At 36.1% G+C, this 114,857-nt stretch overlaps 14 protein-coding genes, 2 long non-coding RNA genes, 2 other non-coding genes and 2 pseudogenes across 26 annotated transcripts; 6 read left to right on the forward strand and 14 right to left on the reverse strand.

Annotated features, from left to right (window-relative positions):
- Positions 1-3,706: 3,706 nt before the first annotated feature.
- LOC133852657 (pectinesterase inhibitor 3-like) lies at positions 3,707-4,225 on the reverse strand. Its single transcript, XM_062289420.1, has one exon. It carries the CDS (start codon positions 4,223-4,225, stop codon positions 3,707-3,709), a length of 519 nt encoding a protein of 172 aa, XP_062145404.1.
- Positions 4,226-8,954: 4,729 nt separating this feature from the next.
- Positions 8,955-9,694, reverse strand: LOC133852331 (uncharacterized). Its single transcript, XR_009895915.1, has 3 exons — positions 9,510-9,694; positions 9,363-9,422; positions 8,955-9,164 (listed from the first exon to the last, which is right to left on the reverse strand). It is a non-coding gene; the product is annotated as an uncharacterized LOC133852331 (long non-coding RNA).
- Positions 9,695-9,761: 67 nt separating this feature from the next.
- Positions 9,762-11,198, reverse strand: LOC133852332 (uncharacterized). The gene is made up of 3 exons (XR_009895916.1): positions 11,057-11,198; positions 9,909-9,985; positions 9,762-9,797 (listed from the first exon to the last, which is right to left on the reverse strand). It is a non-coding gene; the product is annotated as an uncharacterized LOC133852332 (long non-coding RNA).
- Positions 11,199-14,688: 3,490 nt separating this feature from the next.
- LOC133852658 (pectinesterase inhibitor 12-like) lies at positions 14,689-15,234 on the forward strand. The gene has a single exon (XM_062289422.1). The coding sequence runs from the start codon at positions 14,689-14,691 to the stop codon at positions 15,232-15,234; it is 546 nt and encodes a 181-aa protein (XP_062145406.1).
- Positions 15,235-16,952: 1,718 nt separating this feature from the next.
- On the reverse strand, positions 16,953-25,583 carry LOC133852442 (probable pectinesterase/pectinesterase inhibitor 21; annotated as a pseudogene).
- A 2,574-nt stretch (positions 25,584-28,157) lies between these two features.
- Positions 28,158-30,180, reverse strand: LOC133851644 (putative pectinesterase/pectinesterase inhibitor 22). Its single transcript, XM_062288158.1, has 2 exons — positions 29,207-30,180; positions 28,158-28,922 (listed from the first exon to the last, which is right to left on the reverse strand). Exons 1-2 carry the CDS (start codon positions 30,159-30,161, stop codon positions 28,252-28,254), a joined length of 1,626 nt encoding a protein of 541 aa, XP_062144142.1. The 5' UTR covers positions 30,162-30,180; the 3' UTR covers positions 28,158-28,251.
- A 510-nt stretch (positions 30,181-30,690) lies between these two features.
- Positions 30,691-37,461, reverse strand: LOC133852659 (F-box/LRR-repeat protein 3). Its single transcript, XM_062289423.1, has 8 exons — positions 37,429-37,461; positions 35,845-36,624; positions 34,171-34,296; positions 33,964-34,068; positions 33,463-33,862; positions 33,116-33,245; positions 32,725-33,019; positions 30,691-31,400 (listed from the first exon to the last, which is right to left on the reverse strand). Exons 1-8 carry the CDS (start codon positions 37,459-37,461, stop codon positions 31,155-31,157), a joined length of 2,115 nt encoding a protein of 704 aa, XP_062145407.1. The 3' UTR covers positions 30,691-31,154.
- A 2,064-nt stretch (positions 37,462-39,525) lies between these two features.
- LOC133883062 (glycine-rich domain-containing protein 1) lies at positions 39,526-46,911 on the reverse strand. 4 transcript variants are annotated; one of them, XM_062322253.1, is made up of 8 exons: positions 46,635-46,909; positions 46,428-46,545; positions 44,577-44,957; positions 42,739-43,011; positions 40,976-41,496; positions 40,735-40,859; positions 40,303-40,463; positions 39,526-40,224 (listed from the first exon to the last, which is right to left on the reverse strand). In XM_062322253.1, exons 1-8 carry the CDS (start codon positions 46,829-46,831, stop codon positions 39,700-39,702), a joined length of 2,301 nt encoding a protein of 766 aa, XP_062178237.1. In that variant the 5' UTR covers positions 46,832-46,909; the 3' UTR covers positions 39,526-39,699. The 4 variants fall into 4 exon arrangements, 3 of the variants coding, with proteins under 3 accessions (XP_062178237.1, XP_062178238.1, XP_062178239.1); XR_009902809.1 differs by having other exon boundaries at positions 40,086-40,224; positions 40,303-40,468; positions 46,635-46,911; XM_062322254.1 differs by lacking the exon at positions 46,635-46,909 and having other exon boundaries at positions 44,577-44,980; positions 46,428-46,547.
- A 1,117-nt stretch (positions 46,912-48,028) lies between these two features.
- On the reverse strand, positions 48,029-48,850 carry LOC133852660 (uncharacterized). The gene has a single exon (XM_062289424.1). The coding sequence runs from the start codon at positions 48,848-48,850 to the stop codon at positions 48,029-48,031; it is 822 nt and encodes a 273-aa protein (XP_062145408.1).
- A 5,865-nt stretch (positions 48,851-54,715) lies between these two features.
- Positions 54,716-54,797, reverse strand: LOC133853109 (small nucleolar RNA snoR53Y). The gene has a single exon (XR_009896225.1). It is a non-coding gene; the product is annotated as a small nucleolar RNA snoR53Y (small nucleolar RNA).
- A 121-nt stretch (positions 54,798-54,918) lies between these two features.
- On the reverse strand, positions 54,919-55,012 carry LOC133853107 (small nucleolar RNA snoR69Y). The gene has a single exon (XR_009896223.1). It is a non-coding gene; the product is annotated as a small nucleolar RNA snoR69Y (small nucleolar RNA).
- A 1,153-nt stretch (positions 55,013-56,165) lies between these two features.
- Positions 56,166-58,379, reverse strand: LOC133852431 (F-box protein PP2-B15-like; annotated as a pseudogene).
- A 2,455-nt stretch (positions 58,380-60,834) lies between these two features.
- On the reverse strand, positions 60,835-62,671 carry LOC133851608 (F-box protein PP2-B15-like). Its single transcript, XM_062288100.1, has 3 exons — positions 62,342-62,671; positions 61,935-62,053; positions 60,835-61,613 (listed from the first exon to the last, which is right to left on the reverse strand). Exons 1-3 carry the CDS (start codon positions 62,597-62,599, stop codon positions 61,139-61,141), a joined length of 852 nt encoding a protein of 283 aa, XP_062144084.1. The 5' UTR covers positions 62,600-62,671; the 3' UTR covers positions 60,835-61,138.
- Positions 62,672-65,025: 2,354 nt separating this feature from the next.
- LOC133852661 (uncharacterized) lies at positions 65,026-68,312 on the forward strand. Its single transcript, XM_062289425.1, has 8 exons — positions 65,026-65,032; positions 65,126-65,337; positions 65,455-65,521; positions 65,617-65,656; positions 65,803-65,935; positions 66,387-66,458; positions 66,623-66,703; positions 67,344-68,312. The coding sequence occupies exons 1-6, from the start codon at positions 65,026-65,028 to the stop codon at positions 66,456-66,458; spliced, it is 531 nt and encodes a 176-aa protein (XP_062145409.1). The 3' UTR covers positions 66,623-66,703; positions 67,344-68,312.
- Positions 68,313-71,004: 2,692 nt separating this feature from the next.
- On the forward strand, positions 71,005-74,795 carry LOC133851112 (uncharacterized). Of its 3 annotated transcripts, XR_009895740.1 has the most exons (9): positions 71,005-71,396; positions 71,511-71,577; positions 71,673-71,712; positions 71,904-72,036; positions 72,533-72,604; positions 72,769-72,849; positions 74,191-74,252; positions 74,335-74,506; positions 74,600-74,795. XR_009895740.1 is itself a non-coding variant. In XM_062287425.1 (8 exons), exons 1-8 carry the CDS (start codon positions 71,115-71,117, stop codon positions 74,399-74,401), a joined length of 804 nt encoding a protein of 267 aa, XP_062143409.1. In that variant the 5' UTR covers positions 71,005-71,114; the 3' UTR covers positions 74,402-74,795. The 3 variants fall into 3 exon arrangements, 2 of the variants coding, with proteins under 2 accessions (XP_062143409.1, XP_062143410.1); XM_062287425.1 differs by having other exon boundaries at positions 74,335-74,795; XM_062287426.1 differs by lacking the exons at positions 74,191-74,252; positions 74,335-74,506; positions 74,600-74,795 and adding an exon at positions 73,490-74,101.
- Positions 74,796-78,218: 3,423 nt separating this feature from the next.
- LOC133852229 (phospholipase D zeta 2-like) lies at positions 78,219-90,021 on the forward strand. Its single transcript, XM_062288935.1, has 20 exons — positions 78,219-78,490; positions 79,619-79,720; positions 79,868-79,983; positions 80,117-80,258; positions 80,896-81,057; positions 82,989-83,168; positions 83,588-83,830; positions 83,926-84,042; positions 84,944-85,083; positions 85,217-85,366; positions 85,786-85,942; positions 86,020-86,547; positions 86,713-86,823; positions 87,063-87,209; positions 87,296-87,493; positions 87,923-88,024; positions 88,671-88,802; positions 88,973-89,038; positions 89,325-89,386; positions 89,474-90,021. The coding sequence occupies exons 1-20, from the start codon at positions 78,284-78,286 to the stop codon at positions 89,724-89,726; spliced, it is 3,315 nt and encodes a 1,104-aa protein (XP_062144919.1). The 5' UTR covers positions 78,219-78,283; the 3' UTR covers positions 89,727-90,021.
- A 1,035-nt stretch (positions 90,022-91,056) lies between these two features.
- On the forward strand, positions 91,057-95,915 carry LOC133852233 (CST complex subunit TEN1). Of its 2 annotated transcripts, none has more exons than XM_062288942.1 (4): positions 91,057-91,358; positions 93,874-93,987; positions 95,387-95,540; positions 95,640-95,915. In XM_062288942.1, the coding sequence occupies exons 2-4, from the start codon at positions 93,884-93,886 to the stop codon at positions 95,751-95,753; spliced, it is 372 nt and encodes a 123-aa protein (XP_062144926.1). In that variant the 5' UTR covers positions 91,057-91,358; positions 93,874-93,883; the 3' UTR covers positions 95,754-95,915. The 2 variants fall into 2 exon arrangements, with proteins under 2 accessions (XP_062144926.1, XP_062144927.1); XM_062288943.1 differs by lacking the exon at positions 91,057-91,358 and adding an exon at positions 92,903-92,969.
- Positions 95,916-101,238: 5,323 nt separating this feature from the next.
- Positions 101,239-106,809, forward strand: LOC133852230 (probable protein phosphatase 2C 34). Of its 2 annotated transcripts, none has more exons than XM_062288937.1 (6): positions 101,239-101,374; positions 104,028-104,344; positions 104,544-104,846; positions 105,164-105,281; positions 105,562-105,785; positions 106,515-106,809. In XM_062288937.1, exons 2-6 carry the CDS (start codon positions 104,099-104,101, stop codon positions 106,728-106,730), a joined length of 1,107 nt encoding a protein of 368 aa, XP_062144921.1. In that variant the 5' UTR covers positions 101,239-101,374; positions 104,028-104,098; the 3' UTR covers positions 106,731-106,809. The 2 variants fall into 2 exon arrangements, with proteins under 2 accessions (XP_062144921.1, XP_062144920.1); XM_062288936.1 differs by lacking the exon at positions 101,239-101,374 and adding an exon at positions 102,434-102,761.
- A 323-nt stretch (positions 106,810-107,132) lies between these two features.
- Positions 107,133-108,985, reverse strand: LOC133852232 (F-box/kelch-repeat protein At3g06240-like). The gene is made up of 2 exons (XM_062288941.1): positions 108,853-108,985; positions 107,133-108,734 (listed from the first exon to the last, which is right to left on the reverse strand). Exon 2 carries the CDS (start codon positions 108,692-108,694, stop codon positions 107,963-107,965), a length of 732 nt encoding a protein of 243 aa, XP_062144925.1. The 5' UTR covers positions 108,695-108,734; positions 108,853-108,985; the 3' UTR covers positions 107,133-107,962.
- Positions 108,986-109,061: 76 nt separating this feature from the next.
- On the reverse strand, positions 109,062-112,798 carry LOC133852231 (probable diphthine methyl ester synthase). Of its 2 annotated transcripts, XM_062288939.1 has the most exons (8): positions 112,572-112,798; positions 112,278-112,405; positions 111,653-111,823; positions 111,410-111,534; positions 110,542-110,771; positions 109,846-109,885; positions 109,627-109,718; positions 109,062-109,413 (listed from the first exon to the last, which is right to left on the reverse strand). In XM_062288939.1, exons 3-8 carry the CDS (start codon positions 111,800-111,802, stop codon positions 109,193-109,195), a joined length of 858 nt encoding a protein of 285 aa, XP_062144923.1. In that variant the 5' UTR covers positions 111,803-111,823; positions 112,278-112,405; positions 112,572-112,798; the 3' UTR covers positions 109,062-109,192. The 2 variants fall into 2 exon arrangements, with proteins under 2 accessions (XP_062144923.1, XP_062144924.1); XM_062288940.1 differs by lacking the exon at positions 112,278-112,405.
- Positions 112,799-114,857: the final 2,059 nt, after the last annotated feature.

The raw sequence follows: 114,857 nt of genomic DNA on the forward strand, positions 1-114,857 counted from the left end.
ATATTCGAATCGTCAAGAAAATTCCCACAAAATGGTAAAAAGCAATTCCTTAATGGGTTTGAAAGAAAAATGTAATCCAATAACATTGGAGCACATTTCCCTCAACTGAGAAAGGAGAAGGTTCAAACAGAAAGGATTCTTTAACTTGTTTTATGCACAGATAAAATCCTAGAAACCATTTTCTCGGAAAACAGGTTCTCAAGAAAAACTCTGTGCCAATGTTAAACCAAAGAACGGTAATAATAAAAAAATTAAAAAAAAAAAAAAAAAAAAAAAAAAAAAAAAAAAAGACGCAAAATAAGGACAACCAAATGAACATGAAGAACGGAGATAACGGTTTTGGCAGAGAAGGTGGGCGCTGAGCCTCAGAGGAAGACCAAAGTTCTAAAACCATAATCTTGAAAAGCTTATTTATAGAGAAGAAAAACTAATTAAATGACAACAATGTCCTTGGATTGGTCTTGTTAATACAATAGACACCCGCTCCAGCTTAAAAAAAAAAAAAAAATTGCAATTGTGACAAAGCATGTTTATCTTTTATTAGTGCATCTCCAGTAATAATAACCAAAGTAGCTATTAAAAAAATCTAACTCTTAACTTTAATTATTGTTTTTTCTATACTCTCTCCTGGCCTTAGAATAACTGTTTTTTTTTTTAAAAAAAAAAAAAAAATGTAACACTAATATTTTTGTTATTTTGGATAGCACTTGACCCATTTTTCGTAAACCCTAATAACATTGGATTAAGCGAAAGGAAATAATAATTTGTGGGTCAATTGTAATTTTTTAACATTTTAAGAACAAGAATAGGATCTTCTCCATTTCAAGTGAAATGGAGAGAAGCCAATCCCTTGTTTTACAATGGGCAAAATTGTCAAAACTATTAGAATGACAATTATGCCCCTTGTAAAACAATGTACCGGCTCCTCTCCATTTCAAGTGAAATGGAGAAGTTCCGGTTTCTTGGAATTAAGGAGTAAGTGTAGTTTACCACTTTACCACTTACTATATTTATCAACTTATTATTAAAAATTGAAAAGAATTAAAGAAAACTTTCTTTCCAAATCTATGACTTAGTTTAATGTCAAAACCTTTACGGAAGAGAAATATTAAATTCTATAATTCTATTTAATATTTATTCAACAAGGTTGACATGGCCTTTTCAATTAACCATTGTTAAATTAATCATTGTTAAATTTATTTTTTAAAAAAATAAAGATATAATAATTGATTTGAAATGCCAAGTCAATATCATGGGACAATTGTAGAATAAAAATATAGTATCTAAAGTTACTCCATACAAAAATGTATCAAATATTTGAGATGGGAGTAAGATTATGGAATAAGTCCAATACTAAAGTCCAAGTTTCATAGGGGAAACAAAAAGGAGCTCAAAGTCTATAATTATAATTATAATGCTAAATAAATTAACAAATGACTAATTAGCATCGCGGTATCATAATCAATTCATCAAAAAAGTCTAGACTCGTTGAGCAACATTTTTTAAGATAACTAGGAAAAAAAAAAAAAATATTAACAAACAACTCAAAACACAATACTCACGAAATATTTAAAACTATTTTTCCTTTTATATTACATCACAATCAAAAGACAAATATTACTCTCTAAAAAAGTCTTTTCCACAAGAACCAGACTCAATTTCTTCATTATGTGTTGATTCCATTGACTTGTCTCCAGGCTCCACTTGTTTAATCAAAACTAGCATTTAAAAATGTCAAACAATTCGTTTCTTTTATTCTCTGCCACTTTATTCTCCTTTGTTTTCTCAAGTCTCAACCTTTACGCGAATCTACCAAAAAAAAAAAAAAAAAAAAAAAGTGTCAGATTTTAATGATTGTCATCTCATATACAAAATTCTTAGTGGGGCTATAATACCGAGGCAAACAACAGCCTGACCTTTTTTCCAGAGATAGCTCTAAACAGCCCTTGTTTTGTCTTTAAACTTTTTCTAATGGGAAAAAAAATAAAGCTTACTAATAAACCCATTATAGAAGCATACTGAGTGACTTAGGACCTTATCCTATTATTACTTTTCAGGAAATTTAATTTCTAAACACAGTTTACCATAACACCTTCCTCTTATATTATTGTTTTTGTTACTCAATCTCAAGTCAATGAACATTTGTTATTTCATTTATGCAGTTAGTTCACTCACAATTTAGTTACCAATCTCTTGATAGGAATGACAAACAAACGCTACTCAAATGTCAGAGAGTTACTAACAAATTAAAAATCAACCATACTAGAGGGGGTAAAAAACATAGCACTAACTATCCACTAGCATAGAAACAATCATCGTGGCCTACCTCTTTAAGTTTGTGACTATACTGTTTATGTCGACGGCTCTTGCTTCGGTCCTTTTCCTTGTTCTAGAAATTCAAAGGGAAATAAAAAAGAGGGGATAAGAGTTAAAAAGGAGTTCAAGTTCAACCACCACCTTCTTTGGCCTGTCATTATTCAATTTATTTATTTATTCTTGTGCCTCTTTGAATGACTAGATGTTTCACGCTCACTGTCACTTCTACAAATCAGCAATGGAGACGAGATGTTAGGAAAGCCAATCATCTTAATTAGTACCCCTCTCTAGAAATAATGGATAAGTGCCTGAAAATCTAAATACAAAATTCCAGCTACTATCTAAAATTTCTACTAAGCTAGACCACATTGCATTGCTACCAAATCATTCCAGGTGGGTAAAAACCTGCGAACAAAAAAAAAAAAAATTAAAAAAAAATTCCAGCTACTATCTGTCTCATGTTCTCTTCTCTTATTCTCCGGCAGAACTACTGGATGTTGGGGGTGAAGGCCAATTACAAAATATGCAGCAAAAATTATCAAATCATTTTTTTTATAAATTAAATAGTCAATCTAACGACAAAAATATCAACTCACACAAGAACAATGCAGAAAAATAAATCCAACAACCACCACAAGCAAGACACCAAAATTTGTACATGAAAAACCCTCCGGTGTGAAGGGAAAAATCACGAGACCTAGTCCAGTTAAAACTTTCACTATCAACAATAATGGGCTTACAAATATCTTCTCTAGAACAATATCTAGAGGTTATCACCACATCAAGACACACATTCTTGGATTAATATAGAAATTCAATACTTTAAAAGTTGATTTCAACAATATAAAGAAAGGTCTCACCAAGTGGGATGAACAACCAACCAACTGGAGAGGAAGTCCAATGATCGACACCAGTCAATGCATAGCTCTCATTGTCAGAAACAACATACTAAAATTTCATCAAGATCGGACCATAGATGACCCTCCAATCTATGACGGAAATGACCGTGAAAAACCCCATTTTTTTTCTCCTCTCTGTGTTTGCTCGAGCTCTTTCAAAAAACTAACTTCCCTGCCTCTGTCTCAAGCTGAAAAATCAGCTTGCCTCTTTTTTCTTTTTCTGCATTTTGGCGCAGTATGACCTACTCCTTGCCAACAGAAACAGAGGTGCTCTGTTTCTTTTGGCTCACCCAACACTGGAGAACAGCATAAATATAATCAAACCAAACAAATTAATTATAACTCCCTGTACAAACAACAACAATCCTCAATCTTATGAGAAGAGCCAAAAACCAAACAAAATCACTACAACAAACAAATAAACTGAGAGCAGATATCCAAGACTTTCTTCTTCTTCCCTCCGCTTCTCTCAGCTAGAGATTAGTGCCCTTTCATTTGAGTTGATTGGTAATGGCTAAGACAATGCTGCAAAGCCGAGTAAACAAGGTACCCTGATTGCCTAATGGAGACTTGCCGTCTCCCACTTCCTTGAAGCCTTCGTCACAAGAGTCGCCGTCAATCATGGCAGCCGACACCCATGTTTTAACATCCCTGTACCTCTTAGATGCCAAGGCAGTGCCCGAGTCTTTAAGCTTTTCAATTGAATCTTCGTAGTTCTCATCGCAATCTGTTAGTGCAATCTTAGCTGCTGCGCTCGATGATCCGTTGAGCAGTTTTGTGACTTGGCCGTGTATTTGGGTAGCTTTAGACGTTGCATGCTTCAGTGCAACTTTGGCCAGGACTTCGAAACTTGTAGCCGCGCGGCTCTCCGGGTCCGATCGAAGAGTTTGTCTGCACATTTGTTTGTACAGAGTGTGATCACAAGCTGAGGAGATCAAATCCCCAGCAAGAATTTGGCTTGGCCACAGAGTTACAAGCAGCACCAGGAAAACCTTTGAAATGGCTTTCATGTTTGCTCTTCAGAAAACTTTATGTTATAAAACAGGGAAAGAGAAGGAATGTTATATGGGCTTCTTGCCTGCATTGAAGTGTGTATATATATATATAGATAAAGAGTAAAGGGATTGGGATTAGGCTTGGCCTATTTAATACAAGGGTTCATGGATGGAAATTCATGGTAGGAATAGGAATTAAGCTTTTGCATGTGAAAAGTGAAAATGATGTTGATTTGTGTAAAAAGAGGAATAGGCTGCCATGATTGCCGGCGACTCTGGTGACGAAGGCTTAAAGGAAGTGGGAGGCAAAAAGCCTCCATTAGCCAATCGCACTAATCTCTGGCTGCTCTCCTTGTCTGAACTTAATTTACCGTACCATATTAAGCTCAGCTTTCGGCAACCAAAAAAAAAAAAAAATCCTTCCAGAATACAACTGATAGATTTGTTCTAGGAAATTGGAGAGGAGTTTGTAATAAGGATATTGGATAGAGTAATGTCGAATAAATTTACAAGTTGTAGTTGCTTCAAATTTACATGTTCTCGATGCTAATCAATCTCAGCGTTTTCTGGATGCTGTAAAATAAATCTACATAATATTCTATACTTCCAACTTCCAAGATCTTAATTAACTATTGGGATTTTCAGAATGAACTGATAAAAGAAATACCAGAATCCATCGCAACAAGTAGCCTTTCTGCATTGTACGTCCTCCCATTTTTTTTTTTGAAAGGGTACGTCCTCCCATTTGAGTGCAATTGGTACACTTGGAGATGACAAGCTTGACAAAACTAGATTCTGTCACGATCATGATTATGGATATGGGGGCCGACCGACGAGTTACACTTATTTTTTTCTTATTATATTTCACTTTTCTCAAAGCTTGAGTCTTCAATTTTTTCTTTTTTAAATAAATCTATTTTTTCTTGGCCTATTTAATATAAGGGTGCATGGAAATTGGTAGCTAGGAATTGCAAGCTTTGTGAAAAGTGAAATTCATGTTGATTTGTGTAAAGGAGGGATAGGATGCTTTAATTTGTGAAAAGTGAAATTCATGTTGATTTGCAGATACTCTAGGAAGTAGGAAGTCTTTCACGGCCACGTAACAAGCACCACAGAAAGTCTAAAAGATGGTTTATATAAAAAGTATGATGTTATAATATATACTAGTTGGGATGGTGTGCTTGATTTCCCTGGTGTTATGTATCAGTATAATTGTTATTATTGAGGAGATTACTGTTGATCCATAAGCAGACATGAGACACATAATGACTTCTTATGCCAAACTGAAGAATTATATTAAATTATTGGGGGGTAAAAAATAACGGAATGTCCCATTTGCTGTTCTTGCATGTACAAAACTCTGTTTTGTTCAGGTTTCAGGCTGTGTACTGGTACGTAATTGCTTCTTGTTTCTATTTTGGATTAATACCAGTTATTTAATCACCAATATTCAGCCAGGAAATGACAAGAAGACCTATTTATAACAACCAAATTCCAAACCAAAAAAGCCAGAAAAACTCAAAAGGTTTAAACTAAATGGCTCAAAAGGGTTGCTGTTTCTCATCGTTGTGTGCATGTTTGCTAATGACTTCAACGTAGTCAGCAACAAGATATACAGAGTAAAAACCAACCCCAAACTGCCCAATGAGATTGAGATTGAGATCTCCACTTGTCTGCATTTTCTCCACGAACGCTGAAAGAAAAAGGATCAATCCAAATCCACATAGTTAACAGCGAACTCTAATAAAAAAACAAAACTTTACAGGACTTAGCATGACATAGATACCTGAAGTTCCAGACTTTGCTATGGTACCCAAGTTCTTGATTAAATCCTCCTTTGTCATACCAATTAAACAGATGGGTGCATCTCATTTAATACAAAGCCATAAATTCTCCACATTGCCTCAGGAGGAGTAATCCAACGAGCTGATCCCTGATTGAAATTGTTCAATCTCATCTATATCTTAGGAACTATGTTCTGAAATCAAATTGAAAGCAACACAATCCTTTGTTTGTAAATATACTTGAAGAGGTATTTGACGGCTTTAATTGTCAAACATATTTCCACATTTATATGAGAATCGAATTTAGCAAGGAGATAAGGATTGTATGGTACAACCCACCGGTTGTCTAAATAGTATCCTCTCACTTTAGCAATTGCTCTATTATCTCGCCATCTATATCTCAGGAACGAATCATTACCTATTGTCGTTTCATCACAAAATTGTTTTGGATAATGATTCTTGCAATTTCCATCTTTTTTCATACATATGTTATTTGGATTAAGTGTACCGCAAGGACTATGCATCATGTGCTTTACAACAGTTGAGTACAGATGTGAGTTTTCATGTCTGTTTGGTAGCTCAGCTGAAACAAATTCATCAAAGCTTTCTGGTGCAATTATTTTCCAATCCCTTTTTAATATAATTAAGAAATGAGCATGAGGAAGCCCTCTTTTTTGATGTTCAATAACATATACATATATATGCAGCCACAGCACCAAATATTTGTTTCTTGAATAACTCATTCTTCAATTCTTCTAATTTTGCTCTAAAGACTCGTGCAATCAAATCAGGTCTATTTTGTGCTTCTTCTTGTGGCTCTAACTCATTCTTAATTTCTAGCCAACATGGGTTGCACGTGATTGTCAGGAAAAGATATGGCTTTCCAAAACGCTGCACCAATGCCTAAGCTTCCATATATCTCTTCCGCATATCTCTTGGACCACCAATGAAAGTGGCTGGTAAAATAATCCTACGCCCAATTTTGGAACCTCGAGTTTCACCAGTAATAATGCTATCAATAATGCCTTGATAGACTTTAGTTCGAATTTCTTGTTGTTTTGAACGAAAGTAGTCCAACCTAGATGTTTCAATCTTAATATACATGTCAACAGCATGTTGTTGTAAGAGGTGCTCTGAACGCAGCAATATTGACTTAATTGATGGTCTTATTTGCAACTTATGGCAGTAATATTCCCGACAGGAAACGGTTGCTTGACTTCTTCTCTTCTCCAGTGCTAAAAATATAGTAAATTAATAAGTTTTCAATTAATATAATCTAATTATGCACATTGGAAGTGAATAGCTAACACTACAGAGAATGTATACCTTGTGTTTCCTTCTTAAGTAATTCAGTTGCTGAATCTGATACTCGAGGATCAATTAATTGTTCAATCTGGGAAGATGAATACTGTTTTCCTGTTTCAAGTTTTTGTATTCCTTGGTGCCAACCAGTATCTCCATAAGGAAACAATAGAGGATATTGCAAAGGATTGTAACACCCGAAATAGTATTGCATGCTATGACTACAACCAGAATGGCTATAAACAATAATGCCCCGGCTCATATGTTGTTCAGAAGTATTTTCATCTAGCCATATTGCTGCCACTTGCAAAGATGATGGAGCATTATAAACTCGTTGGTCCAATGAAGTACTTGATCTTATATGAATCTGTTGATTTTTTAAATCAGGCACATCCTTGAGAGTTCGAAAGAAAGCACAATATGGATTGTTCTTCAATATATCCATTATTTCTTTCAAAATGGATGGATTTAGTCGATCTGAATCATATATTCGATTCTCCATCTAATGTCTAGTATCATAGAAATACAGTTGCAAATAGGAAGGATGACCATCTAATGGCAATAAGTCATTGATATAATGATAAACTTGACCTTGAACTCTGAATGTATATATCCCATTGTTTCGTCTGCATAAGTTCTTGTCATATTTAACACCAAAGGATGTCAATGCAAATTTGTTATTGAAAGTGCAAACATACTTAAGAAATTCCACTGATTTCGCTGATCTTGAAGTAAATAGCTCATAAAGTTTGTCCGGAACATCATTAGAGACTAAAGAAACTTCTCCATCATCACAACAGAAACCTTTAGGCTCATGGTGAAACCTTTTTGCATGACAATATTTACAGGTTGGTGTAGGGAGCAAATTATCTACCTCAGAGGATATATTCCGTAATGTATACCTAAGATTTGAGCAACTTTGACATTTGCTACCTACAATTTATAGAACCACACATAACAAGAGCAAGAGCAAAGGAATAACCCAGCTAGTATACACAGGAACAACCCAGCTAGCCCATAAAAGAGAACCCAAGAAAACCCACAAGAAACCCAAAGTACAGTAAAACCCTCATCAAACGCCCAACATACAGTAGAAACCCCCCCCAAAATACAGTAGAAACCCCCGATCAACCTCCCAAACCTGCCCCAAAGCACCCCAACTCAACAAACCCCCCAAAACCCACCAAAAGCCCCAAACAACCCTTCCAAAAAAAACACACCAACAAACCCAAAAAACCCAAGAGAGGCACCCAAAACTCGAGCCAAAACAAACCCACAATACAAAAGAAATGACAGAAATACAGGGAAATTTAAAATAATAATAATAATAAAAGAAGTAGATGCCGGCGCGTGGGTCGGGAAACCCATCAGAACGGTGCAGACTCCGCTGGAGAAGCCACTGGGGGGGGGGGGGGGGGGGGGGCACGTGCACGGAGAAGAAGCCCCCAAGCCCGTAGATCTGTTGATCCAATTGGCAATGTAGTTGGAATTAAGTTGTTTGTTGCATAGGATTCAAATCCTAATATAACATGCATTTTAATATTTTAATTCCAACTAAAACCTCAATAAAAACATGGGAAAATAATGCTAATCAAATTACACCTACCAACTTGTAAGATACTACATTGATCTATTGTAGAGCATTGCTCTCCTGCCTCTTGGCATTTCTAGTTGAGGCTACAACCATTTGCTTATTTCTATCAGCATCACTTGCAAGGGACTTTTTCCATGCATTTGCTTCTCTTTGTTTCCTACGAATCTCTTCTCTTTGTTCTTCGAATAATGCACTATACCAATTTTTTTTTTAGCGGACCACGTGTTGATTTGATTGTTGAAATTTGTTCTCGCACTCTTGTAGTTTTGGTCATCTAAAATATTAATAGAAAGAAATTAAGGATGAGATGTTAAGGAGCTAGCATTAAGAACTGCAGAACAATACTCAGGCAAACTCTTTTGACAACTTTCATTCATAGCATATTACTTAGGATTTGAGTATATCTATAAATAATAGAACCATTGCATACTCAGCAACCTTAGGATTGATATGTTCCATGATGGTGCCATACCTGCTGATCCGATTGGCAATCTGGTTGGAATTAAGTTGTTTGTTGCATGGGATTCAAAATCTAATATAACATGCATTTCAATATTTTAATTCCAACTCAAGCCTCAATAAAAACATGGGAAAATAATGCCAATCAAATTATACTTACCAACTCGGAACATACTACACTCATCTATTGTAGAGTATTGCTCTGTTGCCTCTTGGCATCTGTTATTCGAGGGATCTCTGGTTGAGGTTGGAACTATTTGCTTATTTTTATCGGCATTGTTTTGAAGAGACTTTTTGTGTCTATACGCTTCTCATTGTTTCCTACAAATCTCTTCTTTTCTTTCTTCGGATAATGCACTATACTGACTTTCTTTTTTTTTTTTCAGGGGACCACATGTGTTGATTTGATTGTTGGAATTTGCTCTCACATTGTGGCAGTCTTGGTTATCTAAAATATCAATGAAAACAAATTAAGGATGAGATTTTAAGGAGCCGGCACTAAGAAATGCAAAACAATACTTAGCCAAACTCCTTTCACAACTTTCATTCATAATTATACCTAAACCGTGCATCTGATGATCAATAGTTGAATCCATAATGTGTGTTATGGAGAAGGTTTGATGCTGTCTAAATCAACTGAAAAGATAGAATAGACATTTTGTAAGTCAATATAATCCATACAAACATTATCCAACAGGATGGAATTTATGCATTAGTGATCAAAAGATGCATAACATAAGTAAAAGTACACTGAAAATGGAGAAAGAAATATATTGGCATGTGGTATATGGATATTTTTGAAATTAGATAGCAATAGAATAACGTAAGCGAAAAATAGATTAAGTAAAGACCACATAGTGGAGACCTATAATTAACAAACCTATAAATATATATTGATCATTCTCTGTCATTCTACAACTTGTGAAAATAAAAATAAAGTAAAATATTTAGATAAATTGAATTAAAAGAACCACCAAGACATTAACAATGACCGACACCATGGAATCAATGGGATAATGGCAAACTGCTCGATCCATATCACATCATAAAGAAAAGAAGATGACCATGATGTTGACCACAAGAATAAGCCTAGTAATTAGTAAAACAGAACCACTAATAGATCACAATTCTCATGAATTGAAAAGTAAGCTTGCCCAATCCCAAGATTTAAAAAGCTTCCAATAGCTATTGCACACCAAATTGATTTCATTCATGATAAGAATTGAGAGCAGAAGAAATAATTAACCCCAGTCCTCCATCTAGTTGTCCCACTTATTCGTTGATGGAAGAAAAATGGGAATGATCTAGCAAACTGTGACACTGCATATACAAAGAGATGTAAACATTGAATCAAAAAAATAAAAGAGAGATGTAAACATAAAAATGAAAATAAAATAAAATAATTCAGACATCGAAAGTAGATAATAACATATTGAATACAAAACAAAGATTCTTGGTTTTAATTAATATGAGAAGGGATTTCCATTATTTCCAATATAATCACAAGAACACTTGTCTGATGGGGGAATTATATTCCTTGTCACTGTCCAAAAAAGTTTTGTGCATTGCACCAGTACAGAGAAAATAATTTTTTAAAAAAAATCCACCCTTGACATTTTTCCAAGTCCCACACTATATTACGAATCCACTCAACTAATTAAGAATAAATCTAAAGAACAAAAAAAAAAAAAAAAAAAAAAAATCTACCTGTTCATTTCTCGGCATAACCAAACGGAGCTTGAAGAGACAGACCAAATTCTTCAAAAACCGTAGTTTTGGAAAAGAGAAATCGGAGCAACCCAAACGGTAGCTTTGTTTCTCCCTTGTTCTCCCTCAATAAAAAGACAAAAATACCCCTGCTAGTTTTGGATCCAATGAAGAAAGCTGAAGGACAGAATGGGGGGAAAATGTCAAAGAAAAATCACTGTTCACACGTTCAAATAAATTGGCTACTGTTCCGAAGCCTTCCCCGCTTATAATATTACTCAAAAGTAAAGATATAACTTGATTCATGACCTTGAAAATTATTAAAATATTGGTTAAATAATTAAATTTATTTATTTTTATTAGTTTAAACATTTAATATAAGTAATTATTTAACAAATATTTTTTGAAATTTTAATTCTATTCAAGTTTTATTTATTTATTTTTTTAAATTTTGTCTCAGGTTCTCTTAATCATCTAAACATAATTTCAAAAAATAAGTTTTCTCGATATTCACAATTTTAAATATAATACAGAATAGTAAAATATAATACAAAACAATCGCACACCTAAACAAGCCCTTAAGAACATTGAGTTTTTTTTTTTTTTTTTTAAAAAAAGGGCATTTAGGCCATTTTAACAACAAAAATGAGTGAAATTAAAATGAGAAAATTCTTAGAATACCGACTTTTCAAAAATTAAAAACTCAAGGATATGTTTGCAAAAACGCTAATAGGGGGGGTGTATGTAAGTGAAGTTTCCCCATCATTTAAATGAGAAAACCTGCAATCAGGACCAATTGCAAAACATTATTTTTACAACCTCCAATAAAACATTAACACGTTGGCTAAACACACCAAATATAATGGTGAGGAAAACATAGAATCTTTACTGACATCCACATTAAAAAAAAAAAAAAAAAAAAAAAAAAAAAAAAAAAAAAAAAAAAACCCATTTTCTCCCATAGGCCTCTCTCTCAGAGCAAACCCCTATCCACCTGCATCTCCGCCGGCGGCCAGCTCCACCCTCACCACTTTGGGTGAGTTCAACCTCCACAACAACCAACTCTTTCTTCTTTTTGTTTTCAAAAGGACAAGCAAAAGAAAGTTGGTCAATCTCTCTGCATCTCTTTGTGGAGGCTATGGCGAAGATGGGCTAGGCGACGGAGGTGTACGCCTTACGACTCTCCTGTTTCGAATGAGCTTATTGAGTTGCTTGTCGATCCTAAAGATCAGGGATAAACTATTAAATCACCACTTATCCTAAAAGCTTAAGCTGATAGGAAAATCTAAATTTAATCACTTAATCATTACTTTAACACTCCCCCTCACGTGTGGGTTCAAACTTCCTTTTAATAAGTGAAGCCAACACGTGGAATATTTAATTGAAATGAAAGGTAAATGACAAAGTCAAGGATCGAACTCATGACCTTAGGCTCTGATACCATGTAAAAGTTCATGCGCCTTACTCACTCTCAAAAGACGCCTTGAGAGATAAGAAGTGTCCATGACTTATAAAGTTTTTAGGTCATATATTTTTTAGCGATGTGAGACACTTTAACACACCCCATCACATGTGACAACTTTAGCCAAACACGTGTTCAACATCGGAAGAGGAATGCCCATTATCGTCAAAGGAACTTGCTCTAATATTATGTTAAATCACCATTTATCTCAAAAGTTTAAGCTGATAAGAAGAGGTAAATTTAATCACTTAATCATTATTTTAACACAGGAGCTTCTGGTTTGGATGCTTCTGTGGGTTCGGATGAAACAGAGGATTATTACTCCTCGATAAGGAGGCTAAGAATAATAGAATCAAGTTGGGCGTAGTGAATTCCCAGGATCTAGTGAAGTCCTATTCTCTCGCACATGTCTATCTAGATGAAAGGAGCTTTCAAGCCTCAGTCTAGAGACAGAGACGGTTATGGATTAACTTTCTTCCCCTAGATTGAGTTCAGGAGACAAGAGCTTCTTTTCTTTCTCTTAGTTTGATGTTCAAGAAAGCCTTTCTCGATCGTTGATGGATTTTGTGGCGTTTGTGGTGTAAATAATCGGGCAAGTCGTGAGAGTTACACCCTCGGTGGCCCAGTTCATGTTTTCCCACATCGGCCTCACCGTGCTTTTCCAGCCCATAGACTCCGGCGGTGGCCTTCGACGTTTTCTGACGATGGCTCCATGGATTCCGGTGGCAGCTTTGGCCAGAGATGTGGGGTTGGTTACGGGTTGGTTGACTATAAGGAAATGAGAAAAAATAACGATATGGTGTTTTCGTCATATTATTTTGTATAGTAATTTTTTTTGATGTGTCAAATTTTTACTAGTGGCTGTAAATATAGTGTTTTTTAGCCCATCTATATGATAGGGCTCTCATAAACTATATATATATAAAAAAATAAAAAAAAAAAAATGGTGGAGAGATGTGTTCAAAATTTGTCCTAGCTTCACACACTACCATTGCAGTGTTTTAAAGAGAGTTAGTTTTAGCTATTGGCTTTGGTTAGAGATGGAGAAAACAATATGAGACTTTTTTGGGGTTTGCTTCGGTTCTTGGTTCTTTTATTGGCCTACGTGAGTGGACTTCTCCAACTCTGGATTAAAATACTTTTTACAATTCTTTAACAAGATGTTTCTTCGAAAATATTTATGAAAACTTAATTAAAAAAGACGTGCAACACATCATTCTCTAGTCCTTCTTCTATAATTTTTTATTGACGTGACATTGTCAATTTACCTTTAAATTAATCTTAATTAAAAAGAAAAAAGAAAAAAAACTCAATGGTGAATTAACAATGTCACATTAGCAGAAAATGATGGAAGAAGAAAAAGAGAATACAAATTAACAACTATAAATAAATGATACAGGAAGCTAAATAATTTATGAAATGAAAATTTCATTGCAAAATGATTAGCAAGTGTGATTTGAATAATATTGTTCAACTATAGATAATGCCTTTTTGCATTTATTAGAAGCAGGAATTTCAATTTTAAGGCTCAAAACATCTATAACCTCATATGCAGGTAACAAATAATATTCAAATTTAATAATCGCAATAACCGTGCGTATGCGAATAATAATCGCCTGACACAGATCACATGTGTGGATACTTAAAAATGATAATCATACTACGCAGATGCAAATAATACTAATAACCGCATCCGTATCCACGTCCACATTTTCATCCCTTGACGAAACCAATACTGTCTTTGCCAACATAGGATCCAAACAAGTACCCAAAGGCCAAATGGCTTATTAATTAGGAAAAATAATTAATTAATTCAAACTTCAAACATTATCATAATCTATTGAACTATCATCAATTCTGTCATATTAGTTGGTATTTTGAAAGTGCTTCACTATTATTTTTAGCATGTTTAAACAAAATAAAATTAAAATCGAACAAAATAACTGATTAAAATAGCACTTTGGTTTAAAGAAAGTAATAAAGATAAGTGGAGTTGAGAATGTTTGCTACAAACATGGGAGTGGATCGATGGTGCAAAAGAAGCCCAAAGAGACTGTAAAACAGAGTGATTGTTCTCTCGTGCACTAATCTAACCCCTCTACTCTTTCTATATATATATATACACACACACCTAACTTCAATGTAGGTAATTAAAAGCCCCATAGCAAACATGAACACCATTTCAAAGGTCTTCCTTGTGCTGCTTCTAACTCTCTGGACAAACCAAATTCTTGCTCAAAATTTGATCATCTCAACTTGTGATGGCACTCTGTACAAGGATCTGTGCAAAAAAACTCTTCAATCGGACCCCGAGAGCCGTGCGGCTACTAGTGTGGAAGTCCTAGCCAAAGTTGCACTAAAGCATGCAACATCTACAGCTACCCAAAAACATAACCAAGTCAAGAAACTGCTCAAGTCATCGACCAAGCCCATTAAGGTTGACCTGACAGATTGCAACGAGGTCTACGAAGATGCACTCGAACAACTCGATGACTCGAGCACTACCTTGATAACTAAGAGCTACGAATCTATCAGTACATATTTGTCGGTCGCCATGGGTGATGCTGACACATGTGACCAAAGCTTCGAGGAAGTGGCACCCGGCAAGTCTCCGATAAGCACTCAGGGTACCACATTGAGCCAGCTTTGCAGCATTGTTTTATCCATATTACCAAACAACTGGAATGAATTGTCTGAGCTAAATTTACCATATTAATCTCACCCATCGGCTATAAACAAAAATTACTCTATCATACAACTAACGGATTTTAGTAAAGCCTCAAGAAATGGCTTTAATTGATTTCAAACATGTTTAATGACAATCTTTAATATATTGTATCATGTTTTTCAGTTTGTCATAGCACAATCCATGGCCTAGAAATTAACTGACATGATTTCCGCATGAACTGATGGACACATCTTTTGTAGAGGAAGCTGTTTTGAAAACTTTAAATTAAATTGGGAAAAAAAAACTACTCTTTACAGTTAGCAGCACACAAGCCAAAATAAGCTGGAACTCAGATTTGAGGTACAGAAACTCTTAATTCCTTCAAGGAGGTTTCTGGGTGCAAATCAAATTCACCGTGGTGAATGTGTTTAGGACCACAAGATCAAAACCAAAAGCCACTTGATGATATTCGTATCGTCAAGAAAATTCCCACAAAATGGTAAAAAGCAATTCCTTAATGGGTTTGAAAGAAAAATGTAATCCAATAACATTGGAGCACATCTCCATGGACTGAGAAAGGAGAAGGCTCAAGCAGAAAGGATTCTCAACTTGTTTTACGCACAGATAAAATCCTGGAAACCATTTCCTCGGAAAACAGGTTCCCAAGAAGAACTCTGTGCGAATGTTAAACCAAAGAAAGGAAAAAAGAAGCAAAATAAGGACAACCAAATGAACATGAAGAACAGAGATAACAGTATTAGGGACGGTAAGTCTTCGGCAGAGAAGGTGGGCGCAGAGCCTCAGAGGAAGACCAAAGTTCTAAAACCCTAATCTTGAAAAGCTTATTTATAGAGAAGAAAAACAAGTTAAATGACTACAATGCCCTCGGATTGGTCTTGGCTTTTTTTTTCTTTTTTTTTTTTTGAAAGCAACGGATTGGTCTTGTTAAACACGATAGGGAATGAGAAATGATTTTTCACCGTTTAAATATACAAATTTTTATCACTTTATCCATGTGGTAAGGTGATAAAAAGTTGTATATTTAAATTGTGAATAATCATATCTAATAGAGAATAGACACCCGCTACCGCTATAAATACTTAGGAAAAAAAAAGAAGTAATTGTAATGAGATATGTTTATCTTCTATCAGAGCATCTCTAGTAATAATAGTCAAAGTAACTATTAAAAAAGTCCAAAAAAAAATTTAACACTGATATTTTGTTATTTTGGGTTGTTCTTGACCCATTTTTCATAAACCTTAACGACATTGAGTTAAGTGAAAGAAGATAATAGTTTGTGGGTCAATTCTAACTTTTAACATTTTAGGAATAGGAATAAGATCCCATTTCACTTGGAATTGATATTAGCCGGTCCTTGTTTTACGAGGGGCAAAATTATCCAAAACATTAAAATGACAATTATGCCCCTTGTAAATCAAGGATAGGAGGAATCCTCTCAATTTCACTTTAGGAGTAAGTATAGTTTACCACTTTATTACTTACTATATTTATCAACTTATTATTAAAAATTGAAAAGAACTAAAGAAAACAAACTCGTTTTGCAACACTTTTTAAGGTAACTCGTAAAAAAAAAACAAAACATTAACAAATACCTCAAAACATAATACTCACAAAATATTAAAAACTATTTTTACTTTTATATCACATCACAATCAAAAGATAAAATTACCCTCTAAAAAAGTCTTTTCGACCAAGAACCAGACTCACCTAAGAGCCCCATCTCCCGTTGAAAGGAAAGCCAAAGAAACTGATAACGATTCCTTGATTAAATATAGCCAATGATAGGAAGGAAGCACCAATTTGACACAATACCACACTACAATAAAATATTTCAAAAAAAAACAAAAAAAACCCATAACATAACTTTAGTAGAAGCTCAGACGGCAATTTAACAATGTTTCAGGTAACAGAAACACAAGGCCTCCCATGCTAGGCAATTTGGCTGTCGCCAAAGAAACTGGACATTTAAGCTTGCGAGAAGTTGCTAACTCAATTGCTTCATTCTGTCTTGATTCCATTGACTTGACTCCAGGCTCCACTTGTTTAATCAAAACTAGCATTTAAAAATTTCAACAATTCGTTTCTTTTATTCTCTGCCACTTTATCCTCCTTTGTTTTCTCAACCTTCAAGCGAATCTACACAACAACAACAACAACAACAAAAAAAAAAAAAAAATCATGATTGTCATCTCATATACAAAATTTTTAGTGTGGCTATAATACGAGGTAAACAACAGGCTAGGCTGACCTTTTTTCCAGAGATAGCACTAAGCCGAGCACCGTCGTCCTTTTCACGTCCTAAAAACTGTATGAAGCACATAAAGGTTAATACAGCCGCAAAACAACATAAATTGAAACTGCAATCATAAATGCTACAGGTTAATGAGAACCTTGGATAGCTGAACAGGGCCGCTACTTCTCTCATCCTGCTGTTTCTATATATGGCTCCCATTGCCAGGACAAACCCGACCCAGAAACAACATCCAGGCAAGTCAATCAAGCATCCAATATGATGTCACAGACCCCAGCTCCAATTTCAAAGAGCCATTCCACAAAACAGGCAGAAAGTACTATAAGCACCTCAGATAATGATATGTATATCACAAATATTTGAAGTGAAATATTGTGAATGCCATGATAAATTGCTAGACATGGGTTACCTTCGTAGATACACAAGTACATGGAACTTTCTCAACTTATATATGGAAAATGAGAATGCATCAAGGAGCTCTAAACGGCCATTGTTTTGTCTTTAAACTTCTTCTCATGGGAAAAAAATAAAGCTTTCTAATAAACCCATTATAGAAGCATACTGAGTGACTTAGGACCTTGTCCTATTATTACTTTTCAGGAAATTTAAATTCTAAACACAGTTGACCATAACACCTTCCTCTTATATTATTGTTTTTGTTATTCAATCACAAGTCAAAAACATTTGTTATTTCATTTATGCAGTTAGTTCACTCACAATTTAGTTACCAATCTCTTGATAGGAATGACAAACAAACACTATTCAAATGTCACAGAGTTACTAACAAATTAAAAATCAACCATACTAGAAGGGGTAAAAAAACATAGTACTAACTAACCACTAGCATAGAAACAATCATATAAGGTATAGAGAGGGTAGTGGCCTACCTCTTTGAGTTTGTGACTATACTGTTTATGGCGACGACTCTTGCTTCGGTCCTTTTCCTTGTTCTAGAAATTGAAAGGGAAATAAAGAGGGGTAAGAAGACAAGTATAGGATATAACAAGATGAGTTAAAAAGGAGTTCAACCACCACCTTCTTTGGCCTGTCATTCTTCTTGTGCCTCTTTGAATGACTAGATGTTTCACGCTCACTGTCAGAAGAACTGTCACTTCTACAAATCAGCAATAGAGACGAGATGTTAGGAAAGCCAATCATCTTAGTACCCCTCTTAGAAATATTGGATAAGTGCCTGAAAATCTAAATACAAAATTCCAGCTACTATCTAAAATTTCGACTATGCTAGACCACATTGTACTGCTACCGAACCATTCCAGGTGGGTAAAAACGCAAAAAAAAAATATGCACATAACGACAAACTGAAATATGGAAAACTTTATAATAAAAGACTATGAAGACAATTCATGTGATCCATATTTTCCAGACACTCCTGATCGTGATAACTGCTCTCCTGGGGTATGGAAAGTGAATCATTATCATTCCAAAACTTTTAAGCAAATGTGCTTCACAACCCTCGTCACCCACACTTTCTTATGCTCAATCCATGTACTTTACTTGCAATAATCCCAAAGTTCAACAATTCACTTCTGTTGCTAATACTATGAAGACCAATTAACCATCACCTAAACCAGCAGTCAACCACTATTTGGTGCCTAATACTGAGGAAAAATACAAATTTGCAGCACCTCATTTTTTCCTTTTCAATTTGAAAGTCACGCACCCGGTCATGACTAGATAGGCTCTACCTTAGAGTCTCATTGTTAAGTGTCTAGCTCCATAATCATCAAAAAAACACTTAGTTAAGACTCTGTAAACTATTACTTTCCTGAACTTTCTCAGGAACCAAACAGATCACTAATCCACACAAACCGAACTAATCACATAAAGTACATGACCATAAGCATGAAAAAAAAAATAGAACAAAAATCTTAATTGGATTTCTCAAAAACTCGAGATTTCTAACACAGAAAAATCATAATTTCGCGTTTCTTTACCTTTCACCCAAGTTATCCCAGCAACCAAACAACGAATGAAACGAAAAGAACTAAAATACACAACCGATCAAAATACACAAGCCCAAAATAAGAACTGGGAACACGCTAATTGCAATCCCAATCCCAGCTTCCTTTGCTCTTCATTTTAATTAATTAAAAGCTTGAACTATGTTCCCAAAATCCAAAAAATAAAATAAAGATAATCAATTAAATTTGGGGGACCTGGAGTAATCGGAGGCAGAGGAGGAAGAGTGGGAATCATCTGAGCGGCGGTGGTGTCTGCGACGTCGTTTGGTTTGCGAGCGGCTCTTCTTTCGGATCTTGAGGGCTTCTCTGTCTCTATCTCGGCGGCTACGGTGGCGACGGCGACGGTGAGAGGAAGACGACGTGGAATCGGAGGCAGGGGAGGATGAAGAGGAAGAAGTGGAGGAGGCGGCCATTGGCACCAAGGGAGAGAGAGACAGACAGACACAAAGAGGTTTGGCAAACAATGGAAGAGTGAAACAAGGAATATGCTTTTCAAAAATAAATAAATAAAATAAGGAATATGAAAAAAGCAAAATAATTGACTTCCCTTCTCTTCTTTTCATCTTATAATAATTTTTAAAATTTGTTACGAATTAGGCCCATATGGAAATCCAGCCCATTGAAGCCTACAACACTGATTTGAGTAAGGGTCCATAGGCCATGCAAAGCCCACGAGTAGACCCAGCAATACGATCTCACATTGCCATGCGAAGCAGGGGATAAAGGGGTGTTTGGTACCAATACCCGTGTCTTTTTTTCTTTTTTTTTTTCACCTTTTTAAAAATAATCAATTTCAAAATATTTTAATTTTTTTTTTCACTTTTTATATAATATAAATAATTTTTTATGACTATTCAAATAAAAAAATTCACTACAATATAATTTTTTTTTTTCATAAAAATATTTTCTACTTTATATCACACCAATCACTTTCTACAATTACTTAAAAAAAAAAAAAAAAATCAACTCAACAATCTTTACCAAACCCACCCAAACTCCTCTCTCAACAAATCAAATCGTCACCAGATCTCGGCCTCATATTTTGTACGTAGATCAACAAGAGAAAAAATGTGCAAAATAATGAAATTAAAAAAAAAAAAAAAAAAAAAAAAAAAATCATGAGGCTAAAATAAATGCTTTAACAATTATGTGATTATGTCAAACCACTACAAAAAGGAAAATGATAACTTGGTAACAAGGACTTTTGACCGTTTGCTCAAATTCCTAAATTCATTGCATTCGACTTCTATTTTGATATACAATTTTGATTTGGGGATTATTTAAGTTTATGATTTTAAAAAGTGCAATCTAAAAATAGTGAATTTAAAATATACGATTTTAAAAAATAATTTTTTAAAACGCAATTAAATTTATGGCAAAATCGTAGTTTAGCCTTTTAAAATCGTAGATTAGCCTATAAAATTATGCGTTTTCAAAAAAACACACATTGCCTGCAATTTTAAAAGCAGTTTTCAGCGTTTTCAAATCGTAATTTTTTAAAAACACAATTCTCAAACGATTCAATTTCTGCAATTTAGTTTATGATCGTACTTTTTGTTTACGAAATCGCAATCCCAAACGCACTCTTAAGCATCGAAATTATCTTTAGTGGGTATACACCAGCAAGCTCTTGTGCTCATTATTTTCTTTTCTTGGAGGTACAACTTGATTCAATGCTCATCATTCGGAAAATTGTTCTAAAATAATTGATCACTCCTTTGAAAACAAGCTTTGTTTTTTATAATAGAATTGATAATTCAAATACTTCGCTGATAAAATTATTTGAAAATTTATTTTCCAAATACTATCATTTATCATTATCAAAATTGGTTATTGTTTGAAAACTTTAACTAGCTAGTATATGTATGTATGAGTTCCTTTTATATTGGAACTCCTAAATTTCAAAACTTTTTTTTTATTTTTTTTGAGTAATGTTGTTTGTCTTCTTTTTGTCTCTTTAAAGATGAAGTAACTTTTAAAATTATTATTGGATCAAAATTTTATAGTAATTTTAAATGCCGTCAATTTTTTATATGAATCATTACTTGTTGAGGTGACAGTGCCACGTCAACTAATAAATATTTTTTCTCCAAAATTACTACTAAATCTGATGGTCGGTGCCATCTCTAACCATAATACAGAAGGTGATGCGCGCGCGTCGACAACCAACGACCGTTCGGTGCAAGCAACGGTCCAAGATCAAAAAGCCCCGAGATCAACAAAATACAACCACAAATTAATTGCCATTACAAGAAGGAAAGCTCGGCAAAGAACACTTGCAGTAGCACTGATCCAGAAAACATGTAAGCGGCCGACGAAAACAGGGAAAATGTCAAATTGGATTGAGGCACAAAAATCTCGCTCTCTTTAAGGAGATTCAACTATTGGAACACTGACCACGCTGGTCCACGCACCAAATGTCGAGCCAAGAAGACCTGAAAGGAAGACACAGAGGTCAGAGAGGTCCGCCAAAATGCCGGCAGATCACTTCCGATATGAGGTGAGGGGGGTAAATTGACAAATTATAGGCAAAAGGATAAAAAAATTAGCGTGTATGAGGAAGCTACCTCTTTTTCATTTATAGAGTTGGCATTTCCATCCCCAGTTGCTAAGTGGAATCTGCTAGGCGTCGGCATGGTAAGCACCGAAGGTAAGGGACTAATATGAAGTTGGCGGGCCCTTAATAAATCACATTTCCTCGACGAGCAATGCTTAGGAGAAGCATTTTTTCCGGATTTCATCAGGAAAAAATGGTTCTCCATGGCATTATTGTAATTAAAATATTACAGTAATGCCACTTTTTATTACAATAATGCCATGGAAAAGCATTTTTTTCCGGATGAAATCCGGAAGAAATGCTTCTCCTAAGCATTAGCCTTCCTCGACAGAGCGCCCCAACGACATCTTTCCTTATTAAATTGATTTTTGAACGGCACGTTAATAAAGGACAGATACACTACCTAGCCTTATTTGGTCGCATTTTTAAAAAAATTTCCAAAATTTGATTATCAAATAGTGTGTTGCAATCTATGTGATTTATCATTTTAAAAAATGTGACACTTATTTAGGAACAGAATTTTAGAAGAAAATTTTGAAAAGTTTAACATTTCTTTTATTTGGTCACAACAACTTAATTAGCTATATACGTGATGATCGAGAAATGGATCTAGTGTGGCACACTTATATATATATGACGTTTAGTACTGTACCTATTCTTAATCGTGGACTGGAGCCATGGGCTTCCCTTTGGTTCTGGACCGGTTCGATTGGAGTCGAAGGGCCAAAGTCCCGAGTAGTGTGAAGGTCGAAAGGGCCTTCGACACTTGGCTGACGTAGTAGGCCAGGCGCCGTCAACAAATCGGCATTCCATATAGTCATATACATTCAGATTATGGTAATTTGTAAAAAGCTAAAGCCAGAGATTAAATCATGGTGCCTTAATTGGGTACATACGTATGACATTTTTATGGTATGATAATAATATACACTTTTGCTTTTGTATAACACAAGTAGGATTGAGTTTGTTGTACTATATATTAATTATAGGGCTCGAAGCATATATATATATATATATAGGAGGTAACATCGTCCATTCTGCGTGGAACCAGCTGAGAAAATAAAAAAGACGACCTTAATATTGCAGTTGTTGGTCGATCTTGTAAGAACTTAATTAATGAAGCTATATATTTCCCTTTAGACTATATATATATATATATATCAAACGGCAGAAAACCATAACAACCAAGAAAACCAGAAGCAACAATCAATGAAATTTCTATATATGCTGACTAGTTGATCAAGCCAGCGGTGTAAGGCACTTTGGTATCCTTAATCCACCCATCGCCAATAATGAACCTCCCCGGAGCAAAGCCCAGTGCATCTTCACGTGTGATGTTCTTGATTCCGCGCCATTTTACACGTTTTGCCGTGCTAGAACCAGGGCCATGGTTTTCGAATTCAGCGTAGAAGCAAGTATCGGTCCCGAAAGTGCCCATCCAAGGCAACCAACCATCCGGCTGGATCAAGTCATCAATGAAGCTCTCCATGATGATGGTCCTCGAGTACTCCTTCCATGGACGGCCCAGATATGCCCCATTTTCGAATCTGAACGGGTAGAATGCAGGGTCTGAGACGATGCTACATCCTTGGAGGACTAGCGCCGACGGCTGTCGCCAGGACGTCCTGCCTTGTGCGGTCACGCTGCATTGTTGGGTCTCCAGTGGCTTTCGGACCACGAATGTGCAGTTTTGGAAGACGGCTGCGGCATCGCCGAAGAGAAAGTCGATTGTACCGGAGATGGTGCAGTCGCGGTAGAATTGGCGCTTGGCGTGGACGTAAAGCGTGTCTTGGTACCCGTCCATAGAGCAGTTGTAGAAGGTGGAAAAGTCGGATTGGACCTTCAGTGCCACCGCCTGATGTTTCTCGGCGCCGGCAGAGTTCTCAAACCCAATATTCTTAGCAACGAAGTAATCGCCGTAAATAGCTGCATAAGTTCAATTATTAGTCTCAAGATTAAAGTTAGAACATGCATAATGGCATAGAAAACTTAATGGTATGGCCGGTGGGGACAATTAATTTTATTAGAATTGTTAAAATGTGCGTTTGATATTGCGAATTCGTAGACAAAAAATGCGATTTTAAATCAAATTTCAAAAAATATATAGTTTAGAAGTGAGTTTTTAAATAATTACGATTTGAAAACGCAACATAAATAAATCTGTATTGTTAAATCGCAGGCAAAGAAATGACGGCCGGACTTTAAATCACGAATTGCATGCTCCAAAAGCTTAAGCTAATTGAAAATGATGAATCTAATTATTTAATTTAGAGAAATGATTCTTATCTAATAATGGTCATTTTCAAAAGTAGGAGGATGAGAAAAAAAACATCGGTAGAACTAGCACATCTCTTTAATTTATATGTTTAACACGTATACGTTCTCATGTGTGGGTTCAAACTACTGTTAATAAATAAGGTTCAACACGTGAAATATTTAATTAAAATAACAGTTAAGTGAATGCATGATAGAATCATTATATAACTCAAAAAAAACTTAAACTAATTAATAGAGAAGGATGAAATTAGCCATTTAATTATTAAGTTAAGAAGAACATTAACGTACCAACGGTTGAGGTTCTGAAGATAGGTATGCCATCAAGGAAATTCCTGTTTCCTGTGATCCTGGTCTTTATAGCTCCATCGCCGATCATCATAACATGGGTCATGTTCGGTTGTATGTGGACATACTCCGCATAAACTCCTTCCTTGATGTAGATTACAAAGGTCTTGTTCCCAAGGTTGGGGATTTCATGCAATGCCTCATTGATGGTCTTGTACTTTCCACTCCCATCCTTGGCCACAACAACGTCGGGCTTAATCTCTTCCACAGGCGCCTGCAGGAGTCTCCGAACTCCGGGATTCAACCATTCGCCGTGGCCGAGAACCGGGAGGTCGGGTTCTTGGAGGAGACGACGGCTGCCAATGCCGGGAATCTGGAAGTCTTTGAGCACATTAGAGATTTCAGAGACAATGGCTAGGCCATTGCTGCTCAGGTGCATGGCTGTCTTCAACGCCACCTTCATTTTCTCTCCGGCGTCACTTTTTGCTTCCTGGAAGCCGTCCAAGCAAGTTTGTTGGTACGTGATGACGGCGCTGAGCCAAATCCTCAAATCAATAAGCATTTCATCCAATTTGGTGATATCAAGCTCCCCCAATTGGCCGAAAGAATGTTGGAGCTCACCAACGGCAAAGTTCATGAGCTCTTTGCAGTCGTCGAGGGCCTTCTTGGCCCTCGGATCCTTCTCGACCTCCTGTAAGAGAATTGACTTCTTGGCGCCCTCTTTGATTTCCTTCATTGCCACCTTAAACGCAGCCTTAATGAGCTCTTTCGGGTCCGTCGCGTTTCCAGCCTCCGAGGAGAGGCTCTGGACACATTCTTTTTTGTAGTCAGTGGGCGCGCAGATGGATTCGACAGCTTTTATTGAGGTGGAGGCATCAGGAGACTTGCTGCCATTTTTAGCATCGGATTGGTTGTTTTTAAGGCTAACACCGACAGTCACAGCAACCACCATGGCTACCAGAAACACGGAAGAGAAACTGATAAGGGCAATCCTCTTCCTCCTTCCATCATCACCAGAAGACATTTTGAATGTAGAAGCAGCAGCAGCTCCTCAGGACCTTGAGGGAGTAACAAAAAGTTGGAACAAAAACAAACCCACTTTATTTTTTTTGATCAAAAAAGTACGTCTCCCTACAAGGCAAGAAAGAGCTGCTCAAAATGCATAATGAAAAGGGTCTTGAGGATTGGCTCTGAGAGAATTACTGATATATATATGGGAGAAGGAAGAAAAGCATGGATTAGAAGTTGGTTATAACGGACGCAGAAAAACATGAGGCTTGGAAGGGAAGGAAGAGTCAAAGGCAAGGAAGATGGCATTTTTTCTAAAAAATGGAAGGTGAAAAATAGAAGGGAGGAACCTTTGTTGGAACTGCCCTCCCAATTTTCACACCTCTCAATTTAGGCCGTCGAGCATGCATGGCTAGTTTTCTTCATATATGTCCACGGAACCTTCTGAAGATCAACTTGATGATAAAAATTAAAAAAAAACACGTGTCAAAATTAATAAAAATGACAATTATAAACAATATTGGCAGAAAAAATAATTCACAATTCCAAATAGCAGTTAGATTTCGAGCAGAATGTAACATATTATGAGACCTATCTGTTTTTTTTTTTCTTTTTTTAGTAATGCTATGTATCATCTTTGTACGTGTCTCCCTTTTGTCCCCTAAAAATTAATGTGGTTTTTAAAATTAATTACCATTAAATTTATGATAAATCACTATTAGATTTTGATCATATGATGATTTTAAGATCCACATCGATTTTGAGGAAACAAAAGAGAAATATAATAGTGATAAGTATCATTACTCTATTTCATGAACTATTACTTTTCACGCTCAACCGCTTTAAAGTATCATTTCTTAATAAATAAATAAATAAGCTCGTTATGTTGGGTATAAACCTATTAAGTTAGATGGAATTAATCTCGATTATGTGCATAATACATGCAGCTTTTAATTTAAAATCATGATGAAAGTACCATCAAGTAAAAAATATAAAAATTATAAACTAAAAAGAAAGCTTAAACTTAAAAAAGAAAAGAAAAATGGGTCATCGTGGAACCATCCATAAGGATGGCAAAGCACTTCCAACTATGGGTATATAATCAATTGTAGTTGCGATTATTTTCTCATAAATGCAACCGCAATTAGTGATAAGTATCATTACTCTATTTCATGAACTATTACTTTTCACGCTCAACCGCTTTAAAGTATCATTTCTTAATAAATAAATAAATAAGCTCGTTATGTTGGGTATAAACCTATTAAGTTAGATGGAATTAATCTCGATTATGTGCATAATACATGCAGCTTTTAATTTAAAATCATGATGAAAGTACCATCAAGTAAAAAATATAAAAATTATAAACTAAAAAGAAAGCTTAAACTTAAAAAAGAAAAGAAAAATGGGTCATCGTGGAACCATCCATAAGGATGGCAAAGCACTTCCAACTATGGGTATATAATCAATTGTAGTTGCGGTTATTTTCTCATAAATGCAACCGCAATTAGGGTATCCGGTTATTTCCATTCAATATTCAATGTTAAATAGTAAATACTATTAGGCGTATATAATTTCATTTATCATTCATCATTAATTCATCTCAATGAACTCACAATCATGTCCATAGATTAAATAAAATGATTGCAAAGAAAATCAAACAAACAAATATTATAAAATATAATGACAATTGTATTGTAATTAAAATATGATGACAATTCAAAAAAATACCAAACCTTCATATTAAAAAACTTAAGATGATTCGTTCCTTGAATCTAAAGGTTGAGTTTGAGGTCTATCTACAATAAATATAATTATTTGTATATATATATAAATCGGCTACTACTTACCCAGTTATTAATTGGTTTCTAAAACCTATAACCGATAACCGCAATCGAGGTACCCGATTATTCAGTTGCGGTTATTTTCGGTTTTCTAATTTTTCAATTATTCTTTTAGCGGTTGTTAGTGGTTACCGGTTATTAGCGGTTAATAACCGCTGCGCTTGTATCCCTACTTCCAACCACTCCAGTGTTTTGAGGGTGGCCAAGGTGGGTTTTTTCTTTTTTCTCTTTTTATTTTCAGTATTTTTTTTTTTTTTAATGTATGGGTATTTATGTAATTTAGTTTCAAAAATTAAGGTATTTTCATCATTTCCTTGTCTAAAAACATACGTATATGACACATGATAAATGATGATTTTATTTATTTTTTACCATTAATGATGGACCAAGAGGGGGCCGGTCATGACCCCCTCTCCAACAAAAAAAATAAAAAATAAAAATAAAAATAGATCCTTTTTCCTTTGGCCACTCAAGAAAAGAAAAAAAAAAAAAAAAATGCAATGCAGCCCTCTTAAAGCTAAATTCCTAGTTTCATCATTGTTGAATGGGATTTAGGGTGACAAGTAGTAGTTCGTTGGGACAATATTTAAATAAATGATAGTTGAGGGGCTAAAAGAATTAACCTTTTTTTTTAAAAAAAAAAATTAGAAATTTTATTCAATAGTACACAAAAATAGCAGCAAAGCTGTGAAGAAGATAGCAACAGCTTCAAAGTCTCAATCAACCAAACAAAGCACAATAAACAGCCCTAAAACATTAAACCAAGCATATTTCCACTAATAGTACTAAACCATGGAAATGAGCACAACTCATAGAAAATTAAGATTTAAGTACAATGCTTAATTAATCACTTAAACCCACTGTGAACTTGATGCCGGTACCCGGCAGCCATGACCGCCCATCGATGAACCGCCCAACAGTGAAGAAACTAGCCGTGGCAGCATCCTTAATAACGTGATAACCCGGCCATGTGACCCGCCCGGAAAGCATTGCCCCGGGCCCATAGTTCCTATATTCCCCATACCACAATGTGCTCAAGGCAAAGTCTCCATACCACTCAAGCCACCCTCTGGGCTGGACTAGACCACCCATGTAAGTGTTAATAAAAACAGTCCTAGAATATTGCTTCCATGGCCTCCCCAAATAGGTTGGTTGGGTAGCAAAAATATAGCTATCTTGGATTGAAAACCCTGTGCTCTGATGTGGGCTTTTCCTACCCTGGGCAGTGATTGTGACCTTTTGTAGTTGTAGGGGTACTCTGGTGTATATTTTGCACTTTTGGAGGACGGCTGCCCCATTGCCAAAAATGAAGTCTATGGTGCCATAGATGTCACATTCACGGTAGAATTGGCGGAGAGAGTGGACATAGAGGGTGTCTTGGTACCCTTCCACGCTGCACCGGTAGAAGGCAGACTGGTCAGAGTCGACACGGAGCGCAACAGCTTGATGGTTTTGGGGTCCGGCTGTGTTTCGAAACGTCATGTCCCTTGCTATAAATCCCTTCCCGGAGACCGCTACAAGCAAAAAAAAAAATGATAATCATTACCAAAAGAAGTCATTTGCATGCTAGGACAAAAAAAAGGGGGGAGAAACTTCACTTGCCCAAGAAGTATCAGAGTTTTTGCAATCATAACCTTGAACTTTAATTTTTGCAACGTCGGTATCCTAAGAACTTGACCCTTTTGGAACACGACTTGAATTATGTTAATGCAAAATTTGGTAATATTTGTGACATGGGCCAACAAAAAGATGAACAAATAGAAAGCTAGCTAGGCAATTAAGTTAATTAATTACTAACCAACAGTTGCAGTTCGAAATGTTGTCCATCCTTGCATGAAATGCCGATTGCCTGTGACAATGGTCTGTCCCATCCCATCCCCAAAAACCATAATATTGGTTTTTTTCTTCTTCATATCTATGTTCTCCCTATAAATTCCCTTCTTCACGTATATGATATACCTCCTGACACTATAGCTTGGAGCTGCGGCAATTGCTTCGGTGATTGTGCGGTAGTCACCACTCCCATCCAATGCCACAGTGGCATCTACGTGCATGCCTCTTGGATGAGATTTAAGAAGCTCTTGATCGCCTTCCGTCATCCATTTCGGAAAATTCGAACTCTTTTCTGTTGTTGTTGCGGTGGCGGTACTATTTCGAGGTGGCTTGAATGGCAAGCTATGTAGTTGAGTGTACAGAGCCAAAACATTGCCAATAAGCTGCGTGACTTCTCTCAAGCTTCCGCTAATGAAACGTTCGACATGTCTGTCAGTGCCCTCAAAGCCTTCAAGGCAGGTGTCCTGGTTGCTCAGCGCAGCACTCAGCCAAGCTTTTAGATTCCCTTCGTAGTGAACGCTCTTCAAACCGGCTCGAATGTTCTTCATCTCGGATAACGACCATGCGAGTTCGGAGACGGAGAAGTCGAGAAGTTCTTTGCAATCCTCCGTTGCTATTTGCTCGCGGTAGCTGAAGGACATAGAATTGAACTTTGTGATCGATTGGATGGCTAGCCTCGCTTCGTTGAGCGTCGTCCGAAGTGCGGCGGTTAAGATCGAAGACGGATTTGGCGGCCGCCCTGTTTTTTCTACCTCGGTTTGCATGTTTGAGAGGCATGACTTTTGATTGTCAACGTTGATGCAAGCTTGTGTCATCATGGCTTGCATGGTTTGGTCTGGTTCGTTTGAGGAGGGTCCATGGGAGAGAGCTTCGAGGTGTGGTAAGAGGATGACAACAAGAAGAAAACTGGCTAAGGCCATGCTTTGAAGGAGAAAGGAGGAGATGGTTTATGGTTGTTTTGCAAAAGAAAGAAAGATTATTTATTAGTCAGAGTATGCGTGCATGCGGGGCAGCAGGGGGATTGTTTGCTTTCAAAGTAATGTTTAAAATCTTTTGAGTTTTAAAGTTGCTTTCTTTTTTGCGTTTTCCCCAGGCAAAGTTCAAGCACTTGTGCTTTCTTCCGAGGGCACGGGTTAATATTCCTCCCTATTTCGTCCTGTTGTCTAGGTAGAATGCTTTTCTAAATGGGATTCTGTATAGCGTGCTCTCCACATGTTGCACAATCACAAGCTCCCTTGCTCGGACCATCTTTTCCAGAACCACAGACAGCTCGTGTTCACGTGTGAGGTTCGAGTCATATCGAAGAATAGATATAAGACTATATAAGTTAATCCTCACCCGCTAATTTCGATTATGTGTCCGGTTCTCGGGTTGCATCAAAAATTGTCAGCAAGTTGTGTCCTAATATACGGACTCAGAAAAGCAGAAGTGCGTGGACTATTCTCATATTACCTCATAAAATTATGAAAAATAAAAACAGAGGACCATTTTATGTTTTGGGGAAAAATAAATAAAGAAAGCAAAACCCTCTTGGAGTAAACATGTTAATGTGACCTCATCAAATTTAAAAATTCATAATTGGATCGAAAAGATATACTAGTTACAGATCCTGCCTCACTTCTAAAGCCATATGCTCAATGACCAATTGAGCATGGCTTAGTAGGGAAGGATCAAAACACACACAAAAAGGTCAAAAGAAACAAACAAAAAAATGCTATCTCATGCAATTATGGTATTAAACTATTGTAGCAACTTTCAAAAAATAAAATAAAAAATAAAAAAACCCCAAACTTTAGGTGAAAATGAAACCCTTTCTCCAAAGCGAGAAGTAGGGGACCTGCAAGATTATTCAAGAAAACCCATGACAAAAGGTTGTTTCTGACTTGCAAATATCGTTTGAGATGTAAAGTACTCTAATCCCATCTAATCTTGCAACCCCTTGCATGAAGGGTCTCGAGTATCTCTGAAGAAAGTAAGCATCTGAGCGGTCTAAGTAACTTAACCTTTCTGATCCGCACAGAGCAGGACCTAAGTGCGAGCTCAAACCCTTTTAGTGTGACCTTCGTGAGGTGCACCAGCTTGGCATCCTGTAGGCGTGTTAGGTTCCCCATCACCATGCAAAGCCCCACATCTGAGACGGCGCAATGGCTCATATTTATCTGCCACCATTTATATAATACATCAGTTCAAACCCCTCTTCCAAGATCCAAATTCAATGAACGTTTAACAAAAAAATGTTGACACGTGTTTTATGAAACTAAATACAAATAAACCCCAACTATTTTGACAAGAGATATCCTCAGAATTGTAACCCTCCCATGGCATATAAGCTACTAATACGTTTTTTCTCCACCCTTTCTCAACTTGGAGCGTTCTGGGGACCACGGGCAAGAGGCAAACTAGGTACTATATATAGGGTTCCGTTACATAGAGAAGAAGAGATAGCTAGCTAGCTTAAGAAAGTTATCTCGCCACCGATTTATAATAATCTCTGCTAAGGACTTCCAAACTGCCACATTTTTATTTGTCTTACTCAAACATGCTGCATATACTACCTCATAAAATTTTCCACTTTAAGGATTCTAGTTAATATGCAGTCAAAAAAGAAGGCAATTTATACAGAAAATGGGTCCTGTATTTGATGAAAAAGAAAAAATCTCTTTTGTTGCATTCACTTTTTATTTAGTTTTAATCAGACAATATTTACACAGAACTAGAGATACGATTCCGAAGAGGATAAAGCTTGCAAGTGAGCATGATAACATTTGAATCTTGAGGAATGTTACTCTTTGAAGTTCGGAAAATATGTAAGAGGAGAATCCACTGCAAAACTGTGGCATATAGGCTTTGCTTGCTAAAAAAACTTAGGAAAAGGGTAAGACACAAGTGGAGAACGTGGGGTATTATTGCAGTGGATCTCTGAATCTGTTGTGGGAGGTGACAGCTATCAACTCTATCAAAGGAGTAAGGATCCCTCGGTGGCTTTCAAGTGCTGGAAAGGAAAAAGTAAACCACTCAAGAGACCTTGAAAACTCCAATTCTTATTTGCCTAAATGTTCAAAATACAGTGTTCAAAAGAATGGAAGCTACCCCACAGTGTGGCTTACCCATCCGGTAGGTTAGTTATTCTTAAATCGTCTCTCTTTCTGAGACCCCTTCATCTTCTTTTTTTCCTCCTTTCTCTACACCAAATTTGTTTTCAACATATAAAACAGAAGATAGAAGCAATTGAAGAAAAAGAACAGGAAGTGATACAGTCTTGAAAACACCTTGAAAATGCAAGAGCAAAATAATGAACTGGGAATGGTATGACATGCATTACCACACAATTTTCATTTCCAATTCCAGCCAACTCCCCCCTAATCCTAGATATCATTGTCAAATAGCTATAAGCTTGATGGTTACATTAGACGAGAATAGTTTTTAATCCCATCTGTTTCTGAAAAACAACCCTCATTCCAATTCAAGATAAGGAAACCACACCTGTCGCATATGCCGTGAGTAGTAGGCAAGTGCCCAGAAGCCTGAGTCATCAATCTTTTCACAATGTTTCAAATCCAAATCTGCCAGTCTCTGACACCCAGCTGCAACTGCCGTCAAACCCATACTTGTGATGTTGAATAGTCCGCGCATCTCCAGGTCAGAGAGGTCCTCAAAATGCCCAATATACTGCATCCCCCTATCGGTAACCCCACTGCAGTATGACAAGTTCAGCTTCGTCAATTTCTTGCAACCACTCAATAGCGCAGCTAATCCATCATCTCCTATACCTGTACAGCTGCAACCCAAGACAGAAAGATCAATCAATAAATTCACCTTAACTATTTTTTCAACTCTCAATACATAATCAAATTGACTTGTGGGCTTAGATTACCGGTATAAATCAAGTTCAGTAATTTTTGTACAATTACGAGCGATATAAACCAATCCCTTGTCTGTTATGTTTGCACACAGTCCTAATTTCAAGCATGAAAGTTCTGAACATCTAGACAAATACTGCAGTCCTGCAGATAAGAAGAGCATTACTCTCAGAAGTATCAGAGATTATTTGGAATGAAAGTGCGACAATGAATTTGAACAAGGACATAACTAATGCAGGCTTAAGATAATGAAACAGATGGAGGATCGGCATGCATATTAACCAAATTTTCTAAAATCAATGAAGGCAAATTGACCATAGTTAGTACATAACACTCGTCTGGTATAACTTTCAAAACTTGCCTTTGTCATTTACCCCACAACAATCTGTGAGATCAAGCTCCTCAAGTCGCAAGCAACATGATCCAAGCTGATCGAGGCTCTTCTCAGTGACCATATCACAAGACTCTAACTTTAGGCACACAAGGTTCCTGCAAGAGTTTGTTAAAGCAGAAAGTGCTGCATCAGTGAGGGAGCGGCAACATGTTAGATTGACAATCTTCAAATCTACACAGCCTGAAACTAGCTGCATGATGCCCATGTTTGTCACCCCAATGCATTTGCTCAACCCAATTTCCACCAACGACTTGCAATTGGTGCTGATGACCTGGAAGCTTGAGTCAGAAACTTCAGCCCCATCAATTCTTATTGTTTTCAGATTCTTCAAGTCCTTCAAGCAGTGGAGAGCCATTGCCGTAAGCCCCTGCAGGTAACTCCAAGAACTAAGAATTAAGAACTATGCTTACAAAAAGAAATATCAGTGAAACCAGACACATGCACCAAAGAGCTATGCAATTCACTTACTGAAAAACAGTATTCAGCATTGAGCTGCAGAAGGCCACTACGTCCTCTAACTACAGATATTAAACCCGAGGTACTAACAAGATCACACCTTGAAACATCAATCACCTGCAGCCCTTGAAAATCACACAGTTTTACATTACAATTAATTATTACTTATGTCAGCCATCTTATGTGTAAAATATTCAACCCAACTATATAATATTTCACCTGTAGCAAAGGACATCTATTTTCAAGAAACCGTAATCCAACATAATCTACTAAAGGGCACCCCACCATGGCCAAAACCTCCAGTTTCGGCAGAGAAGCAATTGAACGTAGAGATTCACACGTAACCTGAAACCCAGCAATGCATCATATTTCTTTGGTAAGTAATATGCGTCATATTTCACAAGAAAAGTATTTTTGTAAGGAAAAAATGCACCTAAATCGAAAAACCTCTGTTTGCTTGCTGGAAAAATAAAGGTAAACAATAGAACAGTTTTTTCAATCTATATTTAGAATGCTGTTTGGTCGCCAAAATATGATGTTCTCAGCTCAACTCAACCAAACGGTCACACTGCCCTCAGTCGGGCAGATAAACCATAAAAATCTAGCATGTAAAACTTTAACTCGTTTGCAATTCTTCTTCCACTTCCTCAGCAATCAGCATCCTAACAGAGAAAGTGGAAGAAGAAGAAGAAGAAAAAGAATATTGTACTATTTTGAAAAAAGAAAAAGAAAAATTAGAGATCACTGAAAAACTAAAAAAAAAAACAGGCATATAGTAGTAGTACTAGTATTTCCTGCACATAGCTTTTAGTTGTACGAAGAGATGGAGAAAAACCTAGAAAAATGACACCCGAAGAAAACTTCAAGTTAGAAGAAAAAGGAAGGGATAAGAAAAAAAAAGAAAAAAAAAATTAGCAAAGAAAAAGAAAAATAGTGGCGCTAGCCCTCTCTGTCTGTCTATCTCTCTAAAGAAAAAGACAAATGCTACATGTACTTAAACTTTTATAAATAGAGTCTTACTAACTGATGTAGAGCTTATTCATTGGAGACGATGAAAACAATTAATAAAAAGAAATGTTACGGGTATCAATGAATAAGCTCTACATCATCTTTGTAAGGCTCCATTTGTAAAAGTTTAAGTACATGTAGCATTTCTCAAAGAAAAATTCGACTTCCTCCTTTTCCTTCTTTTTCTCATCAACCAAACAAGCATCCACCAGGACCACTTGCTTCTATGGGAGAATGAATTTGTAACGACCCAAAGAAAAGCGCTAGCTACATCTAGCTGTGCTATCATTCCAAAATGATTAGTCAATTTGAAACTTCTCTAAAATCTCTTATAAAGCCTAGTTTCACCTAATAAAACTGAAGACTTAGCACTCATGACTATCTCTTATAAACCACTCACTCTATGTGAGCTATTTATCTCTTCCCAATATGGGATCAGGATATTACAGAACTTGATAAAGAAAAAACAACCAATACAAAGAGCAAATGTGAAATTGAAATTCACCACCTTGCTTTACTTTAGCCTCATTACCTTCATTTTAATTTTTTGTATGAAGCCATGAATTACCTACATTTTCTCTATTCTATTAGCGAACCCATGTCCCAGATTATGAACTAGCTTTAAATTTTAACTCCAAAATCCAAGAACTCCTATTTCAAATCCCTTTACCCACATTTTCACACCACAAGAGTAATGCTATTATACGACTAAGATATACGATACAATTCAATTCAGATGACATAGCTGTGAAAATCAGTCTTTGAAAGAATAAGGGCTTGTAAAAAATTAAAATCAGTGCCCATTTTCACTGAAACATCATCATTCATGGAGTTTATAGCATTCTAACAATAGAGAGAGAGAGAGAGAGGGAGAGAGAGAGAAACCTTTAGATATGACACATCAAGAGCCTTCAAACCCAAGCATTTCTTACACAAAAGATCGACACCCAGATCAGAGATCTCCATGCACCACTTCAAACTCAGCCTCTCCAGTCTCCCACACCCAACGGCAATCTTCGCCAACCCAACATCGGTAACACCAACGCACTTATCCATCCTCAGCTCCCGCAACCCTTTGGCGCACGATATAGCAGACGCCTCCCTGTCACCGTACTTCCAACAGTGAGACACGTCCAGTGCCTCCAGAGACGGACACGCGCATACCAGCATCTCCAACCCCGAGTATCTCAACCCGGTTGCGCGACTCAGTGTCAGCCGGGTCACGTACCGAGTCCAATTCCTTGAGTCGGGACGAGACAGTATGACCGACACGGTCCCGTCCTCGATGCGCGGGCAGACCGAGAGGTCGAGCGAATCGAGGTTTGTGTACTTGGAGAGCAGGCTCTGCAGGAACTCGAAGCGGAGGACTCGGAGGGACTGCCTGGTCGTCGAGTCGACTCGGAGGAAGTCCCTGCACACGAGTCGCCACGTCTTCCGGTCCTTCTCGGAGCTAAGTTTTGTATAAACTCGGACCAACAGGTCTTCGGTTAATACAGAAAGCGACGACATTATTATCGGAGAAGTAAATCGGAGTTTTGCGGAGCCAAAGAATTGTAGAGAGAGGGAGAGAGAGAGATGGTTTATGTGTTTACCATAGTAGTGATAGTGAGAGAGAGAGAATGAGAATGGTTTTAGACCGTTGGATTGCGACCTGTTTCGGCGACTCTTAATCAAACAGTGGAGGTGTACGGACTACAGAGGGGACATTGGAGAGAACACGTGGCAAGTGGAGGCTAAGGTGAGATCCGGATCCTAGAAAGGTCAGGGAGTACTGTTTCGTACGGTGCGGTTTCAGGGACCCACCAGAGGTGCAAAGACCGTACCTATCTTTGTTGACTTTGACAATATAATTACAAAGAAAGAACATGTGCTATCAGCCTATTGCCTGAAGTGGAAGGTTGTGGGGACCACAGCCACCTGCTCACATGCTTTAACGCAATTTCCGACACTGGCTTTTCGTTTTCTTTTTTTTTTTTTTGATTAAATTTTCTTATGGTCATTGTATAAAGAATAATGATTCAATGCCACCTAAATATATGACAAGGTGGTCCCCCACTACTTTTTAAGTTTTTTTACTTTTTAAAAATAAATTAAAGTGGGGGACCACCTTGCCACATAGGTAAGGTGGTAAAAAGTTATATATTTAGGTGGTAGTGAATCATTACTCTTGTATAAATTTACCAGGATGGTTGTAATTTCGCATAAGACTTGCTTCACACACTTTTATTTTCACATTTTTTATTTCACATTTTTTGAAGCCACTTTTAATTTAACGCTAATATTAAAAGCCAAGTCAGAAAGTGCAAGGGTGAAATTGTGTATATATGTAATTCTTTAAAATATGATCGTTATTTAAAATGAATAGTCAAGATTTTATTATATCATATCATATTTTTTATTTTTACTTTTTTAACCCCTATTAGGGGTGGTTCGATTACCCTTTAAGGCTTTTAGGAGTGATTCAGCAACCTCAAAAGCTTTTAGGAGTGAGTGACCGACCATCCCTCAAGGTTTACGAGCAGTGGTCAATCAACACTTGGGAGTTTTGAGGTAATCCTACCACCTCCAAAAGTTTTCAAAGAGTTTGGCCTCTCCGAGGAGTAGTTCGACCACACCTTAAGGCTTATGAGGGGTGGCTGACCTCCCCAAAAATATTAAGGAGATGATTGGCGAACCCTAAAAGCCTTGAAGGAGTGATTTAGCCACCTCAAAAGCCTTTAGAAATAAGCGATTGGTCACCCCTCAAAGCTTATGAGGGGTGGCAACCACCTCTCGAGAATTCAGAGATAATCTTATCACCTCTAAAAGTTTTGGAGTGATCTGCCACCCCTTCAAGTCTGGAGGGGGTGGTTCGATTACACTTCAAGGCTTATGAGGGGTAATTGGACCACCTTCTTAGGGTAGTCAACCACCCCTAATTTTGGTTGTTGAAGAAGCTGTTTTTTTTTTATATATATATAAATTTTTTCCCCTCAAAGTAGATTACATGGCAAATTTTTAAAATGAACAATCTCAATTTTAAGAATTGTAGCGTGACACTGTAGCAAAAATGCTTCTTTTTTTATTTTTTTTTTATTTTTTTATTTGCGTAATTGGATGGAGAGGGTTTTTGAAAGAATGATTAGTTATTTTAGCTAAGAATGCAAAATAATAAAGCTATTGGGGATGCTCTTAGTAGACTAGTCCCCTTAGGTTGTTTTTGTTTAAGCCATTGGCTACAGTTTAAATGAGGATTTTCACTTCTCTTATTATAAGGGTTGGGGTGGTATAGCATTATTGGCATTTTCCACTTCTCTTAGGATGTGTAAGATAAATTGTTGAAGATTAAAAATATATTTTGTTTGTGAGAATGTATGCACATCCCATTTAATTGATTTGTCTTATCACCAATTTGGGTATAATTTCATATCAAATGCAAATTAAGACTCGAGTTAAACCCTTTAATTTATGCACTTTCAAATCAAAGGAAAAATATTTTTGCATAATACAATCATAATACTTGCACAATACAAGACACATGGGGTGAGACTTATGTGAGTAGGACCCACTACATGTATCACACCTTATGTGTCTTGTGTTGTGCACCAATCACAACTCCAAATCAAAACCCTCTTGCACAACACAAGACATATGGGGTGGGACTTATGTGAGTAGGACCCACTACATGTGTCACACCTTATGTATCTTGTGTTGTGCACCAATCACAACTTCAAATCAAAACCCTCTAATTTATGCGCTTTCAAATCCTCTATTCCATGCACAAATTATCTAAACATGTCAAAGAATCCATTTTTCATGTACTATTACCTCAACCCAAGAAATTATGAAGCTGAAAACCTTGCTAGTCAGAGCATACTTTAGAATTCCAATACCTTTTTAGTGTTGATTTGTCTGTAGAATATTCATTACATGACTAGTAACAACTGAAGTCCTTGGGGGCCACTGGCCAGGAGTATGAGAAAAATAAGAAATTTAGAACCAGTTGCAGCGGAGGTTTTGGCAGCATCACACGCAGGGGGCTTTAGTAAAGAACTGGGCTTTCAACACATCATTTTGAAAGAAGACAAGCTTTTAAGTGATAAATGCTCTGAATTTTACAGGACGCAGCTTCTGTCAATATGAACAGCTAGCTGGTAGAAGACACACGGATGACTATTGTTACTTTGGCTAGTTGTCAGATTGTACACATCCACCTGGAGGCAAATTCTACGACACATGACTTTGCTAAGACTATAGTTAAACAAGTCATAAATGAAATTCGATTGGAAGAAATTGCAAGCTACATTAGTGATGCTTTGTTAGAGCAATCTGCTCTATTTTCTTGACCAATGAATAAAAGTTGATTAAATTCAAAAAACCAACTGAAGTCCCTTTAACATGAGATTCTCTCATGTATTTTTAAATCTCACTTACATTTTTAAATGAAATTCTCTTACGTATATGTAATTCTCACGTGCATTTAAAAAAAAAAATGATATGCTTTAGAGATACATGTTAAGTTAATAAATTGAATTGGAGGAATTTTCTCTAACCTAATTAAGAAAGAAAACTTTGTTCATTGGATAATAACTAACAAATTGCATGTAAATCTTATGCTTAAAAAGTCTCTTTGTTCTCATGGGAGGAGCACATGCTTCCTAGATCCTAAGCAAGAAGGAATTAATGAACTAGATTCTGTATACCAACCATATATCCATGCATTAATTTTAAAATTACTTGTAAAAAAAACAGTTGGTCTTGTCATGTTATAATCCCTCGCTTGTACAAATCATCACTGCCTTCCACTGGTGAGTAATTAAAAGCCGGTTGCCTTGTGATATGATCTGCTCCATCTGATCCCATCACTGCCTTGGCATTCCAACACCAAGGTTGAAGATAAGGTGAAGAAATAGAAGATGAACATGAAGAAGGATGAAGTATTACAGAACCCCAATCTCTTGCTCCAAGCTTTGCTTCCTTTAATCTTCTCCTAGTTAGCAAGCACCCCACATCTTCCTTTTTCATCATTGATACACTTCTGAGTATCGAAATGCATAAAAGAAGGACCATTACTGCGTCCTCTTCAGGCAACAATTCAACTACCAAAAGCTTCCAGTTTAGAAGAGCTGTTGCTCTTCCAATTGGGTTCTCCTCTGTGAACCTAACAAGCGTTACAAAACCCTCCTCTTCTTCATCCTCCTCCTCTTTCCCTTCTTCTTCCTTCTTGTTCTCTGACTTAATGTTCTTTACTTGATACTGCATTTTTCGCCCTTTCAATAGCTTCACCTGCCTCAAATGATTGGATTATAATCTAAATTATGAACCAATAATTGCCAGAGTAAAAGAACTAAATTTCCACCCTACCGATGGTTCTGGAGACATTTGATTTCCCAGACAAAAACTCAGGCTGGATAGAGATGTTGATGATTCCCACCCTATCATAAGTTCATCTCCTGTTGAAAATTTCCATGCAGCTTTCCATTGTTCTGGTGGTTCTTTTGGTGTTGCCGTTCCAACCACTTTCTCTGTACTAGATGGCAACAATGGCAGCACAAATGTTTACAATTTATTTCTATAGAAATGCAAAGTTGATTCTTTAAAGAGAACAGAAGAGCCAGCATTCATATATATGATTTCTTAAGAAACCATCGTTTGATTTTTAAAGAGAAAAAAAAAAAAACCGTTTCTCATGTACTCTGCTTTTCACCTGCATTTGCATTTGCATTTGCATCTCAGCCAAGGGATGTGATGCACCTTTTCCAAAACTAGTAAAGCGAAAAATTATATACAGCGCACCTGGGGCTCTCCCAATGGGACCAGCAACATAAGACCATGAACCTTCTCGTATCTCTATAATCCTATCATCCCATTTCACAGCTGTGGGAGTTTCACCTCCTCTTCTCCAAAACCCTCCTCCCACCCTACAATTAGTATTCAAATTGTGCTAGTAAGTAACAGACAAAGGTACCATAATATTCACTCAAAAGGATTGAAATTTTTCTTCAAAAGAAAAAAAGTTGAAGTTTAGAAAGTTCACCTCATTCGAACGACAAAACACTCTCTCCCTGCATGATCAAGAACAGTCCGAGACAACCAACGACCTTCTTGAGGCCGATACCTATTCATTCTCAGAATCACATCTGATATCATGGCCCCTGAATTATCTGTCACTCGGTCAGGTACACATTTCAACAAGTAAGGTGCTTGAACCGGTGGAGTTATTGAAGCGACGATTCTTGCTTGTTGAGCAACTTCTCTTTCCAAAGTTAAAGAATGTGCTCTTAGCAAGTCATTCCAATGGAATGTAACAGTTGCTTGCAGGCTACTTCCTTTGAAACAGTGGCCACCTTCACGACGAAGCTCAATTACGACTCCCTTTGTTCCAAACTCACAATAGAGCTTCCAAGCTTTATGCCAAGAATCATAGCGGAAGTCCGAGATGGATTTATCAAGCTTCAACTCCCTGTGACATCTTAACATGCTAAGACGGAGGAATTCACATGTAACATCCTGTTGCGCAGGCTTCATCCTAGAGTTGAGCTTTAGGAACACACATACCTGTGTTTAAAATAACAGCGCGCAATTGGTTCACTAATGCAGACATAAAGCACCTCTATTTGTCTTTTGTTGCAGAAACAAAAGGACATTTCCTTGAACTTGTATCAGAAACTAAATTTCATTGATTAAGCTTACATTTGTTGCTGTTGAAGAGATTGAAACCTTGGGGAGTCTTTTTTAGTGAGCCTAGTATAACATGTTGAGACACCACAAAACCCAATAACTTAAGCATATGGGTTTGGGCTCAAGTGCTCATCTTTCCAATGCGGGACACAAACCTCACAAGTGCACTCATAACAAATCTCTCCCTCACTTGTAAGTCACTTCCACATTGACCTAACTCCCTCTCGTGTGTGAGTTCTTACAAACCAAGAGTATCACACATACTTCAAGAGCTGCCGCACACTCTTTTACCATAGTCAAACCAAAAGCGTCAAACAAAGACACTCATGTCAGCAATGCGGAAGGCTAACATAGCTCTGAGATACCACACAACCCAAAAAAAGCTTAAGCCTATTAGTTTGGGCTCAACTATGTTATATTACCACTCATAGTTCTTACATCTTTTTAATATAGGACACAAACCTCACAAGTGCACTCACAACAGTTGCATACATGGAGTACCCTTAATTAAATAACTAGTGCTCTCATATGGAGCTGCCTTTCCCAACTGAATTGCCCCTAATTAGCTTGCTTTGATTGAGTTATATCTAACTAAATAACCTTGCTAAATTAAACTGAGTTTTATTGAACTTCACTCACTATCTAGAACCCACAGCAGCAAGATGAAGTGGGGCACCCCAACAAAGAACTCCCAAAATCAGCATAGTTACGTAAAATAATTTACTACTCTCTTAAGTTTCCCAAAGAGGATGAAAATTTGTAGAAGAAAATATATTTTACAATATTGTCAAATAGTTATTAAGAAAAAATTTCCATTACTTCATCTTTCTTCCATTGAAACAATAAATATTGATATCTATGGAAATTGATCATTAATGCACCACTTATTCATGAAACTCTTTTGGAAGTTGATCATGAATATTAACTCACCAATTATTTATGAAACTCTCAAATCCTTTAATAAAAGGTAAAGAAAAAAGAAATACAGGAACTATGAAGAACAAACATTAGAAAAAGAAATCATATTGCTTTAACTGAAAGGGCACAGTGGAAACTTATAATAATCATGCCCTAGACATTGAAGAATACACCAAGAAAAAGAGTGAGTGCTAAACTGACCTCAAGTAAGAACCTTGGTAGCATGGACTTGTACTTGGTGTTAACATCTGTGTTTGATACCTCCCAGTGAATTGGCTGCTGCTTGACTGGGCCAATTTTATCCGATTCTAAGACTTCTCCACCAGCTTTCTCATAAGGCTGATCATATGTCCTCTCCCACAACATGTTGGTCTCTTTAACCTCTTTTTCCTTCACACTTTCCCACACACTCACCACCTTCCCCATATCACCCTCCATCTCCTTCAAGTCCTCTGCGAATACTGTTGGGTAGGTCTGATTTATTGCATACCAGAAATCAGAATCATACTCCAATTAGGGAGATACTTATTTGAATGAAAAAAAAAAAAAAAAAAAAATCATGCATGTTTACCTTAGTTGTGAAAACCAAGTCTTACCTTAGTTGTGAAAACCAAGTCAGAATGTGATATTGAATTTTAACAAAAATGAGAGAGAAATTCTGTGGCATATTAGTTACGAAAGAATAATTTAATGTTCGGGAAATCTTCCCTTACCCCTCAATATTTAGGTGATTTTTTGCAATCATAGTCTTGAACTTTAAAAATTTGCAATGTCGAATGCCCACGTTTTAAGATTTTGCAATGTCACGCTTCCGTTAGGATTTTCTATTAAATTTGAATAGAAGATGCTTAAATTCTTAAAATACCCCTATTTTAAAAATTAAAAAAATATGTATAAAACAAGTAGACCTACAGCTAAAGCCAGCCGTAAAGAACTTCTTTTTTTTTTTTCTTTTTTTTTTTCCCTTTTTTTTTTATTTTTCTGTTTTACTATTTCACCATTTAACCCTAAACTCTAATTCAGGGGTGTAATTAGAATGAGTTAAAACATGGGATACACGTATTACAAAAGCACCTATACATTAGGGGGTAAGCAAAGTTTATCCTTAATGTTTTCTATTTTACAATTAATAATATATATAATAACCTTACAAAAGCCTAAGGTCTCGTTTAGTTCGCGGAATAAACCCCTGAAATGGAATGACTATTCCATATAAATAGTTATTATTTTATTTGGTAGGGATCTATTCCTTGGAGTAGTTATTCCCATTGAAATAACTGTTTTCTTATGAAGAAGAATACCTGTTCCTCTAAAATAATAAAAGGAATAGACTACATTTTTTTAAAAAACCCATTAATTATTTTCTATTTTCTATCAAAAAAAATCTTTGAAAAAAAAAAAAAGAAGAAAAAGAAATAAACAAGCAAACCAACGTTAAACTATGGTTGGCCGACCACCTATTGCCACAGTTTGGAGCCAACCGCCCCCGGAACACCTCGTGATGGACCCCCAAGCGTCTTCAAATTCTCATTGGGGGTGGTGGCGACCTCCCCCGAGGAACACTCCAGGTTCAAGTTTTTTTTTTTTTTTTTTTTTCTTCTTTCTAATTCAAGTTTTTTCTTTTAAAAAAAATAATAATAATGTGAGATTTTTTTAATAATTTTGATTCGATTGCAACTAAAGTATATATGTTGTCACCAAACTAAGGAGTATAAATACATAGTCTATTTCACTCTCTTTTATTTCCGATAATAATTATTCCATTTTCTAATCGAATATTCATTTCGTAAACCAAACGAAGTTTTAGCTAGGTTCAATCTTAATTCTCTTCTAATTTTCCATATGCCTGGGTTTATGTCTTGTCTTTTCTTTTAGGATATAGTTTCATTAAACTCAGCCAATTCTCTCATTGGGCTCATAATCAAAATTCACCCTTACTAATTTTTCTTAATCACCCAAAATTAACACGTACAAACAATTTAGGAAAAATAATATCGATTTAAAAAGCGAATAAAAATGATAAAGAGAAGAAAACCAACCTGATGTGTCAACCACATGAGTAGAACATCTGAGGCAGGCACCGAACGAGAACACTCATCGGAAAATCTCTGCACCAAACACAAAAAACCCTTGTACCTTTGCCTCGCCGCAATTAGGTACACAATCTCTGACCTATATGCCTCTGAAAACTTGGAATACAAGAATCTATGCTCTGTGACGTCCACCAAAAGTTGTTCGTTTGTGGCAACTGGGATCGGCATATCCGAATCGGTTTCATTTTCGAATGGCTCAGATGGGTATTTACGTGTCCAAATTTCTTTGCATCTCATCAATGCATACTCTTCGTTCTCTTCATCAAAAATCGCCGGTTTTCCGACGAGTTTTGAGAACCTTAACTCGCAATATTGCCGGTAACTCACCTGGAAAACGGTGTCGTCGGTCACTTCATAATCAAATAAAAGAATGTAAATTAAAATAAGAAATAAATGATGAATCTAAGATTTTTTATTTTCATGCCATCTTAAATTATTTATTATAAATTAATTATTTAATTAACAGGGTAAAATCTCATGTCTACAGCTGAATTTTGCAGCCACGTCAAATTATTTTCAGCTCCACGTTAACGGGAAACAAAATGAGTGCAAAAAAGAAAAGAAAAAGAAAAGACCACGACGATCGTGCGCCTCCCCCCCTTCACAGATTTCCCTGACACGACCGTAGATGACTGACATGACCACTATGACGTGATAGGTTCACCGATTTTATTGAAAAAACAAATTTCCAAAACCGAGGTATCAAAAATCTCACTTTTTCAAAACTTTTGGTAGCTGTTTTAAAAACTCATACAATGTATGGTAGTGGGATTTAACCCTAATTGATAATTTGATAATTTTGATTGGGCAAAGCAAAGAAAAATTGTAAAATAAAATTATTAAAAAAAAGGTAGTGGGTGGAGATTAACTATATCTATTCTTGCAGAATGTGACCATATAATATAATGTACATGCTTGTTATGAGTTGTATTGAAGAGGCGTAGACGATAAAAAATCATAAAATTGAAGCGCTCTTTTATGTCCGATTGAGCCACCGAGCCCACCAAGTCAAACTCTACTCTTAATTACATTAGTATATGTCCGATCACTTTAAAATTTTCTTGAAAGGCCATTAAACCATCGGTATGTACCATATGTTACTACTTGTTTTTTTTTTTTTTTAATTAATAGAGAAAATGGTTAGAAATGAGGATCATTTGTCACTCTTGATTTAAAAGGAAGAAAGAGTCAGGGAGCTAAAAATAAAAAATGGGATGGACTTTCTAACAACAGACTCAAATTGAAAGAAAACAGTTTAAAAATACAAACAAATATTAAGAGACGAGTCAAACAAGTGACTTGATCCTTTCAGAGACTGTATGAAGTGGTTACAAAAGCAAAAGAAGTATCGATTAAGTTCAAAAGAAGTACCGATTAAGATGAACATATCTACACTCCCACTTAAAAAAATAAAAAACAAGAGGCCAGAAAAAAAAAAAAAAAAAAAAAAAGGCTGACACGATAAATGCATCGTCTCTACTTACCGATGAATCGCACATGATTGTCTTATTTTTTTTACTAATGACATTAATTATTTGCCGGTAAGTGATGCGTGTTATTTCTTAAGCCAAATACGTCACCTAAGTTTTATATATATCAGTTATATCACTAATTTTATCTTTGTTTCAACTAGGGTTCAAAATGTGGGCAATTACATTTTTTTAAAAAAAAATAAATAAAAAATAAATAAAAAAATAAAAAAATAAAAAAGAAAAGAAAAAGAAAGACATTTATTTTCTTTTGTCATGCTTTCTCAGCAACCAAAGGAAACTTTACTGAGATATAACTGGGGCTTACCGGATTCAAAGTGTGACAAAACCAAACCCACTCAACATCAAGAGGAGGAAGAACCATAGGAGGCGATGACCCAACCATTGTCAGATCAGAAACCAACGGCATCCACAGCTCATCGTACCTGCAAATCAAACCAACAGTACTTTCAAAACCGGCCCACCGCCCGATCATATTACTTCAACAAAAAGCCTAGAGCTAGCCGTTCTTCACCTTCTTATTGCTTCAACAACCGTAGCTTTCTCATGAAGCCACTGTGCCTCCGCCACAGACCTCAGGAACCCGATATTTCGCCTGGCACCCGATACGAGATCCACCCCCACTCGTATCGCTTCCACTTCCGATATCCCGCTGAGGCTTCTTCCCGATATGTTGACCGAAATTTCAGAGCTGTTACGACTTTCCGACATGTCGTAGGGAGAGAGAGAGAGAGAGAGAGAGAGAGAGAAACACAGATTTGTGACTAGGAAACACTCACATGCGGTTGTTTTGTTTAATGATTGAGGGAAATATTTATAGGAACAAAAGAGAATATAAATACGAGGGAAAGTGACAGTTTAAGGTCGGAAAAATTAGCCACGTGTCAAGCTTGAGTACAGTTTAATTATGACGGAATATTTTAGCCACGTCGCAAGTCGACCGATCTCTTTCGGGTGTGGGGTAGTCCGTCATTAATGGAGGTGTCCGGAAGAAGAAGGGCTCGGAGCCTTGGATGGTTCGATGGCTTTAATCATTGCATGAGATGGTGCAGGAGATTGGAGATCCTCAAGATGTTGATTGCACGGTCAGAAATGAATTACTTGTAAGAAAGGATAGAGACTGTCGACAACTTGTAGAGATTACTTCAGGACAATGAGGAGGAACTCTAAATTAGCAATAAAAAAATTGATGCATTGCTTTAAGGAGAGTTAAGGTTTTTTTTTTTATTTTTTTTTATTTTTTTTTATTTTTTTATAATTTATTTATTTACCTGAAATGATTGTATATTTCTCTCCTTACGTGGAATTGATATAGCTTTAACCCTTTAACAGGTGCCATGTCAGATTTTTTGCTTACTCGTAGATTATGGCCTTAGTCAAATTCTTTGTAAGAACTCACAGCGTAAAGTAGAGTTCGAATCATAGAGTGATTGTCCTTGATGCTATAATTATTGCATTTGTTATGATAATATGACTCGTCGAGCTATTAGGTTTTCTCTCCTAGTCGGTCTTATTATATGTAGTCTACTCTACTTTTTGCATTGGCCTTTTGTGGTTGGTCGGAACTCGCAGTTTGGACTTTATCATTTTGGCTCAAATCATTAGCTTTTGAGTCTATATTTCGGACCTAATTTTGGCCGAATGTATACCTAGTCTATGTATCTCTAAAAAAAAAAAAAAAAAAAAAAAAAAAAAAAAAAAAAAAAAAAAAAAAACCTAGTCAATTCTATTGACTAGGTTTTTTTTTTTTTTTTTTTTTTTTTGAGGGGAAACTGAGGATTCCATTAATAAATATCTGCATTTACAGCATTCACCAACATACTAGGACTAGAGTTTAACCACACACGCTAGAACTGTTGAGACAAAGCAAATTTGGCTAGAAGATGGGAACCATGTTCCCTTCGCGCCTCACGTGGGAGACTCTCCAAGAAGGCAAAGATTCCAACATCTACCTTGAAACCCATGGATGGAGTCGGCATCCTCCGTGTTCTCTAGGGCCAAGATAATCTCACGGGCATCACCCTCCAGATCAATCGACTCAAACCCCAAATTACGGCCAAACAGCACCGCAAACCGTGCTGCGATGGCTTCAGCTATGATTGGGTCCCTTATGTAAGGGATGACGTCGCACATGGCTGCCTTCACTTCCCCTTGACAATCCCTAGCAATGATCCCCACACCCATGAGTTTTTTCCGGCCATCCAAAGCTGCGTCCCAGTTGATTTTAATACTATTTAGCGCTGGTCTGTGCCATCTACCATAAGAAATCAGCTCCCCTTGCCCTAACTCTGCAGTTCCCAGATGGGTTTTCCGGAAATCCTCCACTAGCTCTAAGGCCTGTTTAATCAGGACCGTGTGAGGTAATACTGTGCCCCCAAAGACCACCTTATTACGCCGGGTCCATAGTTTGTGTGCGATTGAGACGAACCCCTCAAGCTCCGTGTCCTCCAGTCTGTCGCAGAGAGCATCAAAGATATCAATGAACTCCTCTGCCGCCACAGAGCTCTTTTGGATGGGTCCCTCGCAGCAGCACCACACCGCCTGGGCGGAGACGCAACGCCATAAAGCATGACCGACAGATTCCACCTCAGAATTACATATCGGGCATAATTGGTCAATAACCACTTTCCTCTTGTAAAGATTATTTTTAGTAGGAAGGATATCATTACATGCTCTCCACAAGAATAAAGGACATAGCGGGGAAGATTTAGACTCCATAGGCGACGCCATAATAGGGAAACAGAGTTCCCCATAGAGGTGCTCCAATTTTCCTTATCCCTCCTCCCCACTTCTAGATGGTAGGCACTATAGACCGAAAATTTTCCATTGTTAGTCCTCTCCCATATTAGCTTGTCCTCCTGAGACCTAGGATTGATGGGGATACTGCAAATCTTTTCCACAGTATCCTCTGAGAAGGTTTGTTTAATGAGGGGAATATCCCACCAATTGACATCCCTATTGATGATGTCAGCGACTCTTGCCTCTCTTGGGAGCGTCCTCACAGGATCTAGAATTTTATGGGGATTATCTGGAAGCCATCTATCATTCCACAGGTTAATCTTGTAGCCGTTCCCCACCCTCCACATGAGGCCGTCTTGAAGAAGGCTTTTTGCTTGCCAAATGCTTCTCCAGGCGAAGGAGGGTCTCCCTTCCTAGATTAGAATCCAAAAATTTCGAGCTCGGGTAGTATTTTTCACACATAACTCGAGCAGCCAAGGATTCAGGCCTCTTCTGGAGTCTCCAGCATTGTTTTGCTAGCATAGCCGTGTTGAAACAGTCGATATCTCTAAAGCCCAGCCCCCCGATGTCCTTGCTTTTGCCCAGCTTTTTCCAAGACATCCAAGCAATTTTATCAGTGTTCTCTTTAAAGCTCCACCAAAACTTCCCCATCATAGCATTAATCTCTTTGGTCAAGGCCTTTGGGAGTCGGAAGACACTCATCGTATACGTCGGGATCGCTTGAATGACTGCCTTCAACATAATTTCTTTCTCGGCATGCGTTAGGAATTTCTCCTTCCACCCGTTGAGCTTAGCCCAAATTCTGCCTTTGATATAATTAAAGGAAGAGACCCTCGATCGCCCGACTAGGGCTGGGAGACCTAGGTACCGCTCAAAACGTTGGACCAGACCCGCACCAACCCTGGAAAGGACCACCTCCTTATCATCTGGGGAAGTATTCCTGCTAAAAAAGACGGATGTCTTTTCCTTGTTGATTTTCTGGCCAGAGGCCCGTTCGTAATGCTCAAGGATGTCTTCAATTTGGCTCCATTCTCTAAGGTTTGCTTTGCAGAATACTAGGCTGTCATCAGCGAAGAATAAGTGATGAATCCCAGTTCCTCCCCTAGAAATAGGAATACCTGTGATCCTTCCAGCTCTTTCAGCAGTACGGATTAATGAGCTTAGGGCCTCTGTGCATAGAATGAATAAGTAGGGGGAAAGAGGGTTGCCTTGCCTCAAGCCACGAGAGGGAATAATTCTCCCAATAGGCCTACCGTTGATGAGGATAGAGTATGTCACAGTCCGAACACACCCCATCAATAGATTGATCCACCTATCCGCAAAGCTAAGTTTCTGAAGCATAGACTCTAGAAAGTCTCATTCTACCCTATCATAGGCCTTGCTCATGTCGAGCTTCAACACCGCTAATACTTGCACATAGCTAATTAAAAATGGTAGGCCGATGTTGAGGGCCATTTTCTTTCAAACTCAAATAAGACAGGCCCACACTTAGTACCAAGCTAGTGGAAGGCCCAATTAAAGGGATGATCCTGCTAAGCAACATGATCAAAATGAAGTCGTCGAAAGCCTACGATGGAGATAATCCACTATGATTAGAAAACTTGCAAATCAGGCTTATGAAACACTATTGCCAATAACCTATGGCTCTCATTCTCTCAATCATATTGGGTAATCAGCCAATGCGAGGGCGTGTGCCCCATATCAGAATGAATTGGGGAATTGATCAATACATGTTCATGTACCCTAGAAAATATTGCATCGAAAAATGATGAGTATATGATCACGCACCCTAGAATGTATTACATCGGGCAATTAGCAAAGCATGCATCCATAAATCCCCATATTAAATAGGGCAATTGACTAGTATGCGATGATGTATCCCATATTAGTAGGGGTGTGCAAAACCCGCAGCACCCGCCCCACCCCGCAACACCCGCCCCACCCCGCCCCGCAGAAGACCGGATTTTCGAGATTTTTTGCGGGTTAGGATCCTAATTTGAGAAATTTATGCGGGGCGGGGCGGGTTGCGGGTTTATACTTTTAAAAAACGCGGGTCCCCGCCCCGCCCCGCCCCGCCCCGCACAAAGGAGGAGAAAAAAATAATAATAATAAAAAAGGGGAAAGAAAGAAAACTAGAAGGCTAGAAGAGGGAATCTCTCTCTTTCTCTTCATCTTCTTCATTTTTTCCTTTTGTTTTAAATTGTTTTGGTTCACTATTATATTTTTGCATGTTTACTAACCAATGGACTGTTATATTTTTGCATGTTTAGTTGTTTACTAACTAGTGGACTCATTTCATTGTGTGAGAAATACAATTTTTATGGTTCAATTTCATGGGATGTTAAAGTGTATACATTTTTATTGTATTGTTATTTGAAATAATCTTTTCATTACTTTTGGAAAAGACAAGAAAATTGATGACATAGAATAGTGAAATATTATAGCTTTTTATTCTTGTCATTTATTCATTATGCTTTGTTGATGGGAGAAAATAGAAATTATGTTTCTTAGAATTTTATCTTATAATTAATAGGACTTTTAGTTTAAAAGGCTAATCCATGAAAAATGTTCTTGAATGGAAATATGAATTTAATTTTTTATTTAAAAAACCAGTATTTTTTTTGAATTTTTTATTTTTTACAAAATAAAATCAAAATTACGTAAATGCCACTCAAAATACCCGCCCCGCCCCGCAATCCCCGCAATCCCCGCCCCGCGCGAACCCTCCCCGCAGTGAACCGTCCCGCACGGTTACTCTTTAATAAGTGTGGTTTGCGGGTTGGAAATTTCCAACCCGCAAAGGTGCGGGGCGGGGCCAAAAAATGCGGAAACCCGCCCCACCCCGCCCCATGCCCACCCCTACATATTAGATTGCATTGGACAATTGGTCATGTACCTAGTCCAAACACGAACCCGAGTCCAAATCCAAAAAGCGCCCCCAACAATTGACTGGGGTATATTAAAACATTTTTTTTTTTTTTTTTTTTTTTTTTAACAAATGATAGTACTCTATACCCTATCTAATCACACCATAAAATTTCAACAAATCTCTAATTGGTGCTAATATTCAATATCATAGATTACGATGTTATGATTATTTTAGAGTAATTCTAATGACAGGACAACTTATTTTATCATACAAGATATTTGATCATTTCTTGACCCTACAACTTTTTTATTTATTTATTTTAATTGAACAATTAATATTTTTTCTTGTAGATTGTTGATCTTGTTCAAAACATTGACCTTATCCAGTTATCCTCACCCAATTTCATCGGGATCTCAGAGTTGCATCAAGCAATCTTAAAATAACCAACGTTGGAAAACAAAAAATATTTAGATGAATTAAATTTCTAAAATCTACTCCATGTATTTAATAATATTGGCATGTTGGTATTAAAAATCATCATGGAATCATGGTGTCTTACTTATATGCACAAAAATTAATCTAAAGTGTGGTCCTTTTTTTTTTTTAATTTTTTTTTTTTTATTATGGGTCCTCACTTGGAAAATAGTCCAATCCACATGTGCACACGTGGGTGAAGATCTAGATTTGAGTATCCAAGACAAGCCAAAGTGACAGCCACTCCCACGAGTCGTGATGACTCGCGAGCACCGAGCACTACACAATGTTGACACTCGGGTGATGTGGACACTCTTTGTCTTCTTCTCATGTCGGGGGAATATATTATTGTTATTTTTATGGCCGTTGATCAGTACGACTTTTAGCTAAAATAGTAAAAAAAGCGTCAAACATCACATGGATGGCTTTGGTAGTTTAACATGGCCGGGTGGTTGGGTCATGGGTGTAGTGTCGTTTTTAATATTTCTGCAAAGAGAAGTCGAGCTTTTACAGATTTTTAAGGAATAATCTCATCCATTGAGCCGAAAACACAAAACGACAAACACATAACGCCTGGATTGTTGTACTTTTCAGGGAAATCAGTCGGTCATCCGATATTATTTTGTTTAATGGATGACCCCGATGAGGACCATCTCAAATTAAAATTGAGACGTATCGGATCAAATAAAAATTAAATATAATATATTTATAATACAACTCTAACCGATGATTAATTTAAAAAGAAATTGTTAGAGTTATACAAAAATTATATAGAAGTAAACATATAATATCTAAATGAATAAGAGATATGATTTTTTACTATTCCTAAACTCAACTTTTGACCACCGGGCAAGGTGATATCTTAACTAGCTTTAGATATTTTTTTTCTTCTAAAAATAAAAAATAAAGTAAAAGTCTAAATTGTCATATGAACAAAGGTGGTGATTAGAAGTTATGCCTTGTGGTGGTAATTTATCATATCCCAATGAGTAATGCTAGAAGTCATTTTCTTATCACTCTTATGTCCTTCAATTTTAAAATCACTATTGAGCTTGTGATTGATTACTATTGAATTTTGATCAAGTGGTAATTTTAAAAGACACATCATTCTTGGAAGGTCACAAAAACGACTTCTAGAATTATTCTATCTAAATTAGGCTGTCCAATCACTTATCCGGTTAGATGAATTCCATAAATGATCTCTCACAATCACCTGCTCAAATTCTCTCAAAAGTCAATGACTATTTGTATGTGATTTGGGCACATGCGACCATGTGAGGATTGTAATATTCTCCTGCCCAAATTCTCTCACAAGTCAATGGCTATTTGTATGTGATGTGAGCACATGCGACCATGTGAGGATTGTAATATTCTCCTCAAGTGAAATACAAACATTTCAAATATTACTTTATTAACATTATTTTGGCCATATTTTGAAAGATCCCAGTCAAACAATGTCATCTAGCACCATCTACAAGGGTGGAGGGAGGGGGCATGGCCCTAAAATTATTTGGGTTTTCTCTAAAACAAAATTCTTTTTTACACCCGCAATTACCCCTTAAATTTAAAAAAATTCACGATTAAATTAGTATATAGATCTTTCAATTACACTATTCCCTTAAGATTTTTTTTTTTTTTGGTTAAATCCTATCATAATTACAAAAATACCTTCAAAAAAAAATTAAAAAAAAAAAAAGTAAATCCAAATATGCATGGATACTTTTGAAAATTTCATTAAATCTTAGCCAACACTTAAATCTTTCTTAAAAAACTTTAGGGGTATTTTGAAAATTTTGACACCCTAAATTCCAAACTGAAGGATAAAATTAAAAGATTGAAACACAAAATTAAGAGTTTTTAAAATTTAAAGGAGTAATTATAAAAATAATGAAAGCTCTAGGATACCTCCGAAGTTTTCCCTACATGATTGTGTGATGTATAATATTATAGTTAAACATTTATTGTAATAAAAACCAAATGCTTATATTTTTCCCATGTTGGATATATCAAAACCAATATAAGATGACACTTTTAGTTTTATTTTTTTAAATAAAAAATAAAAAATTATGAGAAATATGAGAAATACATTAAAACATTAAAACAAAATACAAGGGCGGGCAGCCAAACAAACACCCAATCAATATACGGCCAATAAATAAACACACACACACACACAAAAAAAAAAAAAAAAATCTAATAGACTCTAAAAACATGCATAAACAGGTCTTAATTGGATTTCTAATCCTAAACAACCGAAAATCAGCCTAATCAGGTTTTCTAATTGGAAGAAAAATTTGCACCAAGGAACCAAAGCAAGTATTTGCACACATCATTTTGTTAAAATGGCTTTGGCTTCGCATACACACTAATAATTTACTCTCTTTTTTTTTTCAATACAACGCAAAAACATTTACAAAAATCATATTTTTCTTATGTTTTTCCTAAATAATAAACATTTACAATAAGAGATTATACAAATTCAAATAAAATTGAAAATAAACTAGAGTTTATTATGTTTCCCTCAGTAAATGAATGAAGAAAGAATCAATCATGGAATTATCAGCATTAGCATGGTTCTGAAGCATCATAGGGAACAACTCCGTATCATCAAAAAAATAAAATATGTATAAAATTACTTATTATAAAATCCAAAACAATGTCATATATATATATATATATATATATATATATATATATAAGAAAGAAAATGAATAAAGTATGGGCTCAGAGAAATGTGGATAAAGACTATTCCCAGACCCTCAAAGGGTCTCATAATGAGCTGGGATTAAACATTTATCATCATCGCAAAGAAAAACAAATCAATAATACCCACTTCCAAATTTACACGAAAAAAACAAAACTTACAGACGAAAGAAAAACGAGAGCAATCCACCTGGAAATCTTGCATCTGCCTGCAATTTTGGAGATGAAAGGAGGCTTTAGGGTTTTAAAGGGGATAAGAGTGTTTATCGGCGGCTAGGGTTTTACCAATGTGTTTTTTTCATTTCATTTCCGACAATGGCCCTGGACTTTGGATAAAATTACACAAGTCATATGGCCGGGTTTTACTACAGTGAACTGAAGCCTTAGCTCCATTACGACCAGGCCCGGCCCAAGATTAAATCTTTCTTTTTTTTTTGAAGGCCCAACACCAAATCTTCAATGCAAGCCTAATTAGGTTTTATAAAAGAGTAACGATGGACTCGTGTTATATTGGTTGATGCGACATGTTTTAAATAATTTTATAAATTAGTTATTTAAAAGAAAAAGTTACTTTAAACAAGTCATGTCATTAAATATAATATGAGTATGATAAATAAGCGTGAAGAATAATTGATACAAGATAAAAAGAATTTGGAAGAAGAACAAAAAAAAAAAATAAAGGAATTGTGTCAAACAATCCAAAGATAATAAAAATTTGATAGAGTCTTGTTATCAAAAGAAGAGATAGGAAGAAGAGGAGTTACACCTCAAACAAAATCTATTTATTCATCAATTATAATTTGTCTTTATTGGAGTACAAAAAACACTTAAATAGACACCGAGTCACTAACTAAAAAACCCTAACCCTAATGTGACTACCTTTAGCCAAGCCCACCATTCAACTCTTCAAAATTAAATTAAATGCTAATAACCTAATTAATTAATAGAGAAAACTTTACTTTACCCTCCCTGAACTTCCATCACATTTGCAATTACCCTCATAAGCTAAAAAAACTCTATTTCACCTCATAATAGGATTTTCCATTAAATCATGTCAAAATCTCCAAAATTTTCCTTTTTATTTTTTAGGAAAAAAAAAAGAAAAAGAAAAATTACAAGGATTTAGGTGTTGGTCGCGATTTAACGGAATTTGTAAAAGTACTCACGCCTGAATTTTTGGATTTTTTTTTTAAAAAAATAAAAAATAAAAAAATTGGTATTTTGAAAATTTTAATAAAAAATCCTAACAGATGAGTGAAATTAAAAAAGTTTAGAAGATGAATACACTAAATTAGAGGTTTTGAAGTTTTGAAATGTAATTGCAAAAGCAGCGATAATTCAAAGATTAAATAAAATTTTCCCTATTTAATATAATCTAAATAGTATTATTTTTTGTAACAAGAGTAGGCCTTCGTTAGTCTTTAGTAGGTCTAAGTTCAATTCCCTCAACAATAAGACCACCTTTGAGATGCTCCCCCTTCACCTCCTTTAAGCAAATCTTCACCTCCTGATCATCACCTTCATCATAATAAAACTGCCCCAACTCAATCTCTATCCATCCATCTTTGCGCTCACGAGGGCCTTCTCTCTCTTCAAACACCTCCGATCTCACTGCCTCAGTACTCCGGCGTCTCACAGAAGAATACATGCACTCCAAAGCTTGACGTTTCTTACTCTCACGGCGCCGGCTCAAGTACACTGTCCCTTGTGACTTGAAGTCACCAACTTCAAGAGAGATCTCCGATGGTAAAGAGTCTAATCCGAAAGCACGACCAGCAAAGATCACGATGAGATAGACACCATAAACTGTTCTTGGTGATAGCGATCGGGTGTTCAACGAGCCTTGGATTTCTAGCCAGGAAATGGTCCTGAGTTCGGCAACTTCTGCAAATCTGGAAACCAGAAAATGGAGCCACCTTTTAATCCCAAGGATTGATTAATTGCTACTTGAATGAATACTAGGAATTAAGGAAGAAAAATTACTTAATTAACTTGGCCTTTTATTACTTTCTAATTAATCTTCTTTATGGGTCGATGCATGCGGATTGAGATTTACATCAATTTGAATAGGTAATGTGAGAAACTCCATATCGAATCTACATGTTCAGGTAGGTGGCCAAGTAGTCTCAGGTAGATCTCATATGGGATCTCTCACATGACTATTTGCGAAAATTGCTAACAATTCAAATAGATAATTGTAGGGGTGAAAAAAATGGAAAATTAATAACAATCTACTAATCGTTAATCGCTAACTGCTAACCGATTATATATGGTGTTATTTAGGGGTAGGTGGAGGCGGAGGCGGTTACTAACTGCTAACCGTCTACCCAAATATATACAAAAGACATCGTTTTATATGAGATTTTAAATAACACTATACATTCGGCCAAAAAAATAAAAGCCCAAAAAAATCTAAAAGAAGTCGAAAAAGAAAAAAACAGAGGTACAATGAGGCCTAACAAGCTAACACCCAAAAATAGGTCCGAAATGCCAAAATTTAAAAGCAATTTTACAGTGCGTTTATAACTTTAAATAACTGCTAACTGTCTAAAGCGAGACGGTTACAGTTATAAAAATAAAATAACTACGTAAGGCAGTTATGATTAGCAGTTAGAGACAATAACCGTAACTGCATTTTCACCTCTAAGTAATTGCCATGTATCCTTATTTAGCGCGCGAATACACCTTTAAAGCATGAAACTTCAACAAATATTTATATATATGCAACGAGAAATGTTTTGTGATTATTAGGATGCAGTGCAAACCTTGATTGAGAAAAGGGTTTCCAGGACCAGTATAGAGGATGGCTTGCTCATTGGATTAAAAGCTCCCTTGCACTCAACATGTAACAATTCTTACTCGTTGATTTCTCTATGGAGAAGATCTGCGGCATTTATAAGCAAATAGTTCAATTCCATCATAATTTATATATTCACCATTTACTACTGCAAGGAGATCAAAAGAAAGATCGAAGTAGAAAAACACACACAAAAAGAGCATCCATGCATGGAGACAGACAGCACGGTTCATATATACGACTTATTAAGGCTGCTTTTTTTCGCCATTACAGTAGCCACTATCGCCTCAATAAACTTTTAACAGAGTTTTATCAAGATGTAGTAATTGAAATATACCTTTTTACCTCCATCAATTAGTTGTGGTTTGCTTAACCTGAAAAACAACTCTTTCTTGGATGAATAAACCAACGGAGAGACTAATCTGGAGAGGATTTCTTCGTAGTTAGATGGCAGAAACTTCTCCCACACGGTGTCTGAATCAGCCATGGACCGGATCAGCGAAGAGACGACCGCGGACCGACACACATCTTGAGGAGATGTCATGGACATTATGTGTACGAAGCAATCTTGAGGCAAGAGATCCAAAGTGATTTCACTCATAATAAAATACACCTTTTCTTACCAATAATCAAATGGAAGGAAAATGTGTAGTATTGGATAAAAGGATGGAAAGAAACAATGGGTATGGGTCCCTTTGTATGTCTTGTATGAATGTTGTTAATTTTATAGAGTCCCAAGATGACCAGCTTCTTTATAGATGGTCCATTAATCTTGTTAATTTTAATATATATGACGACACCCTTTTTTTGGATGTGTTTAATGTGACAACATGATGGAACACATCATGAGGACATCCAAAGAAAAGATGAGTGATAATGATAGCATGTCTTGAACCTCGTCGAAGATTTTTCTTACGGGTCGTATTAAAGCATGAATATAAAACTATATAGGTTAATTTTAATCCAAACAATTTAATTAAACGAATCAAACTCATCCCATAACTTGCAAATTTTATATTTTTTTTTTAACGAAAAATCTAAGTATTTCACTGATCAAAGATCACGAGTATAAAGTTCTTACATCACAAAGCATAAAGATCTGCAAAATCATAGCCACATGCTGTGGCTATGAGGTTACATAGTCATAGATACAAACAAAATTCTTACAATAAAGTGATATCTATCTATGACTTTCATCTTCCGCTAACTCAACTCATGTACAAAAATAGTTAAAGAACAGATATGCTCCAAGCAGACTAGATCTAAGACAATAGTAGCCAAATATCCTAATTAAAAATTTATTTAAACTGGCCGTGAGAGATAACCTCTCACACCGAACTATGCAGGCTGTGTGACTATACAGGCTGTGAGAGATAACTCCTCACACGTGACTAATCTTCATCACATAAATCGTTCATGATGGCAAATTTAAAAGAGAATAAAACTCTTATTCAAAGTAAAAACACAACCAGCAAACAGGAACAACGGATAGGGAGGAGATGAACGATACAATACAGAAGTAGATGGACGGATGCATAGCGGAAATGCCAAAATTACTGATCTGGTCGGAGAACACCTACAAACAAAAGAAAAAACCAGAATGGAAAGTGGGTAGGAGCGGGGAGTATAAAATGAAAGGGAGAGGAGATCTGTTTTCTTTCATGAATTTTATGTTAAATTGACATCGAATTCGTGAATCGTATAAAAAATTGTCAGGTCAAAATTTTTCCCACCCCTTTCAACAAACAACTAAAGAATCATTTATTCTTATGAATTTCATACCCATGTGATTTTTTATTTTTCTTTTTTCTTTTCGTTTTATTGGTCCTTGATTAGTTGATTGTATGCTTGTCTTCTGTCTTGGTTTAGTGTTCTTTCTTTTTTGCTAAGGGTAATTTGAGAAGGAATGAATGGAGAGTGTAATCCATAAGCATAAGTCTCAAAAGGCTTATCCCAAATCCCAATTCCACAAGTGATCGATTATAGCCCAAATTTAAGAATATTATGGCAATTGGCGTTGAATGGTTCACTAAAATCTAAATCATGCCCAAACTACACGGTATTTGACCTAAGAATTTGAGAGTGTACACATTCACAAAAGAGAGAAGGGAAAATTCTCTCCCTATTAAAAAATTAAAAGGTCAAAAAGGCTGCTATATGTGAAGTGGCGTGCATGTGTGTAATTAGTATAGAATATTATAAGCACATGAGTGAAAATTCCTTTCCTTTCCTTTTCTTTATTTATATTCCAAAGGCAATAACTCCTTGTCTTCTTCTGTAAAATATAAGCATTAAAAAGAGGTTCCTTTCCTTCCATTTATTCCAAAAGCATGCTCCTTATATTTATTTTGCTACATGTATAATAACATAAAAAAAGAAGTTCCCTAATCTTAAACTATATGCACAACTCCAAACATTTATGAAGACTCTAAAGAGACTATTGATAAAATTTGTATAGTTAAAGATAATGATTAAATAATTGAATTATACGTTAGAAGATGTATAGTTTTATTTTTCCCCCTCTGAATTTTTGCCGATTTTACAATTACTCTCCCAAACTTTAAAAACTCTTAATTTAGTGTATACATTTTCAATTTTACCATTCCGTTAGGATTATCTATTAAATCCTATCAAAATTTTCAAAATATCCATAATTTTATTTATATATAAATTCAAATATTCAAGCGTGAGTATTTTTGAAAATTTCATTAATTCCTTATCAACAACTAAATCCTCACAATTTTTTTCCTGAAAAAAAAAAAGAGGGGTATTTTGGAAAATCTAAAACCCTTCCGTTAGGATTTAACAAAAAATCTTAATGGATGGGTAAAATTGAAAAAAATTGAAAGATGGATGCACTAAACTAAGATCTTTTAAAGTTTAAGAGGGTAATTGTAAATTTGATAAAAGTTCAGGGGGTAATTGTGTGATGAAATCTTGATTGTATCTATTCTACCTGAACTTAACCATAGTAACAGGCCGCCCGAAGGGCCTAGACGATGAGAACCCCATGTGCCTAATACTAATAGGATTGAGAATTCTTATTTCAAATGTCGAACTCTCACTCTCCCTAATATATGTACAACCACTTTAAAAATTTCTTTGAAGCCAGTAAACCACCACCACTAATGATAGAAGATTAATAATTGTAACATCTCTCATTATTACAGTATAAATTGTATGGTTGTATAACAATTATAAACAACAATACATGGATCCCACAATATTTACATGGAGAAATCTTTTGAATTCTCAAATCTTACAGTATTCACTTTAACCTATATATGTAAATAAGTAAAAAAAAAAAATATGAAAGAATCGAATAAAACACTTGCTAAAAAAAAAAAAAACCCATAATTATAATTAATTTATTTGCTATTATACCCTTTCTACTTCTCTTTTTCTCCCTCAATAAATCAAAGCAAAAAATTCTTCACTAGTCTTTGGGCCTTACTTCGATTCCTTCAATGACAAGTCCTCCTTTTAATTGATAACCCTTTATCTCCATCAAACTCATCGTCACCTCCTGAGAATCTTCGTCGCCATTGAAGAACTCTCCCAGCTCAATCTCCATCCACCCATCTCCTCTCTCACTCGGGAGCCGTTCATCTCCTTCATCTATCACTCTCTTTCTCAACATTTCGATGCGGTTCATATAAAACAGGGACTCCATTTGTTGTTTCTTGCCATCTCCACCAGTCCGACGTCGTAGATAAGCCGTGGCCTTGCATATTTGGTCGCCCACTGCAACTGATATTTCAGACGGTATTGGATCGAGCCCATACGCACGATCATATATTTTCATTACAAGATAAGCAACATATGTCGTGTTTGGTGACAGAGTTTCTGTCTTGATTTTGCCATGGATTTCTAACCAATCTGTTGTTCTGAGCTCAGCCACTTCCGAGAACCTGCGGAAGAACTGAAAAAGTTCAGTGACAGACCACATAGAACAACATGTATTATTGTATTAATTATCACTATTCACGGTTATTCCAAAAGTTTAAATCAATAAAAAAATATTAATTTTAAAAAAAAACTTCACTTATTATCGATAAGTTTTCATTACTTTTCTAATTATACCCATGTATATTAAAAAGTGTTAATTTAGTGTATTTATCTTTTAATTTGACCATTTCGTTAAAATTTTTAGGCAAAAGTGATGAAAGATCAAGAATGATAAGTGAAGTTTTCTAGTCGTTTGATTTAGAAGAAAAAGAGAAGTAATTAACCTTGATTCAGGTATAGATCTCCAGCTCCAATACATTGGATCGTTGCTCCATGCTATGTAAAGTTCTCTTGCAGACAGCAGATAAGATATTTTTCCAGATGATTTCTCTAACTTGAAGCTCTGAGGTGTATACAATATGTACATAATTAAGGAAGTCAACATTAATTCATATCATCAACCGTACGTCAAAATTCAATGGAACTTTTACTCTTAGGAGAAGACTATTTTAGTTTTATCTCGTAGAAAGATCATTGACCGAATTACATATATATATTTATATATATATATATATATATTTATTTATTAATTTGTCAATTGAATTATATTATCTTTCACTAATTAATGCATGAGAGGTGAGGAATTGAAGGTTAAGGCTTGGAAATCGATCATTTGAGGCGGCCTGCGTACCTTTTTAGCACCATCTATGAGAACCGGACTGCAAAGAAGAAGAAAAAGCTCCTTCTTCGTAGCATACGTCAAAGGGGTGAGCAACCTTGAGACAACATCCTCGTAATCGGCCGGCAAGAACCTCTCCCAAACAACATCGGACGCTGCCGCCGAACGAAAGGTGGACGACACCATCGAAGATCTGCATGCGTCCAGTGGAGAAGTGTTAGCAAGAATTGCGGATACACAGTCTCCTGGCAACATCTCTATCCCTTCCATCGTGATCTGGGTCTTCGGTCTCTTCTCTTAATTTGCCTCTGAAATTAATTATCTTTGACGATCGATACATTCATTCATTATATATATATATATACCCGGAAGCTTCAACTTTATAGACGCGTTGAATAGATTTGCTCTAATTAGATAACAAGTTGTCAATATTTTATTCTAAATCCAGTTCCAGTAGTGAGACAGAAGGCTCGTTCGTTCGCATTCCCGTCTGAATTAATGAGATAGCGATCGGACCTTGTTCACACTCTCATTTGGACAGGGTGTGACCAATCGAGCCTATCGGGAGGTTGACCTGAGATATCTGGTCGCATTCCACGTCCTGATATATATTATTTAAATTACAGTTTTTAATCAATAATCAATTTCAGTTTTATCAAAGTTTGAATTGTTTGGATTTTTTTATTTATTTTTCATTAAATAAAACGTAAAAGCTTCTGCACGTTTCTTTTTATTTCGCTATTCACAATGTCAATTTGATATATATATCTATCTATGAAGTCAAATTTGGCATAGCAAGTAGCTTGTGTGTTTGATCATGTCACCACCGGCCAATCGAGCCAGTTGGAATTATGATAAATTATTTATAAGACTGAATACATTTTGAAATGGCACATCGTAAATATATTTTGAAAGAAGTGAAATGTGTAATCGAGAAAAAGATTGATTTCAAATGAGGTAAAACTCGATTAGAGTGAACTCAAAGAAAAAATGAGAAAGAGTTAATTTTGCAAGGAGGCACACTCGACTGAAGTGGAGGGAACATAAAGAAAAAATGAGTTGAGAGAGAATCGTTAAATAGAAGGCACAATGACTTGTAGCAAGTGGCTACTCTGCGGTCTGACTTATAGAATATGGACGAAAGATTAGAAGGGTCACGTTGTTCACGTATCACATACGTACGAAAAAGATACCGTTATTGAAGAAACTTCACGTCATGGCCTAACATCATTTTTAGTCCAGACCGAATAAGTGGTTGGACAATCCAACTTTTATTTAATCATGTAAATTATATTTGCCTACCTAAATTCTCTTACATTCGAGTAAATAATTATAGACGAGCATAATCTATTATGAATCTACACCGATGCCAATCGGAGGGTCCAGTCCAGCAAATAGCGCCAATTGATTAAAAGTTATCAACTACAGCAAACAGATGGCGCAACCCACCCACCCACACAAGTTGCAAGCAATTAATCTACCACTTGCAAAACATAAGGCCAAAGAGATATGAGAAAAATCTTCAGATAAATCTGTCCTTGGCGCCATAAATGCTTCAATTCTGTTGGCTTGAGTGTTGTCTTGACTAGAAGTCAATTTCTAAATCGTATCAACTTGGGGTGTATTTTTTTTAATTCTCTCTAATATTTTGGACACCATTAATATATTCCATCATCCCTTCAGTTTTAAGTTTTGCAAAACGTTGGGCTTTGGCCCTTGGGTTATGAAATATAGAGCATATGCCAATAAATGAAGTCCACCAAAACGCCAAAACCGCTAAGAAAAAAAAGGGCTTTGGCCCTTGGGTTATGAAGTATAGGAGGTGATGCCGTGCTCATGGCAGTTGGGTGGTTCCGTCACTCTTGGCCTTTGGAGTGGTCTCGCTACTCTAAGGCTAATCTTCAATTTTTATTTATTTATTTTTTTTTTTAAGGCCTTTTGGTGGTGGCTGGAGATGGCTGAATTATCTCCCAGGGTTATAGAGTGGCTGGCTACTCATTTTTTAATTTTCCTTTTTTTTTTCTTTTTTTTTTTTTCATACAACGTGGTATTGAAATTATAAGTATCATACGTGATACGTGGCTCATGGCAATCGAAATAGGTGTCGGTATTTTAAGGTTGGTGACGTAGAGGTCCGTTAAAAAAATAGACAGAGGACTAAGAGAAGTATCAACTGAGAATATACATTACAGATAGGTACAACCTGTGACGCTTTTTAAAACCGATACTATAATTTAATTTAGGACCTAACTATATGTACCTTTGAGCCATTTAACACATATTTAGGAACATATAAAATATTAGACCAATGTTGACAATGTTTTACAAGATTCGTAAATTCGACAAGAATTCAACATGAAATTCGTGGTTAGGATTGATGGCCTAACTTGTTTAATTAAATTAAACCCGTTTAATTTAATGAATTGAGTTAGAATTAATTTATATAATCTTATATACATGCCTCGATGCGATTCGAACCTAACCCACAACATTTAAAATTAATAATTTTTATATCATCCACAAATCTGACTTGAAATCGGTTAATATTAATTTATATAATTTTATACTATGCCTTGACAAGACTGAAACTGAAAGAATTGCCGGATCAACCTTAACCATAAAGATTTACTCTTCGGCGCCTTATCTCTCTCTTTCTGGGTATAGAGGGAGAGAAGTGTGAAGAAGGGGACATGGAAATGGCGGGTTTAAGGATGTGGGTCATGGCCATGGATGGAAGAGAGGGGCAACCTTGAAATGGGTAACTCGGGAATGAGAGAATGGGAGTGGAAAATTGAGACCAACCTCCATTTCCATTCAAAACGCACACTGGCTCACACTTCTTCACCACCCATCTTTCAAGAATTCATAGCCACCAAACCCCACCGCCAACACTATCCAGAAGATTGTTCCTTCCTTCAGTTTCTGGAATCTGGGACGCCTTAACTGGGGATAACAATGCCCGCGAAGCCGTTTCTGCCATTCGACGTGGAATGCCACTCTTTCGGCAGGTATACTAGCTTCATCATGTACTTAATTAATTACACATGTTAGTTCTCACTTTCTTCTCTACTTTGCTTTATAATTAGTTTTGGCTTGTGTAATTTGGAGTGTTTGTTATTGTTAAGGGTGATGTGCCAGGTTCTTTGGTGGAATTCGATAAGGCAATTGAGTTGGATCCTCGTCAAAAGGCATGTAGGTTATAGGGAAGTTTTGATAACGGATCTTTGTGATTTGGATATATTATCTGTTGAATTAGATTAGATTGAATTGGTGATGGTTGTTCTCAGATCTTTGGCAAAGGGGGCTGTCATTATACTATCTTGATAGGTATTTATTCTTTACTGGTCCTGTTTTCTTTGTGCCTTTGTTTGGTTACTGAGAATACTTTGGCAAAGAAAATACAAGCAAAATTTTTAACTTGGAGAAAATCGCTATTTCGAGTAAAGAGGAAAACTCTGCTCAATTTTCCATAGGTTTGAAGAAGGGGCAGAGCAATTCCGGTTAGATGTTGCACATAATCCAAATGACACAGAGGAATCCATATGGTGCTTTCTTTGTGAAGCCCAATTATGTGGGGTTGACGAAGCAAGGAAACAGTTTCTTGAGGTAAGTTTGTTGTTAAAGAAGCAACATCATCATTGACTCTATTGAAATATAAAAAGATTAACTTAGTTATTCATCCAGAAAAAAAAATTACCAAATTTAGGCGGCCCACACGCCTTGATTTTGAGTACTTAACTCGCCAGCCACCAACCGATGGAGATTTCCCTGTGCATGAGACATGATGCAAAAAAATGTATTTATGTGCCTGCATATGCATAAATTGATTTGGTGATCCCCAACCTGACGAAGTAGTTTACATTATGATTATGCATACACTTCGATTACTAATGGGCATCTGTAGGTAAAGGACCTGGTATCCTGAACAAAGTTACTTAATTAGTGGGATTTTATGGTTCTGTCTATTTAGAGTATAATGGCATCCTTTTTCTGTCTCCAAGTGGTAACTGTGCAAAGAATAATAATGTTCATGTAATCACTTAATAATTGAATGCAGGTTGGCAAAGATCCACGACCCATCATGTGGGAAGCCTATAACATGTTTAAAAATGGCGGGGATCCTAAATAGGTTTGATTTAATGCTTCTGACCTAAAAGTCTTGAGTTTTTTCCTGTTTCTTTTGTCATTTGAACTGGGCACATGTTGATTTCAAGAGCTACCATATAAGAGCAGTATGGTTGCATATAATTCCAAGAACTTCATCTGATTGTAAATTTTGGTTTTACTGCATAGCTTGTTGCTGCATTTTCAAATGGCAGGGAGAATGAGTATTTCTATGCTTCTCTGTATGCTGGGCTTTATTACGAATCCGAGGTTTGTTCTCGGCTTCTTAACCTTCTAATTTGGGCTTTTTGTTCAGTTATGTTTCTTAAACATACCAAATTGAGTTCTCGCAAACTCCTTGAAAGAATGCAAATCATTAAAGAGCAGCTCGACCACACTTCATTTACAGATGCACCACAAGTAGACAACTGGCTTCTTTGTTTATATGGAAAAGCAATACTCACAACTCTTGCATGGACATGCTGTGGGCGATATGTAGTAAAAATATAATGCATAACTTGTCAATATAACTTGTGGGAATCCCATTTTCATGCTTAATGCTTATATTTTAGATTATGGGTTCAACTAGTTGGATGTTGTGTCTCTTTGCCTCAAAGGGAAAAATATGAGTTGATGACAGGGACTTCTAATAACGAAGTTGAAATATGCTCAGTAGCAGGAGGTTTTTGCTTTCAAAGCCCTAATTCTTTTTGCGTTGTCAACAACATTGCTTTTTCAACTTTTTTCTTTTTAAAGAGATTTCAAAACCAAACAAAAAGCCAGATTTTACTGAGTGGTGTCTACTTATCTTGCCATTGGAGTAAAACCATTTATATCTCATTTTTGCCCATTGTTTAAGGGGATGTTAGTATGCAAATGAACTCCTTAGGTTTGTTCTGCAAACTTTCAGGAATGAGTTCCTTTATCCTTTGAAAGAAACTCCATGTCAACTGATGTGAACTGTCACTATTAAGATACTTAAGGAGAAGATGTTACTATTAAGATACTTAAGGAGAAGATGTTTCACCTTACATCATTTCGGCCTTCCTCAGTGGCCTAAGTTCATTCATTTATCTGTTATACCCGTTAGTCAATGTTAGGAAAGTATATCAAGGAGGGTGAACTAAGTTGGTAAAGTGTAGGCTTCTTGGAAGTATTAATCTACCATTCATACTTTCGCAGGGAAAAATATGTTTATTGAAGGAGAATGGGGGGATTTTTAGAAGAATATTTCTTGCATGTCAAGAGTTTATCTTTGCTTGTTATTTTAGCACATATGAGGATCTGCTGTCATGTACATCTTTTATTACCAGTTTCTGGTGATAACTCGTGTTTACCAGTTGTTGTTATAACTCTGGTGTAAAGAAATTATCCCATTTCCATTTGGTAAGTGGAAGTCCTTCCATTCTCTCTAACCTTGGTGTTTTGACATTACTGATAAAAGAGTAAATTGAGATATCGTGTAGCATGCTTGGTTACTGATGAACTCATTGACAACCTTTATAAGGAAAATGGACTCATTGTCCCGTCGCTGATTGGTCAATCAAGATCATGACTTGCCACATTAAATGCGGATCAACTTGGATCAAATCGCCACTCTACCACATTAAATGTGTGTCACACCGTTGCTCAGTCGATCGAGATCACCAACCCCAAATCTCAACTGTTCATTTTCCCGCACGAAAATATTTTTTACAGGTGGTATGACTCTCTCAGTCGATCTAGCCCTCTCCTCAGTCGATCAAGACTTTTGCAAAAACTTGGAAATTCTGAGTTTCGATTCTAATTTTTGGTCCTTTTTTCATGCTCAAGTTTATCATTCTTGATGTGTAGAAATTTAATATTTTATCTCAATATTTCTACGCTTCTAATTTTCAAATTCCTTTATTTTTCTCAGGTGTTACACCAATAATAGCTTATTTCTTTTTTCAATGAATAGCTATTCCGCATGGCCCAACTTAGTCAAGGAAAATTTGGGGTCTAGAGAAGCAGGAAAAGTGTTTATTTTTCAGATGAAGTTTTTTGTTTTGCATATATTTTCCTAATGATTATAATCTAAGCTTTGTTTGTACGCGTGCTTCGTGGACTACACGACAATGCAATAACTCAGATTCAAACACCGAAATCAAATAATTTGTCTCCTCAACTCAACTTACATATAATTTTGGAATTTATGTACATGAAAGTTATAATCAAAGGGTAATTAAGAGTAACTTGCAGCAAAATGCTAGGTAACAAGTGTGTTAAAAAAAAAAATTACATGCGCAGTAGAATTTTGACAGCAATTTGAGTGTCTATTGTGCCATTATTAATTGACAACGACCTCAATCATTTTTTCTAGTAAGCTTTCACGTCGCTTAATCCTATTTTAACAGTTCTTGATCGAGCTTAAAGCATCAGTTTGAGCATTATACGTACCTTTTTATCAATTTCAGTTTTATCAAAGTTTGAATTATTTGGATTTTTTTTAATTTTTTTTTTCATTAAATAAAACGTAAAAGACTCTGCACGTTTCTTTTTCTTTCGCTATCCACAATGTCAATTTGATTGGATATATATATACACGAAGTGAAACTTGGCATAACAAGTAGCTTGTGTGTTTGATCATGTCACCACTGGCCGATCTAGCCAGTTGGGTTTTTTGACTTGAACGGAACAGCTAGCTTCAGCTCACTAGCAAACAACTGTTTTACTAGCCAAATTATCAACGCATCAAATCATAATTATTTGTCTGAAACTATTTAGATAAGTAATTATGATAAATTATTTATAAGACCGAATACATTTTGAAAGAAATGAAATGTGTAATCGAGAAAGAGACTGATTTCGAAGGAGGTAGAACTCGATTAGAGTGAACTTAAAGAAAAAATAAGAAAGAGCTGATTTTGCAAGGAGGCACACTGGACTGAAGTGGATGGAACATAAAAAAAAAATGAGTTGGGAGAGGATCGTTAAAGAGAAGGCACAGTGACTTGTAGCGAGTGGCTACTCTGCGATCTAACTTATAGAATATGGACGGGAGATTGGAAGGGTCACGTTACTCACGTCTCACGTACGTACAAGAAAGATACCGCGATTGAATAAACTTCACGCCATGGCCTGGCATCATTTTTAATTCAGTCCGAATAAGTGACTGGACAATCCAACTTTTATTTGATCATGTAGATTCTATTTACCTACTTAAATTCGGATCAATAATTATAGACTATCATAACCTATTATAAATCTACATCAATGCCAAACGGAGGTTCCAGTCCAGCAAATAGCACCAATTGATTAGAAGTTATCAACTACAGCAAACAGATAGCGCAACCCACCCACCCACCCAAGTTGCAAGCAATTAATCTACCACTTGCAAAACATAAGGCCAAAGAGATATGAGAAAAATCTTCAGATAAATCTATCCTTGGCGCCATAAATGCTTCAATTCTGTTGGCTTGAGTGTTGTCTTGACTAGAAGTCAATTTCTAAATCGTATCAACTTGGGGTGTATTTTTTTAATTCTCTCTAATATTTTGGACACCATTAATAGCAAAACGTTGGGCTTTGGCCCTTGGGTTATGAAATATAGAGCACATGCCCCTAAATGAAGTCCACCAAAACGCCAAAACCGCTCAGAAAAAAAAAAGGGCTTTGGCCCTTTGGCTATGAAGTGTAGAGCATATGCCATGAGGTGATGCCGTGGTAAATCCTACGGCATCACCTCATGGCACTTGGGTGGTTCCGCCACTCTTGGCCTTTGAAATGGTTTCGCAACTTTAAGGCCAATTTTCAATTTTTTTTTTTTTTTTTTTTTTTTTTGAGGCCTTTTGGTGGTGGCTGAATTATCTCCAAGAGCCATAGGGTTGGCTACTCAATTTTTTTTTGTTTTTTTTTTTTTGTTTTTTTCAAAAATAAAAAAATAAAGAAAAAGAAAAACTTTTTTTTTTTTTTATAAAGAAATATAAAAAAAATTAAGGTATATTTTTTTTCTCATACTACGTGGCATTGAAATCATAAGTATTATATATGATACGTGGCTCGTGGCAACCGTGACAAAGTGTTGGCATTTTAAGGTTGGTGACGGGGAGGTCCGTTAAAAAAATGAACGGAAGACTAAGAGAAGTACCAACTGAGAATATCCATTACAGATAGGTATCACCTGTGATGCTTTTTTGAAACCGAGACGACAATTTGATTTAGGGCCTAATTACGTGTACCTTTGAGCCATTTAACCCATATTTGAGAACATATGAAATATTGGACCAATGTTGATAATTTTTTACAAGATTCGTAAATTCGACAAGAATCTAACATGAAATTAGTGGTTAAGATTAATGGCCTAACTTGTTCAATTAAATTGGATCCGTTTAATTTAATGAATTGAGTTAGGGTTGATTTATATAGTCTTATATACATGCCTTAATACGACTTGAACCCGAAACATAACATTTAGAGGTAACAATTTTTATATAACCGGCGAATCTGACACAAATTTAGTTAAAATTAATTTATATAATTTTATACCTTGCCTTGCCACGACCGAAACCGAAAGAATTGCCTGATCAACCCAAACCATAAAGAGTTATTCTTTGGCGCCTTATCTCTCTCTCTTTCTCTCTCTAACCGTTGGTCTCAATTTTACACCCCCATTCTGTCACTCCCGAGTTACCCATTTCAAGGTTGCCCCTCTCTTCCATCCATGGCCGTGACCCACATCCTTAAACCCGCCATTTCCATGTCCCCTTCTTCACACTTCACTCCCTCTATACCCTCACCTCCATTTCCATTCAAAACGCACACTGGCTCACACTTCTTCACCACCCATCATTCAAGAATTCATAGCCACCAAACCCCACCGCCAACACTATCCAGAAGATTGTTCCTTCCTTCAGTTTCTGGAATCTGGGACGCCTTAACTGGGGGTAACAATGCCCGCGAAGCCGTTTCTGCCATTCGACGTGGAATGCTACTCTTTCGGCAGGTATACTAGCTACATCATGTACTTAATTACACATGTTGGTTCTCACTTTCTTTCTCTACTTTGTTTTATAATTAGTTTTGGTTTGTGTAATTTGGAGTGTTTGTTATTGTTAAGGGTGATGTGCCAGGTTCTTTGGTGGAATTCGATAAGGCAATTGAGTTGGATCCTCGTCAAAAGGCATGTAGGTTATAGGGAAGTTTAGATAACGGATCTTTGTGATTTAGATATATTATCTGTTGAATTAGATTAGATTGAATTGGTGATGGTTGTTGTCAGATCTTTGGCAAAGGGGGCTGTCATTATACTATCTTGATAGGTATTAATTCTTTACTGGTCCTATTTTCTTTGTGCCTTTGTTTGGTTACTGAGAATACTTTGGCAAAGAAAATACAAGCAGAATTTTGAACTTAGAGAAAATCGCTATTTCTAGTAAAGAGACATAAACAAGATAAAACATGAAGCTCAAAATGTTGTGAGGAGATTGAAGCGGGTTTCTCTTTTCCATAGGTTTGAAGAAGGGGCAGAGCAATTCCGGTTAGATGTTGCACAGAATCCAAATGACACAGAGGAATCCATATGGTGCTTTCTTTGTGAAGCTCAATTATGTGGAGTTGACGAAGCAAGGAAAAAGTTTCTTGAGGTAAGTTTGTTGTTAAAGAAGGAACATCATCATTGACTCTATTGAAATATAAAAAAGTTTAACTTAGTTATTCATCCAGAGAAAAAATAATAATAATAAATAATAATAATAATAATAATAATAATAATAATTACCAAATTTAGGCGACCCACACACCTTGATTTTGAGTACTTAACTCGCCAGCCAACCAACCGATGGATATTTCCCTGTGCATGAGACATGATGCAAAAAAAATGTATTTATGTGCCTACATATGCATAAATTGATTTGGTGATCCCCAACCTGACGAAGTAGTTTACATTATGATTATGCATACACTTCGATTACTAATGGGCATCTGTAGGTAAAGGACCTGGTATCCTGAACAAAGTTACTTAATTAGTGGGATTTTATGGTTCTGTCTATTTAGAGTATAATGGCATCCTATTTCTGTCTCCAAGTGCTAACTGTGGAAAGAATAATAATGTTCATTTAATCTCTTAATAACTGAATGCAGGTTGGCAAAGATCCACGGCCCATCATGCGGGAAGCCTATAACATGTTTAAAAATGGCGGGGATCCTAAAAAGGTTTGATTTAATACTTCTGACCTAAAAGTCTTTAGTTTTTTCCTGTTTCTTTTGTCATTTGAACTGGGCACATGTTGATTTCAAGAGCTACCATATAAGAGCAGTATGGTTGCATATAATTCCAAGAACTTCATCTGATTGTAAATTTTGGTTTTACTGCATAGCTTGTTGCTGCATTTTCAAATGGCAGGGAGAATGAGTATTTCTATGCTTCTCTGTATGCTGGGCTTTATTACGAATCCGAGGTTTGTTCTCGGCTTCTTAACCTTTTAATTTGGGCTTTTTGTTCAGTTATGTTTCTTAAACATACCAAATTGAGTTCTTGCAAACTCCTTGAAAGAATGCAAATCATTAAAGAGGAGCTCGACCACACTTCATTTACAGATGCACCACAAGTAGACAACTGGCTTCTTTGTTTATATGGAAAAGCAATACTCACAACTCTTGCATGGACATGCTGTGGGCGATATGTAGTAAAAATATAATGCATAACTTGTCAATATAACTTGTGGGAATCCCATTTTCATGCTTAATGCTTATATTTTAGATTATGGGTTCAACTAGTTGGATGTTGTGTCTCTTTGCCTCAAAGGGAAAAATATGAGTTGATGACAGAGACTTCTAATAATGAAGTTGAAATATGCTCAGTAGCAGGAGGTTTTTGCTTTCAAAGCCCTAATTCTTTTTGCCTTGTCAACATCATTGCTTTTTCAACTTTTTTCTTTTTAAAGAGATTTCAAAACCAAACAAAAAGCCAGATTTTACTGAGTGGTGTCTACTTATCTTGCCATTGGAGTAAAACCATCTATATCTCATTTTTGTTCATTGTTTAAGGGGATGTTAGTATGCAAATGAACTCCTTAGGTTTGTTCTGCAAACTTTCAGGAATGAGTTCCTTTATCCTTTAAAAGAAACTCCATGTCAACTGATGTGAACTGTCACTATTAAGATACTTAAGGAGAAGATGTTTCACCTTACATCATTTCAGCCTTCCTCAGTGGCCTAAGTTCATTCATTTATCTGTTATACCCGTTAGTCAATGGTAGGAAAGTATATCGAGGAGGGTGAACTAAGTTGGCAAAGTGTAGGCTTCTTTGAAGTATTAATCTACCGTACATACTTTCGTCAGGGAAAAATATGTTTATTGAAGGAGAATGGGGGGATTTTTAGAAGAATATTTCTTGCATGTCAAGAGTTTGTCTTTGCTTGTTATTTTAGCACATATGAGGATCTGCTGTCATGTACATCTTTTATTACCAGTTTCTGGTGATAACTCTTGTGTTTACCAGTTCTTGTTATAACTCTGGTGTAAAGAAATTATCCCATTTCCATTTGGTAAGTGGAAGTCCTTCCATTCTCTCTAACCTTGGTGTTTTGACATTACTGATAAAAGAGTAAATTGAGATATCGTGTAGCATGCTTGGTTACTGATGAACTCATTGACAACCTTTTTAAGGAAAATGGACTGATGTTATCTTTTGATTAGGGGTGAATGCTTGGAAGCTTACTTGCAGATCTTATCTCATCTTAAGCTCAATAATATTCATGGATATTTGACCATAGTCAAGCAACTTATTTCTGTGCAGAAAAAAACTGATGCAGCCAAGCTTCGTATACTTGCTGCATGGCAGTCTCCTTATGGACAGAGGTCTGTATTCATAAAATGCCAACATTTCTCAGTAATGCAACAATACAGTGAGATAATCTAATAGCGAGCCCTTCCATTTCAGGTCTGATGATTATATGGCTTCACTTGCCAGGGTTCACTGTCTTTGTCGAAATTGGAGTTCAAACTAAAATATTTGGCTCATGCTTGGAGTTGCTTTTTTCACCACTTTGGCTGCTCTCGTAACAAATATTTAGACAAGGTCAAAATATTATTAATATTAAGGCTTTGTTGAGGTGAGTTGAGTCAGCTGTTAAGACAATCTATTTATAATTGTTTTTACATATTTCCATTTCAAATGTAAAATTTCTTTTGCCTTCTTTACCTAGAACTGGAGTACCACAGGAGAATCTATCCATGCAGGACAGATCATATATGGATGCAACTGGCTTCCTGCAGAATTTTCATGTTGTTAGAAGCCTGCGAAGGAATTGCATTGCAAGATCTATTTTTTTTTAGTAACTGTTTGCCCCAGCTGTTACAGATACTTTACATTAGAATCATAGATTTTACATTGTCTTTCTAGTGTTTTTATTTCTTTTTTTGGGCAGTTTCTAGTTGCAGTAGACAAATGCATTATTCCTATAATCATGTTAAGATGGTTTAGCATACGGTTTTTCGACAATTGCTTGCAATATAAGCTAATAAATTTGTTTCACAAGTTTTTATGCCCCAATAACTCTAAAATGATTGGTGGTTGGTGTTAAATGTTCACTTATCCCAAAAACTTAAGTCGATAGAAAATGATGAATTTTATCATTTATTTAACACTCTCTCTCAACAAGTATGGTTTAACATGTGGAATATTTAATTGAAATAGGAGGTAGACTATGAAGTTAGAGTTTAAACATATAACTTCTACTCTGATATCATGTTAAATCATTAGTTGTCCTACAAACTCAAGCTCCTAGGAAAGAGTTTTAGGTGGCATCTGTCAGTGTGAAGTGGTGGCTGGAGATTGGCCTAGTACGACGGCCGTCAAATGTGCCAAACACTATGGTTGGAGGATGGCTGGTAGTCGGCAGTAGGTTGGGGTTGAGAGTGGCTGGAGATGGAGCGGAGCAGTGATCAGTGAGTTGGGCCGTGTATGACCGGAGACTGGGCCAAACGATGGTCGGCAATGCATCGGCCCAGACGGTGGCAGGGTTGGATGGTGGGCAGAGATGGAGTCGGGTGGTGGCCAGCAAGCTGGGCCAAGGATGGTTGGAGACTAGGTTGAATAATGGTCAATGATGGACCATGCTGAACAATGGCCAGCAATAGGCAAGGCCTAAAGGCGATCGACAGTGGGCCAGGCCGAGCACTCATAAAAACCCTAATTTACAAAACCTCCTTGTCTCATGATAACAACCTCATGAAAGCTCCTCATCCTCCATTATCACAACAATCAAACACTCACGAACACTTGCTTAACCCAATCCAACCATACACAATACATATCAACTAAAATTTCAAAGCTCCAAATAACATTACGAAAGAGTAGGGTTTTTTCCTTCTAGATTGCTTCCCCAAAGCTTTTCCCCACTTCCTTCTCTTTCTTTCTTTCCTTCTCCCTTCTCCCTTCTCTCAGCCTCACTCTTAGTTTTTCAAGCCCGCGGACGAATATATGGAAACTTAAGTTTTTCGGTAAATAGGCTTAGGAAGTTGATGTAACTTGAGCTCGGTCGATCAAGTCTCATACTCGATCCACTGAGAATGATCCGATATCATTAAATGCATGTCCCGTCGCTAATTGGTCTATCGAAATCATGACTTGCCAGGTTAAATGCGGATCAACTTGGATCAAATCGCCACTCTACCACATTAAATGCGCACCACACCATTGTTCAATCAATCGAGATCACCAACCCCAAATCTCAACTGTTCATTTTCCCGCACGATAATATTTTTACGGGTTGTATGATTCTCTCAGTCGATCTAGCCCTCTCCTCAGCCGATCAAGACTTGTGTAGAAACTTGGAAATTTCGAGTTTCGGTTCTGATTTTCGGTCCTTTTTTCGTGCTCAAGTTTATCATTCTTGATGTTTATAAATTTAATACTTTATCTCAATATTTCTACGCCTCTAATTTTTGAATTCCTTTATTTTTCTCAGGTGTTACACCAATAATAGCTTATTTCTTTTTTCAATGAATAGCTATTCCGCGTGGCCCAACTTAGTCAAGGAAAATTTGGGGTCTAGAGAAGCAGGAAAAGTGCTTATTTTTCAGATGAAGTTTTTTGTTTTGCATATATTTTCCTAATGATTATAATCTAAGCTTTGTTTGTACGAGTGGTTCATGGACTACACGACAATGCAATAACTCAGATTCAAACACTGAAATCATATAATTTGTCTCCTCAACTCAACTTACATATAATTTTGGAATTTATGTACATGAAAGTTATAATCAAAGGGTAATTAAGAGTAACTTGCAGCAAAATGCTCGGTAACAAGTGGGTTAAAAAAAAAATTACATGCGCAGTAGAATTTTGACAGCAATTTGAGTGTCTATTGTGCCATTATTAATTGACAACGACCTCAATCATTTTTTCTGGTAAGCTTTCACGTCGCTTAATCCTATTTTAACAGTTCTTAATTGAGCTTAAAGCATCAGTTTGAGCATTATACATTTATACGTACCTTTTGTTCCAAAACTAAAAAATCACTGCTTTTAAAAAGTCTGAAAAAGGAAAGGATTTGCCAACTAGGAACATCCAACGGGTGAATAGTGACATTTAGTTTGGTGGGTATTCGTTATTTTGAAAACCTTGAATAGTTTACAAGTTTTTTAAAATGATTACTTAACCTTTAAGCTATAATTAAGATAAAATAACAACTTCAGCATGTGGAATAGTGGGCTCTTTATTATGTCCCGTAGGAGTTTGTCACCGCTTAATCCCAAAATGTTCGAATTCCCGACTTTTGTTATGAAACCATGATTACCACTTATCTCAAAAATTTAAACTTCATGCAAGGACAGAAGACACAGAACCAAATGGCTCGGGAGCACAACCCTGGTCATGAAATTTTCTTTCTTTGTTCTTAAGATTGATTTGGCCAAAGTGAACACAAATATTATGCGAAAAAATATTCAACAAAAATCTTAATAAATTAATAATCACGCAAACCTCAGCCACCTTCCAACTTCTACCGTGTTTATTTCCAACAACAGCTAGATGTTCTGGCCGTGCACGACAAAGCATTCGACATGATAATCCAAAAAAAAATTCTCTGTTTTTTTTTGTTTGTTTCAAGGATGTAACCCATATGGGTTACAAGCTCGTGTCACAAACATGTAAGCATAACATAATTAGATTAATCTAATCTTAGACATATCAATCTCAAACCCCTTTTAGGCTTTTAGCATATTCTCAGTGGTAAAGCACAAAAAAGATGGATATTCTTTTGGTGATTCTGCAATGGGATATGCCGTTCGCAATAGAAATTGTGAGTTCCATGGAAGTTTTATGATACCATTCATCTGCTGACCAAATTACCCTCATATGTCCAATCAAGGAAATCAAGCACACAATACATAGCTTAGTTATCTAAATAACAAAAAATTAACAAAATGGGTTGATTTGATTCTTCAAATGCCACTAGAATCTACAGAAATTCCACAAGCAAGACAACCTTCATTAGTCATAATCCAGTTCGTAGAAGGCTAGGATGCATGTCATCATCATATGTAAATGGAAGCAACATGGGAATCCCATGTGACCCTCGGTAACCAAAAACTTGAGAACCGGGAAGGTTGTACTTTCCGAAAAACTATAAAGACCGTTAATCGTTGTCGTAGAAAGCTTCTTCTTTTACCTCAGAAACCAAACTCTCTGTCTCGCTTAGAAGAAAAAAAATATACAGAAAAAAAAAACCAGAACTCTTCTCTCTCTCTCTCTCTCTCTCTCTCTCTCTCTCTCTCTCTCTCTCTCTCTCTATATATATATATATATATATATATATATATATATATATATCTGTTAAAGCACATGCCAAAGCTGAAATATATTGGTTCCGTGAGAGCAGTTTGGGATGTCATCGGAGAGGCTTATTGCCAGAGGTGTGCCACAGTCAGAGGCTCCGATGATGTCAAGGTCTCACTCATCCCGGCAATGTGGGGAACAGGTGCGGATCTTCGAGGAGTTGCCGACGGCCACGATCGAGTCGGTTTCACGGCCCGATACTGGAGATATCAGCCCCATGCTTCTGTCTTACACCATTGAGCTCCAATACAAGCAGGCATGCACCAACTCTCTCTCTCTCTCGTTTCTCTGTATCTCTTGGTTTTATTTGCTGAGTTTCTGTCTAGTTTGATGAGAAAAGGTGGGAAAATAGAGAAAACCGGTTTCTGGGTGTTATGTTGTTTTCTTGTTCTGGGATTCTGACATGAGGAAAAGTTTGAGTCTGTTATGCAAAATAGTTGTCCGAGGCGTATTTTGAGTGTGAGATTTTTTTTTTTTTCCCTTTTTCTTTCTATTTATCTACTTTTGGTATATTATATAGGAACCAAATGGAGATCAATTGAATTGGAATTATGGGTTGTGTTTAACTCCAGCTAACTGATAACTAATGATGAGCTAGGAATATGACAAATTGTTTTTAAGACACGTTTGGAGCCTCTTAGTCTTTGATCAAGTTAAGAGCTTATGAGTTTTCTTTTTCTTTCTCTCTCTCTGACTCTGCTATGTTTATTGTTATGAGATGGCTAAGATTTAAAGAATTTTGCAGTTCTCACTTTTGTTAGTTTTTTAAATAGTTGCTAGAATCAGGTTCATTACTGATCTTAAGAACTTGGGGCAAAGCATTCTTGAGGGGAATAATTGCACTTCAAAAAACCCCAGAAAAATGCATTTAATAATTTACAGAAAAAATGATAAATGCTGTTTAAATGAACAATTACTGTTTAATTATGTTGAAAGTGATGATTTTAATTGGAACTGGGGTGCTTATTATAGGATCATTTTGATTATGAGTTACAAATAGAAAAAATGTCCCAGTTAGGTATTATAACTGCAATTTTGGCCTTTTTGTTTGTTCATTTATTATGAAAAGTCTAATGCATTTCAATATTGAGCAATGCTAATCTTCACACCGGCTAACATTGTGTGTTTTAAATGGCTTTTTTTTTTTTTTTTTCTAAAGTGTCTGACATAAGAAACCCCTTAAAACACGCTACAGTAGCCAGTGTGAAATAGTGTAATAAATGGGTGTGAAGAATAACATTACTCTTCAATCTTATTTGCCATTGTCCTTAGAGCATCTTTAGTTTGATATTCTTTTGAGTTTTAAGAGTCATTCAATATTGTGTCATGAGAATAGATCTTGCAGCTACAATGTGCAATTAATGATTGTATTCATATTGAACAGTTCAAGTGGCGTTTACTGAAGAAAGCATCACAAGTTCTCTATTTACATTTCGCTTTGAAGAAACGTGCATTTATTGAGGAATTATATGAGAAACAAGAACAGGTTGGCCTATTATACATGGCATGTCCTGGTCAATTTTTTTAACATTCATGGACCTGTAGGCTAGCCCAGTTTTGAACTTCATGGTCTTCATTATTGTGTACCTGTCATGATTATCATTTAACTTCTGATGGGAATTTTTCCTGAAAGGTTAAAGAATGGCTTCACAGCTTAGGAATAGTGGATCAAACAGCAGTGGTCCAAGATGATGATGAACCTGATGATGGAGCTATTCCTTTGCAGTATGAAGAAAGTGTTAGAAACAGGTGAATGCTAATCCTATATTGTCCGTTCTGTTTAGAACTTGGAACTAATAAAGCACTTTCTTCCATATTTGTTGTTCTTGCATCTCTTTTGGTGCCTAAAAAGGAGATTTTTGGGATTTGGTTCATTATGCAGAAATGTTCCATCAATTGCTGCTTTTCCAATAATCCGCCCAGCATTAGGAGGGCAACAGTCCATTTCAGACAGAGCAAAGGTGGCAATGCAGGGCTATCTGAATCACTTTCTGGGAAACATGGATATTGTAAACTCCCGGGAGGTGAGCATTTAATAATATTTGGTGCTTCTACCATAATGAAACTAATTTTTAATTTTTAATTTTTTAATTTTTTTTTTGTATTTAGATCCTTTTGAATAGTTAGTTTAACTAATAGCCAGTCGTCTTCAACTTCAAAGATTTTGGCATGGGGTTCGATGGTTCTTTTATATCGATAACAACATCTGCATATACATGCTTGGGAACTGAAATTTACATTCTGGTCTTTCCAACGTTACCCAATAACCATCACATCCTTTACTTGTGAATGTAAGATATTTCTTGAAAGTCTCATTCTTTAGCTAATTTTAGAGGAATGTGAGTTCTGTGTATATCAATGTATCCTCTTCCAGGTTGTTTTCTGCTAATTTGACAATTATGCCTGCTTCTGCAGAAAGTCCAAAATGTTGTTCTTGAACAGCTATAGGAATGTGAATTTGGGCGAGCCCCTTCTTTTCTTTTCTTTCCTATTTTTTTCTTTCTTTCTTTTTGGGGGGGTGGGGGTGATCTTTTAAACTTGATTCAAGGCAAGCATTTTGACATTGCTTAATAAATACTGAAATTTATTGCAAATTGTCCATCAATCTTTTGTTACTGGCTGCTTATACCATTTGTCGTGACAAGTGCCTTTGGATTGTAGGTATGCAAATTTTTGGAGGTCTCAAAGTTGTCATTTTTACGGGAGTATGGTTCAAAGTTGAAAGAAGGTTACGTAATGGTGAAGCATCTACCAAGGGTTGATTCTGATGTGCAATGTTGGGTGTTACGTTGGTCCAGTTGTTGCCAAAGCAATTGGGAAAAGGTTTGGTTGCTGAACTTTTATCCTTTAAATTTTCTTTCTTTTTCTTTTTCTTTTTTATCTTTTTGAAAGAGGGGGGGGTGCTTGTGACAAAAATTAAGTAATACTTTTCTTGTCAGAATTCAGAGCCGGATGCAGAGCCACATGTAATAGAAACAATCCAGTTAAAAGACTGTTACAAGGAATAACTCCCTGAACTGGAAAACTGTTACATGCCTCAAAATTCTGTCTTGAAGCATCTTTTATTGATCTAAAGACTGGAAAATACCTAATGATCAGGATGATGCCATCACTTTGAAAGTGCTTTTTTTGAAAAATACAGAGAAGAACTTGAATATATTTTCCCACACACTAATACATGTACAAGTATTAGAAATTGGACAGAAATTTATACAAGTGGGGTGAGATACGTTTCCATAATTAGAGAGAATCATATCACACTACATAAGGAAAGACAGTTGTGCATGATTGACTTGTTTTGTATGGCATGAGTGAGCTTTCCATCTTGAGATGATGTTCTTCCCTTTGATGAATTTTTTGATTTGTGGTGTGAATACTTCATCTGGCATATCTTGGCATTTCATGCACCAAATCTGCAGATTTGATGATCTGCTCAATCTTGGCTCGAGCCAGGATCTAGCGGGGCTGGACTAGAATGGTCCGCTAGAGCCAAGATTGAGCGAAGCTAAACCAGAATGGTCCGCTAGATGTCTGCTCAATCCAGGATCGAGTGGTTCCTTTTGCAGAATGCTGTGAACTTCTCTAACACTTTTCACAATGTGTCTGTATCCACTCCCTAGCTGGAGTTACTAAATTTAATTCAACAGATGGGGGCACTTGCGTTAGTCCATTAGTAGCCTTCAATCTACTTATTTCATTAAGTTTTTGGACAAATAGAACCTTATCACACCAATTGTTGAAGATTACTTTAAATAACTTCTTTAGATCGTTGTATGCTGGCTGCATATGGGCTCAAAAAAAAAAAAATGGCATCTGGAAAAGAATGGGTGTTGGAGAACAAATTATCATCCTGACCATTGGTCACAATCTAGCTTCCTCCTAATTGGATATTTGTACATGCTATCTGACCATTTAATGATCTCTCCAATCTAGTTGGTGGAATGACTCTTTAACACTATTCAAGGAAGGGTTGGGGGCCTGGGGCATCAGCACCATCTCTTTTAATTTGTCAAATATTTGTTGGCCTCAGCATGTTGAAACCCTTCTTTTGGCCACTGGACTTCCCAATCCAGTTGGTGGTAACACTCGTAATGATCAACTTTATGAAGATCCCATTGTATTCTGGAAGCTAGCACATTGGTCTTGATAAACCCCAATTTATTAATTTGTCTCCACCAATACATAAGCAATCCTAAATTATGTTCTCATCTTTCCCTTAAATTCAAATCTTAGACATCCCCAAAACCACTTATCCATCAAATAGCTTCCCAAAAACTCGTGTTACTGTTTACAGCCCTTAACAGCAATCCAAAAACTTGAGTTCTCTTCCATGTTTTGCCTCCAAACCAAATTCTTTTTTTTTTTAAATTAAAAAAAAAAAAAAAAAAAAAAAAAAAAAAAAAAAAACTCTAGTAGAAACTCTAACCCTATCCCTAGCTTGTCCAAAACCTTAAAATAAGTTCTTGTCCAAAAACTCCTACATCAGGTTTGGTATCACAGCCATTGTCCTATGTCATTAGTGTTCATGCATAATTGATCAAGTCAAGTCATACATAATGAATCCCACTTGAAAATCAAGCTGTTTTGGTCTTAGCTTTCATAAATTATAAACATATCATTTATGCTAAGAATGCCTGTCCACTTAAAGCCCACATTAGAATAATATCGAATTTTGTTGCCTGCAACCTGTATGTCATCTCTGGTTACTTTGTAAACTGTAATTTAGTCGTTATTCACACCTTATCTGCATGCAGGTGTGGGCTGTTTTAAAACCGGGTTTCCTGGCCTTGATGGATGATCCTTTTGAAACCAAACTCTTGGACATAATTGTTTTTGATGTACTACCACTACCGGTCTCCAGCAGAAAGGAGGGGTCACAAGTATACTTAGCAAATCATATAAAGGAACATAATCTCTTACGTTATGCATTTAGGGTGAGTGAACTGTTTTTGTCTTTACTTCTTCAAGGCTTAAAGATTCTAATCATTATGTCATATATAGATTGATGCTGTATTTGCTTTCCATTTACTACTTTGTAATGTTTTCATTCAGTCCAATGCAATTGCCTTCTGATAGTTCTGGTAATCTATATCCCAAGCAATTGAACTTTGTGCTGCCAGAGAATTAGGTGGTATAAGTAATTGAACCTGCAGGAGGCCAATTTCAAATTTATAAGATTGTGGCTTAATATATACTTTTATGTGTCATAATTTTTTGGCTTAATTACTTCTTTAGAAGTGTCGTAAACGATTTGGAAATTTACTTCTTTTGATACCAGTTAGTCTAAATATATGATTTTTATTTTTATTTTTTCAATTTGATTCTGATGACAAAAAATTGGAAATGTTGAAAGGCCACTTGTGGAAATCGGAGCATAAAGTTAAGAACCACAAGTAGTGCCAAAGTTAAAGAATGGGTTACTGCTATCAACAATGCTGGTCTAAAATCTCAAGAGAGTTGGTGCCATCCTCAACGTTTTGATTCCTATGCTCCCCAAAGAGGTTTGATAGAAGATGGAAGCCAGGCTCAATGGTTTATAGATGGGCAAGCAGCCTTTGAAGTAATTGCTTCTTCAATAGAGAATGCAAAATCAGAGGTTTATTTTTTTATTTTTTCTGTATTAACACATAATGCATACAATTCATGCCAGTGTCTATTCCTTTTGACTGAAAGATTGAAAACCGTATGCAGATATTCATTACTGGGTGGTGGCTTTGCCCAGAACTGTATTTAAGACGTCCTTTTGGTAGTAATCCTTCCTCTCAGCTTGATGCATTACTAGAAGCAAAAGCTAAGCTAGGGGTTCAGGTGCAAAAACATATGATTCTTTCTCCTTCTTGATCAAATGTATTATTTTGGCTTTGGGGTGTTTTTTGATGTCTTTGTCTACCTTTAGAACCTAGACAAATTACTTGGTTCTTTTCTTTCTTTTGTTATTACATTTACTTCTGCCATACTCTCATATAAAGTGTAGAAATTGTTTCTGGAAAGAATTAACATAGATTGTATCAAGTGCTTATAAAGCTATAATCAATACAAACTGTAATATGTAGCAGGGTTTGGAATCATGCTGTAGTTGTATGATCAGAAATGACACTTTATTAGACTTGAAAAGCAGCATCTAAGCTTGCTCGTGTGATGAAACTCATAGACAAAAAAAAAGGATTGTTCTTGAAAGAGAGGTTTAGACCTAATTTTTTATCATGCTGTTTGTATTTATTGTAGGACAAATACTGTGAATGAGAAGGTTTTGGCATCAGTCTCAATCTGTTTTTATTCTGTTGGGATGACAGTTGGACATTATCTCTGGTTATTCATTACGCAACTGAGTTTAAAGAACTCGGTTATTATGCGCATTTTAGTATCTGGTTCAATTGCCAGTCTTACTATGTATAAATGGCATTAGAATGAACTGCTCTATGTGCAGCCATCTATCCCCATCATTTAGTGCAATTCTATGATATAGACTAATTTTCATTATTGCAACTCTGACTTGGATGATTCGAGGATCAGGGTCAGATATCATCCTTGTGATACAACTTGAAGCCCACCATCAGTTCTTAGTCTCTTCCTTTGTTCAGTTCATCCCGTTTTCCCTTTTCATGTCATATTTTTGTTATTGTTCTCTTCCTACTTCTGTAATAAATTCTGCCTGCTTTCTGTGGACTTGAGCATAATTTAGATTTAACTTTAAGCTAATGATATGCAGATTTACATTCTTCTTTACAAGGAGGTATCTATTGCTTTAAAAATCAACAGTATGTACAGTAAGAAAAGGCTCCTTAACATTCATGAGAATGTGAGGGTATTGCGATATCCAGACCATATATCCACTGGAGTTTATTATTGGTATGCGGTTTGTGGTTTGAACTCATTCAGAATTCTTATTGACATCTATGGATTTATTTTAGATATATACTTAGCAATTACTATCAACTTGGTTTCCTGCTGATTCTCATCAATTACTTCTGCGTACATACAGGTCACACCATGAAAAACTTGTCATTGTTGACTCTAAGATTTGCTTTATTGGAGGATTAGATTTATGCTTTGGCCGTTATGACACAATTGAACACAGAGTGGGTGATTGCCCTCCTGTGATATGGCCTGGAAAAGACTACTATAATCCAAGGTATTTTATCTCTCTTCTTACCTTTAAAATGATTTAGAACATTTTGCAGACAATGAAGCAGATATGAATTTTGGTTTAGATGTTTATCTAAATATACTTCTCTGTTAGATGATTATGGTACAAATATTATGCATCTAGCTTTTTTCATATATAATACACGTCTTCAGAACTTGTAGAGTGATATTTAACTCTCAACATGTGGACTCTGCCAGAAAAGTTATAGTAAGTCTTGTAAACTAGTGTTGGGAGAAAACTTTTGTTATTCAGTAATCTAAAATAATTAGAAAAATACAATACCACCGAGCCTTGGTATCATTAAACTGAATCTATAAAAAACTTTTCATTCCTTGTAAGCAGCTATAAACTTTGGTCAGCAATTAATAATTTGTGATATTAATAGTTTTTTTGTGTGTGTGTAGAGAATCTGAACCAAATTCTTGGGAAGACACAATGAGAGATGAATTGGATCGTAGAAAATATCCTCGTATGCCATGGCATGATGTCCATTGTGCTCTTTGGGGACCGCCCTGTCGTGACGTTGCTAGGCACTTTGTGCAGCGCTGGAACCATGCTAAGGTTAATCTTTGGTTAGTTAATATATTCTTTATGTGTCAAAGTAATTCTTTATATAACATAATGAAACATTTATTCAGAGAAACAAAGCTCCAAATGAACAAACAATTCCACTGCTTATGCCTCACCACTGCATGGTCCTTCCTCATTACATGGGAAGAAGCAGAGAGATAGATATTAAACACGAGAACTCAGAAGAAAACCAGAAAGGCATCAGCAGGCAGGAATCTTTTTCGTCACTATCACCTTTGGAAGATATCCCATTGCTTTTGCCTCAGGAAGCTGATGGACTAGCGGCTTTGAATGTAGGCTCAAAGTTAAACGGCCTACATATGAATCACAGTCTTCTTGATCAGCCAAATGGGGTCAGTGGAAATTTCTCATCTACATTCCAAGAGCCAGAAGTTGAAGCCTCAGTTGCAGATACAGAGATTAAAGGCTTTGTAAATGACCTTGACTCTCTCGATCTTCAAAGTGAAATAGATTCAAATGCGGTCCCAGAGTGTGGCATGAAAACTTTAGATGAGTGGTGGGAAACTCCCAAGGAAGTCAATCATGCTGTTGCAGGGAACGACTGCATTGGTCCGCGTACTGCATGCCGTGTTCAGGTTAGCTATACCTCATGGAGTCTATAAGCATAACATGAATTTTGTTTGAGGAAGTAGGAGACAATATTTTATGTATTGTTAATTCCTACTTCCATCCTGATGTATCTCAATTTTCCTTTTTAATCTTTCGTCTTCTGCCTTCTTGAATGAATATGTGATGTATAGGTTATTAGAAGTGCCAGCCATTGGTCTGTTGGAACAAGTCAAACTGAAGAAAGCATTCATAGTGCTTATTGTTCTATCATTAAGGACGCAGAGCATTTTATCTACATAGAGGTAACAAAAGTTTGTCAGACTAACTCTGATTTCTGATAGATGAGTTTAAAACGAATTAGATTCCCCTGACCTTACCTTAGATATACAACTTGGTCCTGCTGAAAATTCTAATTTGTGCACAGCATATTGATATTGTGACTAGTGGAATATGTTTTTTGAGAAAAAGGGTAATTTGTGGATCACTTTGATTGTCTTTTTCGGCCAGCATCTCACTCTCTTTATTGTTTGCTTGCTTCCAGAATCAATTTTTCATATCGGGGTTTAACGGGGATGAGACAATACAAAACCGTGTCCTAGAAGCTTTATACAGTCGTATTTTGCAAGCACATAAACAACAGAAGTGTTTCAGGGTCATCGTTGTCTTGCCACTCTTACCTGGCTTCCAGGTACTTGTACTTGGTTTTATTTCCAAACAATGAACAAAAAGTTTAAATACCTAAGCCTTTACTTCTATTGTGAACTTTTATTACAGGGGGGTCTGGATGACGGTGGTGCAGCAACTGTTAGAGCCTTAACCCATTGGCAGTATCGTACTATTTCCAGAGAAAAGCACTCAATACTGCATAAACTTAATGCTATTCTTGGTCCTAAAACCCATGATTATATTTCTTTCTTTGGTCTGAGATCCTACGGTAGACTTTTCGATGGTGGTCCGGTGGCTACCAGTCAGGTAATGTCTTGCACTACATGCCTCCATTTTATGCAGCCTTTTGTGTCCCAGATAGAACTTTTGGGTTTTTACATATATATATATATTTACCTTTTGAACTCCTATCCCATAGGCAGTCCTACATGCACCATGTGTGACATAGAGCCTCTTCACAATTGATTACATTGCCTCCCACAGTTAAGTGCAGTATAATTGCAACTGGACCAAAAGGCCAGTGGTGTATGTGCTTCATACTCTGCCCCTTTGAACCTCGTAATGGGTTGAGGTGTTGTCTCTTCCCAAACCTGTGCCTCTATACTCAACAAATAAAGCTCAGATTAATGCATGTACGAAAGAAGATTGTTTTTCACTTTTTATTAAACAGTATTGGTTCCCATGAATATTTAGCTTTTTTCTCGTTGCAGATTCTCACTTTTATGCTGTATGCAGGTTTATGTGCACAGCAAATTAATGATAATAGATGACCGAATTGCTTTGATTGGATCATCCAACATAAATGATAGGAGTTTGCTAGGATCAAGAGACTCAGAGGTATAATCTCTACTTTAGCTCAAGGGCTACCTTTCTGAGCATATAAAAGAGTTCAAATTCGGAATGCATTTACTGAAGTTGTTCCTTGGTGATCTAAGCCAAGAATATAAGCTGTTCCCCAGATTTAGAAAATGCCAGAGAACTGTTATGTTTTCATTTATCCATTACCATAAACCATATGCACAGATGCAATTTTTTAATCCAAATGGTAGAGATAATTGCAGTAAAAAGTACAATTTGTGTGCTCGTTGTTGTCAGCATATTCTAGTAAAAGGATGTGTTGTTTCAGTTGTTGTTCGATATGGAAGGAAAAGGTTTCTCCTAGTGTCTGTGTTTGGTTTAATGTCCCCACGAGTTAAGTCACTTTCTCTTGGAACATTCAGCCAGTCAACTATAGTTTTGCCTCATTTCTTGGAAAAAATTAGGAAAATAAGATATCCTCTTAGTAGCATAATTCAAATAATGCTATCAGGGCGATTGTCTGTTAGATACAATTTTGAGAAAATAATGATTTAAATAGACTCTAAAAGAAGAGATCAACTCTCATTAATTTATTTTTATGAAGGTGTTGTTTTACTCCCTTTCTCATTTTCTCAGAAAGAAATGGACAGAAAAAATATATTTGATAATAACATTGCTGTTTCAGATTGGAGTAGTAATTGAAGATAAAGACTTTCTTGATTCATCTATGAATGGAGAGCCTTGGCGGGCTGGAAAATTTGCTTATACTCTTCGGTGCTCCCTGTGGTCTGAGCACCTTGGTATATCTGAAGGAGAGGTTAGTAACATTAACCAAACATGAATGTTTCTACACTCCCTGCCTATCTGAATGAGATTCTTCATCCCTTACATATAACTCCATTATCATACGTACTTCACACAGATAGTCATCAGTTAATTGGTGACCTTATATGCTGCACTGACACTCTATGCTTTTAATTTCTTCAGATCAATCAAATTAGTGATCCTGTAGCAGACTCAACGTACAAAGATCTGTGGTTAGCAACTGCAAAGGTGAGATTTTTTGCCAGGTTTTTGAGAACAGGTTCAGTTAGTTTCAATGGGGTGTATGCTGTACTTTTGTGGTGTATGTGTATTGCCATCCAATATGTAACATTAATGCTGGTGGCCTCTATGCTTCCATAGTGAAGAAATTAGAGTTCTAGAGATTTCAGTATAGTTTGTAATGTAGGATATGAAGTTAGTGATATATGCATCTTAGAAAATGTGTGGAAAACTAGGCAGTTTTCACTGCTTTTACATAACCTGTACTTAATTATCATGCTATAATATGTGACAGAAAAATTCCATCATCTACCAAGATGTCTTTGCTTCCATTCCCAACGATCACATACACTCTCGGTAAGATAACTACCATGACTGTGCTCTCCTTTTTGCTACACTTGTGGCTCATTCTCACATACTGTGTAATGTTGCTGTTGCACGCAGAGCTGCTCTAAGGCAAAGCAAGGCCCATTGGAAGGAGAAACTTGGCCACACCACTATTGATTTAGGAATAGCCCCTGAGAAGCTAGAATCCTCTGAGAATGGAGAACTCAAGGAAACAGATCCAATGGAGAGATTGAAGTCTATTAGGGGACATCTTGTTTCCTTCCCTTTAGAGTTCATGCGTGAAGAAAACAATATGAGACCAGTATTCAATGAGAGTGAGTTTTATGCAGCTCCTCAAGTATTTCACTAAGAAGGTAGAGAAAATCATAGGTAGATATAATATATGAGAGATTCATTGTTTTACCTACAATTGTAGATAATCCCACTTAAAAAAAAAATGTAGATAATCCCATTGTGAAAAAAAAAAAAAAAAAAAAAAACAGGAATGCATTAACAGAAAGTTGACAGAACAATATTTATTTGTAGATATTTCTTGGGTAAAATTACTCGAGTGCCACATTGGCCTTCATGAATCTCTGTACAGCTACAACTACTAGTTGTAAAAGAAAAAAATATATGTATATACATTTTTTTTTCCATTTAATCAAGATTCTCCATGCTCATTGAGTCATTGTCATATATATATATATATATATCCTTGTGCTGGATTTGTGAACGGGTCCCTATTTTGGCTTTCAACCTATATACTGGTATTTCCACATTAAATCTCAAAGAATGATTATGTTTTGAATTTGTACTGGTTTCTACTTGTGGGAAAATTCTCATTATTTATTTTCAAATAAAAGTGAGAGAGAGAATGATTTAACAAACAATGCATCGCGATGCATTAAAAGGTGTCAAACTCACCGCAATAAAAATTTATGGTAGCGAAACGCCAAAATCTTTTTAGTTGTACAGAATAAGTCAACATAAGCCGCTATAAAAACCTCAAACGCCGCTACTACAATTACATATAAAGGGGAAAAATGCTTCAGAGATCCATGAGGTATGACTTTTTATCAAGTCACTCTCTAAGGTTTGAATTTTATTGACTTACCCACTAAAATTACAATTGTTTTCAAATATATCATTTTGTCAACCTTACATTAAATTTTTACTGGTGCTAGGTTGCCGCGCAAACCAACTGACCAAGGGTGCCCAAGTAAGGGCTAGCTCTATGCTGGGGGTGGCCGTGCCAACCACCCCTTAGAGGTATGGGTGTAATTTCGGACCGATTATAACCGGTTAGGAAATCAGTTCCGGGTAACTCGAAAACTGAGAAATCAGTTTGGTCCCCGGTTATAAACCCAGAGCCGGAATCAGGTATTAATTTTTTAGGCGCCCGATTATAACCAGATAACTGGCTCCGGATGTATAATAATAATGTATTAAAAAAAAATTAATAAATTACTCCACCCTTTACCCTAATGCTCCGCCTCGTCACCCCTTAAGTTCTTATGATCTGTTTCGATGTAAGAGTAAAATTTTGATTCTATTAACTTTTTGCTAGAGTGTATGTTTTTTCAGAAAAATAAATTATATTTTATTCAATTTTTTTAAATTTTATTTCACAAAATTAAATTTCAAAATTTGCACACCGAATAAAAATTAAATTCTAATTTAAAAATGGAAGACCCAAACGGACGATAACCTTTCCTTCTGACTTCTCACCTGCGATCCGCTGCCTCCTCCTTCACAAAGAACTGAAAGAAGACTTCTTCTTCTTCACACTGTCAAACCTTTGGGCCCTTCACACTCGATCCTCTCCACTGTCAAACCCACGACTCCACTGCCCTCACCATCTGACACCAACGCAAACACGCCTCAAGAGCTAGAATCCGGTATATTTGGACTCACCCAATCGTACCTTTCGGCTTTCTCCGTCTCTGTTTTTGCAATTTTCTCTGAATCTCAGTCTTCCTTCTTCAGCGACCCAGCACTGGTACGCCCCCCAAAACCCTGATCCCAACTTTTGGAATCAATGTCGATTGCTCACTGTGCTTAATTTTGGGTAGGGAGTGATTTGGTGTTGGTTTGATTGGATCTGTGTTCGTTTCTTTCCTTTTTGAGATCTGGGTTTTCCTCACTGGATTATAATAATGGGAAAAGGGTTACCCCTTTTTTGGTGTGCGTGTGTGTGTGGTTTTATGCTTTTTTGCTTGCTGAGAAATGAGAATCGTGGAAAAAACAGAGAAGAAAATTTGGAAGAACCAGTCCTCTTAATCTACCAGAACAATCTGCAAAGAAGACAGATAATGAGTCACTAACTGTACCGCCCGGTTTTTCAGAATTGGCATTACTCTGTCGTGAGTTGGTTTATACAGTTTATTCTGAAATTCCAAATCTTGTGGATTGTTCCTTTTCGTTCTGTATTATTGATCCGTAATCGGGTATTGAAACTTGGGGCGCTACCGATCTGGATTTCGTATTTTGCTTTGTTTTATGGTGAATCGATATGAGTTTGTGCTGTATCTTCTCTTAATTATGTGAGCGCGATGGTACAACCTAGTGGAAACAGTATGCCCATGTTATTTGGAAGAGTCGTGATTAGTGCACAACAAAATTGCACAACATATGTACAACACTACATGCATAAATTAAGACTCATGTGATGGGTCCTATTCGTATGAGTTCTACATATATATCTTGTGTTGTGCAATTTTATTACGTGAAAATTTTTTCCCTATTTGGAAAGTGTTAACGGTGGTGGTTCTAATTTAATTTCCTTTGAGATTTTTCCATAAATTTTTACATCCTTAATTTAATTTATTGATTAAATTAGGCCAAATACCTTAAAAATTGGCTAAAATTGTTCAAATAAAGCCCAAAAAAAAAAAAAGAAAAAAAAAAAAAAGGCAAATACCTAGATAGGCCAAAAAAAATTTTACTACCCGATTCGGATAATCAGTTTCACCTAGGTTAACCCCGGTTAACCGGGATACCCTGTTCCGGAGCCGGTTATTGAAATTCAATAACCGGGGACTCCGGAGTCGGTTCTTAGTTATTGGCCAATAATCGAGAACTAGCTCTGAATTTACACTCCTACTTAGAGGTGAGGATAGCCAAAGCAGACACCTCATTTATTGTGTTTTTTTTATAAAAAAATTTAAAAAAAAATTATTATTATTATTATTTATTTTTTTTAAGTATAATTTTTTTTCTTTTTTTCTTTTTTTATTAAAAAGGGCATGTGTTATCTTTTAATTGGGCATGACATGCAGTACCATTTTAAATTTAAGAGAACGTAAACAGAATGATCTATTTGATAATATTTAAACGTGTAGAGAATAAATCGATCAAATTTAATCCTTATAAAAGAGTTGATTTAATAAAAAGTGATACACCTCGAAAGCATTTTTCCCAAAAAATTAAACTGGTTCATGGAATTATGGAGGGCAAAACGACGATGGTTCCTATATTTCCATAATATGACAGTCTTTTCTTTTCGAGCTTCTCATATAACATGACAATCAAAGGCAATTATTCCTATTTCCGCGCCTTCTCTTAATAGACGAGAAAGTAAACCCTCCAGCCCCGAATCTACCGAGACGAGGTACTGAGCGAACTTTGCATTTTGCTTTGTATGCTTAGGATTTCAGTATATGGGTATTTGGTTTTTGTTAATTTTATGTCCTTCTCGATTTGCATTTCATGGTATTCTGAATTGGGTGGTTGGTTTGAAAAAATAAAAATAAGGGCTTTATGATTAGTGTTTAGTCTGATGTGTTAGTTCAAAATATCAAATATGGGTTTAAAGCTAATAAGAGGTTGTTTTTAATTTCGTTGATTTTCCGTGAACCTTTTTCTGCATTTTATACTTTTTTGGGATTGGGTTCTTTATGATTGCATTTTTGCTGGAGTCCATTGCTTTGTTATGTGCATTTTACAACTTTCAGATGATTGGTCTGAGTACAGTTTGTGTGCAGCTTGAAATGTACTATTGTGGGGCTCGGTTTTAATTGAAAGAAAAATATGATTTGATTTTTTAGGACTTGAACACTTTCTTTGGTTCCTGAGAGAGACTGAGGAAGAAACAGGAAAAGAAAGCGAAATTTTACTTTTAATTTTTTAAAAATAAGAAAGAAAGAAAAGGGAAGATATGACTCCACTGAGGTAAATTGTTTTGTATGGCATAAATAGGTGTAGATTATTGTGTCCATGAATCATAAGTAATAAATTATCTAAGAGTTAAAACTTGGTTTCTTTTCCTTTGCCTACCTTTTCTCAGCTGCCAAACAGAGTTGAATTTGGTCTTTAACTTTTCTATTTAAGTATTTCTGTAATTGATTGGGGAGAGATGAAACATGTGTGAAAACTGATGTGTGTGCGGCTGCCTAGATATTTCTTGATTGTGTATCTTTCAATAAAGCAACTCTCTCTCTGCCCCCGTGTGTCTAATGGTGATTATGTGTTATATATCTATTGAATTAACGTTCATTATTACCTTTTAACTAAAGGTTTGGCTTAATGGCATCATCTGCAATAAAATCTGGGGCATTAGTGTCACTAGAAGAGATACACCCATCTTCTCCATTCTTCAAGCAAGGGGCATCACTTAGAGTTACTGGAAAGTAAGACTTCTGCCCATCCAATGCTAAATTAGTGGTCATCTATGTCATGTGCATGAATTTTCATGTGTATCTTCTTCCTCTTGTATACTTTTTTCCAAGTTTCTTTAACATCAGTGGCAGGATCCACCTGAGGTTTTATTTGGGCTTCCAAATTCAGAGGATTTTTTGTTGAAGGCTTATAAGCTTTAAAACTTCACATTCGTCTATTGTTATTTTTATTGAATTTGGGAGATGATGGTAGATTAGGGTAATAGAAGTTCTCAAGGAAGGATGTTGGCAATATTGGTTCATGAGAAGTTGTATATCAATAGAGGAGGTGCTGACAAAGGTGGTGGGGTTGGTGGCAGTGATGTAATATTAAAAAAAAAAAGGTGAGATGGGACTGGAGTGGTGATAGAGATTTTGGAGGGATGTTGGTGGTGGCACTGGAGGTGGTGATGATGTTGGTGATAGTGTTAATGGTTTATGTCAGGCTTTTGTATAAAAGTAAAAAGATAGGCAATATTTCTATGATCTTCGTACAACTATGATTCTAGCATGTCTGGGTTCAACAGGTATGAAAGCCGGCTAGTAGTTCTTTGGTTCTCTTGGTCATAACTTAGAGCCTGCAAAAGAGATTTGACTCATAGTCCTTGCCATGTAATTTATAGTTTCTTTCGTTTTGGTTTTAGATTTGTCATCTGTAATATTTATATTAGATTTCTAAATGGAGGGAAAGTTTTGATCGTTATCAGGCTTTTGTTAAATTTGGTTCTCTAAACTTTTGCATTTGGATTTTTTAAACTATCCAATAATGTATACTGAAGAAGGATGCCATCACAGCCCAATAGCCCATACTGTCAAGCCCACCTGAGTATTTAATTGCAAGATTAGCAAACCGCCTGGTACAATTAGCATTTCATAGTCTTAGATCTTATTCCTGAATAGATCTTATTTTATAGTTTTCTTTTGCTTTGGAGATCCTTCTCACTTATATGGTTTCTAGTATTTAAATAAAAAACTTCAAATACATTGTTCTCAGCATGGTTACATGAAAGGTTATGAACTCATTACCATCCAATCAGTTTGCCTTTTGACTGAGGGAAATATCTTGGTGTGTGCCAACAAATTGTGGAGCTCTGTCATCTCCATGTGCCTTCATATAATGGTTATTCCATCTGTTGATGCTCTCTCTTGTTTATACATATGATTCAAATCCTAACTGATCTTATAATTGGAAAATGTCAACAGATTTAAATAATCCTGTAATCCCTTGCACAATTATGTATTGTTTCTGCTGGAATGGGAGGCTGGATGATTGCAGTACTTGTATTTTATTATCTTCATTGTTAATATCTTATATACATAATACAATATCATTGAAGAGAATATTATATCTTGTATTCTTGTTCCCCAACAGGCTACAAGAGTATTCTGTTGAGACAGCTATAGCCATAGTTATTGATGGAAATGCCAACCTGAAGATCAACACTCAGCATCTGAGGGACCTTAGCTTTCGAGTCGGTTCCCTCTACCAATTTATCGGTGAACTCCTTATCCAACCTGATAATGAGGTGGGATACTGGCTCCATTGGTTCAAGGCTTAATAGCCTCTCTCTCTCTCTCTCTCTCTCTATTAGGATAGTAATCTCTGGCTTGCCATTTCATTTCAGGCAATATTGCAGGCACGTGTGGGTAGGAATATCGATGGAATTGATCTAAATCTCTATCATCAGTCCCTGCAGCTGTTAAGACAATTTCAAGCTGATCACTTGAGTACCCCTTGATCCAGTTTTGGTTTTGAAAGTTACAACTGGAGATTTCACCAAGAAATTTATAATAGCAAACTAACTAGATCTCATACACAACATATACAAAGTTGGATGGTGTCTTCTTTGTTCTCAAATATTCTGATCTGGATGTTAATTTTCCTTTTACCTCTTCTTTAACCATGTTCATCAAAAATTATTTCGCATTTTGCTTTCTGGATGTTATTCTTACATCACATTGGACGTTATTCTTACATCACATTACATTACATCAATCCTACACCAAGACGCATTGGGTGTGTGACCCATATATATGGGACTCACATGCATGGGTCACACACCCTATGTGTCTTGGTGTAGAATTGATGTAGGGTAATGTGATGTAGAAAAATCATTTTCCATATATATATGCCGGAAATAAACAACTTCAGGAGCACAAGATTACTACATAGATTTTATTTCTATGTCTTAATATATTCCATATACTATTCAAAATTTCAAATAAATATCATTCACCCAAGCTGTTATGATAAGAGTTTAGACCAAAAAGCTTATCTGGGTATACAATTAAAGGTATCGATTTGTATTTAGAACAACAAAAAGATGCACATGCCCGGCGTGATGAGATGGTATGTTGCAACTAACGTATTTACTAAAATCCCAAGGAAAATGAGAGATTACTCAGCTTTTGCAAATTTTTACACCTTATTTATATAGGAGTTCTCTTCCAAGTGGTATTCCTTTGTAGTGGCCTCAATGCAATTTCCATAATTCCATATGATTAGGCATGCACTAGGGAGGAGTTTGAATCCCACAATAGGAGTCACACACTCTTGATAAGTGTTAGCTATTTTGAGTTCTATTAATAATCTAGTGGGGCTGAGTCAAGCTATGGCTCAATTAGTCTTAAGGAAGTGCATGCGGCTCTTCGTCGTCTAAGATCCTCTTGAGTAATTCTCAGTAGGTAGGAGCTACCATAGTAACGCCCAAATAGAGTAGTCACAGTTGATTCGTCCACTCCTATCCTTTTTAATTAAAAAAACAAAAACAAAATAAAGACTCAATAAGATTTTATTTAGCGTTAATTTTTATATAAAGGGCAGTTTTTTTATCCTATCCACACTTTAGAAGGCTCCATTCTCATATTTCTTATAGAGAATAATAATAGACGCAATCCTTAATGGCCACCAAAAAAGAGGAGTAAAGATCACTTAAAAAAAAAAAAAAAAGAGTAAAGAGAAGAATATCCAATTGCTTGTTTCTCTTATCAAAAAAAAAAAAAAAATTGCTTGTTTCTTTTAACACTACTAGTATTATAGTAACATGCATGACTTGATCGTATCAAAGGAATTTCTTCCACACATATGTTTAAAATTCAACGTATTAGTACTAAATTATTAAATTATCATTTATTTTAAAAGTTTAAGCTAATACAATAAAGTAAATTTAATCACCTAATTAATATTTTAATATTTCTTCCTCGTGGATGTAGGGTGAATTACATAGACGTAGTTAGAATCGAGATCTCTGCTCTGATACTATGTTAAATCACTAATTATCCCCAAAGCTTAAGCAAATTTAATTTAAATAATAAATTTCATTATTTTTTATAAATTTAATAAACTTAAGCTTTTAATTCAATTGATAATTTAACATAAAGTAATGTTATCCTATTTTATTAGAAATTTAACAAAAACATCTCAAATTTTATATTCAAAACCACCTAACCTAAGATTAGTTATGCCAAGCATCCTAGACCAATTGACCCAATGGCTTATGATTTATCTTATGAAAAAATACATTTACATTTTCAATTTACCACACAATTTGCAATGCCCCCTTCTCCTGATTTTTCAATTTGATTAATAATAAAATATTGATTAAATAATAAGATAATAAGAGAGAGGGAGAGACAACAAACCAACAAAAATGCATCACTTCAATCTAAATTTTTTGTTTTTTTGTTTTTGTCTCCAAGCTTCACCCCCCATATACCGATAGAATAATTGAAAAAATTTATTAAAAAAAAAATCAGAAATCATTAATTACCTTTTTTTCTAATTTTTTTTAAGCACACTACAATTATTATTATGCCAAAAATATCTCCCCGTTTATTAGATCACTACGTACATTATTAAAATCAAAAGATTAGAAAAAGGCATCGTTTGAAATTATTTTCTTCTCCTCTTTCCTTATTTTTACTTCTTTAAAAAAAAAATCAACTTCAAAATATTTTGAACTTTTTTTTACTTTTTATATCACATTAACACTTTTTTATTACTTTTTAAATAAAAAATTTACTATAATACAATTTTATTTTATTTTTCTATATAAATTATTTTAATTTCAAATCACATCAATCTTATTTTTTAATCATTCAAAAATAATTCAGAGGAAAGAAGGTGCCAGAGATTTTCAAACAGGAAAAAGATTACAAATGATGTAATATAAAAAGAGAACATATCTAACGGTTGCGTGATGGGTCAGAAGTCATATATATACGGGACCCACACTGAAAAGTTTGAATTTTCTTCAACTTTCTTTAGACTCCGCACCTACCAATAGACAAAGAGAAGCCTCGTTTTGACGCGTTCTCTGGAATGGACGTCGTTATCCAGTGCACCGCCCCACATGTGATTGTTTGGTCATTACGTGGCACCCTTTTATTTGATTAAACTCACGACCCCACCTTACGCCTTGGGCCCTCCATGCACTCACAGACTCCCTCCCTCCCTCCCTCGCTTAGCACCGACTTCCATCCCGCATGCCGCATGTATCACATGTCACATGTGTACCTCCGCAACACGAAAGAGAAATAACTTGGGTGTGGCACTCATATCCAAACCCAAGTCTACTCGAGTTTCTATAGCTCGACACGTAATGTTGGTGGGTCTCAGTGATGAGCATTTGTACGTTTGTTTGTGGTATGATGATCCATTGATCATCATGGGTCATCTGGATCAATTTTTCTCACATGTGGACCAGCACAGAGAATTGAAAGGCGGGTGATCACTTTATACACACCATGACTTTCCCATGATGGAGATAAACGTTTTTTTACCGACTAGAGAATCATGGGGGCCCACAAAAGAATATGGTTCTCGGGTCTTCTATCCGGCACTGCCTAGTGCCTGGTCACTGGTCAGCCATGATGGTATAGTAGTACTATACTACTATAGGTGGGAGTGGGACCATCTGATCGTGAACTTTGCTTGACCTCCACATACAAGGAAATGACTGGTTCGTAAAGGACGTTTGTGTTTGTGAATTTTTATTTTTTAAAAAAAAAATTAAAAAAATAAATAATAATAATTTTTTTTTAAAAAAGAAAATAAAAGAAGAAGGAGGTTTTGTATGGAACTATGGAAGATCAGGTTGGCCTACCAACACCCAAATGGGAATCTGATACTCAATATTGAATTGCATGCTCAGTTGCCTAGATTTGGTCATCAAAACATGCGTGGAAGGTTTAACTATTAATTAAATGCTAAAATCTATTGTTTTTTATCAGTTTAATTTTATTTTTTTAAAATAATTACTGATTTAATATGGTACCTGAATTTGAATACTAATTTTAAAGTTTATTCCTAAAAAAATAAGAACTTTATGCGGCCGTGTCGGTACTTGGAATTGTGATCTTTATGATGCAGCTCTTACATGTTTGTTCCTAAGGATGTTGTATGAAGATACCAAAATTCCTTCAAGGTGTAACGATCAATTGAAAAAATGTTAAGTCACATCTGTACTATTATTCTAAAATGATTAGTCAATTTGAAAATTTCATAAAATCTCTTATAAAGCTTAATTTCACCTAGTAACTAAACAGTGTGAGACTTAACACTCATGACTATCTCTTATAAACTACTCATTCTATGTGAGCTATTCATCTCTTTACAATATGAGACCGAAATGTTACATAAGTAGCGTAGGATTGTTATCGGCTTTTTTCCAATATTAAGAAATATGGATTCAGCTCAAGTGCGTTAAACAAAGTTATTGGAGATCTCTTATTGTTTTTTAATGGTTCAGATTTAATTTTACTCTCTTTCTTTCTCACGAAAAACTTGGAATTAAAAACTTTGCATTTCACACCAGATTTGGTGGTTTAATAGGTCTTGAATCTCTGTCTCGTATGAGTTGATAGCACAGTTTTTTTTTTTCAAATTGGGTCGTGAAAATTCTCCAACTTAGTTTATTAAAAGAGTGGTACTATAAATTACATTTTTATCTCACAATTATATAACAATGCTGATGTGGTAGTCCGAACCAACTCTTAAATTAGTCATTTTTTAATAAGAAAATAAAAATTCAAGGGTTGGTTGAGCCTACTACATCAGCATTTGTGAGATAGTTATGAGACAAAATTTTGGTATATAGCATTTCTCCTATTCAAATATATGTGAAAATCTCATACTTTAAATACATTTGATTTTAATAGACGAGTAAATTTCTAATAAACTCCCGAATACTTACTGCTTAAAAATCAATTTTTACTCCTTCATTTTTTTGCGAATTTAAAATAGGTCATTCCGTGAGTTTTTGGTCCAAATTTTTAACATCTGTTATAGCACATCACCTTAAAATATTGTATTTTTAATAATTTTATTTAAAAAAAGAAAAATGGGGTGTTTGGTAATTTAAACGAGGATTTAAATTACCAAACAACAACCCAAAGGGTAAAAAAGTTGAAAAGATAAATTAAAAAATAAAAATAAAAAAGGAAGAAGAAAGAAGAAAGCCAAACAGGCTAAAATTTATTATTTTTTAAATTCCTCAAGCCAGAAAATAAACGTCTAAAAAAGTGTGCAAAACTGTCAATTATCAATTATGAGCTTGATTGATTTGAAAAAATCAATAACGACCTTGTCGCTACAATATATATATATATATATATATATATATATATATATATATATATATATTGAAAAGTTTAATCATTATGTCACTATAATCATCATATATGATGCAAACTCAAACGGACAATTATTTTTCTGTTCTCCATTTAAAATCATTACTTCTTTTTCTCCTGCTGAGTTGCTTTATTCTGATTTGCTTCCTAATCGTCACCTTTTACTAAAATAATTATTCACCGTTACCAACTAAATATATTCTTTTTCTTTTTTTTTTAGAATAACTAAATATATTCATTATCTCTTCGACTCTTAATATATTTGAATTGGGTCGGTGTACGTTATTAGTCCATAAAATTAAAAGAAAAAAAAATTAAGAAGCAGTTGGCCAAGAAAGAGACACGTGTATGGTTGACAGTAGACAGATATATATATATTTATAATACAACTCCAACATTCTTAATCTCTTCCACTTTATTATTTAAATGTTAGTATTCTATGATTAATTTCAATTTTTATCTTATCTTATTAGGCCAGAAAAGGCATCCATATATAATAATTGATTTTTTTTTTTAAATATTCCGTACTTATCTCTTTCAATAAATATTATAAATTTGGAAATGGCTTCCAAGAAGCCCGAAAAGACCGTATATATGAGAAGGGCAAGTTCCAAAACTTGTGGATGCTATCAACTGTTCAAAGCGTCTGCCATATCACCACATGCACTATGCAAGCAGCCCCCAACACAGCACCTGATAAGGATGGACATGGACACACCATAATTGAGAGGTAAACTACATATTTTCTTGTGTTTTGCTTATGGATATACTTGGGTTGTGTTTTGGGTTTAAGTGTGTCGGGTTTGGTTCGTATCTCAAACATAAATATAAAATTATAAAATTAATTTAGTGTTTGGTTCGTATCAAGTTCGTGTAAAAAACCATCATATATTCAAGATCTCACGTATACTAAAAGAAAAATATTGAAGAATTAGTCAGCCATATATTGCATTTATGAATGAGAAATGCTAATTGCTAAGCTTTTACTGTGTTTTTTTTTTTTTTTGTCATTCTATACTGACCTGACACCTTTTTTTTTTTTTAGAAGCTTGAAACCGGTTATCTCTCTATTCGTCTTTTATCTTTCTAAAAAAAAGGGTGTCAAGTAGTCACCAAAAAAAAAAAAAAAAATAACGAAAAAGAAAGAAGAAGAAGAAGAAAGAATATTTCTCTTTATATGAATAGTATCACAAACATGATATTTATAAATTACAAACGTAGAAGTTAAAAGAAAAGAAGAGAGAAGAAAGACAAATGTGAAAGCTCATTACATATAGCAGCTTTTTTCTTTTTTCTTTTTTTTTTGTCTGCTATGAAACAGTAACTACCTACTATATGTCAACAATAAAAAATATAAAATTAATTCACGTGGCTTACTTGATTTACAATTAGGCCAATGTAATATCAAAAATAAACTCAAAAATCTTTGAAATATGTCAAAAAAAAATTAATTTACTCTCTACAATCAAATTTCATCCACTAATATAACAAATTTCGTTATTAGCACATGTCTAGGTCAATAAAATTGTGATATATGTTTTATTTAAATCAGTATCATACTAATAGAATTTATTAAGTCAGTTAACGGTTAATAAAATTTAATTGAAAAGAGTAAATTATTTTTTTTGACATGTTAATATGGAAGTAATTGTAATTAGGCAAACTGATTTTACATTTTTGTAATATATATATATATATATATATATATATATATATATATATATATATATATATATATATATAAGAAATTAGTAAAAAAATCAGGAGGCTAATTATTAATGGAAAGAAAGAAATAAAAGCAGAGAAATAAGTTAGAGGAACAAACAGAGACGGATACGGAGGTAGATTACGCACAGTGATTGTCGTTTGTATCATTGTATGCAACACAGTGTCTCTCCCTCTCCCATTGTTTTCTTCTCACATAAAACCACAACCAAACAAAACACCCTACTATAATGGACTGCCAAGGTTCTTGTGCTTCGTTTTCTCCAACTCTCAGCTCGGTTGGTCGGAGTTTTGTCACGTTCCGGCGAGGAAAGCCCATTTCCCGGCGACTGCGTCAGATTCCGGCGCTCTAGTTCCTCGTCATCCAACATAAAAGTCGCTCGAAACTCGAGGTCTTTTACATATTTGATTGGTTTGGTTTTTGCTTTTTTGTTTAAGGTTCTGTTTTTGGCGATGAAAGAACCACGTACGGGGAAGTCATTGGTTTTGGTTAAGCTTTTGATGGATGAGAAGCGAAGCTCAGCTATCACGTGTTTTCTGTTTGAATTTTCTTCTGGGTGTTGTTTGGGTTGGTGAGAAAATTGGGATCGAAAAGAAAGTTTTGACGAACTGTCTGTTTTGTGTGGTCCATAGTCGGTGATGGATGGGAAGCTCAACTTAGCTTGTTTTTTTTTTTCTTCATTTAATGTTTCTTTCTGGGTTTTGTTTGGTCGTCAGGAGAGTTGAGGAAGAAAAGAGAAAATGAAAATTATGAATCTTTTTTTTTAAAAAAAAAAAAAAAATTCAATTCTTTTTTAGTTTAGTCTTTAAGATTTAAAAGCTCATTTCAGTCGAGTAATAAACTGTTTTGATCTCTGTTTAATGGCCATTTTGGATCCTAAATGATGTAAAATACCTGAAGCCTCAGATATTTTTCCTTCTAAATCTTCATGCATTGTCTAAGCGGCCAAACATAGCTTAGCGTTTTGTCTGGAAGCTGAGAATATACAGAAAAGCAAATGAAGAAAAGGCAAAAATAGGATCGGAATTTCGCTCTTTTTTCCATTTATTCTGTTCTCAGAGGATAGAAGTTAAAGAAAGAAAAAGAATAGAAAGTTTTTAACTTGTGTCTTTCGATCTATTTACGTTTTCTCAGCTGCAAAACAAAGCACTCATAACAGCATAGCCTGCAAAGGTGAATGAATTTAAAGTTTTTTTCCTCTCTCTCTCTCTCTCTCTCTCTCTCTCGCTCTCTCGCTCTCTCTCTCTCTCTCTCTCTCTCTCTCTCTCTCTCTCTCTCTCTCTCTCTCTCTCTCTCTCTCTCCTTATTTTAAAAAAATTCTGGACTGCTGATTAAAAAACACTCCATATGCAATGCTGGAATTCCATGTAAGAATTTGAATATTCTCTATAATGTTTTTCAGATTCAAAATTTTTTGTTTGTTTCTGGTAAATAAATTCTGAGGTTCTTAGCTTTCTGAGTTAGATCATGTCTTTTAGTTACAGTATCACTCCATTCAATGTACTTCTAGTTGGTTCCCAAGAAAGAATGTCAGAGAAAAATATAGAAAAAGGCTTCCTTCCTTAGGAATATTTAAGGATTTTCTTTTCTTTGAACTCATTCATCCCGAGATCCCTGTGTCCTTTATGTGACTATTATAAATTTTGAATGTTCACAGGTTTCTGAGTCTACAAAAAGGAAGCACCACTCCTCATATCAGTGGGTGGTGGAAATTGAATTTCATAGCTGATGGGGCATTTATCCTCCATGTTCAATGGGATCGCGAGGTCGTTTTCATTCAAAAAGGGGAGGAATTCTGGCAAATGCAGTACTGGAAGAGAAGCCGCAGAGGCAATGGCGAAGGAGGCAAAGAAGAATGACTTGATTTTACGCACTTCTGGCACTGTAAATGTTGATGGTTCTAACAACTTTGCCTCAGTTTTCTCAAAGAGAGGCAAGAAAGGAGTGAACCAGGATTGCTGCATCGTGTGGGAGGTATGCTTGGAACGTTGGCAGATTTCTTACTTTCCATCTTTGATTGCCTAGCCGCAGTAGTAGAACTAAAAATGAAAACTTAAATTGTTCTACCCGATACAATAATGTAAAACCTTACATTAGATTCAATGACACATTTTCATTTTCTTTGTTGGCAATCGAATGGAGCATTCTCACACTTATAATGTTAATGTGGTAGGAATTTGGATGCCAAGAAGACATGATCTTTTGTGGGATTTTTGATGGGCATGGCTCATGGGGCCATTTTGTGGCAAAAATGGTCAGAGAATCGATGCCACCATCTTTACTATGCAATTGGCAGGAGACAGTTGCTTCTATTGACCCAGAATGTGACTTGGAATCTGATAAAAAGGATCATTGGTTTAATATATGGAAGCATTCCTACCTAAAGACTTGTGCTGCCATCGATCAAGAACTCGAGCAACAACGTAAAATAGATTCATTCAATAGCGGAACAACTGCCCTCACAATTGTTAGACAGGTAATTGAGATTGCTACTTCTGATAATAGACTCAATGTGCAAACCTGGGGGTGAAAATTTAGGTGATCTCTCTTTGTTATCAGTTATTGGTTCATATAAAGTCTTTATTAGGAAGAGGGAGTGGCTCATGCGAATAGACTGGGCATGACTGATGACTATGAAAAACCATCTCAAATGTGATAATTTCTACATGATTGCTGATTTCCTTTTGGAATTGGGGGAAGCCCCAATACCATAGACTGAATATTCTAGTAAAGAATGATTTCTGTTATTAATAAAATTTTATCCGGATTAACTTGACACTTTCATTTTTCCAGGGTGACCTCATTGTTGTTGCAAATGTTGGTGACTCTCGTGCTGTGTTGGCTACCACTTCAGATGATGGAAGCTTGGAACCAGTTCAGCTTACTGTTGACTTCAAGCCCAATTTACCTCGTTAGTCTCTCTCTCTCTCTCTATTTGCATGAAAAAAAGCGTAAAGGCGCCCCTAAGTACAAAGGAAGAACCACCTAACTAGAAAGAGCAAAAAGAACAACGAAATCACTATAAAAAATTGTCAAAAAAGAAATATAAGCAATGTCCAAAGATGCAAAGTTTTGAACAAAAATGACTTAATCTTCTCCAAAGTCTTCTCACACTCCTCAAAACTTCTGTCATTCATTTCCGAAAAAAGAAAGTTAATGGGGTCTAACATTTGTGTTGATTTTGTTTGCAGTGGAGGCTGAGAGGATAGTTGAGTGTAAAGGGCGAGTATTCTGTTTAGACGACGAGCCAGGGGTGCATAGGGTCTGGCTGCCAGATGAGGAATCACCTGGACTGGCAATGTCTAGAGCCTTTGGGGATTACTGCGTAAAGGGTTTTGGACTAATTTCTGTGCCGGAAGTGACACAAAGGAATATAACCAGCAGAGACCAATTCGTCGTTCTGGCAACTGATGGGGTATGCACTTTAATCCTGGTAGATTTAGGCTTTATGCACTCAAAAAAAAATGAATAAAATAGTTTAAAAGGAGGATATTCTACTGATTTGTCTCCTAGAGTACTATGATGACTTCATATCTGTGCCTATATAGAGATCTAATGGTTGAAAACTAGGTTTCTGATACAGAGAATATTAGTTTTTTACGCCATTTCTTGATAGAAAATCTATGAAATAATTTTTGTCAGTAATTACTTTTGTAATGTATTCATGAAAACTCAAGCTAATGCTTATTACTAATGAAGACACAAGTGCAGCAGAGCACCCTTCGTGGTGTTGGGGTGCAACAATGTCACTCTACTCATGTGGACGGCTCTTAGAACATGTCTTGTAGGGTGCGATTTCGAATGTCATAAAAGGCTTTGGCTTCTCTCACTGGACACCCATTGGTTTTCAGATGAGATCGTCAAAGGCCTGATCCAATAAATAGTATCAAAGCTAGGGTCATGGGTTCGAATCACGGGAGCATCACGTTGAGGGAGGGATTATTGGGGTGCAACGGTACCACTCTGCTCACGTGGACAGCTCTTAGAACATGCCTTGCGGGGTGCAATTTTGAATGCAATGAAAGACATATTGCACCATCCAAGAAAGAGCTTACCAATCTATATACTCCTAGTTTTGGATTATTTCGTTTCTGCTTGAAACATTTTGTTATTGCTGAACGTGTTCACTGCTTTTCTCCATTAGGTATGGGATGTTGTATCCAATCAAGAAGCAGTAGAAATTGTGTCTTCCACACCAGACAGGACAAACTCAGCGAAGCGTCTTGTTGAGTTTGCTGCACATGCATGGAAGCGCAAGAGGCGTGCGATTGCCATGGATGACATTTCAGCTATTTGTCTCTTTTTTCACTCTTCTCCTTCCTCTATGCAAATTCACCCTGTTTTTACACCACAACAGTAATGTAGATGTTATGTTAATTGCTCTGTGTTCTTCAATGTAGTCTTGATTTAAGGAAGTTGATTAGCAAATATTCACGTGATATGATGTTTTGTTTTGCTTGTCATATAAATTTAATTGGGCAGGGATGATGAGCATATTCCAACCAAGAATTTAAGGAAAAAAAAAAATTGTAATTTCATGACGAAGGAGTGGTGTTAATTAATTCCATTGAAAATGTTTTGGTGAGATTTTTTTTTTTTTTTTTTTTTCTTAATTGAACAAGGAAAAAAGGTTACGGGAGAGCATCTTCCCACTTCTAATCCGAATAAAAAAGAGAATAAGAGATCCTATGAGAATGCTTACAAAAACAAGGAGGGAAACGGCTCATTTAACTAAAGCATTTACATGATAATTGGTCCTGCGAGATGTTCAAAGCATTTCATCTTTAAAATGAAGATAGAAGTAATAAATACAATTAGCAAAAGTCCAAGAAAAGAATAGAGAGGGATTGTTAATGGCAAGAACAACCAAAAGAGCATCACCCTCCTGTATGAGACTACCACAACCAGAGGAGACAGCCAACATAGCAGTCAAATGAACAGCAAAAGCTTCACCTTGGAGAGCATCAGTGGAAGGTAAGAGGGATAAGGTTTATATGTAAGAGAGGCAAGGGAGGAAGACATCATTAATTTGATAACAATAAACAAACAAACAAAACATATGGTCTAAACTAGGGCATCCATGAAAGTATGTCCTGCTTTTCAAATTCATATTTGCCCCTTGAACAGGTAGAAAGATGGGGCATCCAACCATTTTCATGAACCACCCTGTTCTTCAACTTCAAATTCATCTCCTCCTCCCTTCACAGAAACTAGGGTTTCCATATAAGTAATCACCTGCAACGAGTGTGGTTCTCCATCAATCTGAAGATCACACATTTCTTTGGTAGAGGGGTCATACACGACTAGTTGTCCATCACTACTTTCCAAGAACAATGCTGTGTCATTCATCCAAAATCCTAATGGTTTTCTAATTCCTGTAAAAGGCCCAAGAGTGAACAGCTTACTCCAAGACTCCTTCACACCATATTCATGCAATAAACACACATCAAACCGAATCTCCGACTGATATTCATCTTTGATTCCAACAGCCAGAGCAACCTTTTCATTCAACACAAAAAAGTCTCCAATTCTCATTTTTACCCCCTACAATTCTTTCATCTGGCAGCGGTGTTATTAGGAATGCCTCATTGCTCATGTCAAACGATAAAATACTCTCCCACCCACATAATCCCCACCAAGAAGCAATCCGTTTGTGTATGCCCTCGTGCCTTTAAACCCATCAAAAATTATACAGGTAGGGCTATCCACCTTTCTCCAAGAATTGGTGCGTAGGCTATAAACCTCACTTTGGTCTATGAATTCAATCTGAAAAGACGACAAGTTAGGGTTGGGATGATGGAAACAAAGAAGCTTGATTATCTTGTAGTCATTAGTTTTGGCATCAAAACCAAATCCAATTCCTTTGGTATTGGCGTGAAAGAAAGCAAGGGAGCGGGGCAAGGTTGATTTGGGGACAACCTTTGTTTCTTTGGTTGCAAGGTTCCATAGAACAATATTCAAGTCATAGCTATCATAGTGACAAACAAGACCATTGCAAGAACCCACGACAAAATCGTCTACCTTCCTGTCGATCCCGAAATACAGCGGCGGTAGAGGTTGTGTTAGAGATAGTGCTTGGAGTGGTTCATAAGAAAGACTAGAGACAAGATAATCACCGGTGGCTTTATCGCGTCGGTGAACGAGAAAATGAGCGCTCATGTTGTTGTTGTTGGAGGTGGAGAGGTTGTGGCAGAAGTGGTTTTGTATGAAGTTTTGGTGCGTAGTGAGAGCATACCATGATTTGTAAACGCACTTGAATCGGAATAGAGAAACAACTGGCAGCCATAGCAGAATCTGGACCATCACATCTTCAGGTATCGCCATTGCCGGGTGACCTTTGGTTGTTGATAACAAGGGTGAGATTCTGAGAATGAGAGAGAATTGTTGATGTAAAAATCATGCGCACAAAGTTGCATTTTTCTATTACTGTTGTTGGTAGGTGAAGCGAAGCGATAATATTAGATATAGATTGTGACCGTGACCTCGTACAAAAGGAAATTGATTGGCCGCTGCTGTGTGATTAACATTTGTAGCATAAATGCTCTGCCATTGTTGAACGAAAGAGATCGATCGATGCTCTTGTGCTGGAAATGGACCGGGGTGGGGGACTGGGCGCCAAGTTGATTCAATTGTCACAAACTCTGGAAAGTGGATATTTTATGGAAATAGATGCTCTTTAACCTTCTCACTGTTCTCGGTAAATAAAAATAACATTTAACTCAATCCACAGGAATTCATATAATTTCAAGAAACGCAAACTTTTGTTTCAAACAGAAATAATATCAATATTATTTCCTCTTTGAGAAAAATAAATAAATAAAATCATACAGTCCTATTACCCACCTGTTCCAAACTCTCTCCTTTAAGTTTGTAAAAGTCCAGCATTTCATCTTCCACCGGATGGGTCTTGCCTACTATGACAAGGCAATGCAGAGGTGTTCCAAAATCAACCGTCTGCAGTTGCCTCATCGTACCTACAACTATCATCTGATCCTCAGATCCCAGCCGAGCAAACCCAACACAATCAGTCTCTTCACTGTATGCTGCAGGAAAATGCAAGAATCGCCGATAATCAAATAACACAATTATTTTTGCAAAACTAGAAACTTCAAATTTAGGGCAACTGAAAGTTAATTGCGGCAGAATATGGAGCATAGAAAAAATGTTAGGAGCCACCTAAGCAAGTAGTAAACTTAAAGAATCATCTACAAAATGAAATTGAAGGCCTGAAGATAGGAAGAATGCAGAAACCATACCAGATTCTCCACGCATTTGCTCCACCTCCAAGAGCTGCTCAATAGCAGTGTTTATTGTCATGTATTTAGGTGGTTCATACTGCTTTCTTCCTCTGAATGAAGTCAAGGGGCAAAGCAGAGAAAAAATAATCAGTCTATGCATTGGTACTTAAGAGCCATAGTAAAATAATGACACCCAAAAAAAATTTAGAAGGCAACCATTCACTTTTAAGTACAGACCTGCATAAAGACTCCAGTGAGGGTTCCTTCACTCGTATATCTGCGGGGATGAAGAATTTGCAATGAATTTTTTGAGTATGATACATCAAGAAGAGGCACATATTACAAACGAGCCCGAATTTAGAGAACTTGCTTTATCTTTACTAAATGAGTGAATGGGACATGTTTTGGTCCCATAAAGAAGGAAAGGATTAAATTATAGCAATCCTAATGCTACCATGACTATAAATAGTAATTTTTTATTGATGCTAAATTGCTTTTTAGACATCTAAAGCTTTGAGCTCAATGTCTCTGAACAAGAAAGACGCAATGACCGTTTGATACAACAAAAGGGCCTACAAAAGCTGCCCAATGATAATAGAGGTATAGATGAGAAACACATAATGATACTATGCTTGCTATCATACAAGAGTGAAGTAACAGACAGTAATGTTCCAGAAAAGATAGAATGTGATACCTAAGGTAGGATTATAACTTTTGCATGTTGAGAAATATGTCGCTTGAAAATTGTTGTGAATGCAAAATTCACAGCTCCTGTCTTTTAAAAAATCCATAGTCTCTATAGCATTTAACCGCAGTGAATATTTTACTGTAGTTCCAGGAGGTTGCAGCCTATAGACCAAGCAATCTCTTCCATTTTTGATAAACTATAACTTATCTGCATTCCATCAACTGAACCAATCATGAAAACCTCACCTAGCAAGCAGAGCGTGTGTAATCCGAGCATGCGATTTCTTTGAATCTTCTCATAAAAGCTATCAGGCCTCCATGTTTCTGTAAAGAATGGTATTGAAACTGTCTCTCCATAGCAGTAGAGTTGTAACCCACATGCACCGACTGCATTCATCACTGATGCATTGTGTACCACCTTGACTTCAACCCCCATCTTCTTTGCTCGAACAACAAGATCAGTGTGTGTTGTTGCTCTGTGTTCAAAAACAAATTGTAAACAGAAGAAGCAAGTATATCAATTGAATCCTAATAAAGGATTATATTATTCCCATAGAAATTCATGTGTGCAGGTGCAAGAAAAAAGTACATATACAACTTAGGATTCTTAACCGTAATTTGGGACTATATGCAAAGTTTAAGCTCCAAGGAAGATTTGACTCAAAATGTTGAAGATTAACTGAACTCTATTTGTTTATTTATTTATTTGACTGGTCAGTTACATATGCACATATTGGGTCTTGAACCTACAACCCCACCCTTCACTCTGTTGTAATAGAAGTAGCAGCTGCCATCTGAACTAGAGCTCATTGGCAATTGAACTTTAAATTTATAAACTTGTTTCGAGACTGGTCTTTTGAGCAGATCAGCTAAATTAGCAGCCCCACCTTCTCATATCTGCTCTGCAATTTTTCTCTTACTTCCTTAATGGGCTGAAAACCAACAATCTCTCAAACTCAATAATGTTTCTTCAGTTGCAATACTTGAATAATTCACATTTTTCTTTAACTCGAGAATTCAATAAAACCCAAATTCACAAAAATAAATAATATAATCCAACTACAGCATTCCACAAAATCCAAATAAAAATATAATAAGTAAGCATATTCCATACCCAAAAGGATCCCCAACAACAAGGAAAGCCACATCAAAGCCACGAGCCTCTAATAGAATTTCATCCGCTTTCTCCTCTACCATTTCCCTATCTGCCAGTGTGATTGATTTCCCATATAACTTTTCCTGCACAAAAGAAAGAAGAAAAAAGCAAACCCAATGTGTAAAAAAAAAAAACCAAAAATCGAGGGCTTTGGAAAAAGAAAACGAAGAGTAGCAGATATTCTGCGCAGGGAAGTAGTACCAGTGTGGAAAGGCCATCAGAAGAGAGACCAAAAGAGAGGAGAGAAGTGTAGGCCTCTATGTAGACCTTTCCGCATTTCTTCACTGCTTCTAAACCTCTGAGAGTGATGTCCTTCTCATTGCCCAGTCCCAGACCCACTATGTACAGCATCTCTCTTCCTCCAATGCCAATCTAATTTGAAACAAAGGGAAAAATAAGAAGAAGAAGACCTGGAAAAATGCCATAAATTAGAAACTAACTCATTCATCTATATTTCTCGTCTTATTCCCTATAAAATTATCATTTTTTGCTTGATAATTTTCGCTTTCCAATTCAAAATTAAGTTTCCGACTCATTCCCTACTAAAGCTGATAACACACTCTGGCTATTTTAGCTAGCCACTTCCCAAAAGCACCATACATCAAACTCTCTAAATATTTCTCTACTTCATTTAAATATATAGCATGATCCTGTGGGTACATCAAATAAGCTACAAATTTCATGATTATCACCCAAAAATTTAAAACTAAGGAACCCCCCAGCATCACTAGTCAATTCTTGAAGCAAGACAAGAGGAAGAAATTGGAAAGAACATGAGAGAGATTGACGAGAGAGAGAGGTGAGAGAGGAGGGAGAGGAGAAATACCTCAATCTTCCTCCTCCTGACGACCGTTGGCTGAGTGAGTTGCAGAGAACTAGAGGAGCGGACAGAGAGAGCTTTGACTAGCCAAAATTTGGCTAAAAGTGGGCTTTGTCGAGCTCACTAGGAATGCTCTAAATCATGAATAAATTCAAAATTAAGTTTTTGCTACGTTTCTCAACAAACCGAGAAAGCAGTCAAACATTCACCCAACAACACCGTTAAGGAGTAGGAGGAAAAGTAACAAAAGCTAGAGAAAGAGAGCGGAAGGAAGAAAGGAACGAATGAATGAATACTCACATTGCTTCTCTTCACCTCTGCAGCAACAGCTAAATGGTTAACAACCGAGCAGGTCTCTCTCAATCTCTTTCTCTATCAATCCGGCGTACGATTTGTTGCAAGCGTATGTATGTATACTGGTGTTCTTCACTCCTTGATCTCGTGGGTTCTGCGTAAAGCCTGCGAGTGCGAGTAGAGTCAAAACCCCATTTCCATAAATCCCTTCCCTCGCCGAGAAACTGAGATTCGAGATCGAGGGTTTTATTTTTTCTGAGGCGGTGAGGGTTGCTTATTGGGCCGAGAGAGGCTCATAAAACCCATACATCCTTCAACTCCCAAAGCCCAATTTCCTCACAGCGTAAACAGGCCCATTGAAATCGGGTTGGCGGTCCATGAATTCTAGATTAATTCAACTTTTGTACCCTAAATGACATGAATAATAGAAATTTGTGATAATAATGGTATTTTGTATGCTGCATATGTCATCCAAGGACACAGAGCCTCTTCTGTTCAAATGAATCGGAGAGTATCTAGTCTTTGTAAAACTAAGGGTATAATTATCATTTACAAGGACCGGATACTCTCCAATGATCCAAATAAGTCATCCAATGTTACCGAGACTCAAAATACTCGTATCAATTGTTATGTTTTGTACAAGCTAATACACAAGTTAAAAGAAAAGGTGAAAAATAATAATTTAAAGGATTAAATACATTTACTTCCTAAACTATCATTTATTTAGAAGACGTCTCCATGAACTGCCACATGTCACACTCATACACTTTTAACTATCATTTTTAGGCAAAAAATATATATATATATATATATTAGGCCAAATCGTTGAATCTGGCAAAAAGAAAAATATTGCGCAAAATAGGGATGACCATCGAGCCACCCTTAATGGTGGTAGGGTCACTCACTACAGTTTAGCATCCACCCCTATTTTTGTTTTGGTTGTTTATTAGTTTTTTGTATTTTTTTTTTGCTTGAGATTTTATATTAAAAAAAAAAATGAGGGTATTTAAGTAAACTCGGTTTTAAAACTCGGGATATTTTCATCATTTTCACGTTTTTTAAAACGCATGTGCTATCCATGTGATTGATATGCCATCTGATTTAACAAGTTGCCTTAAAATAATTAATTTTTTGCAAAAAAAAAAAAGTTGTAGTTAAAGGCAGTTGAGTGTGACATGTGATAGTTTATGGGAGCAACGTAGCATGTAAATGAATGATAGTTGATGGTGTAAATTTATTTAACTCTAATTTAAAATAGCATACAAATATGGTTTTCCTTTAAACTTCCATCTAACCTGATCTATAAAATTGTTATATGTCCATTGAACATGTGAGAAACAGGTTTTTTTTAATAAACAGAGTTATAGGAAATTATATTAAAAAATAATATTCTTCTCACAAGTTATCTCTCACATGTTTAGAGACACGAAACAATTTAATGTATTGAATTGAAGAAAATTCCTTGAAAAAAATTAGAGAAAAACTCTATCCATATCATAAAACTTAAGTCTTGTCAAACTTAAAAACAAAAAACCAAACCCTTGAGTAGATAAATATATAATAAAGGGAAATGTTATAATTACAACAAGTGTACTATAAGTACACAACTCCAAAATCAACACTCTTTCTGATTCACTCTGTGGCAGACTGGCAGTTATTTTTTCCACGATAGAGCAAGGAAGACAACAACTTTAGGTGTTGAGGAGGAGCTTCCATGGTGATTCGTGTTGTTGTTTTTAGTTTTTGGTAGGGTTTTTCTCTCTTAGGGTGCTTTTGTCCCCTTGGAGGAGAAAGTAGTTGTGTCCCATCCTGTTCCGGAATTGAAATATAGTTTTCTGTCTTTGTAGTTTCATTTTTGTTCTGGGATTAATGTTTTCACAGTCATGGGTGAAATTGTTTTTGTTCCAATGTTTGTGTAATTTGATTCATCTTGGTGCTGTGGATTGTTTGGGCACTAAAACATCGACCGAGGAGCGCATTCAATCTGCATTTTGGCTTCTTAATTGGCTTTGTGCTTTCCCTCTGCAGTTCGATCTCCGAGCGTGTTGATCTGCGAGGATTGCTTGGTGCATATTGTGAGGACATGCTACATATCTGGGTGGGTTGAATGGTACTAATCAGATCTGTGCCAAGTCAATTCTTGCTCAGATAATGATAGTGTTTGTGTTCGCACAGCTCGAGCAGGATTTCGTGGATCTGGGTGTTAACATGCCGAGGGTCTCTGTTCGACAGGGTGATGACAGCATGAAGATTTTCGCTGTGATGGCATGCAGAGGATGGAGTGCAGTTTTT

The sequence above is a fragment of the Alnus glutinosa genome, chromosome 12 (assembly GCF_958979055.1).
Source record: "Alnus glutinosa chromosome 12, dhAlnGlut1.1, whole genome shotgun sequence".
Taxonomy (NCBI): domain Eukaryota; kingdom Viridiplantae; phylum Streptophyta; class Magnoliopsida; order Fagales; family Betulaceae; genus Alnus; species Alnus glutinosa.

Bases quoted from the DNA above. Each gene is read 5' to 3' on its own strand.
- LOC133852659 (XM_062289423.1), bottom strand. From the start codon at position 37,461: ATGGTCGGTCACTCACTCCTAAAAGCTTTTGAG. The intron at 33,863-33,963 runs GTAAGTGAATTG...AGTTACCTGCAG, and splicing joins ATGCTGAATACTGTTTTTCA to GGGCTTACGGCAATGGCTCT. The intron at 31,401-32,724 runs GTGTGGTTTCCT...AAATGGTGGCAG, and splicing joins ACTCACGGCATATGCGACAG to ATAAATATGAGCCATTGCGC.
- LOC133852231 (XM_062288940.1), bottom strand. From the start codon at position 111,802: ATGCTGTACATAGTGGGTCTGGGACTGGGCAATGAGAAGGACATCACT. The intron at 109,886-110,541 runs GTGAGGTTTTCA...TCATCCCCGCAG, and splicing joins ACACACGCTCTGCTTGCTAG to ATATACGAGTGAAGGAACCC. The intron at 109,414-109,626 runs GTATGGTTTCTG...ATTTTCCTGCAG, and splicing joins GCAAATGCGTGGAGAATCTG to CATACAGTGAAGAGACTGAT.
- LOC133851608 (XM_062288100.1), bottom strand. From the start codon at position 62,599: ATGGAAGGGATAGAGATGTTGCCAGGAGACTGTGTATCCGCAATTCTT. The intron at 62,054-62,341 runs GTACGCAGGCCG...TATACACCTCAG, and splicing joins TCATAGATGGTGCTAAAAAG to AGCTTCAAGTTAGAGAAATC. The intron at 61,614-61,934 runs GTTAATTACTTC...GTTCTTCCGCAG, and splicing joins AGATCTATACCTGAATCAAG to GTTCTCGGAAGTGGCTGAGC.
- LOC133852660 (XM_062289424.1), bottom strand. From the start codon at position 48,850: ATGGCGTCGCCTATGGAGTCTAAATCTTCCCCGCTATGTCCTTTATTC.
- LOC133851644 (XM_062288158.1), bottom strand. From the start codon at position 30,161: ATGGCCTTAGCCAGTTTTCTTCTTGTTGTCATCCTCTTACCACACCTC. The intron at 28,923-29,206 runs GTTAGTAATTAA...TTTTGCTTGTAG, and splicing joins ATTTCGAACTGCAACTGTTG to CGGTCTCCGGGAAGGGATTT.
- LOC133852232 (XM_062288941.1), bottom strand. From the start codon at position 108,694: ATGGCGATACCTGAAGATGTGATGGTCCAGATTCTGCTATGGCTGCCA.
- LOC133852657 (XM_062289420.1), bottom strand. From the start codon at position 4,225: ATGAAAGCCATTTCAAAGGTTTTCCTGGTGCTGCTTGTAACTCTGTGG.
- LOC133852233 (XM_062288942.1), top strand. From the start codon at position 93,884: ATGGCATCATCTGCAATAAAATCTGGGGCATTAGTGTCACTAGAAGAG. The intron at 93,988-95,386 runs GTAAGACTTCTG...GTTCCCCAACAG, and splicing joins TCACTTAGAGTTACTGGAAA to GCTACAAGAGTATTCTGTTG. The intron at 95,541-95,639 runs GTGGGATACTGG...ATTTCATTTCAG, and splicing joins TTATCCAACCTGATAATGAG to GCAATATTGCAGGCACGTGT.
- LOC133851112 (XM_062287425.1), top strand. From the start codon at position 71,115: ATGGCCGTGACCCACATCCTTAAACCCGCCATTTCCATGTCCCCTTCT. The intron at 71,713-71,903 runs GTATTAATTCTT...TCTTTTCCATAG, and splicing joins TCATTATACTATCTTGATAG to GTTTGAAGAAGGGGCAGAGC. The intron at 74,253-74,334 runs GTCTGTATTCAT...CTTCCATTTCAG, and splicing joins CAGTCTCCTTATGGACAGAG to GTCTGATGATTATATGGCTT.
- LOC133883062 (XM_062322253.1), bottom strand. From the start codon at position 46,831: ATGTCGGAAAGTCGTAACAGCTCTGAAATTTCGGTCAACATATCGGGA. The intron at 41,497-42,738 runs GTCAGTTTAGCA...TTTTAAACACAG, and splicing joins TACCAAGGTTCTTACTTGAG to GTATGTGTGTTCCTAAAGCT. The intron at 40,464-40,734 runs GTGCGCTGTATA...CATCTAGTACAG, and splicing joins TCCCATTGGGAGAGCCCCAG to AGAAAGTGGTTGGAACGGCA.
- LOC133852661 (XM_062289425.1), top strand. The intron at 65,338-65,454 runs GTATACTAGCTT...GTTATTGTTAAG, and splicing joins GAATGCCACTCTTTCGGCAG to GGTGATGTGCCAGGTTCTTT. The intron at 65,657-65,802 runs GTATTTATTCTT...AATTTTCCATAG, and splicing joins TCATTATACTATCTTGATAG to GTTTGAAGAAGGGGCAGAGC.
- LOC133852658 (XM_062289422.1), top strand. From the start codon at position 14,689: ATGAACACCATTTCAAAGGTCTTCCTTGTGCTGCTTCTAACTCTCTGG.
- LOC133852230 (XM_062288937.1), top strand. From the start codon at position 104,099: ATGGGGCATTTATCCTCCATGTTCAATGGGATCGCGAGGTCGTTTTCA. The intron at 104,345-104,543 runs GTATGCTTGGAA...TTAATGTGGTAG, and splicing joins ATTGCTGCATCGTGTGGGAG to GAATTTGGATGCCAAGAAGA. The intron at 105,282-105,561 runs GTTAGTCTCTCT...TTTTGTTTGCAG, and splicing joins CTTCAAGCCCAATTTACCTC to TGGAGGCTGAGAGGATAGTT.
- LOC133852229 (XM_062288935.1), top strand. From the start codon at position 78,284: ATGTCATCGGAGAGGCTTATTGCCAGAGGTGTGCCACAGTCAGAGGCT. The intron at 79,721-79,867 runs GTTGGCCTATTA...TTTTCCTGAAAG, and splicing joins TATATGAGAAACAAGAACAG to GTTAAAGAATGGCTTCACAG. The intron at 86,548-86,712 runs GTTAGCTATACC...TGTGATGTATAG, and splicing joins GTACTGCATGCCGTGTTCAG to GTTATTAGAAGTGCCAGCCA.